The 109,688-nt window shown below is 40.4% G+C and overlaps 1 protein-coding gene across 1 annotated transcript; it reads left to right on the forward strand.

The window, feature by feature from the left end:
* The first annotated feature begins 46,166 nt into the window (after positions 1-46,166).
* Positions 46,167-98,635, forward strand: UBE2D2 (ubiquitin conjugating enzyme E2 D2). The gene is made up of 7 exons (XM_049873792.1): positions 46,167-46,290; positions 82,882-82,945; positions 90,184-90,215; positions 90,295-90,372; positions 90,458-90,563; positions 95,213-95,306; positions 96,950-98,635. The coding sequence occupies exons 1-7, from the start codon at positions 46,267-46,269 to the stop codon at positions 96,993-96,995; spliced, it is 444 nt and encodes a 147-aa protein (XP_049729749.1). The 5' UTR covers positions 46,167-46,266; the 3' UTR covers positions 96,996-98,635.
* The last annotated feature ends 11,053 nt before the right edge of the window (positions 98,636-109,688 follow it).

The following is a 109,688-nucleotide window of genomic DNA, read 5'->3' on the forward strand; positions in this document are numbered from 1 at the left end:
AGGTTCTTGGAAGCAGGTGCTACACACCCATTTTGAGCTGCTTTTCCAGCTGTGGGAAAGGGTGTCTCTGAGTCACCTGCCTACTGGCATCTGGTACCCTGGAAGCCAGAGTGAGGCACATGTGAGGAGGCCAGTCAGATTCTGGGCAATACAAGCTACTGGAGGGTCTGAACTGCCAGCTTCTTTGGAGACTGAATCCAGACCCTAGCAGATGTCTGTAAGTAATCTGATACGCCTATGCCTACACCCAATGTCCTTCAGCCCCCCCATCCAGGTCACCCAGAGCCCCTACCCAAAATGGCCAACCTCAGAAAGGTGAAGCGTGCAGAATGTAAAACTCCTTCCGAGCCATCTTAATTACTCCCCTGTACTTACCACAATGTGTGCCATACTTTGGGGTGGGCAATGCTGGATATACGGAGCAGACAGAACAATGCTATCCTTGACCTCTCAGGACTCACATTCTAGTGGAGGAGACAGATGCATAAACCATGAGGACAAGATGTGACATGTGCTATGAGAGAGTTAAGTGAACCAGAAACAGGCAATGTAGTGTAGTGGTTAAAGGCCTAGACTGGCATCAAATGATGCTATAATGGCGCTTAATGCCATGCATGACATGTAGGAAGCTATTAATATTTAGTGGATGCTATTTGTCCAAGATTCAATTAAAGGTGCAAAGGTCCAGTGTTCAGCTCAACCTCTCAGCCTTTTGCAGGCTCCCCAACAAATGCGAACTACCACCATTAAATCTTTATCGTTATCATTACCAGTCTCCCTGAGCCTGGGAGGAGCACTCTGGGTTATATACAGCCTCTGTTCATCACTTGAACAGAGGATAATGGAGAAGTAGGGGACAGAGAGGAGAAGAAATGGGGTGGAGGGGCAGTAGGAGAAAAAAGAATGGGAGGATGGGCTGGCACCTCTAGAGAAGGTAGCTCAGGCCCCAGGGGCCCCAGGGGACACCAATGGGGCACATCCAGAGGAAGGGAGCCCCTGGGAAACTTGATTTGGAGGTACATTTTCATGAGAATACGAAAGCATCAATTATCCACATCAAAGAAAGAGAAGGGAGCTCCCAGCCCCCTGGCACTGCCAGGGTCATGTCCCCAACCCTGTAGATCATCAAAGACACAACTGCTGATGCCAAAGAGTATCGAAAAGGGGATCACAGAAGTGCTGGGGTTCTCTTGCTGCTGCTTTTCTTCTGACCCAGACTTCTAGATCTGTTGGGGCTTCTTATCCTAGGGTTCAGTGGGCCACAGGGAGCCCTAGGAGCTAAAACTAGAAAATAAGTATGGGATGCTAGCCACCCCACTCTGATCTCCCTGAATGCTGTCCCAGTTCCCCCACCACTCAGGGCCTCCCAAGGGGCTCTCTAGCAGGGGAGGGAAATTTTACCTCTGGGTAGAGGGGAGCTGGGTAGGGGGGCAAGACTGTCTTTATCTAGGGCCAGTAGTGCTAAACTGATGACACAAACCACTCTGAAGAGTTAGGCAATTGTACTAAATTATTACCTGTTTTACTCCTCACCAAAAACTGAAGAAGTAGGTGCTATCCTTATTCTCAATTTATGGATAAGAAAATTGAGGTACAGAGGAGTAAAGTGATTTGGCTAAGGCCATGAACTATCAACTGGTGGAGCCAGAACTCTGAAGTTTCTCCACCTTCAGAACTACTGGGAAGGCTGTCTTCGTCAGAGCCAGACTTGGTCACCCTTGGAAGGAGAGATTTGACAAAAAAGGGCTTGAAGCTTCTGCCTAAACCACCTCCCATCCTTCTCCAGGAGCCACATTCTGCCAAGGCCGGAAGCTGACCCTGCGGACAGGCAGGCAATGATAGAGCTCCTTCCCAGCATGGTGACCCTTGACCTTTAAGTCGGTTGGCTAGCATCAGCATCAGAGAGAATGAAGAGGTGACTGGGCTGGAGGGATTGGAGTGAGGAAGGTGGGGAGTAATCACTTTGTAACCAAAGGGGTATCTTGAATAACTGAAGGTAAAAAGATTGATGATGGAGGGGACTGAAAATCCCAACGGATGGGCTGGAGGTGGTGGTGGTGGTAGAATCTGGATACAGGACACGTCTGGGTAAACTGGGGTGCTAGCAGGAGGGAAAGGCTGGCAGGCTTGGAAGTGCGGTTGGTGTGGAGGCAGAGAGCACGGATTCTGGAGTCCCACCATGGACTTTAAGTCAGGCCATTTTGTTGCCTTGTCACTTTGAACAGTTAAAGACCCTTTCAGCCTTATTTCTTTGTCTGTAACAGAATAGTTGTGAGAGCTTTTGGTACCTAATAAGCACTCAATAAATGTTATCTATTATTATTACAAAGTAGTGAAGATAGTGTCCTGTGTGTGGTAAGTGCTCAGTGACAGGGGCCATTGTTATGTACTATAGGGTCATCTCAGGGGCCCAGCCTAGGTTCCCAGTCCCCCCAGGGATCAAAGGAGGCCTGAGGATCCTGAATATAAAAGCTCTGAGGTTCCTAGGACCCTAGCCAGGAAGGCCTTTATGATGCTTATTAAGTCCAAGACAAGAGCTGTCTCGAAGTTGGGCCAGTCACTCCCACCCTGATTCATCTCTGGAAAGGGGTCAATAATCCCCCTGGGGCCTTGGCAGGAGAGATGCGACAATTCAAGATGGAAATAGGCAAAAGCCACACACAAAGCTGGGCCGGGGAGGGGGGGAATGCTGCTCCCCGCCCCCCCACCCACAATCAGCAGATAGCCCCTGGGTCTCCAGAAATAGTTGAAGGGCAAAGAAGGAGTGGAAAGTGCCTCCAAGAGCACCCTCCCCCACAGACTGTGCCTGAAACTAGGGGGAAAAAACAAAGAGTGCCTTAAAAGTGACCTCCCCTGACTACAGAACTCAAGAGAAGGAGCCGAAATGGTAATAGAAGGGATTGAGATTAGACTGCAAGATGGATTTATTTACCTACTGACAGCAATGTAAGTGAGCTATTTAGAGAAAGGTTATGAAATCTTTTGCTGGAGATGTGTAAGAATAATAATACCTACCTGATTAGGTGCCTGAGGCTTTCCATACATTAGCTCATCAATTCTTACAACCACCCCGATTCCTGGGCTCAGAGTTGGGGAAGTCACTCTCCCAACATCATTTAGCAAAAAGTAGTAGTGCCAGGGTCTCCATCCAGGAGGCAACCCTGCCTCTCGGACACCCATCTTCAGGGAGGGGCTGGGAAAGCCTGATTTAGAGTCTCCAGGATGCCTCTCAAAGACTCTTAATGTTTAATTTGCAGAGTCTCCAGCCACCCCCATTATGCTGTGTTACGTGGGATGCCCAGTGGATGCTGTTTGTCTCTGGCTACCATTGGGAGGGGTTTTCCAATGAGTTAGGAAAATATTCCAAGAACCACTCAAAGCAGAAGCCCCTAATGTCTCTTCTCCAGGGCCAGAGGCTTTCTTCAAAAGGGGAGCCAACATATGTGCGTTCTCATCTACCAGGGCAAGGGTGAGGAAGGCATAAGCGTTGATATTCATTCTTGATCTTATAATTCTCGTATGTGGGATTTCCAGCAGTCTACATCCACATTTTTACAAATGAAGAAACCAAACTTCAGAAAGATATAGGCATGCAAGCCTCCAAGCAAGAAATACAAGTGGCCAAAAAAGCATATAAAAAAGTATGCCTGACCTCACTTGTGATGAAGGATGTTTTGGGTGTGGGGAAACAGATGGTCTCATACAATGTTGGTGGGGGTGCAAATTGGTACAACTCTTTAGCAATCTGGCAATATCTATGAAAAATTTTTAATTTACTTATCTTTGACCCAGCAATATTACATCTACAAATGTGCCCTACAAATGTGCTAAAAAAAAAAAGCCAACTTAAGTATCTTTCAACAGGGGATTAGTTAAATAAATTATGACACAGTCTTTACTAGGGAATACTCCACAGTCTTTAGAAAGGAAGATGTAGCTCTGCATATACCAATGTGTAAAGATGTTCAGAATATACTGATGTGCAAAAAAGCAAGCCTCAGAAAAAATAGTATGATCCCATTTACATAAAAATAAACCAAACTTTATTTTTGTTTATTTTGTTTATTGTTGTTAGCTGCCATTGAGTTGGCCCCGACTCATGGCAATCCCGTTTACAACGGGATCAGACAATTGTGATTCATAGAGTTTTCATTGGCCGATTTGTCAGAAGTAGATTACCAGGCCTTTCTCCCTAGTCTGTCTTAGTCTAGAAACTCCACTGAAGCCTGTTCAGCTTCATAACAACATGCAAGCCTCCACTGACAGATGGATGGTGGTGGTACTGGAGGTGCGTTGGCTGGAAATCAAACCTGGGTCTTCTGCATGGAAGGCGAGAATTCTATACTCACCCACCACTGCCCCCTAAATTTATATATATGGAAAGCTAGAAATGCAAAGAAAAGGTCTAGAAAGATATACACCGAACAAACAATGGATGTCCCAGGCAGTGGGATTTGGGGAAATTGTGAGAAGGGTGGAAGTTTTACTTTTTATTTTATATAAACATGTACCTTTTTTTTGAAACACACACACATTTTTTAAGAGAGAGAAATTTGCGCATGTTCAAATAACTAGTAATTTGCAGAGTTACAATTCAACTCAGGTCTGTCTGACTATTCCCACTACACTTAAATGCAAGACCCCTTATTAAAAAAACTAGAATTTCAAGACACAGAAGCACATTAAGCCAATCATGGGATCCTTTTAAGAGTGGAATCCTGTGAAACTACACAGATTGCATGCCACGAAGCCATCCCTGACTTAATATGCCCCAAAATGCAGAGAGAGAGAGAGTGGCGTGGCCCATGAGAGTCTGAATACAACTCAAAGAAGCCACAGTCAGTCTGTGCTTCATTCTAAAATATTGAACAGACTTGACACTCTGTTCCCTTTTTTTTTTTTTTCCTAATATATACTGTTTTGAAAAAGCAAATAAGACTATATCACTAGTGAGGAAAAGTGACATTTAGGAAGATATTTCACTTCTGTTCTGTGACTTTAAGTTCCTCTAAGGAGCCCTGGTGGTGCAACAGTTACGCACTCAGCTGCTAACCTACCAGCTACTCTGTGGGAGAAAAGACCTGGCAATCTGCTCCCATAAAGGATAACCAAACCTGTTGCCATTGAGTTGATTCCAACTCATAGTGACCATATAGGACAGAGTGGAACTACCCTGTAGGGTTTCCAAGCCTGTAAATCTTCTCAGAAGCAGAATGCCATATCTTTTTTGTATAGAGTGGCTGATAAATTTGGTCCACTGACCTTTCAGTTAGCAGCCAAGCACTTAATCACTGCACCAAGGGTCCCCATAAAGATTATAGCCTAGGAAACTGTATGGGGCAGTTCTACTCTGTCCTATAGGGTTGCCATGAGATGGAATCAACTCAACAGCACACAACAACAGGACCATTTTGAGTCTGTAGGGGCTTGTGTTCCCAGCTAGAATAGCCCATTGCTGTTCCAGCCTCTGAAACCTTGCATGCTTTTGCCCTCACTTCCACCTGACCAAACCCCAATCCAGCCTTTTAGCCCAAACTCAAGTCTCAAGTCCTCCCAAAAGCCTCCCACCACACAGCCTTTAAGAAGGACTTTGAGTCAGGAAAAGTGTTGCGGCTTCTTTCTTTTACGTTGCTTGCAGTTCTGGTGGGATCTGTCAGGTCATCATGCTTGGTAAAGTAGAGGGTCAGTGAAAAAAGAGGAAGACCCTCAATGAGATGGATTGACACAGTGGCTGCAACAATGGGCTCAAACATAGCAACAATTATGAGAATGGCACAGGACCAAGCAATGTTTCATTCCGTCACACATAGGGTTACTATGAGTCAGAACTGATTTGATGGCACCTAAAACAACAACCGTCAGGGGTAGACTTTCTGTGAAGAACTTGTACATAGACCAAGAGGCAGTCAGTCAAATAGAACAAAGGGATACTGCGTGGTTTAAAGTCAGGAAATGCATGTGTCAGGGTTGTATCCTTTTGCCATACTTATTCAATCTGTACGCTGAGCAAGTAATCCAAGAACCTGGACTATATGAAGAAGAACCTCAGCATCAGGACAGGAAGAAGGCTCATTAACAACCTGCAAAATGCAGATGACACAACGTTGCTTGCTGAAAGTGAAGAGGACTTGAAGCACTTACTGGTGAAAATCAAAGACTACAGTTTTCAGTATGGAGTACACCTCAACATAAAGAAAACAAAAATCCTTTCCACTGGACCAATGAGAAATATCATGATAAATGGAGAAAAGCCTGAAGTTGTCAAGGATTTCATTTTGCTTGGATCCATAATCAATGTCCATGGATGCAGCGGTGAAGAAATCAAACAACGTATTGCATTGGGCAAATCTATTGCAAAAGACTGCTTTAAAGAGTTAAAAAGCAAAGATGTCACTTTGAGGACTAACGTGCACCTGACCCAAGCCATGATATTTTCAATCACCTCGTATGCATGCAAAAGCTGGACAACAAATAAGGAAGACAGAAGAAGAATTGATGCCTTTGAATTATGGTGTTGGCAAAGAATTTAATATGCCATGGACTGCCAAAAGAATGAACGAATTTGTCTTGGAAGAAGTATCCAGAGGGCCCCTTACAATTGAGGATGGCAAGACTTTGTCGCACGTACTTTGGAAGTGTTATCAGGAGGGATGAGTCTCTGGAGAAGGACATCATCCTTGGTAAGGTTAGGGTCAGCAAAAAACAGGAAGACCTTTGACGAGATGAATTGACACAGTGGCTGCAACAATGGGCTCAAACATAGCAATGATTATGAGGATGGCACAGGACTGCACAGTGTTTTGTTCTGTTGTACACAGGGAAACAACTTGATGGCACCCAACAACAACAGGACTAGAGCAGAAGGGATGCTATGTGACTTCCAAGGCTAAGTTATAGAAGGAGATACATCGTGCTGAGACATATAGACATCCACATACAAAGAAATGAAATTGGACCCTAACTCACACCATATAAAAAATTATATCAAAATGGATTAAATACCTAAAAGGAAAGTGTTAAAACTATTAAACGCTTAGAAGAAAACTTAGGCGTAAATCTTCATGACTTCGGATTGGGCAATAGTTTCTTAGCTATTATACCATAAGGTACAAGCAATGAAAGAAAAGCTAGAAAATTTGAATATCACAAAACGAAAAACTTTTGTGCTTCAAAGACCCATCAAGAAAGTGAAAAGACAACTCTCAGAATGAACGAAAAAAATTGCAAATCATATATCTGATATGAAACTTGTATCTAGAATATATAACGAACTCATATTTTAGCAACAAACTCAGCCATCTTTATTTGTGAAACAAGGAAACAAAGGCGTATTTCTCTTAAAAAAAAAAAAAACTCTTACAATCCCATAATTAAAAGACTAACGCAATTTTAAAACTGGGCAAAGGATTTTAGTAGACATTTGTCCAAAGAAGATATACAAATGGCAAATAAACACATAAAAATATGCTCCACGTCATTGGCCATCAGGAAAATGCAAATCAAAACCACAATGAAATACACCCACTACAATGGCTAAAAGTTAAAAAAGACAGATGATAACAAGCGTTGGTGAGGATGCAGAGAAATTGAAATGCATAGTGGTTAAAGAGCTCATCAAAAGGTCAGCAGTTCGAATCCACCAGCCACTCCTTGGAAATCCCATGGGGCAGTTCTACTCTGCCGTATAGAATTGCTATAGAATCGCTATGAATAGAGTTACTATGAATCGGAACTGACTTGACAGCGATAGGTTTTGGTTTTATACACTACTGGTAGGAACGTAAAATGTGCAGCTGCTGTGAAAAACAGCCTGGGAGTTCTTCAAAAGGTCAGACAGACAGTTACCATATGACCAGCAATTCTAATCCTAGGTATATGCTCAAGAGAAATGAAAGCATCTACACAAAAACTTGCTCATGAGTATTCATAACAGTGTTATGCATAATAGCCAAAAAGTGAAAACAGCCCAAATGTTCATCAACAGATGAATGGATGAGTAAAATGTAGTGTATCTGTACAATGAAATACTATTTAGCAATAAAAATGAATAAACATAGAACTACTGTCTTAGTTATCTAGTTATTAGTTATCTAGTGCTGCTATAACAAGTGGATGGCTTTAACAAAGAGAAACTTATTTTCTCACAGTTTGGTAGGCAAGTAGTCCAAATTCAGGATGTCAGCTCCAGGAGAAGGCTTTCTCTCTCTGTCAGCTTTGGAGGAAGGTCTTTCTCGTCAATCTTCCCCTGGACTAGGAGCTTCTCCTAGCAGGAACCCTGGGTCCAAAGGATGCACTCTGCTCCCAGTGCTTCTTTCTTTGTGGTGTCAGGTCCCCAGCTCTCTGGTTGCTTCCCTTTCCTTTTATCTCTTGTAAGATAAAAGGTAGTACAGGCCACACTCCAGGGAAACTCCCCTTACATTGGATCAGGGATGTGACGCGATTGTGAGGATGGCGCAGGACTGGACAGTGTTGTATCCCACCCTAATCCTCTTTAACCACAGGCAGAGGTTACGATTTATAACATATAGGAAAATCACAAAATGGAGGACCGCTCCACATGGTCTAATCAAGTTGACACGTATTTTGGGGGGACACAACTCAATTCATTACACATACCATGTGATCCAGCTATCCCAAGCCTAGATGTATACCGTAAAGAATTGAAAGAACACAAACTTGTGCATCAATGTTCACTGCAACACTATTCACAATGGCCAAAAGTTGGAAACAACTTAAATGTCCATAAACAAATGAATGGATAAACAGAATGTGTATATACAGACAATGGAATATTACGCAGCCATAAAGAGAAATGAAGTCTTCATACATGCTACAGTATGCATGAGCCTTGAAAACATACTGCTGAGTGAAATTAGTCAGTCACAAAAGGACAAATATTGTAGGATTCTACTTATATGAAAAAGGCAAATGTATAGAAATGAAAGTTTATTAGTTGTCACCAGGGGTAGTTGGGAAAGGGAAAGAACGAATCATTGCTTAGGGGGCACTGAGTTTCCGTTAATGGTGGCAGAATAATTGGAAAGGAAGAGTAGTGATAGTTGCACAACATGATGGGTATAATCAATGTTATTGAATTACACATGTAGAAATTATTGAGTTGGCAAATGCTTTGTTATACATATTTTTGCCACAATTTTAAAAAATGAATACACACTAAGTGAAGGGAGCCAGTTACAAAAGACCACATATTTTATGATTCCATTTATACGAAATGTCTAGAAACGACAAAAAGACAAGCCCACAGAGACAAAGTAAATGAATGGTTGCATAGGGCTGTGGGTTTGGGGAAGAATGGGGACTAACTGCTAATGGGTATGGAGTTTCTTGCTGCAGTGATGAAAATGTTCTAAAATGGATTGTGGTGATGGTTGCACAATTCTGTGAATATGCTAAAAACCATTGAATTGTATACTTTAAATGGATGAATTGTATGGTATGTGAATTATAGTTCAATAAAGCTGTTATTTAAGAAAAGAGAAAAAGAGAGATACAGCTTCCCTCTAGCACTCTTGGGATCCTTGGAACTAGTGCCCTTGGAACCTGCTGTGAGAAAGCTCCAAGAGAGCACATGGATAGGTACTCCAGCCAACAGCCCCAGTTAAGATCTCAGCCTACAGCTGTCATCAAGTGCCCCACATATCATTGAGCAAGTGTTCAGGTAGTTCCAGCCACTGGGTTTTGAGGCTTCCGAGGCCCTAGACATGGTAGAACAGAGTCAAGACATTCACATTGTGCCCTGTCTGAATTCCTGATACACAGAATCTGTGAGCATAATAAATTAATGTTTTACACCACTAAATTTTGGGCTACGCAGTCATAGTAACTCGAGCACTCCTCTATTACAAGGTGAGCTTTATCAGGGCTGGGAATCTAGTTTATCCCTGGAGCTCAGTGCCTAACACAGGGGCTAGAGCAAAGTAACTGCTCCATAAATACCGGTAAATGAAAGAATGTACCTCTCTCCTCATTCTCCATCAAATAGCTGATACAATCAGTCTTAAGGTGTTAAGGACTGAAGATGCCCCTTTCTAGGGCAATTTACATTTTAACCCTTTCAAGACCCAGTTATTTTCTGCTTTTTAATTTTTTTTTATTATACCTTAGATGAAGGTTTACAGAACAAACTAGTTTCTCATTAAACAGTTAGTACACATATTGTTTTATGACATTGGTTAATAAACCCACAACATGTCAACACTCTCCCTTCTAGACCTTGGATTCCCTATTACCAGATTTCCTGTTCCCTCTTGCCTTCTAGTCCTTGCCCCTGGGCTGTTGTGCCCCTTTAGTCTCATTTTGTTTTATGGGCCTGTCTAATCTTTGCCTGAAGGGTAAAGCTCGGGAGTGACTTCATTACTGAGCTAAAAAGGTGTCCAGGGGCCATATTCTCAGAGTTTCTCCAGCCTCTGTAGGGCTTCTGCCTTTTTTTTTTTTGCTGATCCCATATGTATTCATTAATGGAATGCACGCTGAATCACTAAGTGTGTCTGAATTTTTGGGAGGTAGTATGGATTTTTTTCTTGACTCATCCCACCAATCCAACCCTCAGAGTCTAGAGGCACATATGTGTCCCAAATAATTTTTATCAAAATCCATGTTTTACCTACTAAAAATATGGATTCAGTACCACCTCATACAATACCCTGTAAAAAGAGTAATGTGCTGCACATGCCTGTTTCTTCCATTTCAAACAGTTATACAGGTCCTCGCCTTGTGGCAGCATACACTGTAAGTGGGAAAGCAGCTTCCCAAGAAACTTCAGAGGTGGAAAATATAGGTGGGCCATGTATGTTCCACAGCCCATGAAAAAAGGGGAAACTGATTCCCAGGAGCCAATCTCAAGGTGGAGATTCAAGAGTAGGGAAGTGTGTGGCTCATCAAAAGGAATCTCCCAACACACACACACACACACACACACACACACACGTGCTTGACTTCCTGTCTAGCTTTAGTGTCAGGAGATTGCCATGCTATGAGCATGACAGGCCTCAGCTCAGCATCCATCCTGAGGGTATTTGAGGTGACCTGATATCTGCAAAGGGCAATATGGTCTGCAAGATAACAAAGGAACCTTTCAGGGGAAGCAATAAGCGCTGGCACAGAGCAGATGCTTGTCTTGGGACTATTGTATTGTAGACCCCAGTGCGGGAGAAAGGAGACCATAAACTACTTTTCCCAATTCTAAGTCTTTTTACATGTTTTCTACTCCTTCCTCCAGGCCTTTGAGGACACCTTCACTGAACCCTATAATCTAGGGATTATGACCCATCCTCTGTGCTATACGGCCCCTCCATACAAAAGCCTCAGTTTCCTCATCTAGAAACTGATTACCATCTGTAAAATAAAAACAGACCCCACCTAATAGGGTGGATAAATGGAGAAAATATTAAAGTCATAAAGGATTTCATTTTACTTGGATCCACAATCAACACCCATGGAAGGGGCAGTCAAGAAATCAAATGAAACATTGCATTGGCCAAATGTGCTGCAAAAGACCTAAAGTGTTAAAGAGCAAAGATGTCACTTTAAGGACTAAGGTGCACCTGACCCAAGCCATGGTGTTTTCAATTGTTTCATATGCATGTGAAAGCTGGGCAATGGATAAGGAAGACTGAAGGAGAATCAATGCCTTGGAATTATGATGTTGGCGAAGAATACTGAATATACCATGGACTGCCAGAAGAACGAACGAATCTGCTTGGAAGAAGTACAGCCAGAATGCTCCCTGGAAGCGAGGATGACGAGACTTTGTCTCACATAGTTTGGTCATGTTATCAGGAGGGACCAGTCCCTAGAGAAGGACATCATGCTTGGTAGAGCAGAGGGTCATCGAGATGAATTGACACAGTGGTTGCAACAATGGGCTCAAGCATAACAATTGTGAGAGTGGCTTAGGACTGGGCAGTGTTTCATTCAGTTGTACATAGGGTTGCTAGGAATCAGAACTGACTCCATAGCACCTAACAACAGGGTGGCTGGGGGGATTTAAATAAGGCATGGTTCAGAAAAAATGATGATTATTAGTTTTGCTTTTGCTGTAGGGTTTACCCCACAGGATTATAATTTGCCCTGCTTGACCATGAGCTCCTTGAAGTCAGTCTTGCTTATTGTAACCCTAGACCCAGGCATGATGCCTGGAACACAGTAGACACCCATTCGTTCACTCATTTATCATGTATTTGATATGTGCCAAACATTATGCAGGTGCTAAGTGCTCAGGACTATTTGTTGAAAAAAACGACAGAAAAATGAGACACTCATGAATAAGATCACCCTCCTGGGTGGGATGGTAAGATTCAGAATCTCCACTTCATTTCCCAATGTTGAGTGTTGATGGGTGGATATTTTCCAGCCTTTGCACTTTGGCTTTCCTTCCCAAGAACGCCTGAAATGAACAGGAAGCCTTGGCTGCACAAGTGAGGAAATGGAGCTCAGTGATCGAGATCATGGCCTCTGGAGTCAGACAGACCAATTCCAGCCACACTACTTCCTAGCTCCAGGGCTTTTAGCAAGCTGTTAAGCCTCTCTCAGCCTCGTTTTCCTCATCTGTAACATGAGGGGTATAATGTTGTTATTGTTAGGTACCGTTAAGTCATTTTGGACTCATAGTGGCCTTATGTACAACAGAACGAAACACTGCCCAGTCCTGTACCATCTTCACAATCATTGCTATGTGTGAGCCCATTGTTGCAGCCACTTGTGCCAAGGTTGTGTCATCTGCGTATCGAAGTTTGTTAATGAATCTTCCTTCAATCCTGATGCCAAGTTCTTCTTCACATAGTCCAGCGTCTTGGGTTATTTGCTCAGCATACAGGTGGAATAAGTATGGTGAAAGGATACAATCCAGAAGCACACCTTTCCTGACTTTAAGCCACACAGTATTTCCTTGTTCTGTTTGAATGACTGCCTCTTGGTCTATGCACAGGTTCCACACGAGCACAATTAAGTGTTCTGGAATTCCCATTCTTCAAAATGTTATCCATAATTTGTTTCTAACATCAGCAATGATATCCCTCGTTCCACGTCCTCTTCTGAATCTGGCTTAAATTATTGGCAGTTCCCTGTCGATGTCGATGTACTGCTGCAACTGCTTTTGAATGATCTTCAACAAAATTTTATTTGTGTATGATATTAATGATATTGTTCAATAATTTCCACATTCTGTTGTATCACCTTTCTTTGGAATGAGCACAAATAAGGATCTGTTCTAGTCAGCTGGCCAGGTAGCTGTCTTCCAAATGTCTTTTTTTTTTAAGAAGTTTATTTACTTTGAATTGTGCCTTAGATGAAGGTTTACAGAGCAAGATGAGTTTCTCATTAAGCAATTAATACATATATTGTTTGGTGACATTGGTTGCCAACTCTGCAAAGTACCAACATTCTTCCCATGGACCTGGGTTCCCGATTTCCATTCATCCAGCTTTCCTGTCCCCTCTTGCCTTCTCATCCTTGCTCTGGGCTGGTGTGCCCATTTAGTCTCCTATATGGTTGAGCTACGATTGTTTTATTGTTTATTTTATGGGCCCGTCTAATCTTTGGCTGAAGGTTGAACCTCAGGAATGACTTCAGTACTGATTTAAAAGCGTGTCTGGGGGCCATACTCTTGGGGTTTCTCCAGTCTCTGTCAGGCCAGTAAGTCTGGTCTTTTTTTGTGAGTTTGAATTTTGTTCTACACTTCTCTCCAGCTCTGTCTGGAACCCTTTATTGTGATCCCTGTTAGAGCATCTGGTGGTGGTAGCCAGGCATCACCTAGTTGTGCTGGACTCAGTCTGGTGGAGGCTGTGGTAGTTGTGGTCCATTAGTCCTTGGCACTAATCTTTCCCTTGTGTCTTCGGTTTTCTTCATTTTCCCTTGCTCCAGGTGGGGTGGAACCAGTGGAGTATCTTAGAGGACTGCTCACAAGCTTTTAAGATCCCGGACGCTACTCAACAAAGTAGGATGTAGAACTTTTTTTTTTTTTTTTACAAACTATGTGATGCCAATTGAGCCAGATGTCCTCCGAGACCATGGTCACCACAGTCCTCAGCCCAGTAATTCAGTCTCTCAGGGAGTCTGGATGTGTCTATGAAGCTTCTATGATTTTGCCTTGGTCAAGTTGTACTGTCTTCCCCAGTATTGTGTAGTATTTTACGCTTCACAAAAGTTACCACTTATCTATTGTCTAGTTAGTGCTTTTCCTTCCTCACCCCTCCCCTCCCTCCTTACTATCAAAGATTGTTTCTTTCCGTGTGTAAACCTTTTCACGAGTGTTTATAATAGTGGTCTCATATAGTATTTGTCCTTTTGTGATTGCCTTATTTCACTTAGCATAATGCCCTCCAGATTCATGCTTATCGTGAGATGTTTTGCAGATTCATCATTGTTCTTAATCTTTGCGTAGTATTCCATTATATGTACCGTAGTTTCTGTATCCATTCGTATATTGATGGGCACTTAGGTTGTTTCCATCTTTTTGCTATTGTGCCAAATTTCTTGGCGTAGATGAGCGAGCACTTCCAGGGCTGCTTCCATTTGTTGAAACATCTCAGTTGGTATTCTGTCAATTCCTGGAGGCTTGTTTTTCACCAATGCCTTCAGTACAGCTTAGACTTCTTCTTCAGTACCTTTGGTTCTTGACCATATGCTATCTCCTGAAATGGTTGAATGTTGACCAATCCTTTTTGGTACACGGACTCTGTATTCTTTCCATCTTCTTGTGATGCTTTCTGTGTCACTCAATATTTTCCTCGCAGAATTTTTCAATATTGCAACTCGAGGCTTGGATTTTTTCTTCAGTTCTTTCAGCTTGAGAAATGCTGAGTGATTTCTTCCCTTTTGGTTTTCTAACTCCAAGTCTTTGCACATTTCATTATAGTACTTTTACTTTGTCTTCTCGAGCCTCCCATTGAAATCTTCTGTTCAGTTCTTTTACTTCATTGTTTCTTCTGTTCACTTTAGTACTCTACGCTCAAAAGGAAGTTTTGGAGTTTCTTTTGACATCCATTTTGGTCTTTTCTTTCTTTCCCATCTTTTTAATTACCTATTGCTTTCTTCATGTTTGATGTCCTTGATGTCGTTCCACATTTCGTCTTGTGTTTGGTCATTAGTGTTCAATGTGTCAAATCTATCCTTGAGATGGTCTCTAAATTCAGGTTGCATATACTCAAGGTTGTATTTTGGCTTTCATGGACTGGCTCTAATTTTCTTCAGCTTCAACATGAACTTACATATAAGCAATTAATGGTTTGTTTCTCAGTTGGCTCCTGGCCTTGTTCTGACTGATATTGAGCTTCTCCATCATCTCTTTCCACAGATGTAGTCAATTTGATTCCTGTGTTTTCCATCTGGTGAGGTCCACGTGTATAGGCACTGTTTATGTTGTTGAAAAAGTTATTTTCAATGAATAAGTTGTTGGTCATGCTATCTCTGGCATCCTTTCTAACACCAAGGCCATATTTTTTGACTACTGATCCTTCTTCTTTGTTTCCAACTTTCACACTGCAATCACCAGTAATTATCAATGCATCTTGACTGCATGTTTGATCAATTTTAGACTGCAGAAACATAATAGTACCTATCTTATAGGTTTGTTTTGAAAATAATGATCTACATAATGTGCTGGAGTACAGTGTCTGGCACACTTGGTAAGTGCTCAATAAATGAAATTATGGGTCTTATTAGAAGAAAGGGAGGGTGTAAGTTGGGAGCAAAAGCCAGTTCTTGATTATTTGTGTCTTTCTGCAGGAGATTACTCAGAAGCAGGTTTAAGATACCATAATCAAGGAGCATTTACTACATTGGGCTGCTAGCTTCAGCACGGCAGGAGGATGGGTGATCCTCTGGTAAAGATCATGGGGAGATTAGCTGAGCATTAGGACAGAGTACTATGTATTCTTGGTTAGCGTCAAGTACTCTGTCTATGGCCTTAGTAGTCTGGACTATTTGGGTATCTGTATGAAGATGACACATATCCACAATAAACTCTAAAACAAAGATGAGAAGACTGGCCGGGGGAGGGCAGGGAAACTAGGGTACTGGAAAGAGAACAACCACAATGCTATTACAGGTATTCCCTGCTTTTCAAAAGTTCACTTATGTGACCTAGCTTTTACAAAAGACCTACACTAGTACCTGTTTTCACTAACTGAGAGAAATCTGAAAAGGATTTTCACTTTTATGAAAAAAGGCGAAAAGCGGAAATAGTGTTCAGCGTTTGTTTTGCAGGGAGCCGTTAAAGAGGCATCTTGCACCCGGAGCAGCAACAGTGGTGTTGCCAAGTTCCTTCCCTGGAAATTACACTCAGCATCTCAACATCAAGCCGCTATAACTCGGCTACCAAGGCTACCATCATCACCACCATCACTTCTCAGCCTTTCAGTGCGCTCGCTGTCTTCCTGACTCTGCTATGTAAAAGTACACTGTACTTACATTATTTATATCTTATATGGGGTGTGTATTTCTCGGAAACCCTGGTGTAGTGGTTCAGTGCTACGGCTGCTAACCAAAAGGTCGGCAATTCAAGTCCACCGAGCCCTCCTTGGGAACTCTATGGGGCAGTTCTACTCTGTCCTATAGGGTTACTATGAGTCGGAATTGACTGGAAGGTAGTGGGTGGGTGTATTTATCAGATCATTCCTGCTTTTACTATATGTTAGGGTTATTTTAGGTTTTATGTGTTATTTAGCTAGATTTGGTAGGTTATTTTTGGGTCTAGGAATGATCAAAAATTTTCCCCATATAATTTAATGGTAATTGCTTCTTCACTTTATGCCATTTCACCTTAGGAAAGGTTTCATAGGAATGCTCTATTTTGGGGTAGTGGAGAAAACCAGCAAGAGAATGTTCACGCATTGTGAAAAATGTGACTAATGTCACTGAATAACTTGTATAGAAATTGTCCAATAGGAGCTTAATTTGCTGTGTAAACTTTCACCAAAAAGACAATTAAAAAAAAAAAGATGACACATATAGTTACTGTGGTCAAAATGGAAAGCTTGGTAAAATAGTTTTAACATATATATAAAAAAGCACTAATAATTTTCATATAAGAAGAATGCTTACAGGAGGCTAAATGGACAGCTCCTTTCTGGGGGCGGGGGGGTGGGATGAGAAGGCAGGGGGACAGGAGCTGGTTGAATGGACATGGGAAACACAGGGTGGAAAGGGGGAGTGTGCTGTCACATTATGGGGATTGCAGCTAGGGTCACATAACAATATGTATATAATTTTTGTATGAGAAACTAATTTGAGTTGTAAACTTTCATCTAAAGCACAAAAAAAAAAAAAGAGTGCTTACAAATATCTGGCAATCAATACAAGAAAAAATACAACTGACCAATGAATATGTACACTTACTGGTAATTAAATAAATGGAAACTAAAACAATTTTTCACCTCACAAACTGGCAAAGAAAAAAAGGACTAAAGACATACAATGCAATTAAAAGGTGGGTGAAGGATTTGAAGAGACATTCCTCCAAAGAAGATATACAACTGGCCAATAAGCACTTGAAAAGATGCTTAACATCATTAGTCATGAAGTACTGCAAATCAAAGCCACAATGAGATACTGCTTTACAACCATTAGCATGGCTAGAATCAAAAAGGCAGATAATTACAAGTGTTGATGAGAATGTAGAGAAATTAGGATCCTCATATATTGCTTGTGGGAGTGTAAAATGGTGCAGCCACTTTGGAAAGAAGTTTGGGAGTTTCACAAAAATAGAATTTCTGAATGACACAGCAAATCCTCTTCTACGTATCTATCCAGGAGACATGAAAATATGTGTCCACATAAAGACTTGTATGTGAAGATATTATTCACAATAACCAAAAAGTAGAAACAACCTCTGAGTTGTATATCTGTAACTGGTGAATGGATAAATAAAATGCGGCATATATCTATACAATGGAATACTATTCCACAATAAAAAGGAACAAAGTATTGATACATGCTACAACATGGATAAACCTCAAAAACATTATGTTCAGTGAAAGAAACCAGATGCAAAAAACACATATTGTGTGATTCCATCTCTGCGAAATGTCCGGAAAAGGCAAATCTATAGTGACAGGAAGTGGATTAGTGGGTTACCTAGGGCTGGGAGTGGGAATAGAGAGTGACTGTAAAGGGGCATGAGGTTTCTTTAAGGGGTGATGAAAACGTTATGAAATAAGTTCGTGGTGATGGTTGCACAACTCTGTAAGTATATTAAAAATTATTGAATTGTACACTTAAAATGAGTGAATTTGATGTTATGTAAATTCTACCTCAACAACAATTCTACTTCTTAAATAAGAAGATGGATAATGAGTAATGCATGGTTGCAGGTGTCAGGAAATAGATAATCTCAAGGAGCTTTCTGAAAACGACCTTTCGCAAAAAGTTTAAAACACATATACCGTTAGACCTAGTGCTTTCCTTCTAGGAATTTAACTGAAGGAAATAGTTCTTTAATTGGGCAGAGACATTTGTACAAGGATGTTTCCTGCAGTGTTATTTAAAATACTTGGAAACAATCCAAATGTCCTTTAATGGGGAACTGGTTAAATAAATATGAAAGGTTGTTCAGCTCTTAAGAGAGCATGAGGCAGGTGTCTTTATGTTGACATGGGAAAATGTTAATAACATGTATTTTTACTATTATGGAAAATTTTCAACATATATAAAGGTAGACAGAATAAAAAATAGAGTATAATAAATATCAGCGCATCTACTACCCAGTTTCAACAATTACTAACTCATGGCAATCTTGTTTCATTTGTACCTCTACCTGCTTACCGCCTTCATGTATTATTTTGTAGCAAATCCCAGACATCATATAATTTCATCTGTAAATATTTCAGTATATATCTCTGAAAGAAAATGACTCTTTAAAAAAGACATAACCACAATATTGTCACACTTTAAAAATTAACAAGCCCTTAACATTCTTAAATTAAAAAATGCAATAATATAAAATTAAAAATTAATATCCTCAAATATATAGTCAGTATTCAAATTTCCAATTGTCTCATAAATGTCATTTTTAACCATTTGTTTGAATCAGAATATAAATAAGGTCCACACTGTGATTGATTGATAGACTTCTTAAATATCTTTTTTTTTAATAATTTTTATTGTGCTTTAAAAAAAAAAATTTTTTTAAGTGAAAGTTTACAAATCAAGTCAGTCTCTCACATATAAACTTACATACACCTTACTACATACTCCCATTTACTCCTTTTTTTTTTTAATGAGTCAGCCCGCTCCCTCCTTCCACTCTCTCCTTTCATGACCTTAAGTATCTTTTTATTACAGCTTTATTGAGATATAATTTACATCCCATACAATTCACTCATTTGAAGTGTACACAGTGGATTTAGTATATTCACAAAGCATCATCACCACAATTAACTCTAGAACATTTTCTTCCCCCCTTGAAAAAACAATACACACACACACACACACACACAAACTCTCCTCCCCTTAACTATCACCTCCTAATTTTCTCATCCTCCCATCTCTAGGCATGCACTAGTCTACTTTCTGTCTTTGCCTTTTTTGGATGTTTCATATCAATGGATTCATACAATACGTGGTCCTTTGTGATTTAGCAAGGAGCCCTGGTGGTGCAGTAGTTAAGCTCTTGGCTACTAACCAAAAGGTCAGCAGTTGGAACCCACCAGCCAGCTCTGAAGAATACAAATGTGGCAGTTCTTTTGCATAAAGATTACAGCCTTAGGAACCCTACCGGGGCAGTTCTACTCTGTCCTACAGGGTTGCCCTTAGTTGTAATTGATTCGATGATAATGAGTTTGCGGTTTTTTGAGCGGGTTACTTAGCATAATGTTTTCAAGGTTCATCCACGTTGTAGCATGTGTCAGTACTTCATTTCCTTTCATTCCTTAATAATATTCCATTGTATGAATATACCACATTTTGTTTATCCATTCATTAGTTGATGAGCATTTGGGTTGTTTCCCCTTTTTTGCTATTATGAACAATGCTGCTATGAATATTTATGTACAAGATTTTGTGTGGGTTCTTAAATATCTTTTAATGTATAGGTTCTGTCCATCTGTCTCTCACTCTCCTTTTAACTTATTTGCTGAAGAAACTGTGTTGTTGCACCCAATCTGGATTTTGCTGGTTGCATTCTCAAGGTGTGCTTTTGACACACTCCTCTGTCCTTCGTATTTCCTGTTAATTAGTAGCTGGATGTAGAGGTGTGATCAGATTGTTGTTTTTTGCAAGACTACTTCATAACAGGTGTTGTGTACTTTTACCAGAAAGCACATAGTGTCTGTTTGTCTCTTTCTGAGATGTTAGCAGCCACGGATGTCCTAAGTCTAGATCCATTAATTCATTAGAGGTTGCAAATCGCTGATATTCTGTAATTCCTTGTTAAGATATTAGTTGTAATACTTCTATATAGAGAAACTTCTCCTCACCTACTACTTGATTAACCTGTGGCATTAAAAATAAAAGTACCTTGCAAAATGGAATACTACTCAGCAACAAGAAAGACTGAACAATGGTGCACACAAAAACTTGGGTGGCTCTCACAGGCATTATGCTTACTGAGAAAAGTCAACCTCAAAGGGTCACATACTGTACAATTCCAATTATATAACACTCTCAAAATGACAAAATTGTAGAGATGAAAAACAGATTAGTGGTTGCCAGGCATTAGGGATGTTGGAGCCTAAGTGGGTGGGTATGACTATAAAAGGTTGCATAATGGAATAGTTCCTTGTCTTGATTTCAGTGGTGGTTATGGGAATCTGCACACGTGATACAATGACATAGAACTATACATAGATATTGTACTAACATCAGTTTCCCGAGTTTGATATTATACTATAATTATGTAAGATGTAACCATTGGTGGAAACTGGGTGAGGAAAACACTGGAGCTCTCTGTACTATTTTTGAAACTTACTGTGATCTATAAATATCTCAAAAATAAAGTTTTAAAAAAGAACATTTACAGAATCTTATATATAGTTTGAGCCCACTTAAGTAAAAAAAAATCACTTATTATTTATTATTAACCCATTTTACATTTGGGAAAACTGATGCTCAGGTTAAGGATTGATTGTCAAAGTCAGGCATATACAATATTTGCACTAAAAACTTTAAACAGACACAGATGAATTTGTTAATTGTGGTTATTGCTGGCAGGGTGGAATTAGGGAAGGCGGCTTTATTTTCAACTCTATAGGTTTCTGTCTAGTTTGAATTGTTTACAACAAACGTGACATTTTTAATCAGACAAAAATATTTAAGAAATTTTCACTTTGGAAAAAAAAAAAAACAGTAAAGCTAGCGAGGTCCCCGCTCCTCCACACCCTAAGGATGGTTCTGGGTTATCCTACACTGTCATTGTCATCTGCCATGTAGTTTCCCCATCTCATGGCAACCCCATGCACAATGGAAAGAGATCCTATTTAGTCCTGCATCACCCCCATGAGTGGCTACGATCAGACCGTTGTGCTCCATAACATTTTCTGTGACTGATTTTTGGAATTAGATCGCCAGGGCTTTCTTCTAGTCTTTCTTAGTCTGGAAACTCTGCTGAAACCTGTCAGCGTCATAGCAGCACGCAAACCTCACTGACAGACAGGTCGTAGCTTCGAACCACTGGCCAGAATCTAGGTCTCCTGCATAGAAGGTAAGAATTCTAACACTAAACACCAGTGTCCCTGTTCTGCATTAGTCACAACATTATTCTGAAAAATGGAAGCTTGGCACAGTAGGCCCTGAGCCTCTGTTAGAGTATCCCCTTTGCTCTCCCCCATTTTATGTTCATTTCTTTGGCCATTCTGCTTCCTCTTGGCCTAACCATTCTTCTAAATCTGCTGGGCTGCTGGATGGCACGTGGGGCTGGCTATAGAGGTAGGACACTATTCCAGTGGGTCACTGGCCTACCCTGCTGGAGGGTGACAGCTGCCCGTGTGGCGACACCAAGGACTGGACAGAGCCTGAAGGATGTCAGGGATGGGCCATATTGTAGAGGCTGCTTTCTCAAAATCAGCCCCAGCCTTTCAGGTCCTCCGTGCCATTTCCCATTGGCTAACTTTTTTTTTTTTTTAACTTTTATTAGAACAAGAACCTTTGCAAAAGAATGCTTCTAGGATGCTGGTAAAAATATATTTCTAAAAAGTGATAATGTTCATGTGAAGTTTCACCATGAAATCCCAATTCTTTCCCAAGAGCAGTGTTAATGTTACAAGGTTGTGGGCCCATAGCATTAAAGTTTGTCAGCTTTCTCATTTAAACAAAATTGACATCAACCAAAAGTTACATTTCCTTAATGTAAGTTAGAGGGAAATCATCAATAACATTATCTGGACTGGACACAACCTGTCTGAAGCCTTTGGTATGCTTTCATTTCATTTCCTTTTCCTGCTGCCAGCGAAGGCAGCAGAAATGCCCTTAAAATCAGTGGAGTGATTGAGGGAGACACAGGCTTTGTTTTCTATTTCTTTGTTATTATTGTTAATAACAAGAGCAAATCATGCTTATTATTTTATAATGTAAAGAATGTAGGGGTATATCAAGCAAAAATTGAAAGAACTATAGGGATAACTAAGAAACCACTGATAAAAACTTGGTGGATCTGTCCAGACCTTTTTCCACCCACATTCACACACACATACACACACAGAGAATTTCATGAAAGTTTTTTTTTTTTTTTATAACTCTTATTGAGGCATAACTTGCAATAAATTGTACAAATCTTAAGTGTACAGCTCCATAAATTTTTATGTGTATCCATCATTGAGACTTTTTTAACCAATAAAAAATAGAATTATCAAACATATTTTACTGCAATTTGCTTTTAAAAAAAACTCAACAATATTATGGTAATTATTTTACAATGGGAAATACGGATCTAAGTAATTTTTTTCATGGTAGCATAGTATTCCATAATTTGAAGTATAGTGATCTAATTAACCACTCCCTACTGATACACGGAAACCCTTGTTGTGTAGTGGTTAAGGGCTATGGCTGCTAACCAAAAGGTCGTTAGTTTGACTCCATCAGGCACTCCTTGGAAACTCTATGGGGCAGTTCTACTCTGTCCTATAAGGTCGCTATGAGTTGGAATCGACTTGACAGCAGCAAGTTTATTCATGGAAAGTTAGGTTGTGTCTGGTTTTTTGCTATTACATGTTGTTAGATTTAAAAACTTTTATTTTCAGGCGGGGCCAAGATGGCAGAGGAGTCAGATGCTTCCGGTGATTCCTCTTACAACAAAGACCCGAAAAAACAAGTGAAATGATTATATTTATGACAAGCTAGGAGCCCTGAATATCAAAGGAAAGTTAGAAAACAGACTGAGCGGCAGGGGGGAGAAGCAGAGAGGAGTTGCCGGACCTGAATCGCCGGGAACCCTCAGGCACCATTCCTGGGAGCAAGTACTGTGGACTGGTGGTAGTGTTTGGCCGCAGATTCCTCAGGGAGAAACAGCCAGCCACACAGCCTACTCACACCTCCGGAACCGGAGAAGAATGGCCTTCTTGGCAAAAGCTAAGTATTTGCATGTATTTTATCATGACCCCAGCCCCCAAGCTGGCTTCAGTGGCTGTTGATTTCCCTGGGCCTGAGGTAGGCTCTGCTGAGTGTCCTGAGCCATTCTCCAGGCCTTGGAGAAGGAATAAATTCACAATTGGGGGAAAAGATAATCTGCCACCTCCACTAACCTGGGGAGCTTGAGACAGAAGTGGCTCCTGTCCAGGCATATACAGTTCATGGACTTTGAATACTTTTCCCTCCTGCATGGACCTGTGCGGGCCTATTTCAGGAGGATAGGCCCTTGTTGGCAGACTGCAACTGTTTCAGCTTTGTGGCGGAGAGGTGGATGTTTGATGTTTGACACCACTTTGCCTATTAAACAGGGTCCTCACCTACCCACATCTGGTGCCTAAGGACCGGTGGCTCCACTCAGGGCACCCAGCATCTGCAACAGGGGTCCAAGAATAACTGGTACCACCCAGTCCTTACAACCAAAAGCATTGGGTGCCATGGTCTGTCTGCAGAACCCACCCACCTGTGCGCTCTAGGGAACTGGGAAGCACTTTCCTCACAGACACTCAGGGGATGGTTGTCAGCCTCCTGTCTTGTTCAGAGCATGAGCCCCTGCTGCATCCAGGTACCGGTACCTACACCAAACACTCTGGCCCCTCTAAGACTGTAGGACAGATCCTATACCACACACTTGATGACCAACTACCTGGACACCTGAGCTGAATCCATACAAGAAAAGTGAATGGACTCCTAGGCTGATATACTTGATAACCACTCTAGCCATCTGGTGACAGGACGTCAGAGCTCCAAAGGTGAAAATAATGAAGCTAGCTCACTCAAGCAACCCATCTGGGTATATCAAAACAAAACAAAGCAAGAAGCTAGGATATAGTAATCAAACATAAAATAAACTAATACAATAACTTATAGATGGCTCGGAGAAAACAGTCAATATAAAATCACATAAAGGAGCAGACCATGATCACTTCAACAAGCTCTCTAAATAAAGAACTAAGGGATCTTCTGGATGAAGGTGCATTCCTGGAATTACCAGATGCAGAATACAAAAGATTAATATACAGAATTCTTCAAGACATCAGGAACGAGATCAGGAAGGAGATCAGGCAATATGCAGAATAAGCCAAGGAACACACAGACAAAGCAGTTGAAGAAATTAAAAATGTTATTCAAGAACATAATGAAAAATTTAATAAGCTGCAGAATCCACGGAGGGACAGTAATCAGAAATTCAGAAGATTATCAATAAAATTACAGAATTGGACAACTCAATAGAAACAGGAGCAGACTTGAGCGAATGGAAGGCAGAACTGGTGAGATTCAAGACAAAGCACTTGGCACCAATGTATTTGAAGAAAAATCAGATAAAAGAATTTAAAAAAATGAAGAAACCCTAAGAATCATGTGGGACTCTATCAAGAGAAATAACCTACGGGTGATTGGAGTACCAGAACAGGGAGGGACAACAGAAAATACAGAGAGAATTGTTGAAAATTTGTTGGCAGGAAACTTCCCTGATATAGTGAAAGATGAGAAGATATCTATCCAAGATGCTCATCAAACTCCACATGAGGTAGATTTTAAAAGAAATTCACCAAGACATATTATAATCAAACTTGCCAAAACCAAAGATGAAGAGAGAATTTTAACAGCAGCTAGGGATAAATGAAAAGTCTCCTACAAAGGAGAGTCAATAAGAATAAGCTTGGACTACTCGGCATAAACTATGCAGGCAAGAAGGCAATAGGATGACTTATAGAAAACATTGAGGGAAAAAAATTGCCAGCCAAAAATCATATATCCAGCAAAACTGTCTCTCAAATATGAAGGTAAAATTTAAAACATTTCCAGATAAACAGAAGTTTAGGGAATTTGTAAAAACCAAACCAAAACTACAAGAAATACTAAAGGGAGTTCTCCAGTTAGGAAATCAATAAAATCAGATATCAACCCAAGACTAGAACACTGGACAAACAATCAGGTGTTGACCCAGCTAGGGAAATCACAAAAATAAATTAAGAGAAAAAAAAAATGCTCAAAACAGAGAAACAGCGATGTCATTATATAAAAGAAGACAACATTATAACAATAAAGAGGAACTAAGAAATGTAGTCATAGATTTTTCATATGGAGAGGAAGACAAGGTGATATAAAGAAATAAAAGTTAGGTTTAAACTTAGAAAAATAGGGGTAAATATTAAGGTAACCACAAAGGAGACTAAAATCCTACTCGTCAAAATAAAATACAAGAAAAATATAGAGACTCAGCAGAAACAAAATCAACAACAATGAATAAGAGGAAAAGACAATATATAAAGATAAACTACTCAGCACAAAAAATTAAGTGGGAAAAGAAACTGTCAACAACACACAAAAAAAGACGTCAAAATGACAGCACTAAACTCATAAAACTATCCATAATTATGCTGAATGTAAATGGAGTAAAGGCACCAATAAAGAGACAGAGAGTGACAGAATGGATTAAAAAACACGATCCATCTATATGCTGCCTACAAGAGACACACCTCAGAGTTAGAGACACAAACAAACTAAAACTCAAAGGATGGAAAAAAATACATCAAACAAACAACAATCAAAAAAGAGTAGGTGTGGCAATATTAATTTCTGACAAATTAGACTTTAAATCCACCACAAAGGATAAGGAAGGACACTATGCAATGACTAGACGCACAATATACCAGGAGGATATAACCATATCAAATACTTATGCACCCAATGGCAGGGCTGCAAGATACATAAAACAAACTCTAACAGCATTGAAAAGTGAGATAGACAGCTTCACAATTATAGTAGGAGACTTCAACACACCACTTTTGGTGAAGGACAGGACATCCAGAAAGAAGCTCAATAAAGACACGGAAGATCTAAATGCCGCAATCAACCAATGTGACCTTATAGACATATACAGAACACTCCACCCAACCTCAGCTACGTAAGTATACTTTCTTTTCCAGCACACATGGAACGTTCTCTAGAATAGACCACATATTAGGTCATAAAGCAAGCCTTAGCAGAATCCAAAACATCAAAATATTACAAAGCATCTTCTCTGACCATAAAGCCATAAAAGTAGAAATCAATAACAGAAAAAGCAGGGAAAAGAAATCAAACACTTGGAAACTGAACAATACCCTGCTCAAAAATGACTGGGTTACAGTCCATAAGGATGGAATAAAGAAATTCATAGAATCCAATGAGAATGAAACACTTCCTATGAGAACCTTTGGGACACAGCAAAAGCAGTGCTCAGAGGTCAATTTCTATCAATAAATGCACATGTACAAAAAGAAGAAAGGGCCAAAATCAAAGAATTATCCCGACAATTCCACAAATAGAAAGAAAGCAACAAAAGAAACCCTCATGATCTTATACACGGAAAACCCTGAAGAATCCTCAAGAAAACTGCTGAAACTAATAGAAGAGTTCAGCAGAGTGTCAGGATACAAGATTAAAAATACAAAAATAAGTTGGATTCCTCTACACCAATAAAAAGTATATCGAAGAGGAAATCGCCAAATCAATATCATTTACAGTAGCCCCCAAGAAGATAAAATACTTCGGAATAAATCTTACCAGAGACTTAAAAGACCTATATAAAGAAAACTACAAGACACTACTGCAATAAACCAAAAGAGAGCTACATAAGTGGAAAAACATACCTTGCTCATGAATAGGAAGACTTAACATTATAAAAATATCTATTCTACCAAAAGTGATCTATAGATACAATGAAATTTCAGTTCAAATTCCAATGACATTTTTTAATGAGATGGAGAAACAAATCACCAACTTCGTATAGATGGGAAAGAGGCCCCAGATAAGTAAAGCATTACTGAAAAAGAAGAACAAAGTGGGAGGCCTCACTCTACCTGGTTGTAGAACTTACTGCCACGGTAGTCAAAACAGCCTGGTACTGGTACAACAACATAGACCAATGGAACAGAATTCAGAATCGAGACGTAAATCCATCCACATATGAGCAGCTGATATTTGACAAAGACCCAAAGTCAGTTAAATGGGGAAAAGACAGTCTAACAAATGGTGCTGGCATAACTTAACTGGATATCCATCTGCAAAAAAAATGAAGCAAGACCCACACCTTACACTATGCACAAAAACTAACTCAAAATGGATCGAAGACCTAAATATAAAATCTAAAACAATAAAGATTATGGAAGAAAAAATAGGGACAACGCTAGGAGCTCTAATACATGGCATAAACAGTACACAAAACATTACTAACAATGCAGAATAGAAACTAGGTAACTGGGAGCTTCTAAAAATCAATCACCTATGCTCATCCAAAGACTTTACCAAAAGAGTAAAAAGATTACCTACAGACTGGGAAAAAGTTTTTAGCTATGACATTTCCCATTAGCGCCTGATCTCTAAAATCTACATGATACTGCAAAAACTCAACTACAAAAAGACAAATAACCCAATTAAAAAATGGACAAAGGATATGAACAGGCCCTTCACTAAAGAAGACATTCAGGTAGCTAACAGGTACATGAGAAAATGCTCACGATCATTAGCCATTAGAGAAATCCAAATCAGAACTACACTGAGATTCCATCTCACTCCAACAAGGCTGGCATTAAACCAAAAAACACAAAATAATAAATGTTGGAGAGGTTGGGGAGAGACTGGAACACTTATACACTGCTGGTGAGAATGTAAAATGGTACAACCACTTTGGAAATCGATTTGGCACTTCCTTAGAAAACTAGAATAGAACTACCATATGATCCGGCAATCCCACTCCTTGGAATATACCCTAGAGAAATAAAAGCCTTTACACAAAAAGATATATGCACACCCATGTTCGTTGCAGTGCTGTTTACAATAGCAAAAAGATGGAAGCAACCAAGATGCCCATCAACGGATGAATGGATAAATAAATTATGGTATATTCATACAGTGGAATACTAGGCATCAATAAAGGACAATGATGAATCTGTGAAACATTTCATAACATGGAGGAATCTGGAAGGCATTATGCTGGATGAAACTAGTCAGTTGCAAAAGGACAAATATTGTATGAGACCACTATTATAAGAACTCAAAAAATAGTTTAAACAGAGAAGAAAACATGCTTTGATGGTTATGAGAGTGGGGAGGGAGGGAGGGAGACGGGTTTTCAGTAATTAGAACTATTTTAGGTGAAGGGAAAGACAACACACAATACATGAGAGGTCAGCACAGCTCGACTAAACTGATAGCAAAGAAGTTTCCTGGATAAACTGAATGCTTTAAAGGCCAGTGTAGCAGGGGCAGGGGTTTGAGGACCATGGTTTCAGGGGACATCTAAGTCAACTGGCATAATAAAATCTATTAAGAAAAACATTCTGCATCCTACTTTGGAGAGCGGAGTCTGGGGTCTTAAACACTAGCAAGCAGCCATCTAAGATGTATCAATTGGTCTCAACCCACCTGGACCAAAGGAGAATGAAGAACACCAAAGACACAAGGTAATTATGAGCCCAAGAGACAGAAAGGGCCACATAAACCAGAGACTACCTTAGCCTGAGACCAGAAGAACTAGAACCAGAAGAACTAGATGGTGCCCGGCTACAACCAATGACTTCCCTGACAGGGAACACAACAGAGCACCCCTGAGGAAGCAGGAGAGCAGTGGGATGCAGAGTTCAAATTCTCGTAAAAAGACCAGACTTAATGGTCTGACTGAGACTAGAAGGACCCCGGAGGTCATGGTCCCCAGACCTTCTGTTTGCCCAAGACTGGAAACATTCCCAAAGCCAACTCTTCAGACAGGGATTGAACTGGACTGTGGGATAGAAAATGATACTGGTGAAGAACGAGTTTCTTGGGTCAAGTAGACACATGAGACTACGTGGGCAGCTCCTGTTTGGAGGGGAGATGAGAGGGCAAGGGGGTCAGAAGCTGGCTGAATGGACACGAAAAGAGAGAGTGGAGGGAAGGAGTGTGCTGTCTCATTAGGTGGAGAGTAACTAGGAGTGTATATCCAAAACCCACTGCCATCGAGTCAATTCTGACTCATAGAGGAGTATATAGCAAGGTGTATATAAATTTTTGTGTGAGAGACTGACTTGATTTGTAAACTTCCACTTAAAGCACAATAAAAATATGTATATATATAAACTTTAATTTTCTTTCTTGGCATAGGAGTAATAGGAGGTCTGGTGGTACAGTGGTTAAGCTCTCAGCTGCTAACCAAAAAGTTGGTGGTTCCATTCCACCAGCCACTCTGCAGGAGAGAGATGTGGCAGTCTGCTTCTGTAAAGATTGTTGTTAGGTGCCGTCAAGTAGATTCCAACTCATAGCAACCCTATGCACAACAGAACAAAACAATGCCTGGTTCTGTGCCATCCTCTCAATTGTTATACTTGAGCCCCTTGTTGCAGCCACTGTGTCAGTCCTTTTCGTCGAGGGTCTTCCTCTTCTTCACTGACCCTCTACTTTATCAAGCGTGATGTCCTTTTCTAGGGACTAGTCCCTCCTGATCATGTGTCTAAAGTACATGAGACAAAGTTTCACTGTCCTCGTTTCCAAGGAGCACTCTGGCTGTATTTCTTCCCAGACAGACTTGTTCATTCTTCTGGCAGTCCAGTGTATTCAATGTTCTTCACCAATACCACAATTCAAAGGCATCAGTTCTTCTTTGGTCTTCTTTATTCATTGTCCAGCTTTCTCAAGCATATGAGGCAATTGAAAATATCATGGCTTGGGTCAGGCACACCTTAGTCCCCAAAGTAACATCTTTGCTTTTCAATACTTTAAAGAGGTCCTTTGCAGCAGATTTGCCCAATGCAATATGTTGTTTGATTTCTTCACCACTGCTTCCATGGGCGTTGATTGTGGATCCAAGTAAAACGAAATCCTTGACAACTTCCATTATTTTCTCCATTTATCATGATGTTGCTTATTGGTCCAGTTGTGAGGATTTTTGTGTTTTTATGTTGAGGCATAACCCATACTGAAGGCTGTGATCTTTGATCTTCATCAGTTAGTGCTTCAAGTCCTCTTCACTTTCAGCAAGAAGGTTATGTCATCTGCATATCGAAGTTTGTTAATGAGCCTTCCTTCAATCCTGATGCAGTGTTCTTCACGTAGTCCCCTTCTTGGATTATTTGCTCAGCATACAGTTGGAATAAGTATGGTGAAAGGATACAACCCTGACACATACCTTTCCTGACTTTAAACCACACAGTATCCCTTTGTTCTGTTCAAACAACTGCCTCTTGGTCTATGTACAGGTTCTACATGAGCACAATTAAGTGCTCTGGAATTCCCACTCTTCGAAATGTTATCCATAATTTGTTTCTGACGTCAGCAATGATATCCCTCGTTCCATGTCCTCTCCTGAATCTGGTTTGAATTATTGGGAGTTCTCTGTCGATGTACTGCTACAATTGCTTTTGAATGATCTTCAGCTAAATTTTACTTGTGTGTGATATTAATGATATTGTTCGATAATTTCCACATTCTGTTGGATCATCGTTCTTTGGAATGGGAATAAATATGGATCTTTTCAGTCAGTTGGCCAGGTACCTATTTTCTAAATTTCTTGCATAGATGAGTGAGCACCTCCAGGGCTGCATCTGTTTGTTGAAACATCTCAATTTGTATTCTGTCAATTCCTGGAGCCCTGTTTTTCATCAATGCTTTCAGTGCAGCTTGGACTTCTTCAATACTGTTGGTTCTTGATCAAATGCTACCTCCCGAAATGGTTGAACGTCAACCAATTCTTTTTGGTACAATGACTGTGTATTCCTTTCATCTTCTTTTGATGCTTCCTGTGTCATTCAAGGTTTTCCCCACAGAATCCTTCAATATGGTAAGTCGAGGCTTGATTTTTTTCTTCACTTCTTTCAGCTTGAGAAATGTCTAGTGTGTTCTTCCTTTTGGTTTCCTATCTCCAGGTCTTTGCACATTTCATTATAATACTTTACTTCATCTTCTTGAGTTACCCATTGAAATCATCTGTTCAGCTCTTTCATTCCGTCATTTCTTCCATTTGTTTTAGCCGCTCTATGTTCAAGAGCAAGTTTCAAAGTCTCTTCTGACATTCACTTTGGTCTTTTCTTTCTTTCCCATCTTTTTAATTGATCTTTTGCTTTCTTCATGTATGATGTCTTTGATGTCATTCCACAACTTGTCTAGTGTTTGGTCATTAGTTTTCAACGCGTCAAATCTATTCTTGAGATAGTCTCTAAATTCAGGTGGGATATATTCAAGGATGTACTTTAGCTCACATGGACTTGTTTTAATTTTCTTCAGCTTCAAATTCAACTTCCATGTGTTTTGCAGTCGGCCCCTGGCCTTGTTCTAACTGATGATATTGACTTTTCCATTGTCTCTTTCCACAGATGTATTGGATTTGATTCCTGTGTTTTCCATCTGGTGAAATCCACATGAATAGCTGCCATTTATGTTGTTGAAAAAAGGTATTTGCAGTGAATAAGTTGTTGGTCTTGCAAAATTCTACCATGCTATCTCCAGTGTCGTTTCTATCACCAAGGCCATGTTTTCCAACTACCAACTCTTCTTTGTTTCCAACTTTTGTATTTCAATCACCAGTAATTATCAATGCATTTTGATTGCATGTTTGGTCAATTTCAGACTGCAGAAGCTGGTAAAAGTTTTTAATTTCCTCTTCTTTGGGATTAGTGATTGATGTGTAAATTTGAATAATAGTTGTAGTGACTGATCTTCCTTGTAGGCATAGGGATATTATCCTATCACTGACAGCTTCGTACTTCAAGATAGATCTTGAAATGCTCTTTTTGACAATGAATGTGACACCATTTCTCTTCAATTTGTCATTCCCAGCATAGTAGGCCATATGATTGTCTGATTGAAAAATGGTCAATACCAGTCCATTTCAGCTCCCTAATGCCTAGGATATTGATCTTTATGTATTCCATTTCATTTTGACGACTTCCAATTTTCCTAGATTCACTTTGTATATTCCATGTTCTGATTATTAATGAATGTTTGCTGATGTTTTTTCTAATGTTAAGTCATGCCACATCAGCAAAAGAAGGTCCTAAAAGCTTTATTCCATCCACATTATTAAGGTCAACTCTATTTAGAGCAGGCGGTTCTTCCCCAGTCATATTTTGAGTGCCTTCCAACCTGAGGGTCTCATCTTCCAGCACTGTATCAGACAATGATCTGGTGCTATCCATAAGGTTTTCACTGGCCAGTTTTTTCAGAAGTAGACTGCTAGGTCCTTCTTCCTAGTCTGTCTTAGTCTGGAAGCTCTGCTGAAACCTGTCTACCCTGGGAGACCCTGCTGGTATTTGAAATATCAGTGGCATAACTTCCAGCATCACAGCAACACAGAAGCCACCACAGTATGATAAACTGACAGACACATGGTGGCCATAAAGATTACAGCAATGGAAACCCTATGGGGCAGTTCTACTCTGTCTTACAGGGTTGTTGTGAGTGGGAATCAACTCAATGGCAACAGGGATAGGAGTATCACATGCTAAATGAATGCCTTAAAAAGCAAAAGACCTTCATAAACCCACTCAGCTAGCCATGAAAAACAGGTGTTTTTCTATGCATATGTTGTTGTTGTTAGGTGCAGTCAAGTCAATTTCAACTCATAGAGACCCCATGTGACAGAGTAGAACTGACTCATAGGGTTTTCTAGGCTGTAATCTTTATAGGAGCAGATTGCCAGGTCAAACCACCAACTTTCACTTAACAGTCGGGCACTTACCCACTGTGCCACAAGGCTCCTTTACACCAATACATGCATCATCTCTATATATGTATATCATCTCTACGCAACATAGACTGAAAATACAAACAGGGTTATACCATACATCTCATTTAGTGCTGAAGTCACTGGATTTTTAATTGGCTGGAGTTCCCAAAAGTGAAGAGACTGGGCCCTTTTAAGCTACAGACTGTGAGAACCATCAAATCCTCAGAAATAGGGAGTTTACTCGGCTATTTATACTGCCTTGATACCCATCTGCCTCACTGTCCTAAGTCCCTCCTCCTGTCCCTCCAGGGGAAATCTCCTGCCCCCTCTCTTCTCCAAGGATACCAAGCTCCTCTGGAACTCCCAGTCTTTTTCTGTTCTTATCTTTACATACCCCCTCTACACATGATAGATACATGACTTGTCTACATTCTTTGCTATGTAAGCCATTTTTACAGATAGGTAAATTCTTTATTTAAGCAGCACGCTTAATGACTAATGGAGTTGCATTTTAAAAATTGTTTAATCTTTCCCTTTGACTAATACCAAATAATAATGGCTAATAGATTTGGTGGACAACTTATATTTGCACAGCCTCCCATTCAAGTGTTCCCTGTCTTCCCACCTCATCTTCAGGATACAGAGAAAGATTGGGGGAAGCGAGGGAGCTATATTTAGATTATGTGGCCTGGCTGTTTTCCAGGATGAAAGCCCCCAAGACTGCTGCCACATGGAGTGTGGGCTGAACCTACAGGAATCAATCTACCCTCTGGTGGTGCACCCTTAGCCCCCTGCCACATGAGCCATAGGAAACAGGAGTGGCTGAGGGCTCTGGGAACCTGAAAGGGGACACGAAGCCCAGTTTCATAGAGACTTCTCTCAAGGGCAAAAGATTGGCCTGGACCAGTCTTTTACAAGCATTCTTAGAAAAATCATCATCATGGCTAATATTTGTTGAACACTTCCTTTGTACATACATTTTATTTAACCTCACAATCCTTTGAAGAAACTAATATTATCCCCATTTTACTGATGAGAAAAATTGAGGTTCAAAAGGTCAAACAACTTGCCCAAACTTCATAGTAAGAGTAAATAGCAGAGTTGGGCTTGAATCCACTGATTTCAAAATCCTGGTTCTAAACCACTATATCACTGTACCACACCGCCTCTCAGCACCACTGAGCTCAGTAAGAGAAGAGGCACGAGTGTGCACAACCATCTCCTTCTCTTCTTGGACTGTTTCACTAGAGGAAATTGCACATTTGCACAATGATTTCTTCTCCAAGGACAGGGTAGTGACAGTATCTCTCCTTTGTACTGGAGTTTGAACTCCTCTATGTTGGGTTTATACTGTAGGCATTCTGTGACACAAAGTCTTGAAATACTATGGCGTGTGTGTGTGTGTGTGTGTATTGTGTTTTAAGGGAGCTACTGTCTTATGGAACAACCTATGAATATGAAAGGGGTTTTCCTGAGCAGCTCATTATTCAGCCAGTAATCCATGAATTCATTCAAGAGGTATTCATTGTCTTTGATATGTCAGGCGCAGGGGATTAAAAGATGAATAATAGAGACAACAATAGACAACAACTACCAGAAACTGGTACTCCATTCAATGAGATAGTTACCCAACGATTACAATAAAATGGGATCAGTCTCTGATGGTATAACCCTAACCTAGGGACACTGCATCAGTCAGTCCAAGGAAACTAAAATTACCCACTTTTGATGCCAAATTGTGTGGTGGGTAACAAATCCCACTCCACACAGCAACTGCATCCTGTGGGAATCTCAGCTTCTCTTCCCTGTTCAGTTCAGACCCCAGCTGCCCACATAGCCCCCTCAGCAGGTACTGGCCACAAGTTCAGAAATTCACGTGACTCTCACCACTTCAGATCAGCTGGCCTCAGCTACTCCTTTGGGTGCTGTAATTTGCTGAAATCAATCACAGAGCTCACGGGAAATGCCATACCTGCTTCCACAATCCCACGTTTTCATGAGTCATTGCACCGAAGCCATCCTTTTTGCCAACTGTGCAAAACCAGTCCAGGGAGACTAAGATCACCCACTTATGACACCAAATTGTGTGATAGATAACAAATCCCATTCCAAACACCAGTTTCATCATATGAGAATCTCAGCTTCCATCTCCTGTTCAGCTAAGGCCCCAGCTGCCCACGCAGGCCCCTCAGCCATTTAGATCAGCGGGTACTGCCCATAAGCTCAGGAGCCCACATGATTCCCTCCACTTCAGACCAGCTGGCCCCAACTACTCCTCTGGGTGCTATAATTCACTGGAACAACTTACAGAATTCACAGAGAGCATACTATACTTAATACAGATATACTACAATCAAAAAGGATACAAATGCTCATAGGGCCAAGTTCAGAGGACTTGGCAAAGCTTCCATGTCCCAAAGAGGAACATGCTACCCTCTCCTGTGCATTGTCACCAACTAGGAAGCTCCCTAAGCCTTCATCTTCTAAAGGCTTTATTGACTTCATCATGTGGCCATGATAGATTACATCATGCCTCTTGAGGCTGAGTCAGCATTGGGCCCCCAGGGGATCCCTTTTGGTCTGATCATCCCCCACTCATTAGCCTCAGGTGTTGGTCCAGCTTTCAGGAGCCAAGACTAAAAGCCAAATGGCTTTCTGCAAAGTGGTCCCACACCTTGCAGGCAACAAATCTAGTCTGGGCTGTTTGGTGAGGGAAAGCTTCCTAAAAAAAGTGACCTTTAGGCTAAAGCCAGACCTCAAAAAAACATAAGAAACTGTTATAGGAGTCAGGTGGCAAAAAAAAAAAAAAAATTTTTTTTTGCTAGTGTTATTTCTTTACTTAGCAATTCCTATGAAGTGGGGCATGGATATGTAGTCAGACCACAACAATAGAATAAATGCCATTAGGCATATACCCTTTACTGTCGCATCCATTTTGACTCATAGTGGGCCTATAGGACAAAGTAGAACTTTCCCATAGGCTTTCCAAGGAGCAGTTGGTGGGTTCAAACTGCTGACGTTCTGGTTAGCAGCTAAGCTCTTTAACTACTCTGCCACCAGGGCTTCTCATTGATGTTGCTGTTTTTGTTGGGTGCCGTCGAGTCAGTTTTGACTAATATCGACCCTATGTACCACAGAATGAAACACTGCATAGTCCTTCACCATGCTCATAATCATTGTTATGCTTGAGCCCATTGTTGCAGCCACCGTGTCAGTCCATCTCGTTGAGGGTCTTCCTCTTTTCCGCTGACCCTATACTTTACCAAGCATACTGTCCTTCTCCAGGAACTGATTCTACCTGACAACATGTTCAAAGTATGTAAGATGCTGTCTCGCCATCCTTGCTTCTAAGGGGCATTCTGGTTACACTTCTTCCAAGACAGATTTGTTCATTTTTGGGGCAGTCCATGGTATGTTCGATATTCTTCTCCAACACCACAATTCAAAAGTGTCAATTCTTCGTTAGTCTTGCCAATTCATTGTCCAGCTTTCACATGCGTATGAGGCGATTGAAAATACCATGGCTTGGGCCAGGCGCACCTTAGTCTTCAAGGGGACATCTTTGCTTTTCAACACTTTAAAGAGGTTCTGCAGCAAATTTGCCCAATGGGATGCGTCCCTTGATTTCTTGACTGCTGCTTCCATGGGTGTTGATTGTGGATTCAAGTAAAATGAAATCCTTGACAACTTCAATCTTCTCTCCATTTATGATGCAGTTACTTATTGGTCCAGTTGTGAGGATTTTTGTTTTGTTTATGTTGAAGTGTAATCCATATTGAAGGCTGTGATCTTTGATCTCCATCAGTAAGTGCTTCAAGTCCTCTTCACTTTCAGCAAGCAAAGTTGTGTCATCTGCATAATGCAGGTTGTTACTGAGTCTTCCTCCAATCCTGATGTCCCATTCTTCTTCATATAGTCCAGCTTCTCAGATTATTTGCTCAGCATACAGATTGAATAACTATGGTGAAAGGATGCAACCCTGATGCATATCTTTCCTGAATTTAGATCACGCAGTATTCCCTTGTTCTGTCCAAACAACTGCCTCTTGATCCATGTAAAGGTTCCTTATGAGCACAATTAAGTGTTCTGGAATTCCCAGTCTTCACAGTGTTATCCATAATTTGTTATGATCCACACAGTCAAATGCCTTTGCATAGTCAATAAAACACAAGTAAACATCTTTCTGGTATTCTCTGCTTTCAGCCAGGATCCATCTGACATCAGCAATGATATCCCTGGTTCCACGTCCTCTTCTGAATCCATCCTGAATTTCTGGCTGTTCGCTGTCGATATACTGCTGCAGCCATTTTTGAATGATCTTCAGCAAAATTTCACTTGCGTGTGATATTAATGATATTGTTCTACAATTTCTGCATTCATTTGGATCACCTTTCTTGGGAATATGCATAAATATGGATCTCTTCCAGTTTGTTAGCCAGGTAGCTGTCTTCCATATTTCTTGGCATAGATAAGTGAGCATTTCCAGCACTGCATCCGTTTGTTGAAACACCTCAACTGATATTCCATCAATCCCTGGAGCCATGTCTTTCACCAATGCTTTCGGTGTAGCTTGAATGTCCTCCTTCAATACCATTGGTTCCTGATCATGTGCTACTTCTTCAAATGGCGAACGTCGACCAATTATTTTTGGTATGATGACATTGTGTAATCCTTCCATCTTCTTTTGATGCTTCCTGCTTCGTTTAATATTTTCCCTATAGAATCCTTCACTATTGCAACTTGAGACTTGAAATTTTTCTTCAGTTCTTTCAGCTTGAGAAATGCCAAGCATGTTCTTCCCATTTGGTTTTCTATCTCCAGCCCTTTTGCACATGTTGTTATAATACTTTACTTTGTCTTCTCAAGCTGCCCTTTGAAGTCTTCTGTTCAGTTCTTTTACTTCATCATTACTTCCTTTTGCTTTAGCTGGTCAATATTCAAGAGCAAGTTTCAGAGCCTCTTCTGACATCCATCTTGGTCTTTTCTTTCTCTCCTGTCTTTTTAATGACCTCTTGCTCTCTTCACGTATGATGTCCTTAATGTCATTCCACAATTCATCTGGTCTTTGGTCATTAGTGTTTAACGTGTCAAATCTATTCCTCAGATGCTCTCTAAATGTAGGTAGGATATTCTCAAGGTCGTACCTTTGTTCTCGTGGACTTGTTTTAATTTTCCTCAGTTTCAACTTGAACTTGCATAGGAGCAATTGATAGCCTGTCCCACAGTTGGCCCCTGTCCTTGTTCTGACTGATGATATTGAGGTTTTCCATCATCTCTTCCCACAGATCTAGTGGATTCGATTCCTATGTATTCCATCTGGCAAGGTCCATGGGTACAGTAGCCATTTATGTCGGTGAAAAAAGGTATTTGCAACGAAGAAGTCGTTGATCTTGCAAAATCCTATCATGCGATCTCTGGCATCGTTCCTATTATCAAGGCCATATTTTCCAACTACCGATCCTTTCTTTGTTTCCAACTTTTGCATCCCAATCACCAGTAATTATCAATGCATCCTAATTGCATGTTCGATCAATTTCAGACTGCAGAAGCTGTAAAAATCTTCAATTTCTTTGTCTTTGGCCTTAGCGGTTGGTGTGTAAATTTGAATAATAGTCGTATTAACTGGTCTTCCTTGTAGGCATAATATCCATATAACTTATTACTGACAGGGTTGTACCTCAGGATAGATCTCGACATGTTCTTTTTGACGATGAACGCAACGCCATTCCTCTTCAAGTTGTCATTCCCAGCAGAGTAGTCTGATTCAAAATGGCCAATATCAGTCCAGGATATTGATATTTACACGTTTCATTTCATTATTGAAGATTTCCAATTTTCCTAGATTTATACCTCGTACATTCCAGGTTCCGGCTATTAGTGGATGTTTGCAGCTGTTTCTTCTCATTATGAGTTATGCCACATCGGCAAATGAAGGTCCTGAAAGTGTGACTCCATCCACGTCATTAAGGTCGACTCTACGTTGAGGAGGCAGCCCTTCCCCAGTCGTCTTTTGAGTGCCTTCCAACTTGGGGGGCTTAGCTTCTGGCACTATATCAGACAATGTTCCACTGCTATTCATAAGGTTTTCACTGGCTAATTCTTTTCAGAAGTAGACGGCTGGGTCCGTCTTCCTTGTCTGTCTTAGTCTGGAAGCTTAGCTGAAACCTCTCCGCCATGGGTGACCCTGCTGGGATCTGAATACCTGTGGCATAGCTTCCAGCATCACAGTAACACGTAAGCCCCTACAGTATGACAAATTGACAGACACATGGGGGGCGGGGCTCCGCATTAGGCATTAAAAAAAAACCCTGTTGCTGTTGAGTCAATTCTGACTCATAGCAACCCTACAGGTCGGAGTAGAGCTGCCCTATAGGGTTTCCAAGGAGCAGCTGGTGGATTCAGACTACCATCCTTTTGGTTACCAGCTGAGCTCTTAACCACTGCGCCCACCAGGACTCCGTACCCTAAATCAAGCTACATAACAAGAAAGAGTAATTGTACAAAACAGAATGCAAAATTGAGTACAATTCCTTTGAAAGACTACTTTCCTGATTTTTGTCCATGAAAAAATGAGCTACTTCAAACTCACAAAGCCCAACTTCCCAAGGAAATAGAAGACTGGTCAGTCTCTAATGGTGGTACCATCTTAAAGAGTTTGGCTACAGGGGATTCTTTGGGGACATTCTTATGTTTTAAAATAGCACCTTAAAAAATATCATGAAAAGAGATCATACTGGTGTAGCTAGAAAATCAATTCCTGGTTACCCAATAGTCCTTACTCAGCCGTTCTCGCAAGACACAATGAAGTCTCCTGGAGGGTCCCTGAGGTCCAGAAATAGGGAGTTCCCAAATTGCTTGGGCTGTACTCTTTACTCAATCCATGCAGTCATCCATCTATTCATATTACTGAAAGTTTCCTCCTTATCATTTAATCCTGTCAGCTCTGGGAACACCTTTGCCAAGGGAAGGCCTTTAAATACTATAGCATTGGATATGCAACCAAGAGAGATCAAACTCCAAGAATATGTAGTGTACTCACAATTTCACTAGGATAATGGAAGGTTAAGCTGCGGGCTCCAAGATCCATGTAGGGTGAGGAGGAAGAACAATCAACTCCAGGAGAAAGCTATTAAATAAGATCTGAAAATTCTGCAAACTCTTTAAAATTTTACAATAATGTGGCATTATATAAACATATTGAGAGATATAAGAGACCTGCTGGTGTAGTGGTTAAGAGTTCGGCTGCAAACCAAAAGGTCAGCAGTTCAAATTCACCAGCTGCTCTTTGGAAACCTTATGGGGCAGTTGTACTCTGTCCTATAGGTTCGCTATGAGTCCGAATCCACTCGATGGGAATGGGTTTGGTTTCGTTTTTTAAATATAGAGATGAATACAATTTACATACAATAAAATGCACACGACTTCAATGTTCAGTTACATGGGTGTTGACAATTGTATACACCTTTTTTATTTTTTATGTAATCTCCACTCGAAATAATATATAGAATATTTCTATAACCCCAGAAAATTCCCTCACTTTCTTGACAAATCATCTCCCTGAAAAGGGCAATCACTTGCTGACTTGAAACACCATAAATTAGTTTTGTTTGTTTTTGAACTTCACATAAATGGAATCATATAGTTCTTTTGTGTCTTTCTTCTTTTGCTTAACATAATCATTTTGAGATTCATTCATGCTGTTGAGTGTATCAATAGTTTGTCCTGTTTTTGTTTTTTAAGTAGTATTCATTGTACGAATATATCACAATTTGTTGTTTTATATTGATAGAAATTTGGGTTGTTTACAGGTTTTGGTTGTATTTGAATAAGGCTGTTATCAACATTTGTAAGTCTTTTTGTGAACATATGTTTTCATTTTTTAAAGAGTATTGTAAATATACATAAACTTTATGAGAAATTATCAAACCAAAGTGGTTCTACAGTTTTACACTTCTACCTGCAATGTATAAGAGTTTTCATTGCTATACATTCTTGCTACCACTTATTGTTGTCAGTAGTTTTTGTTTTAGCCATTCTAGTGGATGTGAAATGGTATTTCATTGTGATTTTCATGTTCATTTCCCTAATTGACAGAGTGGCTGCAACAATGGGCTCAAACATAGCAATGATTGTGAGGATGGAGCAGGACTGAGCAGTGTTTCATTTTATTGTACATGGGGTCACTATGAGTCAGAACTGATTCAACAGCACCTAACAACAACGAAATGATTAATAAATTCTGAAGTATTTGTAGTAACCCTTGTTCAAAGAATAAATTAGAAAATACTTTTAACTGCATGAAAATGAAAACACAACATATCAGAATTTATGAGATGCAGCAAAAGTAGCATTTAGAGGGAAATTTGTAACTTTAAGTGCTTATGTTAGAAAAAAAGGAAAAATGTAAAATCAGTGATCCAAGTTCCTATTTTAAGAAGCTAGAAAAAGAACAAATTAGTTCCTAAAACATCTTGCAATGTGGATGAGCCTGGAGGACATTATGCTCAGCCAACTAAGTCAATCACAAAAGGACAAATATTGTATGATCTTACTTTTATGAAATGACAAGTATAGGTACATATACAGAGACCAATGTTCATTGGTACAATGTTCATTGGTAGTTACAAAGGGTAGGGGATGCTGAAGAGGGGGAATCACTCTCTAGATAGCAGTCAGTTTTTCTTTATTGTGATGGGAAAGACAGTACTGAATGCGGGTGAAGTATACAGATTGACTAATGTAACTGATACTATTATACACAAGAAAAAGGATATATTGGTAAATGTTATACATAATTTTGCAACAACAACAACCAAATATATATATAGACAAATAAAGGCTACAAATGTAGATACTTCATAGACGTAACCAATTACCTCACAGGATTAGTTTTCTTGGTTTGAAGACTTAGGGTCATAGTCTTGCAAGACAATTTGGTCAATTACCATAATATAGTTCATAAAGTTTATGTTCTACATCCTAGTTTGGTGAGTAGTGTCTGGGGTCTTAAAAGCTTATGAGCAGCCATCTAACATACAATTATTGCTCTCTATTCATGTGGAGCAAAAGAAAAAGAAGGAAACACAAGAATCAGAGAAGGAGCCAGTCCTACAGGACTAATTTGTCTTCCCTGAACCATGGCCTTTTCTACTTTGAGACCAGAAGAACTAGATGGGACCTGGCTACCACTACCAAATGTTCTGATCACAATAGATGGATCCTGATAGAAAGGGAGGAAACTGTGGAACAGAACTTCAAAATTCTCAAAAAATCTAGACTTACTGGACTCATTGAGACTGGAGGAATCCTTGAGGCTACTGCCCTAAGATACTCTTAGACCTTGAACCAAAACTATTCCCTGGAGTCACCTTTTAACGAAATAGCGGGTTAGCTCAAAAAGTAAACAAAGTCTCCCTTGCATACTGTGCTCTTTTAAAAATTATCTATATGAGACCAAAAGGTCAACAGTTACTCTGAGAAGGTTGGGAAGCAGTGAGACTAAGTTAACGGGAATGGAACAACTAGAATGCAAATAATGAGAATGTTGACACAACTGAAGAAGAATGTAGCCAATATCACTGAACAATATGTGTAGAAATTGTTGAGTGGAAGCATGTTTTGCTGTGTATACTTTCACCAAAAATACAATAAAATATTTAAAAAGAACAAATTAAACCCAAAGTAAGTGTAAGAAAATAATAAAAATAAGAGCAATAATCAATTCAATAGAAAATGGACAAATAGAGAAAATAATAAGTTAAAGTTTGGCTCTTTGAAAAAATTATTAAAACTGATAAATCCCTAGCAAGATTTATCAAGAAAAAATATAGAGAAAACATAAATTACACACCATCAGGAATACAAAAAAGGACATCATTACAGATGTTACTGATAGGAAAAGGAAAAAAAACAAGAGGATATTATGAGTAATGTTATTCTAATAGAGAACAAATAAAATGGACAAATTCCTTGAAAAACACCAATTCTCGATTGACATGAGAAAAAAAAGAAAATCTAAACAGCCTCACACCCATTAAATAAATTAAGTTTGTTATTAAAATCTTTCCCAAAGAAAACTCCAGGGCCAGGTGGCTTTATTGGTGAATTTTACCAATCATTTACTTAAGGAAGAAAAAATAGCAACCCTACACAAACTGTTTCAGAACATAAAGAAGGACAGAACCCTTCCAAATTCATTTTATGAGGCCAACATAACCCTGATACCAAAACTTGATAAAGATATTACAGGAAAATTATAGACCAGTATCCCTCGTGAATATAGGTGAAAAAATCTCTATACTCTTAGACCCAGCAATTTCACTTCCTAAAGTAGCACTTAAAACTGTACAAAGATTTAGCTACAGAATATTCATCACAACATCATTTTTAGTAGCAAAAAGTGGAAACAAATTAAATGTCAAAAAATGTGACTAGTTAAATTACGGTACATTTACGACAGAATACATTGTTGTTATTGGTTGCACTTGAGTCAATTCTGACTCATGGCAACCCCATAGCCATTAAAATATGGTAAAAAATGTTTATTGACATGGGAAAATTCATGATATATCATCTATTTTAAAAACAGATTGCAAAATAGTATTATGGTACAATCCCACTTTTCAAAAAAAAACGTATTTTTATACATGTTATGGATTCTATTGTGTCCCCCTAAAGCATGTGTTGGAATCCTAACCTTTATACCTGTGGATGTAATCCTATTTGGGAATAGGGTTTTCTTTGTTTATGGGCCATATCAGTGTAGGGTGTGTCCTAAACATAACCAGCTCTGAGCTATAAGGAACAACACAGACACAAGGACAAGCAAACACAATTGGGGAAAGATGGACGCCAGGGTGAAGTGAAGATTGAGAAGGAATGGAGGAATGCCTGGGCTAAAGAAACCGAGACAAGGCTCTCCCCCCAGAGCCCAGAGTGAGAGCATTCCCCTCTAGCCGGCGCCCTGAATTCAGACTTCCAGTTTCCTAAACTGTGAGAAAATAAATTTCTGTTCTTTAAAGCAACCCACTTGTGGTATTTTTCTTATAGCAGCACTAGGAAACCAAGACAATACATAAGGAAAAAAGACTGAAGGACATATACCAATATGGCAAAAGTGGTTAATATTTTAACAGTGAGTGTATGGGTGATTTTTATATTCTTCCTTTTGCTCATCTGTATTTCTTGCAACAAATATATATTACTTTTCTAATACAAGAAAAGTTAGCATTGAAAATAATTTAAATATGACCACTGGGCACCACATTTCTCAGGTATAAAAGATCTGGGGCTGTGGAATGTCTCACTTCGCCCCCAAACTCGAGCGACTAAACTCGTCTACCCGGGACGACTGGATACAGATTTTCCCTTCTTTCACTCATTGGGTCCACGGTGGCCTTGCCCTAGCTGTCCAAGCTTTTCTACTCAGCAGGTGAGGCAGTGTGAGCTTTGCCACTGACATACTGTGTGATTTTTGGCAAGGTCCTTCGCTAAGCTGGGATCCGGTTTTCTCCTCTCTAAATTCAGGTATTAGAATCAATGAAGGAGCTTCAAGGTCTTTTCCAGATGTGGAGGAAAGAACATAGACTTAGAATCAGGAAACTCCGGTGCGGATTTGAGAATATGGGCATCACAGGAAATTACTGTATTCCTTACCATCCTCCCATGTCTTCAGCCAGATGAGCACCTCTCAGGCGCGACCTGGCTTGTTTCTAACTCTGGTTCTTGTGTAGAGCTAGGCACAGAGTAGGAGGGGCTGAGTGAATTAGCTTTTTGGCTCCACCTCGTAAAAAGCAACTCCACAATCGATTTTCTAGGCTTGTTTATCAGTGGGCACTTTTGATGGACATCTGAAGCACAAGGTTGGTTTTAACTACTGGAGCACACACACGGTGCATGTTTTTTGAGGTAATTTGTATAGTGTTTGTTTATACAATTCAACACGCAGGCCAGCTCTGGGTACCTTTCCTATGGCTGACATGCCAGTGCCTGAGGAGAGAGCAACATTCAAGCCCTCTCCAGCTGGGGCCTTGGTCGGAATGGCCAATCCCTGCGCTGCCCATGGCATGCACAAGGAACCTCATCCCCGGCAGAAGCCCAGGCGGGTACCACTCGGCTTCCGTATAGGGATCTGAAGAGATCCTCCGCTGAGGAGTTATGTGACCTTGGACAAGTCTCTTCCTCTACCAGGAATATTGCAATGGGCCTAAATGCCTTCTCCCGGAACTACTACGAGGACGGTCAAGCGATCTGGAAAAATTCGCCTTTAAAAGTTTATTGAACCTCGATGACACGCGGGCGGGCAACCAGACACAAGAGACTCGAGGGTCGCGACGCGGGAGTAACCAGCATCCACGCCTCAACTATCGCGAGATCCCCTCCCTGCGCTTCGTGGCGTCATCCTCTCGACGGCCGTGGCGGCGTCGGCGACGGCGCGCAAGATTCTTACAAGGGCGACCCGTATCCCTCCGCCGTCGGCGCGGCCCGGCCCTCTCTGCCCTGGTCCTCCAATCCCTGAGCCTCCCGATCTATCCCTTGGCCTGGGCCCACCCCGTGCTCTGGCGGCCCCACCCCGGCGGCGCCGCCCGCCTGCCCGCGCGTCCCTCCGTCCACCTGCAGCAGGCAGGAAGGCAGGCGTTCTCTCCGGTTGTCCGGCAGAGAGGCGCCTGCCAAACCCGAGGCTTGGGCTCTTGCTCTCCGGCGGAGGGATCCGTGGCGGCTGAGAGGCGGCGCTGAGCCTAAGAGGAAGAGGCAGCTGCGGCGGCGGCGGCGGCTCGAGCGGCAGCGCATAAAGGAGCCGCCGCCGGGTGATGCGGTGACCGCTGCGGCAGGCTCAGGAGCCGAGTGGGCCTCGGCCCTCAGCCCGTGCGGCCGGGCCCGCGCTGCCGAACTCCCGGTCTTCTGCGGCCGACCCGCGATCGCCTAGGCGGCCTCGCATCCCCTCGCCCCTTCCCCGTCCCCGTCCCCGCCCCCGTCCCCGCCCCGGGGGCCGCCGCCACCCGCCTCCCACGATGGCTCTGAAGAGAATCCACAAGGTGAGCGACCGGAGCTCGGCTGTGGCGACGGGCCGCTGGTCAGGCTGGCTGAGCAGGCTGCGGCCTGCACTTCCAGCCGTCTTCTCCGCCGGCTCACGGCCTCTTCGGCCCTGGCTGCTGGGGATGGCCCTGCCGGGCGGCCTTCACACCCTACTCCCAGTGATGGCGCCTGAGGAGGCCCCGGCGCGCAGCCCGCGTTTAGGCCGGAGATGCGCTCTCCCTCTCAGCATTCCTCATCGGTCGCCGTTCCAGGCCCCGCGTGGCATGGAGCTCCAGGGCCTCTCGGCCTGGGGCTGCTGGGCTTGAGAGCCATTGTCCGTCCAGGCCGAGGTGGGGGGCTGGGGCGTTGGGCGGTCCCATCGACAGAGATCGGAAGGGCTCCTCACCCCATCTCTGCCCCCCGTACCTGCCCTAGCTCCCTTCACAAAACCGCCTGAGCTCGGGGCCCATATCTCGGAGAGATGGGAGGAATCAGTTTAGCCCTGTCCGCAAGCGTGTTTTCAGTTCACTACCTCTTGGGCGGCTTCAGACTTAGGTCTACACTGCTCGTCGACAAATTGTTAGAGTAGGAAGTTCAGAAGGGAAAAAATGTGTCTCTTCTAAGGGAGGAAGAGTAGCGGGAAAGGGTTTTATTACATTGGGGTTGCCATATGTAGTCAGAAACTAGCACTTAAGTTTTTCAAGAATGGATCTAATAGAAAAGCTACTAAATTGGCAAGAGTAGAGGTAAAAACCTGAACATTGAAGACTATTGGAGAAATTACACAAAGGTTCTTATCACACAGTCCTTTCACCAGATGGGCTTTAATGCTTAAATTAGGAGATATGTTTAGAGAGAACTTTTTAATTTAGAAGGGGTTTTGCTAAGTTTTCTAGTAGAATTTCTTTGCTTTTTTTAAAAAGTTGAGGGTTATTCATTCAGTTACTGTTAAGGAGGTTTTCCCAATACTACCATCTAGAGTGGGGGTTAGGTTAAAATTTCGTTTTTTCTTTCCCCTCTAATATTGTAACCTTTTAGTGCCAGACACTATTGTTTTTTTTCCTTAGCAGTGGGGAGGCACCCCTGGCGTGTTTTTTTTTGTGTGTGTGTGATTCACATGGCTATTCAGAAAGGCAGTATTGAACCTTTAGCTACTTGGTAAGAAATAGATACTGAGATTATTCATCTTGAACCATGGGATATGGATGCCAGAGGAAGAGAACTTTGCCTTAAACCGTCAAGATGTAGATAGTTGGATGTGTTAAACACCTCAACCCTTGTTTAATTCCTGATCAGAGACCTTGAATGTAATGTGGAATTAATCTCAGTTGTTACTGTAAATTAGGTTAGATCCTTACCAAATTCTTTTGACTTCTTTGATTTCTAACAAATGAAAAAGGGCAGTCTTCAGACAGAGTAAATCTTGTGCTAAAATGAGGCAGGGTGTTTGTTAAAAGAAGTTTGAATCTTAAGCAGATGTCTGAAAGAATCATTTAAGGGACAGGAGCACACTGAGGAATGGCTGTCAAAGTGAAATACGTATTTTGAAGGCTTTAGGAGTTAGTATCTTACAGAGTCTAACCGGGAAGTTATCAGTTTGAGATGGCACTTGGTTTATACCTGTAGAAGATTGTGCTCTTTTACAACCTGAAGAGGAGAGAGTGAATAAAATGTATGATAATTTATGGATCAAGAAATCTAGCTGTTAATCTCTACAGTGACTGATATGTGTTATTGAGGTTATTGGTGTATATTTTTCCGAGAGGGAAATAACACTTTGACTCAAAACATATATTTTAATCTTCTAATAAAACTTGTGCCCAATAATATGGCTTGTTATTAATTACTTCATATTTTCCAGAATAGATCTTCTCTAAAACATACCCTTATAAAATTTTTAATGAGGAAAATCAAGTTTAGATGATAACTTGAACTTTTAAAATGCAATATTAAATCCCCCCCCCATTGTATAATTAAAGTATGGCTTGATTTCTGAGGCTGCCAGTGATTAGAAAAAAAAGTTTATTTTTGGTATACCAGTCAATAAGATTATGAAAACAAAAGAAATTCCCCCCCCCCAAACTTTTTGTATGGCACCAATTTTAAATCGAATGGCTTACTTATTAGGTATGGATAAGATCAGGTCTATCTTATTCTCAGCCCCAGTAATTTATCTACACTGGAATTCCCAAAAGCCTTTCTTGGCTTAAATAATTAATCTTGGCCTTGAACCTTCTTAATTATCATTCTCTAAATAAATGTTTCTATTTAAATACACTCCCAACTTTAGATATCATGAAGTGCTGCGTCTGGGTTCTAATAAAATTTTATTGAGAAAAACACACTTCACATTCTGGCATCTTTAGGAATTCATTATATTGTTTCTTTGACAGAGGAAAATAGTGTTCTATGAATTTGGCAGTCCTTTAAATGCCGTGTCTTTTTTGGAAAAAGCTTTTGGTGGACTTTATTTTGAAATGCTTTTTAAAATCTCCTGACCTATGAATGTATCAAAAGGGGGTCATTGTGAACACCCAGTGTAGTTCTGGGCAGGATTGGGGATATCCTCTGGAATTATTTGTATTTTTTATACCAAAATACCAATGGCCCAGCCTGCGGAGCTTTGAGGTTTTCTGCCGCATTTGTAGGTTTTCAGCTTTGATTCTGAGTGCCTGCTTCTAGCAGCACCACCCCCAGCAGTTTTCCAGTTGGCTGCATCTAGTCTGTTGTGGGTTGGGAAACCAGATCACCGAGTTTATTAAAATTATGTTTAAAATAAGATCTTGTGTGCTCTGAGTGAAGAGGCTTCAAGTGTTCTGTGAACTGTGTTACTAATCAGAGGCCTTTTTGACTTGCTTCCTGTTTTACTTTTTTTTACACAGGTGCAGGAGGCTCTTCGGTGCTCTTAGAGTGCCATAATATTGAAATATAAGGTTAATTTCTCTATTCTTGGGAAGGGTAAAAGACTGAGTATCTTGAGTCTTTGAGGAATTGAAGGCAGACCAAAGTTAGGATACTAAAAGTTCCTTAATCGTGATAGTTATTAGCCTTTTACGTTTTCATGGAGTCCTGCTAGTTATATTAACATTTGGTAAGTAGCTTTAAAACAAAGTAATGCTTGAAAACAAAGATCATCTCTTGATCTGTCCTGTTTCAGTGATAAAGATTTTTATGACTAGCTTCTTTTAAGTCTCCCTAACAGATTAAAAAAAAAAAAAAGTCTCCAGTAAAATAAAGGTTTCAAATCTGTTGGCTACAAAGACCAGGCACGAAACCAAAATGAACGAAGAGAATTGGGGAGAACTAGAAGAGAATTGGGGAGAACTAGAAAGCGCATGTCCCGTCAGATGAGGGCAGCTGCAACTCAAGCAAATAAACCAAACCTGTTGCCCTTGAGTTCATTCTGACTCATGGCAACCCTATAGGACAAGGTAGAACTGCCCCAAAGGGTTTCCAAGGCTGTAAATCTTTAAGGAAGCAGACTGTCACACCTTTCTCCCACAGAGCAGCTGGTGGGTTCAAACCACCAAACTTTTGGTTAGCAGCTGAGCACTTAACCACGACACCACCAAGGCTCCTAGTTGCCGGCTCTCTCCAAATGTTGTATCTGTGGGCCCAGTGTTTGCCAGATCTTCTTCTTTTTTTTTTTTTGTTAACGGAAGCTGTAAATTCTGATTTTTGGCAACTAGCTAGAATTAAAAAAAAAAAACTCAAACTTATTATTATTATTATTTTTTTTGGTAATTTGATAGGTACCGATTTAATGTGTGAGTTAAAAATAAGATTTGAGGTTCGGGAGTATAAGGACTAAATCATTTAAGCCATATTTTCTGACTTCTTAAAAGTTCAAAATTATTGCTTTATATAGGTCCCTGGGTGGCGCAAATGTTTTGCATTTGACTACTAATCTAAAGGTAGGCAGTTTGAATCCACCCAGCAGTGCCATAAGGCCTATCCATCTGCTTCCATAAAAATTGCAGCAAAGAAAACCCTATGGAGCAGTTCTACTCTGTAACACATGGGGTCACCATGAGTCAGAATCAACTTGCCAGCAATGGTTTGGTTTTGTTTTTATATAGATGGGCAAGATTAAGTAGTTTTTGTCAAAAATTCTAATTCTTGCTAGGGTTTTATATGGTTATGTGTAATGTCATAGGGAAAGCCAGTTTAATAGATACTCTCACCCTATAGTAAAAGTGTATATCTTACTCTTAACTTCGTGATCTGCTTCATGTTATGAGTCATCTTTCTGTAAACTATGTATACACTTTCAAAATTTCTAAGATTGGAACATTTACGGGATGATTCTTAAAAATATGGGGGGGGGAGTTGTAATGCTATAATAGTACTGAATAAAAAATTTTTTTAAATACTATACTAGAGGTCTGATACTATACTAGAGGTCTGGTACTATACATTAATATTATTAGAGATGAGAACTGATTTCTTTCAAAATGATGAAACAAATTAGCAAGTAGTCCTGTGGAGTACTGGGAACTTTAATATAAAAAATAAACGGTTGGCCGATGATGGCTATTTAAATTAGTTCTGTCTTAGAAAGTAAACATACCTTCTTACTCCAAAAAGTAAACTTCTTGAAATAGGTTTCTTTGAGACATTTCTTGTTTGTTTTTCCTTAGTAAAGAATTCTTTGCTTTACGAAGTTTCACTGGATTGAGTAACTTTCTTTGGCTCTACCAGGTTGCTATTTAAATGAAATTTAAACACTCATCATTGAAGGATAACTGTTAATAAATGTAGGTTTTCTTTAAAGTCTACTAGTATGTATTGGAGCAGTGGTTAAAATCAGCTGCTGACCAAAAGGTCAGCAGTTTAAATCCACCAGCCACTCCTTGGAAACCCTATGGGGCAGTTCTGCTGTGTCCTATAGCGTCACTATGAGTCGGAATAGACTTGATGGTAACTTTTTGTTTGTTTTTTTAGTGTGTATTACTGCACTGTAGACTGGCAAAGAGGAGGTTTTGACAAAGTCCAATTCTGGGTATTTTGGTCCAGAGAGAGATGATTGCTAAAATATCCTAGGCAGCTCCTAGGATAGGAATACCTGACTCATGCTTGATGCTGCCAGGAACCTCTGCAGCGTCATCCCAGAAATGCAGGAGTACACTTGTTTTTTCCTGTAGAAATAAAATTTTGGTGGTTAGGTTCCCAGGCTAAGCTTCAAAAACTATGGCATTGGGAAATAGAGTACCATTTGTTTTTCTGTCTCCAGAGTCAAGAGAGATTTCAAGTAATAGAATCGCACAATGTTAGTACTGAAACACATCTTAAAGCTGCTGTCTGAAAAGGACACATGCCTTGCCAGGTAGGACTAAGTTTGGATCAAGAACTTGGATTTCTTGACGGGGTCCGCTGTCTTTTCTGGCAGGCCATTTGTGTTACTGTTGGGTAGCTGTTGGCTATGTAAGTTCAGAAGTTTACAATCTTTTTCTTTTGTTCAAACAATTGAGTATTTAAACTATGCTCTGGAACCTGAAGATGTTTTCCTCAGCATTCGTTTATATTGTTGGGGAGGTGTCCATGAACCCCCTTAAAACTATATGCAAATTTTGGGTTTTTGGCCTCCCCCCATACATTTTTCATCAAAATCAAGTGGGTTTTAAATCTCTCTAAACGATTAAGAACCATGGTCTTACCTCCTTAAACCTCTGTTCCAATCCTAGCAGATAACCTAATCACCTATTCAACAGAGAAAATAGAAATCTTATGTGTGAATTCTTTCAGATTTCCTTGAGCCATTTAAAAAAAAATAAAATCTGCCCTCTTTAGAGTAGTCACTGTGTATCAGGCATTATGTACTGAATCTTCTTAACAACCGTGTGAGAATTCTGTTCTCCCCAGGTTAGGAGAGAAAATGGAAATTTATAAAAGTAAACAAATTTGCCCAAATTATATGGTTATGGTAGGAAGGGCCAGAATTCAGATGCAGGCATTTTTGACTACAGAGCCAGTGCCTCTCCAAATTGACCTTCCTTAGCCCTCTTTCTCCTCCTGTCTTGGCTCTGGAGAAGCTAGACTTTTCCTTTCGCTGAGCTGACTTTTGCTTTCCGTCCTGTTCTTTGCTTCTCCCAGGTCATTGCTCTCTAGTAACTGTCCTTGCTCTCACAGTTTCAATCTTTTCTCTACTGATTCCCCCCAGCATCCAAATTTATCCAAGATTTTCCCCATCCTAACAAAAACAACTTTTAAAAATCCCCACCCCCTGCTAGAGCTACTTCCTTCCTCTTCTTTATCCCTCCCATCTCTGACATTTCAATGTCAAAATTCTTGAAAGAATAGTTTATTCACTGTTCTGGGGCTGTTTAGTAAGGTCACTGATGATTACTTAATTGTGAGATTCAGTGGCTACCTCAGTTTTTATTTAACTTTTGTGAATCAACATGGTTGATTGCTCATTTTCCTTAGCTTTTGGTAAACTGCTTTCTGGTTCTCCTTCCTCATATCTAGTGTTTCCCAACTTTATTAGGCCACTTTTCATACTAGTATTATTGCTGGAATACAAACAAACCAAAACCAAACCCATTACCATTGAGTCATTTCCAACTCAGCGACCCTATAGGACAGAGTAGAACTGCCCCATAGGGTTTCCAAGGCTGTAAATCTTTAAGGAAGCAAGTGGGACATATGTCTTTCACGGAGCAGCTGGTGAGTTTGAACCATCAACCTTTCCTTAGCAGCTGAGTGCTTAACAAACAAGAGCTCACAAAATAATGCATACTTGGATTAAAATTGACAGCACAAATGGTCCCAGAGAAATTAATTAAAATATATAATCGAAATGTAATTTCATATGCTTTTTTCTTTACCATGAGCAAAAATAAACTATTTAAAACAGGACTTGAACTGATTCTTCCTGGTTCAGCCAGGGTCAAGGAAACAGAACTGGAATAGAGGAACAGACTTGGATTTTTTAAATTTGGGTTAACTGTATCGGGAAAAATTACAGGTCAGAGCTCTGCTAGAGACCTAATCTCCTTAGAAAACAAGGGCAGCATACATGTTGCCATAGCAACCACATTTCTTACCTGTCTGATTTTGAGCCAGAAACAGTGGTGAGTACCCTGCTCAAAGATGGCTGCCTGCTCTACCACCTTGGATGTGTGTTGCTCTCCACAGTCCTGCCCATCGGGCTCCCAAAATGGCTCATTATACCTTTCTGAGTTTCCCATTTTAGGGCTTTGACCTGTAATTTTTCCCATTGAATTATCATGCCAGTTCACCCAAATTGTAAAAATTCAGGTCTTTTCCAGTTTAGCATCATCGGCCATGACTGAACTGGTTTTAACCAATTCCAAGCCCTGATTTAAAACAAATATGATGAAACATCTTTCGTTTTCATTTTGTTGTAAAATAATGAATACTTTAAGAATATTATTTTTCTTTTATACATAAGAGGGACCCTCATCTCATGCTGTGTAAAATGTTACTGTATATTGTTTTGTTACAATAGAATATGAAATTTTGTATCAAACAGGTACATTGTAGCAAAAGAAAGAATACAAACTGTATAGTTTATAACATTCATATTTGCAGTATCCTGGCAATTAGGCTATGCCAGCATTATTAACTGTGTCATTATGGACGTGTCACTTTTTTTTTTCTTAAATAGAAACTATTTTAAAATATTTTGACTTCTTCTGACTTCTTCTTTGTAGTATTTCTTAAAAAACATGTATTAAAAGTAGATAAAATTTAACCTAAAAAATACTTCCATCTTTATTTCTATAATGCATGTTAGTATCTCATGGGAAATACTGCTGTAATTTAAACAGTTCTAGTAGATTTTTCTTAGAATCATTTTCTTTTGGCCTTTGTGAGTGCTTTACCTTAATACAGAGAACGTCTTCTCACCCCACCCCACTTTCTGAATTCTTTATTCATCCTTGGAGACCCAACAGAAATGGCTTCTCTGTGAAGTATGTCCCAGGCATGCAGGCAGTCAGGATACTACTGTAGAACTGTTTCTTAGTATGTAGACATGATTGATTATTTTCTCCTTTAGACTGAACTCCCCAGGGCAAAGTTCCAGTCTCTATTCTTAGTATTCCCATTACCTGACACATAGTAGGCATTCAGTGTTTGAATGAATGCCAGCGTTAAGTGATATGGAGGAAGAAAACAATAGGATTTTGCAGCAGCATGCCTGCTGATTCATGTTTTAATCCTGTGACTTCTCTAATTTTCTTGAGCCTCAGCTTTCTTGTGTATAGAATGGTAACAGCGTCACATCCCCTGCAAGCCTGTGGAGAGGATTAGAAAGAAGGTATATGAAGTGCTTGGCACTATGAGCTACATAAATAAGAAGTAGTTTTAAATATTACTTATCATTGTGGCTTAATTGGCCAATAATGTTGATGCATGAAATTGGTAGAATATTGAAATCTTAGGTGTCAGGGTTTAGCATTTCCCTTTATCTCCACCCGCAACCAAAAAAATAAAAAACTGATGCTGTGAAAACAATCAAGTTTTGTTTCTAGACTGAAAAAGGGACTGAATCCCAAATTTCTTCTTTAACAAACTTCAAAATATTGTCACCTCTTAGCCCTCTTGTATATAATCAAGCTCCCATTGCTTTGGCCCACCTGCATGGATACCGTTTTTGTCCTTTCCTCCCCCCGCATGCTCTTCTCATTCTGCCCTGACTTGGACATCCTGCACTGGCCCATGCCATCCCCCCATGTGCATGCCCTCCTCACTGTACTTGGGCTCAGACACCTTTTGCCTGGCTCAAGTATTTAGACACTAGCCATGTAGAATATTACTTAAAACAGATTTAGGAAGTTCAGCCCAGTGACTGACCACATGACACTTTTTATCTGTTAGTGCATATAGTATTTTCTGTAGGTCATTCTTGGAGAAAACTAAGCCCATAATTTTAGTGGAGTGGTATTTTTCTGAGACAGTCTTTTTTTTTTTTTTTAAATTTTAATAGCTCTAGTAAGCTGTGTAAACTAGTCCCCATTCTTAGAAATAGTTAGAAATACCTGTAATTTAAAATTCTGGATATTATTAAATATTGTGTTGTTAGTTGCTGTTGAGTTGATTCCGACTTATGGCTAGACATCGACCTTAGACAACACCTAAGACCTTACCACCCAGCTTAAGATTCAAACTTACCTTTAGCTTTAGCACTGAAGTTTAGTCATGAACAATGGATACTGTTGGCAGCTTATAAGGTCTTAGCATCTTCGTATATTTATAAATACTCTTGTTGTGATAAGGGTGCATTGTTGTGGGTGATGGGGGAATTACTTGTGGAACCTCTCCTACTTCGTAGAAGCAATGAGGCAATAATGAATTGTATGATCACTGAATTTAGTAGTAGGCCAAATTCCTGTCCATCAAAAAGGTTATTTGTGTCTTTAATCACTGTACTTCACTTTATTGACTAGAAATAGTAGTAAAATCCACTTTGAAAGTATTGAGTTTATCAGCTGTGTATCATACATGTTTGTGAACTTTAGGACTGTGAATTCCCATATTTATATATCCATTTCAAAGTTGACTTGAAACTATTTCTCAAATGTTTAAAGTACTGATTGGTTTAAAACAAAATTTTAATTCCTTTTCAGAAGGAAAATAGTTATGTCCTTTATTTTTTATCACTAAAGGACAAATCTACTCTGTTTAATAAGTAAAATGTGTTTAACTCACAGTGGCAATCCCAAAAGATGCTTATGTAATAATTTTTTTTTTCAGTATATGTATCTTATTTTAGTTCTACCAGTGTAGATGTGGTATAACTTAATGTGAAAATTAAATTGTAAAAGGTTACATGCAAAATTGATACAAAATTTAAAAGATTGTTCAAGAACTGCCTTCAAGAACAATTTGAAGCTAAAAATGTTTGTCACTTGGAAAAGAACTATCAATTTCTTAGGCCAGACCATGAAGATGGCTTGGTCTCTAATCTTAGAACCTGAGGTGAGACCACCAGTTGTGGCATTCTTTTTACTTGTAAGTTCAGTATCTTCATTGTCCTTCTAGCTTCCGATATTGTTAATAAGTCTGAATCTATTCTGATTCCTGACCTGTGTATGTGACCAGTTTCTCTTCCAGAAGTTTGTATGTTCTCTTTGTTCTCAGTGTTCTGAAATTTCATGATATATTGTGGTGTAGGTCAGTTTTCCGCTATTTTGCTAAACATTCAGTTGGTCTGTTTCAAGCCAGAGATTCATGTCCTTAAGTTCTGGGAAATTTCTTAAATCACTTTATTCATTTTATCGATACTTTTGTTATCTTCATTTTCTATGCTATCTCTTTTTTGAGCTTTTATTATGTTGGACTTCCTGGATTGGTCCTTTTTTTTTTTTTTTTTTGCTCTTAGTCAAATAAAATTTTGTATAAATAACCTGGATTACATTCCAAATCTCCTACATCTACCTATCTTCTTGCCTTAAAGAGAATTGCCGTTAGGAGTTCTTATCTTTCACATTCCTTACAGCGGATATTCCAGATTTTCAGCGATCCTCCTCATTTGTGCCTGCTCCTGCTCAGTGGGTATTTCTGGCTCCAACTTTTCTGAGAAGGTGGCTGTATCCAAACAATTTCCCTTTTTTCCTCACTTTAAAGTCTTCTGTATAATCCCTCTTTTCTTTGGCTTGATCCTGTCTCCTCTAACTTCTTCGTGGTTCTTGTTCTTCAGTGATTTCTTTTGTCATCAATCTCTGTCTCTTCACCCATCCTAAAATCCATTCTAGCTCATTAGCTACCAGTCTCCTTTTTTTCTTTAACAGCTAGCTCTCTCCTCTTATGCCTCTCACGCACATTCAGCCCTCACAGTTTGGTGGTGCTATCAAGTTGATTTTAACAGATAGTGACCCCATGTGATAGAGTAGAACTGCCCCATAGGGCTTTCTAGGCTGTAACCTTTATCAAACAATGTCATTAATATCACATGCAAGTAAAATTTTGCTGAAGAGAATTTAAAAAATGTTGCAACAGTACATTGACAGGGAACTGCCAGAAGTTCAAGCCAGCTTCAGAAGAGGATGTAGAACAATGGATATCATTGCTGATATCAGATGGATCTTGACTGAAAGCAGAGAATACCAGAAAGATGTTTACTTGTGTTTTATTGACTATGCAAAGGCATTCAACTGTGTGGATCATAACAAATTATGAATAACATTGCGAAGAATGGGAATTCCAGAACATTTAATTGTGCTCATGCAGAACCTGTACATAGACCAAGAGGTAGTCGTTCAAACAGAACAAGGGGATACTGCAGTGCTTTAAAGTCAGAAAAGGTGTATGTCAAGGTTGTATCCTTTTACCATACTTATTCAATCTGTATGCTGAGCAAATAAGCTGAGAAGCTGGACTATCTGAAGAAGAATGCAGCATCAGGATTGGAGGGTGGCACATTAACAACCCACGATGTGCAGATGACACAACCTCGCTTGCTGAAAGTGAAGAGGACTTGACGTACTTACTAATGAAGATCGAAGGCTACAGCTTTCAGTATGGATTGCACCTCAGCTTAAAACAAAAATCTTCACAACTGGACCAGTAAGCAACATCATGGTAAACGAAATGTTGAAGTTGTCAAGGATTTCATTTTACTTGGATCCACAGTCAACACCCACGGAAGCAGCAGTCAAGAAATCAAACAACGTTATTATAAGGAAGACTGAAGAAGAATTGATGCCTTTGAATTATGGTGTTGGGGAATAATTTTGAATATACCATGGACTGCCAGGAGGAACAAATCTGTCTTGGAAAAAGTATAGCCAGAATATTCCTTAGAAGGGAGGATGGTGAGACTTTGTCTCATGTACTTTGGATGTGTTACGAGAAGGGACCAGTCCCTGGAGAAGGACATCATGCTTGCTAAAGTAGAGGGTCAGCCAAAAGGAGGAACACTCCCAATGAAATGGATTGATACAGTGGCAGCAACAGTGGATGCAACCATAGCAAAAATTGTGAGGATGAAGCAAGACCAGGCAGTATTTCATTCTGTTGTACATAGAGTTGCTATGAATCGGAATCGTTTGGATAGCACTTAACAACAGCACTTACAATCTTTATGGGAGCAGTTTGCCAGCTCCCCCCGCCCCGCCCCCAGCAGCCGCTGGGTGGGTTCAAACTGCCAGTCTTTCATTTAGCAGCTGACCGCTTAACTGTTGTGCCCCAGGCCTCATTCAGTTTGGTATGGTATATCCCATAATTTTTCTAAAACTCAACATTTTCCAATGACCTTTTTTTTTCCCATTTTTTTATTGACATAAAATTCACCAATTTAAAGTGTACAATTCAGTGGTTTTTAGTATATCCACAGTTGTGCAACCATTCCCCCCTCCAAAAAAAAAAAAGACACCATTAGCTAATTCCAGAACATTTCTATCAACACAGAAAGAAACCTCAAACCTGGTAGCAGTTACTTCCAGTCCCCCTCCCCCCCCATTCCCTGGCAACCATTAATCTACTTTCTGTCTCCATGGATTTACCATTCTGGACATTTCGTATTAATGGAATCACATAATACATGGCCTTTTGTGTTTGACTTCTTTCACTTAGCATAATATTTTCAAAATTCATCATGTTGTAGCATGTATCAGTACTTCATTCCTTTTTATGGCCAAATGATATTCATTAGGAGTCTCTGGACTGTAAGCTGAAAGGTTGGTGGTTTGAACCCTCCCAGAAGCTCCTCGGAAGACAGGCCTGCCAATCTGCTTCCAAAAGGTCACAACCTTAAAAACTCTATGGAGCAGTTCTGTTATGCACACCTGGGATTGCCATGAGTCAGAATCAGCTCATGAGCAGCTAACAACAACAACAATGTTCTAAAGTATACATACACCACATCTGTTTAGCCATTTATCAGCTGATGAATATTTAGGTTGTTTCTACTTTATGGCTAATATGAGTAATGCTGCTATGAACGTTCATGTACAGTTTTGTGTGGACATGTGTTTTCATTTCTCTTGGGTATATACCTAGGAGTAGAACTACTGGGTCATATGGTACCTGTATGTTTAACTTTTTAAGAAACTGCCATACTGTTTTGCACAATGGCAGCACCATTTTAAATTCTCACCAGCAATGTATGAGGGCTCCAGTTTCTCCACATCCTCACCAACACTTGTTTTTATTTTTCAATTTTGTTTTTATCATAGCCATCTCTTGTGGATTGAATTGTGTCCACCAAAAATATGTGTTGTAAATCCTAACCTTTATGCCTGTGGTTATAATCCCATTTGGGAATGGGTTGTCTTTGTTACGTTAATGAGGCAGGATTAGTGTAGTGGGTTTTGAGTCAGTCTCTTACCAGATATAAAAGGAGCAAATTAGGCAAGCATAGATGGGGGAAGACAAGTGCCAAGCCACATGGAGACCTCCAAGGAACCAGGAAACAGAAGCCCACAGAGAAAACCTTTCCCATAGAGCCAGCACACTGATTTTGGACTTCTAGCCCCTTAGTGTGAGAAAATAAATTTCTCTTTGATAAAGCCATCCACTTGTGGTATTTCTATTATAGCAGCACTAGATGACTAAGACACCATCATAGTAGGTATGAAGTGTTTTCTTAATTGTGGTTTTTATTTGTGTTTCCTTAACGACTAATGAAGTTAGGTATCTTTTCATGTGCTTATTGGCCGTCTCTGTATCTTTGGAGAAATATTTGTTCAGGTCCTTTGTCCATTTTTTAATTGTGTTGTTTGTCTTTTTGTTGTTGGGTTGTAGGAGTTTTTAATATATTCTAAATACTAAATTTAGATACTAAATTCTTATCAGATACATGATATTCAAAATTTTTCTCGCATTCTGTAAATTGTCTTCACTTTCTCCATGGTGCTCTTTCACACAAAAGTTTTTAATTTTGACAGTGTCCAGCTTATTTCTCTTTTGTTGCCTGTGTTGTTGGTGTCATATCTTAGAAAACTGCTTAATCCAAGGTCACCAAGATTTACATCTAGGTTTCCTGTAAGAATTTTAATGAAGTCCAGTTCATTTTTTTGTTTTGTTGCTTTGTGCTATGAAACCATTACCTAATCAAGGTCACAGAGATTTCTACCCATGTTTTTTTTTTCAAAGACTTCTGTAGTTTTAGAGCTTACATTTAGGTCTTTGATTTTGAGTTACTTTTTGTATGTGGTGTGAGATGGGGGGGTTCAGATTTTTTTTTTTCATGTGAAAATCTAGTTGTCCTAGTACCATTTGTTGAGAAGGTTATTCTTTTCCCCCACCAAATCGGCATTCTTGTGGAAAATCAATTGATCATAGATATATGGGTTTATTTCTGAATTTTCAGTTTTATTCCATTGATCTATATGTCTCTTCTTATACTAGTATTACACTGTCTTGAATACTGTAGCTTTGTAGTAAGTTTTGAACTTGGGAAGTATAAGTCCTCCACCTTTGTTTTCCTTTTGCAAGATTTTTTCGTTCCTCTTTTTCAAGTTTGTTTTGGCTATTGGGGGTTCTTTGCATTTTTATATCAATTTTAGGATCAGCTTGTCCATATTTGCAAAAAAGGCAGTTGGAATTTTGATAGGAATTGCATTGAATCTGTAGATCAGTTTGGAGAGTATCTGGACAGGTCCCTATCTTTTCTATTTTCCGTCTTTGTCTGTTTGATCTGCTTTCTGGAAAACTTTCTTAGCTTTGTTTTCCAGGCCTTTGAGCTCTTCTTCATTCTCAGACTTCTCCTTTTGTTTGTTTTAAGCATCTTCCTTGTTTGTTTCATGGAAAGAGTAGGTTCTTACCTTGAAGGATATTTATGCTGGTTTTTTTGTTTTGACTTTTTTCTTCTTCCTGCATGGTCTTTGTTTTCTCATGCTTGCTTTTTTCTCCCCATTGTTTTGGTCTGTATCTTGTTGAGATGATTCATCAGATGACCGATGTTAGGTGGCTATCCTTATTTAAGAGTATACCAAAAGACAAAGTTGATTCCAATTCAGTGACCTTTTTTTATAGACATAGTACAGCCACCACACAGGGTTTCCAAGGAGCAGCTGGTGGATTCAAACTTGACGTTTTGGTTAGCAGCTGAGCTGTTAACAACTGCTCCACCAGGGCTCTTGTTTAAGAGTAGGATACTAAAAAGCTGGTTACAAGTTCTGAACGTGTGGGGTGAGTTTTGGCAACTTTGAAATTTAGTGTGTGGTTTACTGGGCTATTTCTCTTAGATGAACCACTGATGATGTTACCAGAGCAAGGTTCTTGCCTCTCACTGGTCAAGAATGATCAGGTAAGAGGTAAGGCATGTAGAGTTTTCCACATGAGCAAAGCTTTGCTGAAGAGGCTTAAAAGCAGAGACGAGGAGTGCCTAAAGCAACACTTATCCCTGTCTCACAGAACAAAAGACGTGCCTGAGTTTTTAAAAGTTCTTGGGCGGGGGGGAAAAGATGCATGTTTATTCATAGGCACAGGTGGGGATATGTTAACTACAGTGTGCATGCAGCAGTTTTCCAAGATGGCTTCTGTCCTGGAGGCCTCTGGGATTCGTAGCAGGACTTATTACGGGGTCTCTGGCACTTTGGGTTCGATTCTCTGGCTACTGTTGCAGCCCCTCACTGCACCTGGTGGAAGGTCACACAACAGTCACAGGTGGATGTTCTGCGCTTGTCCCTGGGGGTGGTTTTCTCCAGCTGCTTCTGAAAGACAACTCTAAAGAAGTTTTTTTGGCTATTTTCTGATACCGTGCCCCATTGTTCTGGGGAATGGCTTTGTTTCTGCGCCCTGGCCCATTTCTTGTTACTTTGTTTACAGGTTTGGGGGGCCCTCTGTTTCCGGTCTTAATGTCAGTATACTGTATAATTCTTTGTCTCCTGCTGGTCAGATTTGCTTGAGAAGGATTTTCTAATCTGCCTGGAGGGTATAGGCCAGGGTTCTCCAAACCACCGGAAACAAAGTGTGTATGTAAATGTTTTAAATGTCCACTTAATCTTCCTGTTTTACATACGTCATCCATCACCTTGACTGCCTGGCATCTCTCAGTCCATAGTCCTTTTGTTTGAGTTTTTCCAGAGAACAAACCTCTAGCCTGTTGCTTGGATGGGAAGAGGTGTTCAGAGGGAGAGTTTATAATTGGGAAAAGGATCTGGGGATTAAATTACCTTTTTAAAATTAACTTTTAAGACTGTTATTCATAAACAACATATAGGATCTCTTTGGATGTTGTCAAAATTTATATAGATGTTAAGGAAATTACATCTGTGAAAACCTGGATTTTCACTCAGTACAAATATATACCAACAATATGTTCGTTTTTTTTAATTGATTCCCTTGTGGTGGACCTTTGTTTTCAGTTTTTTGCTACTGCAAACATTGAAACATTAACATCTGCATACATGTCACTTGTTGCACATAGCTGAAGGTTTTCCTTTATAGTCAGTAGAATTGTTTGGCTATAAAGTATGAGCGTTTTCAGTTTTATAAGATACTGCCGAATTGTTTTCCAGAGTTGTTAAACTACTTTAGACTCCCAACCATGGGAGTTTCTAATTAGCTTTTTATTATGGAAAATTTCAAACACATACAAAAATGGAAAGTCCTACGACAGATTTCCATGTACCCATTACCCATCATCTCGTGGTCATTCTTGTTTGATTTATTACCCTGCCCCACTCCCAGTCCACCACCTGTCTATCAATTTGTTGTACTGTGGCGGCTTGTGTGTTACTATGATGCTGGTAGCTCTGCCCCTGGTATTTCAGATACCAGCAAGGTCATCCATGGTAGACAGGTTTCAGTGGAGTTTCTAGGCTAAGACAGATGAGGAAGAAAGGCCTGATGATCTAATTCTGAGAATTAGCTAATGAAAGCCCTCTGGCTCACAATAGAATATTGTCCAGTATAGTGCTGGAAGATGAGACTTCTAGGGTGAAAGGCACTCAAAATACACAGTGACTACAACAATGGACTTGAGCATACCAACAATTTTGAAGATGTTGTAGGACCAGGTAACGGTTTGTTCTGTTGTACGTGGGGTTGCCATGAGTTGGAACTGACTCAGTAGCAACAAACAAGAACCACCGATAGATTCTTTAATAACTTTTTTTATTTTGGGAATTTTTCATTTAAACAAAGATAAAATATGTTCACTTTCTGAAAAATTATCAAGGCATATATTTATACTTTGTATACAACTTCAGACTTACACTATGTGATTTTTGGGGGGTGTTGTTATTTTATGGGCTTGTCTATTGTTTGGCTGGACGGTGGTCTTCAGGAATGGCTTCAGTTCCAGGTCAGAGTGTGTCTTAGGGCCTTAGTCTTGGGGGTTCCTACAGTCTGCAAACCAGTAAGTCTGGTCTCTCTTGCGAATTTGATTTTTTCTACAATTTTCTCCTGCTCTGGCCAGGACCCTCGGTTGTAATCCCAGTCAGAGCAGTCAGTAGTGGTAGCTGGGCACCATCTAGTTCTTCTCATCTCAGGGTCGTGTAGCCTGTGGTTCATGTGAGTGATCCCTTAGTCCTTTGGACTAATTGCTCCCTTGAGTCTCTGGTTTTCCTCACTCTTTTGCTCCAGACAGATCAATGGATTATTTTGAAGCCAATCCCAGATGTTAACATCATTTTATCTATAAACAATTTAGAATGTATTCCTAAAAGAATAAGGCAGTGGTTCTCAACTGGGGGCAGTTTTGGCCACCAGGTGATATTTAGCAATATCTGAAGACACTTTTGGTCATCACAGCTAGGGGGTGCGGGCGCTAATGGCATCTAGTAGATAGAGGCCAGGCATTCTGCTAAACATCCTATAGTGTATGGTGCATAGGATAACCTCCAACAACAAAGAATTATCCAGTCCAAAATCTCCGTAGTACTGAGGTTGAGAGACCCTGAGTAAAGACTCTTTAAAAAGCATGTACATTATACAATTACATTACATCTAAAAATTATTCCATCTGAAAATAACCATAATTTCCTAATATCACATGTGTAATTGATGTTTAAAGTTTTTTTTTTTTTAATATTTGGTTTGTTTGAATCAATATATAAACAAAGTCACCTCACTGCATTCATTGCCTCTTAAGTGCCTTTTAATCTATAGTTACCACCTCTTTTTCCTTGAAGTTTTTTAAAAAAGGATCTATCGACTCTTATTTTAGTGGGCTGTTGGAAGGGAGTGAAACTTGTGTGTTCAATGTGTTACTTTGCCTGGAAGTTACCTTTTTTTTTTTTAATTTTATTGTGCTTTAAGTGAAAGTCTACAAATCAAGTCAGTCTTTCACATGTAAACTTACATACACCTTACTACATACTCCCACTTACTCTCCCCATAATGAGTCAGCCCATTCCCTCCTTCCGGTCTCTCCTTTCGTGACCGTTTCGCCAGTTTCTAACCCCCTCTACCCTCCCATCTCCTCTCCAGGCAGGAGATGCCAACATAGTCTCAAGTGTCCACCTGATGCAAGTAGCTCACTCCTCATCAGCGTCTCTCTCCAACCCATTGTCAAGTCCAATCCATGTCTGATGAGTTGGCTTCGGGAATGGTTCCTGTCCTGGGCCAACAGAAGGTTTGGGGACTATGACCGCCGGGATTCTTATAGTCTTAGTCAGACCATTAAGTCTGGTCTTTTTATGATAATTTGGGGTCTGCATCCCACTGTTCTCCTGCTCCCTCAAGGGTTTTTTGTTGTGCTCCCTGTCAGGGCAGTCATCGGTTGTGGCCGGGCACCATCTAGTTCTTCTGGTCTCAGGATGATGTAGTTGAGAACATTCTAGAAACAGGGGAGATGGGGGCAAGAAGTGGCAGGAGAGAGCAGGTATGGGGCCTCAGGATGGATTGTTGTGTGACCAAGAGCTGGTGCTGTCCTCTCCGGTCCTCAGGAGGCAAGTGCTGAGGAGGGAAGGGTCCAGGAATTCAGCCTTTTGAAGAGGCTTTGGTCCAGGTCCCTGGGGACATTCCAGGGGACACTTTAGCCAGGGAGGGGCAATGTCAGAAGGAAGGTGAGGCTGCCACCTCTGGGTGCCCGGAGTTTGGATCCTTTACAAGAGGGTCCCAGCCCTGGGTGCTTTACCAGTCCTGCCTCAGTTTCCTAGTCTCCAGTTCATGTAGCCCTTTCTGTCTCTTGGGCTTATAATTACCTTGTGACCTTGGTGTTCATTTTCCTTTGATCTGGTGAGTTGAGACTCACTGATGTATCTTAGATGGCCGCTTGCTAACGTTGATGACCCCAGCTACCGCACTTCAATGTGGGATGCAGAATGTTTTCTTAATAGAATTTATTTTGCCAGTTGACATAGATGTCCCCTGAAGCCATGGTCCTCAAACCCCCACCCCTGCTTTGCTGACCTTCAAAGCATTCAGTTTATTCAGGAAATTTCTTTGCTTTTGGTCCAGTCCAGTTGTGCAGACCTCCCCTGTATTGAGTGTTGTCCTTCCCTTTACCTAAAGTAGTTCTTATCTACTATCTAATCAGTAAATAACCCTCTCCCACCCTTCCTCCCTCCCCCATCTCATAACCACAAAAGAATGTGTTCTTCTCAGTTTAAACTGTTTCTCAAGATCTTATAATGGTGGTCTTATACAGTATTTGTCCTTTTGCGTCTGACTAATTTCACTCAGCATAATGCTGTCCAGGTTCCTCCGTGTTATGAAATGTTTCACAGATTCATCACTGTTCTTTATCGATGCGTAGTATTCCATTGTGCAAATATACCATAATTTATTTATCCATTCATCCATTGATGGACACCTCAGTTGCTTCCATCTTTTTGCTGTTGTAAACAGAGCTGCAGTAAACATGGGTGTGCATATATCTGTTTGTGTAAAAGCTCTTATTTCTCTAGGGTATATTCCGAGGAGTGGGATTTCTGGGTCGTATGGTAGTTCTCTTTCTAGCTTTTTAAGGAAATGTCAGATCGATTTCCGAAGTGGTTATACCATTTGACATTCCCAGCAGTGTATAAGTGTTCCAGTCTCTCCACAGCCTCTCCAACATTTATTATTTTGTGTTTTTTGGATTAATGCCAGCCTTGTTGGAGTGAGGTGGAATCTCATCCTAGTTTTCATTTTCATTTCTCCAATGGCTAATGATCGAGAGCATTTCCTCATGTATCTGTTAGCCACCTGAATATCTTCTTCAGTGAAGTGTGTGCTTATATCCTTTGCCCAGTTTTTAATTGGGTTGTTTGTCTTTTTGTGACTGACTTTTAGCAGAATCATGTAGATTTTAGAGATCAGGCACTGGTCGGAGATGTCATAGCTGAAGATTTTTTCCCAATCTGTAGGTGGTCTTTTTACTCTTTTGGTGAAGTCTTTAGATGAGCATAGGTGTTTGATTTTTAGGAGCTCCCAGTTATCTGGTTTCTCTTTGTCACTTTTAGTAATGTTTTGTATTCTGTTTATGCCACGTATTAGGGCCCCTAACGTTGTCCCTATTTTTTTCTTCCATGATCTTTATCGTTTTAGACTTTATGTTTAGGTCTTTGGTCCATTTGGAGTTAGTTTTTGTGCATGGTGTGAGGTATGGGTCCTGTTTCATTTTTTTGCAAATGGATATCCAGTTATGCCAGCACCATTTGTTGAAAAGACTATTTTTTCCCCAATTAACTGATACTTGGCCTTTGTTAAATATCAGCTGCTCATATGTGGATGGATTTATATCTGGGTTCTCAATTCTGTTCCATTGGTCTATGTTGTTGTATCAGTACCAGGCTGTTTTGACTACTGTGGCTGTATAATATGTTCTAAAATCAGGTAGAGTGAGGCCTCCCACTTTGTTCTTCTTTTTCAGTAATGCTTTACTTATCCGGGGGCCTCTTTCCCTTCCATGTGAAGTTGGTGATTTGTTTCTCCATCACATTAAAAAATGTCTTTGGAATTTGGATCAGAAGTACATTGTATATATAGATGGCTTTTGGTAGAATAGACATTTTTACAATGTTAAGCCTTCCTATCCATGAGCAAGGGTATGTTTTTCCACTTAGGTAGGTCCCTTTTAGTTTCTTGCAGTAGTACCTTGTAGTTTTCTTTGTACAGGTCTTTTACATCTTTGGTAAGATTTATTCCTAAGTATTTTATCTTATTGGGGGCTACTGTGAATGGTATTGTTTTGGTGATTTCCTCTTCGAATGTTCTTTTTGTTGATGTAAGGGAATCCAACTGATTTTTGTAAGGTTTCTTTCTTTTTTTAAAAAATTTTTGTTTTGCTTCAGGTGAAAGTTTACAGAGCAACTTAGTTTCCCATTTGATAGTTTGTATATAAAGTGTTCTGTGACATTGGTTGCATTCCCCTCAATGTGTCAACACTATCTGCATTTCCACTCTGGTTTCCCTGATTGCTTTAGTTTGAGTTTTCTACCCCTTCCTGCCTTCTCATCTTTGCTTTTGGGCAAATGTCCTTTTGATCTTCCTATAATTGATTGCTCTAAGGAATAGTCGCTCTCTGGTGGTGTTTCCTTTTTTGGGCCTGTCTATTGTTTGGCTGAAAGGTTGTCTCTGGGAATAGCTTCAGTTTCAGGTCAGAAGGGTGTCTTAGGGCCATAGTCTTTGGAAGTTACTTTCATTGGTTATTCCTTTTGTATTTCTAAACCTATTAGCTCCATGCAGTAGTGTTATACCAAAATATTTCTAGGGGTTTTAACTGTAAAGGGACAGACACTTGAAAAGTCATGAAATGCAGAACATCAGTGAATCTGATGATCTTTGTGTAGCTGATGGAATTATTGGGCACTTATATATTTTAAAAAAATAGTTATGGTTTTCGCCTAGATCAATATGAACATTTAAAATCGCTATCTTAAAATTAACTAAGGTGGTCCTTACTACCTCATTTGAGGTTTTCAGTAAATATACCTGCTACAGGATTAAATATTGTTTGATGTTAAAGACACTGAGCAATATATTTGGATGTCAGATCTGAAGGGAAGTGGATCACTTGAAATAAACATTTATCATGACTTATGCATAGTAACAATATCCTAAAATATTAAAATTTTTTCTTCTGGGCCAATAATTTTAGTGCTGAAAAGGTCTGTTGTTCAGAGTCTTACTCTTTTTAGAAACTTTGTAGGGAAATGTATCAGTTAGCTATTGCTGGGTAACAAACTATCTCAAAATTTAGTGCCTTAAAACAACAATGATTTCTTATTTCTCAGGATTTTGTTTCATGTGTCATCAGCCAGAGTCATTCCTGTAGCTGTATTGAACTTGTAGCTGGGATAGAAAGTCCAAGAAGGCCTTTTGCAAATATCTGGGGCCTGGATGCTAAATATTAGCTGGAATGTGCACCTCATCACCACTCTGCAGGTGGCCTCTCCATCAGTATAGCTTGGACCTCTTAAGTGGTGGCTTAGAGCTCCAAGAAGAGTCAAAGAAGATGTCAGATCTCTTAAAGGCTAGACCTGGAACTGACACACTGTCACATTTCCTGTATTTTATTGGTCATAGCAAGATAAAAGGCTAGCCTGGATTCAGACATAGAGGAAATAGACTCTACTTCTTGATACTGAGTACTTACAGGGAGGGGAGGAATCGTTGGTAGCCATTTTTCAAGGTTATTTACTGTTGGGGAAATTGTACTAAGTTTTGTCTTAATAACATATTTACTTGTTGGATAAGGTCACATGGTTATAAATTTAATTTTATAATGGAATTTTGTTTCTTTAGATTAATTAAAAACAATTTTAATGGTTGACTAATATTAAATTTACATTTTTCTGAATATTAAAGAAGTTTTTTTTTCCCCCCGAAAGTTTGTTTGACCAATCAGTAGGCAAGAAAGAAGAGTAGAGGGGAAAGGAAAGGCATGTGGAATGTGAAACTTTAAAATGTAATTATTTTGAGGAGAAATGTAGCCATTTACTTAGGGCCTTATTTTTTTCATGTCGAATAACTATCTTTGTTAAGTCTAGTACTGGGAGACTAGGGGAAAAAAGTTAGACAAGTAAATGATAATTAAGATGTGAATATTTTAGGAGGCCATAGGTACTGGGATTAACCAAGTTATTTCTCGTAGGATTAAAATATAGTCACTGGACTCTTGTATTATTATTATTTTCTTATAAGGCTTTAAAAACCTAAAGACCAACCAGGTGGTTATCTTCTTGATCGCCTGTCTCTTCTGGAAAATATAGGCTAAAACTGAGTCACAGTAAGAATTTCATGCTAACAGCCTTGTTTCTACTGAGACTTCTAACTTAAGTCATGGTCTTGATAGCACACGTGTATTAAGAAACTTGAGGCTGACAAGGCTGTGCTTTCTTTCTTTCTTTCTTTCTTTTGGACTTGATTCGTAATACTTTCATACTCTTTCCATTATCATACCAGGGAACTACTTTTTTCCTGCTTTGTGCCTCCTCTGTGTTAATTTAAAAAATGCTTTCAGAATCCTGAAATAGTACCATTGTGATGACTAGATGGGTTAAACATTCCCTGTAGGTTAATTGGTCAGATCTACCATATTAAAAACTGCTTTCTAGAGCCATACTTAGTTCTTAATATCATGAAGTATAAAATGTTTTTGAAATAGTAATACTTGTTGGTACCAAACTTTCCCCAGCTTATCTGCACTTGAGTTTTCTATATGGCTCTCCCCACAGTCCTTGCTGCAGATAAAATGGAAATCCTTTTAGGGTACAAATTCTATCATAGGAAAACAAATTTTTCATTTTTCTTATTGTCATGGTACTGTAATATCTTCCCCCAAGGCAGTAGTAAATGTTTCTTTTACTGTGTAGAAGATACTTGATTAGATGACATCGCAAGTGTTTTCAGTGTGGACAAAGGGCTTCTATCTCTAAGGTTTCATAAAATATAATTTAAAAAGACATTTCTTCGGAAGTACATATTTCTACTTTTGTTAATACTGTTTAGTGTCTAATTTTGGAGGCTGGATTGTTCCAGGGAGATTAAAAAATGTTTTTCTGTCAGTTAGTGTTTTGAATAATTGTTTTAAAATATAATTTTAGGCTTGAAACTTGGTCCTGGGTTTCTTTCTCTTTTCCTCCCTTCTTTCTTTTTGTAAGCTTAAATTAACAGCCTGCTTGACTATTGGTCTGCCCATCATATATCATAGAGATTGTCCATCTACAGGAAGACTGACATAACCATGGTCAGATTTAGCATTTTGAACTCTCTGAAACTAACCTACTGTGCTTTAGAGGAGAAGCATTACTTTAAGTTTCAAGGATTTATAGTTTTAGGTTAATGGTTTTTATATATTTCAAAGCATCAGAGTACTAAAACGTCCCTATATGCCACTTGGAGTCCTGGTTGCGCAGTGGTAAGAGCTCGGCTGCTAGCCAAAAGGTTGGCAGTCTTCAAAACCCTATGGGGCATTTCTTCTCTGTCCTATAGGGTCTTTATGAATTGGAATCGACTCAACGGCAGTGAGTTTGGTTTTGGGTTTTGGTATGCTACTTATTAAAAATAGTACATGTGTGTTTTTTGGGTAGCAATGGAGGTACATGGTTTTACAGGGTGTGATGGAAAATAGGATGTCATCTTGCCTCTTTTTTGAGGTCCCTGTTATCCTGCCGCTTTATGTAGCACTGAGGCATGCCATGGTAATGATACTCCCATTGCCATTGAGTCGATTCCCACTCTTCGCGTCCCTATGAGACCAAGTACAACTGGCTAATAGGGCTTCTAAGGCTCTAAATCTTTATGGAAGCAGACTGCTGCATCTTTATCCGGTGGAGCCTGATGATGGGTTCGAACCACTGATCTTTCAGTTAGCAACCAGTGCTTAACCACTGCCAGCCCCAAGCGGTAATTTTTCTTTCCATCTTCTCAAGTTTGGAACTATGGTACATGGTGATTAGTGTTATAGATGAGTGTTGCAGTGAACCCTGACAAAGTAAGATCTTTAGGTTTCTAGTTGTCTGTGTAGTTGTTGATGAAGGTGGAATTCAGCTGGCAGTGGAGATCTTGGTCATCCAGATATCAGGAAGGAAGCTCTCTTCTTAGCATTTTAGTGTTTTCTTTGGAGCTTAGTGAATGATTGAACCTTTTGTTATAGATGCTCTACCATCTGTCTATTACTAGCACATAGGCTCTTTACATCTACCTGACACAGCAATAGAGAGCGGAGTTCACTGCCTCAGTCACTGATCCTGTGTGGAGTTGAACCACTGCTCATTAGCTTCAAGGGTTGGTAGGAAGGAACGTCTGTGGAAAAGTTTGCCTGCTTTGTTTTAGTACCACGTATACCTCCCTAACAGTTTTGTCCCCCCTACTTACTACAGAAGCCTAACTGGAAGAGTTGTGATTTTCATATCCTATCTGTCATTTACTCAGTTGTTTTATACTTTGGCCTTGGTTGCCAAACAGGTACGTCATTAGATGTATGATCTGGTGACTGCAGTCAGTATCAGGGAATGAGGAGATTATTGCCTTTCCAGGTGACTTACTTCATTAAATCTAAGGTCCCATTGATTGAAAGATGTACCACTATTATATGTACTACTTTTGTACTACTGCTCCATGTACAGAAAAAAAATACTGTTAATTAACCTGACATACCATTGATTGTAATATACAGTCTGATTTTAGGTAAGTTAAAATGTAATATCTATCTATATACCTCACAATCAAAAGGTGGCATTATCTTTCTCTAGGTACTTAAAATTACTGTGTGTGATTGTAACTCTCTGTTCTTTGAGAAGTATTTACTGGGTACTTCCATGGACCAGGCACTATATAAAAAGCTGGAGGTCAGATCCCTATTTGTCACTGGGTCAAGAGACATTAAATAATCACACAGATAAATACGAACTATGCTAAATGTTAAAGCAATTGGCACTTTTCCATTATAGTATTTAGCAAGAAATCAAATGAAAGTGAGGAGCAGACTTCTGGGAAGGCCTCTCTAAGGAAGCAGCATTTAAATGAAGACTGAAATATATGGAGGGGATGGGAGGTGGGGTGAGTATTCCAGGCAGAGGATTCCTAGAGACTGGAATTGATCGAATTTAAAAAGGCCAATGAATTAAGGGGGGAGGATGTTTAAATTAGTAAATGATAGTTCATACAGGTAGAGTAATGTCTAGGGAAGGTTTTCGATCTTCAGTAACGAGCAGAGAATATTGTCTTTAATTATGGCAGAACATTTCCATCTAGATAGATGCTGCTGAAGTGCTCAAAGAAACTGCTTGTTCTCTGGTGTTATCTAATCTCACCCCAAAATGTCTTTTCCATTCAGGATCAGTAATTAAATCTTAATGTATTTTGTACACTACTGTAGGCTCCCTTTCTGTTTCCCAACATAGTGATTAGGTTGAGTGAAATGGACTTCCTTTGGAAGTTGTTCAGATGCTTATGTTTATCTTCTCATTTGCAAGTGTTTGAGCACCAACTCTACTTGGTACTTGTGCTAGGCATTCATCCACTGATTCAGACATTTGAGTGCCTCTTATGTTCCAGGTCCTGAGGGATACAGTGAATCTTGTTCTCTAACTTGAGGAGTTATAATTAAACATTCAAGGGGTAGAGGTGGAGTGCACAGAAGTTAACTTTTGATAGTTGTGGATAAAAAATTGAACATGGAACATAACTATATAGTACAACATATGATACTAGATTTGTATACTTCAGTAAATGCATAGTGTAGCTGCTTGGAGAAAGACAGAGATCTATGGGGAATAAAAAAGTTTTTTTCATCCTAAAAAAAGGGATAGGATAACACTAATCTTTTTAATTTGAAATGTTTGGTGTTCATGTGTTTTAAAACTGTAATTGTGAAGATAGGTAAAAATAAACTTGGGTCTGGCTTTTTTGTTTTAACCTCAGGTTCATAATTGGGTTTAGTATATGCATTTAAAAAGTTTCCTACTGCTTTTTTCTTTGTGAAGCGGTAAACATATCAAGCAAATTTGAATGCTGTGTAACTCAATTGTAATTTATAGGAATATCTTATAAAGTATAAACTCACTGAACTCACTAACTTTTTTAAAACCGTTTTTCCCATAGTTGACTTTTCCTGCTTGTTAAATAGCTGCTGTTGCGTCAGCTGACTCATGGCAACCCCATGTGCACAGAGTAGAACTGCTCCATAGGGTTTTCGTGGCTGTGACCTTTCAGAAGCAGATTGCCAGGCTTGTCTTTTGAGGCGCCACTAGATGGGTTCGAACCACCAGCCTTTTGGCTGGTGTTTAAAAGCTTAACCATTTATGCCACCCATGGACTCCTTAAACAGTGATTAAAAAAAAAACAAACCTGTTGGCGTTGATTCGATTCCAACTCATAGTGACCCTGTAGGACAGAGTAGAACTGCCCCATAGGGTTTCCAAGGAGTGCCTGGTGGATTCGAACTGCCGGCGTTTTGGTTAGCAGCCATAGTTCTTAACCCACTATGCCACCAGGGTTCATAAGAGGTCTTGCTTAGTTTTACTTTCTGCGTTGTCACATGGATAGTATAATCTTGATGTTTATCTGAATTTTGTAGTATAAAAGATTAAGTTATACAAATTACATTTTGTAGTATCTCTGTATAGCATATCATTTCTTCATGAAAAAAAAAATTTTTCTCTTAGTAACCTGGAAAAACAGTTTTAAGTCAGAAACTAAGTATGAGCTATGTTTTTTTTTTTAATCATAACTAGACACCGTGTCAACATTGTCACACAAGTAGGATTTTCTAGCTACTTCTATTAAAAAAAAAAAAAGTTATATGTATCTCTGAAAATAAATAGAAATATGTAATCTGCCCTGGAAGGAGGATTTATGTTGTATTGACCATATATTATAAGCTAGTCAAACATGAGCTTTCTTTAAGCATTATCTTAAAACATTTTGAAGAAGTTTATAGTCCAGATGGGGGTTGATAAGATGTAAATATGAGAAAATGTAGGACCATTTTAGCAGAGTTGTGTAGGTTTTTCTATCTCATGCTTAAAAGACTTTTATTCATAAAACTATAAAATTTCCTTTTCTAGAATATAAGAAAATGTTTTTCTTGCTTTCTTCAGGCTTATTTCTGACCTTTCCACAGACATTAGGCATTTCGTGAGAATAAAATCTTAGTTGGGGTTGGGGCGTAAGGGAATGTGCCAAGAGGAAAAGTGAAGGCTGGTTCTGTGTTCATACAGTTGTGTTTTCTTTAGGACTTCTTTATTTTATTGTGCTTTAAGTGAAAGTTTACAATTCAAATCACTTTCTCATACAAAAACTTACATACAGATTGTTATACGACCCTAGTCGCTCTTCGTGCACGTGGCAGCACACTCCTTCTCTCTACCCTGTATTTCCAGTGTCCATTCAGCCAGCTCCTGTCCCCCTCCGCCTTCTCATCTCACTTCCAGACAGGAGCTGCCCACATAGTCTCATGTGTCTACTTGAGCTAAGAACACACTCCTCACCAGTACCATTTTATGTCTTATAGTCCAGTCTACTCTTTGAAGAGTTGGCTTCCGGAGTGGTTTTAGTTTTGGGCTAACAGAGAGTCCGGGATCCATGACCAGAGGCCATGACCTCCAGTCTCAGTCAGACCATTAAGTCTGGTCTTTTTACTAGAATTTGAGGTCTGCATTCCACTTTTCTCCTGCTCCATCAGGGATTCTCTGTTGTTTTCCTTGTCAGGGCAGTCATTGATGGTAGCTGGGCACCATCTAGTTCTTCCAGTCTTAGGCTGATGAAATGTATTGCTTATGTGGCCCTTTCTGTCTCTTGGGCTCATATTTTCCTTCTGTCTTTGGTGTTCTTCATTCTCCTTTGCTCCAGGTGGGTTAAGACCAATTTATGCATCTTATATGGCCACTTACTAGTTTTCAAGACCCCAGACGCCACTCACCAGAGTGGGATGCAGAACCTTTTCTTAATATACTTTGTTATGCCAGTGGACCTAGATGTTCACTGAAACCATGGTCTTTAGGACTTCTTTAGACCCTTGAGTATTCTAATGTATAAGGATGTGAATTACATTTCCCAAACTTATTTGACCTCTAAACCTCATAACTAAGCTATGCTGGGGAAGATTCACCTTTAGTCTAATCTTATTTTATAGATATGAAAACTCTGATCTGGAGGAGTTGAGTAACTTGCTTTAAAGTTACTTAAGAGTAGAATGAGAAACATCAAAGAGTAGTTGAGACTTGGAAAATGTAAATTCTGCTCATTGCCCCTACTGAAAGCATAAACAGGTTATAGAATAACCTTTACAGCCCTCATGGATGATTAGTTTTCAGTATTTGCAGTATAAAAATCTCCACGCATTTCTCTTGTAGAACCAATTATTGAAGTGAGCAACAGGTAATTTTTTTTTTTTAATGGAGAAAATAGTGATCCATTTAGAAGAAATTTCTTCTTTAATGATTGAAACAAATAACTAATTTAAATAATTTATTGTAAGAAACATTAACTGTAGAGTTAACAAGAAAAGTATAATTAAAAGGATGGAATTGGTACTTTCTAGATGTATTTACCTAGAGAAATTTATAAGAATAAACAAGAATATTTATCTGAATATTTAATAGTGAAAAATAGGGAGGAAATTAAATGTCCATCAACTGAAGAAAGAGTCCATGTGGTTTAGATATAGAGTAGCGAAATAAACAGCAATATAAAGTCTGGAAGCTTTATGGAAAAACATACCCATATGTTGAGGAAAAAGCAAAGTGTAGAAGAATATATGCAGTGTAACTTTTAAGATAAAAGTTTAAAACCGGGTGTCCATACATTGTTTATGGACACATACCCCCTCCCCCAGAAAACCAAACCAGTTGTCATTTAGTTAATTCCAGCTCATGGCAACCCCATGTGTGTTAGAATAGAACTGTGCTGCATAAGGTTTTCAATGGATGGTTTTCTGGAAGTAGATTGACAGGCCTTTCTTCTGAGGGCCCCTCTGCGTGTCAAACTTCCGACCTTTCAGTTAGCAGCCTAGTAGTGCATTAACCATTTGCGCCACCCAGGGACTTCTGTGGACACGTTGAAAACTATAAAAGAGTGAATGGGAATGATAAGCACTAAACTCAGGGTAGTCATTTCTTCAGGAAGGGTGCACAGGGGACTGCTTGAAGATCTAAAGTTGATGTGGCAATGTTAAGTTTGGGCAAACCTGGGTGGTAGGTTTATGGGTGGGTATTTTTTATACTTTTAGTTGACTTGAATATTTTAAGGGAGCACAGACTTTAATATCTGATAAGGTTACCACTTCTGCTTATACTCAGTTTAGGAAAGATTGATATTGTGTATATTTACATCAGTTTGTCTGTCTTTATACTAAAAGGCATGAGGCATTGGTGGTAAGAAGGCATCTTGCCTTCCATGCAGGAGACCCAGGTTCGATTCCTGACCAATGCACCTCATACCCAGCTACCACTGTCTGTCAGCAGAGGCTTGTGTGTCATTATGCTGAACAGGTTTCAGCAGAGCTTTCAGACTAAGCATCTGCCCTGCTGGGGCAAGTATTCTGAAGCTCTTTAACTCCACCAATAAGTACCTGGAGGCACCCAACTCTGCCAATAAACTTCGACCAGAAGGTGCTCAGCTCTCTTGCTCCGGGGGTTGGCAAGCCTAGTTTCACCAGTAAGTGCTCAGTGGCACCATACTCTGCCAGGAAGCCAAAGGCACTCGGCTCTCTCACTGCAGCTCCTACACTATCTTGCGCTGGTCTCCCGGTTCTGCTGCTGCCACCTCTCTGCTGCTGCTTCTCACCATTAGCGCCGTCTCCAGCATAAAAGTTCTTCTCACTTCCTTCTGAGTCCTCACCAGCATTGCGTTTGACATCCATAATTCCACCAAAAGTCTCTTCAATGCAATCTAGGCTTTTTTCCCCCTGGTCTAGGAGCTTTTCAGCCGAGGGACCCTGGGTCCAAAGGATGAGCTCCCCTCATCGTTCTTCATTCTTTGTGGCATGAGGTCCCCTGTCTCTCTGTTCGCTTCTCTCTTATATCTCAGAAGAGATTGACTCAAAACACAACCTAACCTTGTAGATTGAGTCCTGCCTCATTAATAGAACTGCCTCTAATCCTGCCTCATTAACATCATAAAGGTAGGATTTTACAACATGTAGGAAAATCATATCATATCACAAAATGATACAGTCACACAATACTGGGAATCATGGCCTAGCCAAGTTGACACATTTTGGGGGGGACACAATTCAATTCATAACAAGTGTAAAGCATTATTATTTTCTCTTGTATCTCTGGATTAGATGCCATATTCTTGAGAACAAAAAGCTATTAGGAAATGTATAAAAAGTTCGGAGCAAGTTAAACTTTACTTGAAAATAATTAAACTGTTTGGCATAAGGTTTGGGGCTGTTTCATCTAAGATGAGGAACATAGTTGCAGAGAATCAAAATTGTTTATAACTCCTAATATTCAAAGATTTTAGTTCTGCTACATAGCTAGAAACAAGGGGCCTAGAATATACAGCAACAAAGAAATGTTTTAAATTGAGACCTATGTAGTAAAATAACAATTTGCTCCCAAAATAAGACATTCAGATTTCAGAGAAAGTTAGAATATAAAATCTTTTTAGAAAATGAGGATTTTCTTTTCCAAATTTAATTATGTGTGCTATATTTCTCTATCGTTCTTTCTGCAGAAATGTTTTTCATTAAAGAAAATAATTTCTTGGTTTTAAGCTTGATCCTAGCCCTACTCTCAGTCCTCTCATGGAGGTGCCTTGTGTGCCAGTAGAACTGCTCTCCGTAGGGTTTGCAGTGGCTGTGATCTGTCAGAAGTAGATTGCTGGGCCTTTCTTCTGAGCCACCTCTGGGTGGATTTGAATTGCTAACCTTTCAGTTAGTAGCCAAGCACTTAAAGTGTTTGTGCTGCCCAGGACTTCTACTTTCAGTCCTGTTGTTTGCCATGGAGTTGATCCTGACTCATAGTGAACCTATAGGGCAGGGTAGAACTGCCAAATAGGATTTCCAGGGCTGTAATCTTTATATTCGTCCCAAGCGGTGGCTAGTGGGTTCGAACTGCCGACCTTTTGGTTAGCAGCCGAGCACTTAACTACTTCGCCACCAGGGCGCATTCCTTCAATTTTAGTAATGTATAATTTTCTGTATAATACACAGTATGTAATATGCAAGGCTATATAATATACAAATTTCTCTTAGAGTAGAAAATAGAAGAAATTAAGGTATAGGGATAAAGCCAAATGATAAAGTCAGCTGTTAAACCTTTGTTTTAAAGAGGCCAGACATATTAGGGTATTATTTTCTGCCCAGGTGTTCTGTTCAGATCACTTCAGATTGTAACATTCAACTTCAATTTTCATTTTGCCGTAAGGACATGAATTTTGTAGGTTGTGTGTTTATTCGGTCTAACTGGGTTTTCACTATTTAGATTATCCTCTAGATGGTGACTTTTTTTTTTTTTTTCAATTTTATTGTTAAATTTATGTAACAAAACATTTGCCATTTAAACCACTTTTAAGTGTACAATTCATTGGCGTTAATTACAGTCAGTGTGTTGTGCAGGCATCGCCACTGTCCATTTCCAGATGTTTATCATCTCCCTGAACAGAAACTCAGTACTTTTAAATAATAATAACTCCCCCACTTCCTTCTCCCCCAAGCCCCTGGTGACCACTAATAAATGATTGTCTCTATGCATCTGCCTATTCTAGATATCTCATGTAAGTGGGATACAATATTTGTCTGACTTAGATGGAGACTTTTTTTAATGTAAAATTATTTTTGTTATTGAGGGTATATGTAGCAGAAAGTACACCAGTTCACCAGTTTCTACATGTGTAGTTCAGTGACATTCATTAAATTCTTCAAGTTGTACAACCATTCTTACCCTCCTTTTCTGAGTCATTCCTCCTCTATTAACATAAACTTAGTGCCCCCTGAGTTTCCTATCTAATTTCCGTGTTGCTGTTGTCAATTTGATCCCGTATTGGTAGATCTTAAAAGAGCTCCGTGCTCAAACCAGACATTCTTTACTAGTTAAGCTAAATGATAGTTTGGTTTTAAGAAGTCTTCAGGGGATATTTTTGGTTTAAGGTTTAAAGATTATCTCAGGGCAATAATTTCAGGGGTTCATCCAGCCTCCATGACTCCAGAAAGCCTGGATTCTATGAGAATTTGAAATTCTGGTCTGCATTTCCCCCGTTTTGATCAAGAGTGTTCTCTAGAACCATTGATCAAAATGTTCAGTAATGGCAGCCAGGCACCATCGAGTTCTTCTGGTCTCTTGGCGAAGGAGGCAGTTAGTTGTTCGAGGAGGCAACCAAACATGCATTCCATTTCCTCTTCTGTTCTTGAATTTCCTTTTTCCTCTGTTGCTCCAGGCAAATAGAAACCAGCTGTTGTTTCTTGGATGGCTGCTTAAAAGCTTTTAAGACTCCGGGTACTGCGCAACTAAGTAGGAGGTAGAACAGAAACACTAAACACACTATTAGGCCACTTAGTTGGGGTATCTCGTGAAACCATGACCTAAAATCTCCAAGCCAAGAAACCAAATCCCACGAAGTGTTTGTTTGTTCCTAAGCAGCCTCAGTAGTAACTCTTTTTTTTTTTTTTTTTCTTTATTGTAAATATATCTAAGGACCCCTAGTAGGCAGTGGCTGAGAGCTTCGCTGCTAATCAAAAGGCCAGCGGTTCAAATCCATCAGCCACTCCATGGGAAAAAGATGTGGCAGTCTGCTTCCTTAAAGATTTACAGCCTTGGAAACCCTGTGGGGCAGTTCTGCTCTGTCCTACTGGGTCACTGAGTCAGAACTGACTTGATGGCAATGCGTTTTGGTTTCAGCTGGTAAATATATCTGCCACACAACTTTTTCCATTTCATCCTTTTTATAGTGTACAACTTATTGACAGCAATTGCATTAAACATCTGTGCTACCCTACCCTTAATCAGTGTGATTTTCCATCACTGTAAACCAAAACTCAATATTCTATAAGAAATAAGCCAAAACTTGTTGCTGTGGAGTCGATTCCTACTCATAGAGTCAGACTGCCCTCATAGGGTTTCCAAGGCTGTAAATCTTTACAGAAGAAGACTGCCACATCTTTCTCCTGTGAAGCAGCTTATGGGTTTGAACTGCCAACCTTTCAGTTAGCAGCTAAGCGCTTAACCACTGCACATAGGGCTCCACTCCATAAACAATAACCTCACCTTTTCCCCTCCCTCCCATCTACTAAGAAACTTTGGTCTCTGTACATTTGCCCTTGGTGGCACAGTGGTTAAGAGCTATGACTGCTAACTAAAAGGTCAGCAGTTCAAATCCACCAGCCACTCCTTGGAAACTCTATGGGGCAGTTCTGCTCTGTCCTATATGGTCACTATGAGTCGGAATCGATTTGACGGCAATGAGAATTTTTTGTCTTTTTATATATAAGTGAGGAAATGGTAACAGCTTTTAATAACTATTGTATTTTGATCTACATTTATAGTCAGAAAGGGTAATTTATTTTTCAAATAGGCAACACATAAATTTGTTATAAAATTCAAAAGGAATAAAAAGAATACATACAGTTCCTATCATCACCCCAAAGCAGGTTTCCTTTTTGCAGTCACTTGCTGTTAACTAGGTTCTCGTGTATTCTTCAGAAATATTTTGTATGTACACAAAGATGAATGGCTATATGCTTTTTTAATAAAACAGCTTTATTGAGATATATGTTGTTGTTGAATGCCGTCAAGTTGGTTCTGACTCTTAGCAACCCTATGTACAACAGAACGAAACACTGCCTGGTCCTGCGCCATCCTCACAGTTGTTGCTATGTTTGAGCCTGTTATTGCAGCCATTGTCTCTATCCATCTTCTTGAGAGTCTTCCTCTTTTTCACTGGCCCTCGACTTTACCAAGCGTGATGTCCTTCTCTAGAGACCAGTCCCTCTTGATAACATGTCCAAAGTACATGAGAGGCAGTCCTGCCATCCTTGATTGTAAGAGCATTTTGACTATACTTCTTCCAAGACAGATACATGTTACATACAATAAAATTCACCAATTTTGAATGTATGGTTTGAATTTTGGCAAATGTACACACAGTCATGCAACTTCTACCAAGTTTTCCTCATATGTCTTTGTTATCAGTTCCCTCCAACTCCCTCTAAATCCTGGAACCATTTATCTACTTTCTCTTACTATTGTTTTGCTTTTTCCAGAATGTCATATAAATGGAATCTTAGAGTATATAGTCTTTTTGTGCCTTTCATTTAGCATTATGCTTTTGAGATTCATTCATATCAGTGTCTTGTACCAAGGAAGTGTTGAATGAGTGTGTTAATGTCTGTCAGCCTAAGCGTAGGTTAAATTTTTTAAATTAATTGCATCACACTGGCTCATGAAATGGTCCGATGGGTCTTCTGTTCAACTTGGTTAAATCTCAGCTCTCTTGATGTCGTTTGACATGGAAAAAGGTGATTCTTTGATAGGAGCAAAAGATTAAGGATAAATCACGAGTAAAATACCATTTAATGAACATGACATGACTTGAGAATAGCTTGTTAAATTCAAATTATATTTTAATAGCAACCTATTGCTATGGCGGTCAAAAGGAATAGGTAACTTCTGTGCTCTCAATCAAGTAAGTGTTCTTAGTTATACTCACTTGAATTGCAAACATTTGGGAATGGGAATTGCACCATAGGCCATTATTTTTTCTGGAGATGGGGCAAGGAATCTGTTGTAGGGACACACAAAATCCAAAAATTGAGATGCTTGAAAAAGTATATATTGTCTTTATCTCAGTCTCTGTGCTTTTTTGAAAAACTTTCTTTCTGAACTTTATGCTTTGTGTTCCAAATTTATAAATAGGATAAAACATCATAATTGATGTACTAAAATTGCTGATTGACTAGGTTAGCTTCTGAGGAAGGAACTTGGAGAAGCAAATATATGCTGTTCACTAAAAGGTTAAAAGATATATAACATTTAGAATAATATAATCACACCTTTATATAACCCTATTAAGATTTTAAATAGTTTTTATTGTACTTCTAAAATATTAGATTTTACTGTTTTTACTGTTGTAGTTTTAAAATACTAATGTTAAATTGTTTTAATATAAAATTAGTCCTTAGGACTTGTTTTTTACTCAGATAGCAAGCCTAGGGAAAGGGATATAGTATGATTTCCTGCCTTGTGGTTCTCAGATACCTCTTCTCAGTAACAAATACCAAGTTTGTGGACTCTTAGGTTAAAATAACTAAGGGAACTGGCATTACTGCAGGTAGGTCAGTCTCTGATTACAAAGGTTTATGATGAATTTTGTTACTTCAGTCAACCTTTTTTATGTATTAAAAAAAATTTTTTTTTTCCTACTACCTTTAGAACTTTGGTATAAACATCAACTGTAAGCATATATCAACATCTTGTCAGACAATCCAGTATAATTTGGAACATTTATATAGCTTTGAAAGCCTATCCCACATATAACCTGAGATACAAAAATAGTCCTGAATCTTTTTTGAAAAATAATAAATTTTTGTTTTAAAATGGTTTTTATGGCTCTTTAGTATATAATAGCTGTTTACCTTTCTTATCATATTTACCTACTAAACTCTGAACAAAGCAAAAATGATTCACTTTTTAAATCAGGCACGTGCATTCAAGAATCTGAAATACTTTCAGATAAAGATTCACTAATATACTTCTCTCTGACTTTGAAGGAGTGTTCCTAAAAGCGCTACACTGGTAGGACAGAATATTAGTAGCAGTGCATGTTTTGTTAATGGATAAAAGTTAGATTTATGTTTAATAAATTCTTTCTCCTTTCTTAAGGAATTGAATGACCTGGCACGGGACCCCCCAGCACAGTGTTCAGCAGGTCCTGTTGGAGATGATAGTAAGTACTTAACAGGAGTGATGAAGTAAAACAGCAGAACAGTCTGCTTCTGGGGAGCTCTGGGACGAATGAGTATATATCTCTTAAAGTTATTTTTGTGTGAAGAGGTAATTATGCTATAGGGAAGAGACAGTGTTTACCCTTACTTGTCTGTAGAAGATTCAGTCTTGCGTATACCCCATTATCTTCTGTGTTATTTATTATGTCTTGAACATCTTCTGGCAGACATTGTCTGTGTGTAGTTGTCCTGGTCCATTATTTGTCTGTTATATCCTTTGGGTATTTCCCTGGGGTAAAATATTTGAATATTTACCTGTTGTCCTTTAAGTAAAATAATAGTAAATATGATATATGTGTCTGTTCTTTCTACTGGCTCATACTACAAGGCAGGTATAGTTTTTTTTTTTTTATTATTAACTTTTATTGAGCTTCAAGTGAACGTTTACAAATCAAGTCAGTCTGTCACATATAAGTTTATATACATCTTACTCTGTACTCCCATTTGCTCTCCCCGTAATGAGTCAGCCCTTCCAGTCTCTCCTTTCGTGACCATTTTGCCAGCTTCCAACTCTCTCTATCCTCCCATCCCCCCTCCAGACAGGAGATGCCAACACAGTCTCAAGTGTCCACTTGATATAATTAGCTCACTCTTCATCAGCATCTCTCTCCTACCCACTGTCTAGTCCCTTTCATGTCTGCTGAGTTGTCTTCGGGGATGGTTCCTGTCCTGTGCCAACAGAAGGTTTGGGGACCATGACCGCCGGGATTCCTCTAGTCTCGGTCAGACCATTAAGTATGGTCTTTTTATGATAATTTGGGGTCTGCATCCCACTGATCTCCTGCTCCCTCAGGGGTTCTCTGTTGTGCTCCTTGTCAGGGCAGTCATCGATTGTGGCCGGGCACCAACTAGTTCTTCTGGTCTCAGGATGATGTAGGTCTCTGGTTCATGTGGCCCTTTCTGTCTCTTGGGCTCTTAGTTGTCGTGTGACCTTGGTGTTCTTCATTCTCCTTTGCTCCAGGTGGGTTGAGACCAATTAATGCATCTTAGATGGCCCCTTGTTAGCATTTAAGACCCCAGACGCCACATTTCAAAGTGGGATGCAGAATGTTTTCATAATAGAATTATTTAGTTGTTTTTTTTTTTAATGTCCAATTCATTTGCTTAATCCTGAGTAAAATAATTTATCAGATGATCTTATTGCACAAGTTGGGTAATAATTTTCTTTTTGTTCTACTTTGTCTCAACACAGCTTTTTCCCTATCCTTTCTAGCTTTTTAAAAAAAGAATATTGAAATAAGAGTGCTGTATGACACAAAATTCATTCACAAAAAATTGTAATATTTACAAATAGAAAAAAAGTATACTCGGAGAAGTGTGTAAGAGAAATTTGTAATTTAAAACAAAATAGAAGTGTGTGTTTAAAATTATTTTTATTAAGAATGTTACGGTTTTTGCTAAATCCTTAAGAATCAAAGTAAGGCCCTTTTACAGGGATTGTTTTACAGACAAAATAGATATTGTAAATTATAAGATTAAGCACATGAGTAACTATAGTATTTGGTATCAAATAGGATAGATCAGGTACTTAACCCTTTTCAAGACTTATTTTCTGCTTTGATTTTTTTTTTTTTTTTTTTTTGATACTGTACATTTTCAGTTGTGGAATGCATGCTGAGTTAGTGAGTGTGTTTAAATTTTTGCCTGGTAATATAGATTTTGGGAAATAGATTATGTGAAAATACATAATTTGTGGGAACCTATCTGGCCCACCAGTCTTGGGTAGCAGGCTTGCAGGGCACCCTTTTTTTGGGTACATGGGGCACCTCTGGTTTTACCTAATATCCCAGCTATTTTACTTCAACGAACATTTCTTTCACCTTTCACCATTACATAGATCCCCACTGGAGGGAAGCAAATACTTTCAGCAGGAAAAGTATACTCCCAAAGAACTCCAGAGGCATATAAAAAGTGTGTGGGATACTCTGTGTTCCACAAGTCACGAAAGAGTTTAAACCATAGAAAATGGTGTAAGTGCTTCCATTCAAGCGTTCTTATTTAAGCCTCGCAACAACCCTTTTAAGTGAGTGAGGAAGAAATTTTAAACTATTTTAAAGAAGAGTCCAGTGAGAGGATCTGGAAGTTCAGGTTTTCTGATTCTAGTTTTGTCCTTCCACCATATCTTATGGTCCACATGCATGAGTATCGTCTTTCCATTCAAATGAAAAAGTGGTTTTGTTTTAGGTAAGTTTTTCAAAATTGAGAGTAGCCAAAAATCTTAACCCTAATTAAAAGTGCTTGGAGTCTGGGGACTAGATTTTATTTTTGAAGTTCTCTTTTGTAAACTAATTTGCCTTTACTGTGCGTCCATCATAGTTAGCACTAATTTGTTACCCTGGAATATTAAATAAGACTCCTTCTAAAGCACAAACAATAAAAGAAAAAATAGATAAGTTGGACTTCATCAAAATTAAAAACATATTTCAAAGGACACCATGAAGAAAGTGAAAAGAAACCCACAGAATGAGAAGTTTTTTGCAATAAATTTTAGTATTCAGAAAATAAATAGAAATAATATAAAGGTAAATAACCCAGTTTAAAAATGGACAAAGGATTTTAATAGACATTTCTCCAAAAAAGATATACAAATGGCCAGTAAGCATATGAAAAGATGTTTATCATTTCATACCCACAAGAATGGCTCTAGTAAAAAAGACAAATAATAACAAGTGTTAGCGAAGATGTGGAGAAATTGGACTCTCATACACTGCCGGTGGGAGAGTGAAATGGTATAGCTGCTGTGGAAGACAGTTTGGCATTTTCTCAAAAAGTTAAATAGAATTACCATGTGACTCAGCAGTTCCACTCCTAGGTATATACCCAAGAGAAATAAAAGTATATATCCACAGAAAAATCTCTACATGGGTGTTCACAGAAGTATATAATTCATAATAACCAAAGAGTAGGAACAACCCAGATACCCATTAGCTTATAAATGGATAAATAAATGGGGTTATATCCATACAATGAAATATTTGACAATAAAAAGGAATGACATACTAATACATGGCACAACATGAATGAACCTTAAAAACGTTACATGTAAGAAACCATTCACAAAAGACTACATATTACATGTTTCCATTTATATGAAATGTCCAGGATAGGCAAATCCACAGAGAAAATATAGATGAATGGTTACGTATGAGTTTGGGGGGCATGGGGCGTGACTGCTAATCAGTATAGCCTGCCTTTTCGGACTGATAAAAATGTTCTATATTGATTGTGGTGATGGTTGCACAAGTCTGTGAATGTAAACCATTGAATTGTACACTTTAAATGGGTGGATTTTATGGTATGTGAATTATATTTTAAAACTTTAACTTCTAATTCCTAGTTATCCTATTCAACTTTTGAGTATCTGTAGTCATACTCTTAACCCGTCAACATAGTATTTACTTTCTCAAAGAGAGTAGTCTCTTCCTTAGAGACAGTGTAACTTTAAGCTTGATCATATTGCTTGCTGATAAGAATTATACTTCAGTGTTGTGAGTGTTCGAGAACATTTGAGGACAAATTACTGTTTAAAAAAAAATCTTGATCGGGCCTTCATGATAAACCACGTAAGGTTAAAAACACAAAGTAATTGGATAGCTAAATATACTTTCATCATCTTTTGTTATAAAACAGAGAGTATAACCTTCAGTGTAAGAAACTGTCAGCCAAAATGAAACTTTTTGAGCTGCCTAGCTTTCAAATGCTTCAGCACCATATGTTACTGATATTTAGTGTAAGAATAAAGGTAGAAGACTTGACTTTATTTTAAAATATCCAGATTTTGTTGTACCATTAAACTTTCCCCCCATTTTTCTATAAAGATTTGATAAGCAGGAAGAGGTGTACTTCCTGAAAGAAAAAGGTGAGATGAAGACTTACTAGTTATATAATAATCTGCTTCATATTCTTTTGTTTTGAACACTTGATGAATGCTACTCCCCAGAGATCTGTACATTCGAATACAGGTCTCCTGAGATTCAGGCTCAAACTGTAACAAATACTCTTACTATCCCTTTTAACCTCAAGGTTTCATCCATAGTACTGTAGGGTAATCACTGAGCTGTGACAGTCACATTTAAACTCTCATAAAACAGATTGTAGCTTTCAGTTTGCATAATTTGGTTTGACAGCCTCTCAAACCAAGGTGGTAGTAGTAGCTTTGTTTGATTTTTGACTGTGTCAAACTAGTTTTTAATTCAGTACCATGCGTTTTTTTTTTTTTGAACAGCTCCTGAGTTTGATCCTTAAAGGTTTTTAAAATAGATGTTTATGTAAAATATAGCAATATCTTATACAGTTACTATTCCTGGAGTTCTTTCTAACTGGAACCTTTGGTAATTCTTGAACTATTTACAGAACCATTATAATTTGAGGTAGATTAGATATTCTCTCACTACCTTCTTCCTTATTTATACTTCTGCCTAATAGAGCTAGGAGTCTTAGGAGGGTTCCAGAGGGATACCCAAGTCAGTGACTCCATAGGTATTCTTATATTTAACCAGTGTGGCAGAGTACTCAAGTAAAGATTTTAGTGGTGGGTCTTTAAATGCTTTAGTTAATTAAATTCATCTTACTTTGTTTTTAGTTTATCTTTCTGTCGTTGATACTCTAAATCATTGTACTTAGACGTAAATATCATTGGTCTCTGGTGCCTTAAAGTTAGCAATTTCTTCTTCCTTTTCCTTGTCACTCCTATTTTAAAGACTTAAGCCCTATGTGTGTATCTCCACTCATTTTTCTGGTAGTGGTATTTTACCCTTTATTTATAACAGTGAAGACAAAGTTGGGTATTAACAAGTTGTGTTGTTTTTACTTCAGAGATTTGAATGCCAGTCGTTTATATACATTTAGTTATGTTGGGGAATATTATACAGATACAACTTACTAACCAAACAGGTTATATATGAAGTAATCTGTTGATGTCGTTTATAAGAGCTCTTTATAATATCTTCAACTTCCTGGAGTACCAAATATGAAAGAGATTGCGATATTACTTGCAAATATTGATCTTTCCTCATCTTCTATTAGGAAAGGTATTATTTCCATAATTTTAACTGTTCCAGTTTTCAGCTTTTTGGCTTTTCTGCTCCAAGCCTCTTGGTTGGTCTAGGTTATCCAGTTTTTAATCATAAGGCATAAAACATGCTTTGTTTTTTGTTGGTAGGAAGAACAGGGAATGATTAAAAAAAACAGTTTTATCTTTAGCCAAGAATTTGTTCTGATTTAAATTTTCCTAATAACTTCTTAGGAAACCCTGGTGGTGTAGTTGTTAAGAACTGCAGCTGCTAATCAAAAGGTCGGCAGTTCGAATCCACCAGATGCTCCTTGGAAACTATGGGGGCAGTTCTACTCTGTCCTGTAGGGTCACTATGAGTCAGAATTGACTCGATGGCAACGGGTTTTAATAACTCCTTAAGCCTGGTAGTATTTTTAGCAAGCAAGGAAAAGGATTGGCCTTAAAGAGACTAGAAAGAAAGAATTAAGATTTAAATAGATAAATGGACAATTTAACTTATTTTCTTAATATGTCTCAGTATTTCTATAGTTTATTATCTAAGTTCTTTCTTGTTACTCATTACCTTATCTGACTCTTGCAACTTTGGACAGGAATGCAAGTGTAGTTATATCCTCCTTATTTGCATAAAATTAAATAACATAAAAGGATTAAGTGGAAGAGCAAGACTTAAAACAGGTCTCTTGACTTGTAGTTGGGTCATCCTTTTGCCTAATAATGTTTTCAGACTTGTTATTAGGGATTATTTATTCCAGTTGTCAGTATGTTTATAAACCAAGTGAGATTGTTTTTCCCTATAAACAGGACATTAAAAACAAAACCCATTGCCATAGAGTCAGTAATGACTCCTAGCGACCCTATAGGACAGGTTAGAACTGCCCCATAGGGTTTCCAAGGCTGTAAATCTTTAAGAAAGCAGACTGCCACATCCTTCTCCTGCAAGGCTGCCGGAGGGTTCAAATCACCGACCTTTCAGTTAGCCCAGTGCTTAACCATTGCACCACCAGGCTCAGGGACCTTTTATAAGACCTTTGCTGAAGAGACTAGGACCAATTTTAGTGGCTCAAAGTAACTTTCTCCTTAGCTTCTTAATCCATAAAAAAATTGGTTGGCAGAAGGTGAGTACTGGCGATGGGTAATCTAGGAAGGAGAGAGAGCGCCTCAGCAGTATCTGTCCTTTGCCTTTAATTCCTAATAGACAGGCTGCTTGCTATATGTGGGTTCAGGTCCCAGTGAGGGACAAACCAATTATAGGGACAATTTTATATGCAGAAAGTCAGAAGAATTTGGACTGACTGACATTCCAGTGGATTTTCATATGGTTTCTTAGTCTTCACATGTCTGCCTTGTAGCAGGAGTTAACTGTTTTGGGTTGTTCAAATTCCAGTGACAACTTCCCTTACTTTGCCCAGATCCTAGTATGACTGTTGAGTGCTAAGTTAGGTTCCTTAGAAGCAAAAACTCTGGCTTTTTGAGCTCTGTGCTGTACCTAGTGATGCCATCTTAGAAATGAAATAAGTGCCATTTTTTGCAGTTTGAAGAGAAAATTTCTCTGTTAAACAAGTTTATAATTTACTGAGGTTATCCCTAGAGTTTGTAATCAATCTTGGGTTTTCTTTAGTTGTTGAGGGGCCAGTAATTCTGAAGACTGACACACAAGAGCTCTTAGGAATTTTATTTCATTGCAAAAATCACTGCTTTTACTAAAAATACGAATTTGAGTATTGCCTACCTTGACTTTACCAGTCTCCCCTCTACTAGCATTATAAAAGGAGTATGTTGTATGTTGTAGTGTTGGGGTAATGCTAATGATATAACACATCAAAGAGTGAATCTTTTGGTTCTGCTTTTACCCTTTGAGGTAAAGAAATGCTCATTTAAAAATCGAACTTTGGACTTGTCAAGAAGTTTGTTTCCCTGACAAGAGTTTTCAAGATGCGTTAGCAACCAAGTACTTAATTTCATTGAGCTACCTTATCAGTGTTCTAGACTGTTCTAGTCATTTTTTTCCTTCTTTAGATTCATACTTGATTTAGAGTTCTCATTCTGCCCAGGACTCATTATTAAATTGCTCATAAATAAACTGAGATTAGATGGGGAGCAATATGTTAGTATGGTACAGGTACAGTGTGTATACTGCTTCATGATGATTTTGTTATTCTTTTTCAGTGTTCCATTGGCAAGCTACAATAATGGGGCCAGTAAGTATTCAGATGAATTTCAGAATAAATGGTTTCAATAATTCGCCTATTTTAATTCCACTTTTTTTGTCATCAACAGAATGACAGTCCCTATCAGGGTGGAGTATTTTTCTTGACAATTCATTTCCCGACAGATTACCCTTTTAAACCACCTAAGGTAATTGAGATGTGGTGATTGCTTTTTATGTGCTTTTTATGATACTAATAAACCAGCTTACAAAAAGTATTTCTTTTTTCTATAGGTTGCATTTACAACAAGAATTTACCATCCAAATATTAACAGTAATGGCAGCATTTGTCTTGATATTCTACGGTCACAGTGGTCTCCAGCACTAACTATTTCAAAAGGTAACAGAATGGGTATTTGATACCAAGATGAAGCAACATTTTTTGTTTTTTTGTCTTTTTAAGGTTATTCATTTTTTAAAAGATTACTCATACCTTTTAAGAGGAGGTAACAATCCTCCTTCATTCTGAATAGACCTTGAGTCAACTGAAGAGAGTTGAACTTTCAAGCATAGATATTCTTTGATGTGATGACTACAGTGTCCATTGTGCTATTCAAGCTTAGGTTGGAAGGTGGCTACTTGACATGAATGTTTTTAGAGCATGGTTTGAATAGAAGACATTATGTCTCTTCCACCCTTGAGATCCATGAATGGAAAGAATAGACATAGTTCTAGAATAGGAAATGGCCCTTTTAGAGGAAAGCTTGTGCTATATAAACACAGATATTAGGTAATTAAAAAACAAAATATAGGTGAATTTGTATACAAACCGTTAAAGAATTCACCCACTTTTGAATCTGTTCCTGTTTCCGTCAGGAGCAGACTTATCCTTTAAGGTGGTCAGATTAATATAAATTTTTATTTGAGCATCTTAATCTTTGGTATAGTGTGTGTGTTTGGAAATGTGTAAAGTTGGTTACTAAGTTTGTGATGAAAGATCCAATAGTTCTTCTAAATGAGACCTGATTACATGAGTAGGTTGGGAATTTTTTTTATTATCAGTAGACTGAGCTGTTAGTTAATTATCATTGTTTTATATTTTGATTTGAGGTGGTACAACCTCTCAACATTATGTCCAAATGAAATCACAAGTGAATTAAAAACTAAACCATAATTTATAGAAGAAAACAAAAATGAATATAGAATCTCAACTTTATAATCTGAATAGTGATGAAAGAAGAGAGATCACTAGAAGTGCCTTTGTAAAAAACAAAAGCATTTGTTTAAAGGAAAAGTTAGTCAAAATACAAATTCGGGAAATAAACGGCAGATATAATAATGGGTTACCCATGAGTCAAAATCAACTCAGTGGCAATGAATGCTTTTTGTTTTTAAAATAAAAACACATATCAGTGGGGGTGGGGGGGAGGGGCCCAGATCCCAAAGTGAACATTAAAATAAGTCTCCCTTTTTCATCTTTTTGTTAACAAAGATCTTTTAAAAAAGGAGACAAAGTGCTGGTGACGTATATTGAAATGGGCACTCATGCAAAGGTAGAAATATAGATCTGTATAGCTGTTTGCTATAAAATAGTCTTTGAATATGTATTAAAAGATGTATTCATCTATCCTATGACCAAGTAATTTTCTTTTTTTTAATTGTACTTTAGATGAAGGTTTACAGAACAAACTAGATTCTCATTAAACAACTAATACACATACTGTTTTGTGACACTGGTTACCAACCCCATGACATGTCAACACTCCCCCCTTCTCAACATTTGGTTCCCTGTTACCAGCTTTCCTGTCCCCTCTTGCCTTCTAGCCCTTGTCCCTGGGCTGGTGTGCCCCTTTAGTCTCATTTTATTTTATGGACCTGTCTAATCTTTGGCTGAAAGGTGAGCCTCAGGAGTGACTTTTCATTACTGAGCTAAAAGGGCGTCTGGGGGCCATGCTCTTGGGGTTTTTCTTCAGTCTCTCAGGCCGGTAAGTCTGGTCTTTTTTTGTGAGTTTGAATTTTGTTCTGCATTTTTCTCCAGCTCTGTCTAGGACCCTCTAGCGTGGTCCCTGTTAAGAGTAGTCAGTGGTGGTAACTGGGTACCATCTGGTTGTGCTGGACTCAGTCTGGTGGAGGCTGTAGCCGTTGTGGTCCATTAGTCCTTTGGACCCTTGTGTCCTTGATTTTCTTCATTTTCCCTTGCTTCAGACAAGGTGAGACCAGTGGAGTATCTTAGATGGCTGCTCTTGACTCCAGTAATTCTTGTTTCAGTCATCTGTCCTAAAAAACAGTCCCAAATGCTGAAGAGGCTTTATATGCGAGTATATTTGTGACAGTGTTATTTCTGAAAATTAGAAATTACTTACAGATCCAACAGTAGAGGAAGAAGTAAATCAGTTCTAACATGTCAATTTAATAGACTGTTGTTATTTACAAATTTTGTGGAAAATGAGGAAATATTATATTTGAAAAAATCAGGGTATACCATTTGTGTACATTGTAACTTGAACTGTGTGAAAAAGTATGTTAAAATAGCTAGAAAGAAATAGTGTTGGTTTTGGTATTTGGGTGGTGAAATTTGATGTATGAAAACGTTTTTGTTTTCCTTTTCTGTGTGCTTATATTTTACTGTTTAATGCATACATTTAGACAGAACACAACATAGTTTCATGGTAAAGAATATTGATTCTGGATCCACCTGCCTATGTTCAGATTTCAACTCCACCTCTTATTAAGGAGTACTACACAGAACATATATCTGTTGTTCTTGTGATATCCTGGGCTATTGAAGGTCCTTTTGATTGCTCTTCACCAAGTAACAGTGGAAATACAATTACCTAGTAATGGGACAGAGAAATGGAATGGGAGGGGCTTGTTCTTTTTTTTTTTTTTTCCATTTTCGCCATGCTTATTGTTGATTTTTCAGCTATTTTAAATCATAAGGGCTATTAGTTTATTTGACTTGTGGTGTTCTCTCTATCTGGATAGATATCTTTAAAAAGAAGTGGAGTGCCATTTTGTTGAATTTGATTGTATTAACTTATCTAGGTTTAATATTTTAATGACTCCTTTTTTTAAATTGAACATACGTATAGGCAACCAGCTCTGTGACAGGCCTTGACTAGGAAATTCTTTGTGTGACATTAATGATCCCTTTAACAAATAGTCTGTTTTCGAGGGTAATAATTTTGATCCAAAATTGCTTCCACTTTGAAGATATATGTTAAGGACATAAAATACAGAAAACTTGAAGCAGATAAGTATGCTATAAAGCCACTAGATTGTTTTTAGAACCGGAAGTGACTATGAGTTATGACACTAATAAAAATGAATATATTCTGAGCATATTATACTGATGAAGAATGTATATAGTTGAAAGTCTAGTCACTTCAGTGAAGAGCCTATGCAGGTTGTGGAAATAGGAGTTGGTTATTCTCTTGCCCAGAGAGAGTGAAGTATAAGCCAAAATCAATTTTCCAGAAATTAAAGGAGCCTTTTTGTAGTATACTGGAGCTTTGGTTAAGAGTTTTGCTGTTAACCAAAAGGTCAGCAGTTCAAACCCACTAGCCACTCCTTGGGTAGTTCTGCTTTGTCCTGCGGGGTCGTTATGCGTCAGAATCGACTTGACGGCAGCGAATTTTGGTTTTTGGATGTAGTATACTAAGAATCCTTTTATCATGTCTAGATATCCATCCTCCCCTTCCTTTCCTGGAAGGAAAATCAGAAAAACTAAAAATCTTTTTCGAAGTTGCCTTGTTAGAGCATTTAGGAGAGTAAGTAAAGAGAATTTATAACAAACACTAATTTAGTAATCTGTCTACTAATTTTAGGTGAAGAATCAGTTGTGCTCTTGCCAATTTGATAGGCTAGATAAATTTCTTCTTTTTATAGTCAACAATTTCATGAATATTCAAAGTATAACTCCCTGTTGTCATTTTCAGGAAATACATGAGATCTTTCCTAATTGCTGTTAGAATGTTCTATGCTTGAAGAGAGAGCATCAGGTGATAGCACCTGACAATGGGAAGAGAAGATGTTTTGGGAATGCCATCTGCCAGAATTGTGGGCAACAGGAATGAAGAGTCAGAAAACATCTTTCCTGATGTTTTTATTTTCCATATACTCTTAAGGCAAGAAAATAGCTTTTTTTGTTACCAAACTGAATGATAAAGGGCATGTTAACTTTTTCTTCACCTCTTAGAAGCCCTTGATCTCTACAGAATTGATTTGATAGGAAAACAAGTAAATCTTTTTTCTGCTGAATTTGATGTTTTGGGAGTAAATAGGTCAGCGTCATTGCCTCTTGCTGCAAAAGCATTAGAGAGAAATAAGATAGCTGAGTTCTGTTAGCATCAGAATAGAACAATTGGAATTTATTTCATTATGTCAGAAGCTACTGACATTGGCCCTCTCTTTCCATTCAATAAAGAATATGTAAGTTAACAACAGATTTGAACAGAGGAAATTATACGATTGAGATTTGCCGTAATAATTTGTTACGTTCCAGGTTGTCACTGAGGAAATGGCTTAGATGAGATTCTAAATCGTATGTTGTGTCCTCTATAATATAAAGTATGTGGCCAACCCCATTGGGGGGCAAGTGCTAATTGCTTTCAACTTAAAATGAAACAAATTCATTTTATCTGAATGTGATACCTGCCATTGAGAAAGCAGTGATTGTTGGATTTCATGGTTGTCATTTCTGACTAAGAGTATTCCATAATGTACTTTCTTTGGAATTTTGGAAGCTATTCACCCCTGAACATGGGGTTCTAAAAATTCAGTTTTACGGGCTCAGAAAAGTATTCCTGGTCTAGGATTTGGAAGACCGAGGTTCTAATTCCATTCTCATAACTCACTAGCCAGGGACATTGGGTAAGTTATTTCACCTGTCTGGCCTAGCTTCCTAAGTTTCTTTAAGTCTTGGTTGGTTACTGTTATTATAAAGCTACAGAACTGCTAGGTACTACAATATAAATAGGTTCGGTATCTCATGTTCTCCCAACTCTTTGCTTTTATCTTCTATTAATTTATACACTTTTTTCTTTCTAGTACTCTTGTCCATCTGTTCTCTGTTGTGTGATCCCAATCCAGATGATCCTTTAGTGCCTGAGATTGCGCGGATCTACAAAACAGATAGAGAAAAGTAAGTATGACCTCCAGACAGAAAGGTGTCTGGTTGGGTGGGGATGTTTGTGTCTCAAGTCTTTCTTAATTAAGGACTGAAGATGCTTCAGGTATTTAAAATGAAGCTCTCAAATACTCTCCCGGGGACAAGAAAGGAATATTTGTCCCAAGTATTATAAGTAGACAGTGCTGATCTTAGGATCCCTAATTGTTTCATATGATTCTTGCTGTCTGTAAAAACTTTTCTATAGTACTTTTTCCAACAGCGTTATATCTTATGCTTGACTTTTGACATCAAGCATTTTTCATTAAGATCCAATATGTCTTAAGTATGAAAAAAACCAAATCCACTGCCATCAAGTCAATTCCAACTCATAGTGACCCTATAGGACAGAGTAGAACTGCCCGGTAGGGTTTCCAAGGCTATAATCTTTACTAAAGCAGACTGCAACATCTTTATCCCATGGAACGGCTGGTGAGCTCGATGTGTGACCTTTTGGTTAGCAGCTGAGCGCTTAACCGCTGTGCTACCAGGGCTTCTTTATGTCTTAAGTATTTGTAAATTAATGGGAGAAAGGAATTTATTTTCTACCATTTGGCAAATTCTAAAGAAAGAAAGTGAATAAATGTTAGAAGACAAGAAATCCTCAAATTTCTAAAACAAAACTTCACAAAGAGTTCACATATTTTAGAGTTGTACTGTGAATTACTGCAGCATGTCAAGATATCAAAAGAGGTTGTAACTAAAAGTGTTCTAACCTTTTTTGATTTGCATATTCAGTGAGATTATTGGAAGAAGTGAATGAGAGAGATTAGTTTTGAAATTTATTGGGTTAGAGAGTCATTGATGGGTTTTTTTTAAATAGTTTTTTGTTTTAATGGAACTACACAGGAGTTGAGATTCTAACAGCATTTGGTTCTTAGTTTAGTTTTGTCTGTTTAGGTCTGAATAGCATCTGTAGTTATGTAATACTGGCTGCATTCAGAATAAAATTAGATCATACTTTTTGCTGACTATTTGTGAATTCCTTATATTTTTTTATTGGAGAACCATTTTTGTCCAATACCTAGAATTGTGTGCATGCATGTCTACCGGAAGGCGTGTTCTAAATCATTGTGCTAGTATGTTTGGTAGACCTTTCCTACATCCTTTTTCTAATAGAAGAATCATAGGAGCTTTTTCTCTGCTTATTTTACTACTAAAACATTCTTCCGGAGCAGTGAGTTCCCATCTGTTCCATCAACCAGATTGTTCTGCCAGAACCAGTTGTTTATTGACATACAGAAGAAAGTATTGTCAGTTTAATCCCTATTGGTATTTGGTTTCAAGAACTATAATGTAGAACTACATAGTTTCAAGAACCTCAAATAAATGGATCAAGAGCTAAAGACCTTTCATAAAAATAGATTGATCAAGTGTAGAATAACAAATGCTAAAATTTAATCAGAATCTTCTATAAATAGCATTTACAGGAAATTGTTTCACATTTTAAATCCCATTAATTTGAATTAAATGCATATTAGAAATATGGGCTAGAAAGATAACTTTGTTTGACACTCCTAAAAGTTAAACCCTCAAGTGCTAGCTGGGATAATGAATGAAATCTGTTGCTTACTGACACCTCACCTTATGTTAAGCCAAGCCTCTCTTTGTGTATACAGGTACAACAGAATAGCTCGGGAATGGACTCAGAAGTATGCGATGTAATTAAAGAAATTATTGGATAACCTCTACAAATAAAGATAGGGGAACTCTGAAAGAGAAAGTCCTTTTGATTTCCATTTGACTGCTTTCTATGAGCCCACGCCTCATCTTCCCCTGTGCACATGTTTACCTGATACAGCAGTGCTGCGTGTTGTACATACTTGGAACAACAAACTAGAAATACTGTACTCCTGTACCAACATTGCCTCCTAGCAGAGAAGTGTGTGTGTGACAAGCCAGTTCTCCAGGCCTAACCTAGGTGTGAGACTAAAAGCTTTCATTACTGACTTACGTTTTGGATAACGGCAAGGTGAGGGGTGGTGGGTATGGTGTAAGCTTGGATGGGGAAGAACAGCTCTACTGACCGGTAGGAGATTGTTTTTAAGTGGAATCCTTTTAAACTCAAAACAGTTATGAAAAGCAAGGTGAAGAACATGAAGCTGTTTCTGTATTCGTTTTGTTCTGAAGGACCTACATCTTAGGTGAAGGTTATGACCAACCAGATTAAACTCTACCCACACATCCTGTATTTTAAGGTCTAAGTTTAACTGGTCAACATTTAAATGGATTGGAGCTATTAGTACATAAAGTGTGATGGGCTTTGATCCCAACTCTTTTACATCTCCCTGCCCCTTCAACCTTCGTCCTTCTAGCCTCTCTTTTTCTCTTCCGTATTCTTCGGTTTGTATGTGGTTTCTCAGTTAATACATAGCTAATAGCTCTTATTTTTCTTATGTTTTTAACTGCTTAGGTCTATCTGGATGTAAGGGTGAAAATACATTTGATGGAAATACTTGTGTATATTTAAAGACCCAGTCGCTCCTCTGGAGCTTGTACGTTTAAGAATGATTAATCTGTGTAATAAACTGATTACTACAGTCATTACATACAACTTTGTGTGAATAGGCTTCTTGATTTTAAGAACTTCCTCTACCTGAAATTAGTGGTGGATTTTCCCCCACCCCTGAAATGTTTTCATTTATATTGGTTGCATTTTAAAATCATGAAACAATTCCAGTTTACATAGTAAAAAGGGTATTTTGAGAGTAACTTTACTGAACAAGATAGGGGCATAAGCTTAAAAGCATTTCCATAAAACTTAGATGTGCAGCATTCCAGGAACATGACTGTTAAACTAAATAAGAAATTTGCTTTATTAATGAAACTAAGCTGCATTTCACCAAAACCTTGTGACATGCCCTTGGTATATAGGACATAGAACACAAAAGCATTGCTATTTGGTAAGTTAAGCCTCTGTGATTGTAACGTAAAAGAGCAACATTGACCAAACCTGGGAAACATGAGCACAATCTTGTATTGGAGAGTCTACATAATTACTTTGCACTAACATTTGCAGGATGTTCATCCAAGTTTAAATTGTACTGTATGTGGCTTTTTTGAAGTCTTCCCTTGACTCTAGTAAAATGTAGTTTGAAACTTGTAAACAACTGTGTTTGCCAGAAACATTGTTCATGTGAAGTAGGCAAGTTACCTTTTTTCCTCCCCTTCTCCTTATCTAATTGTAAACCAGGCCAGCCCGAAGGCCACAGCTGATGCTCTTTAGCCACCAGGTTCTTTCAAATGCATCTTTACACTCTTGCACAAAAATTGAGGAATAAATGTCCATTGCTTTTGGTTTTAAACTTGTTCAACTTGTCTCATCTCTCAGTGTCACTGCTCTTTCATCTCAAAACTAAAGTGTGGTATAACCTGAAACCTCTTAAAGTGCTGCTTTTTAGCTGATGATTATTATTAGCATTTCCAGCATCTTTGATCTTACAGAAAAGTTTTGATAACAGTTGTGGGGAAATGAATTAAAATTGAACTCTGACCTAAAATCACCCTGTATTCTCAGTATCATGGGCAGGTGGGAATTCATCATTTTTGGGCTTGCTGTACCTTTGACCATGGGTCAGTTGCACAGATCTTGAAAGACCGTTCTTTATCTGCCCCTTGTTTTAGAGAGCAGCCACCTTATTACCAGTTATTAGGTGATAATAGTGGATATTTTCACAAGCATACTCAGGTATTTTTAAGTGCTGAATAAAAGCCATCACCCTGGCACACAGGGGCAAGTGAAAGAGCTTGAATGGTCACAAACAACGTTAGGCCTTAAATGCAGTTTGGTCTTGCCCATTTGCATATGAGCATGTTTGGTTCAGCCTGTATACATGTGTAGATTTGAAGGCTCAGTGAGGGAGGCCACCTTCCTCCCTCACAAAAAAAGAAGTGTCACTCAGGGCAGTTCTCACCTGGAATCCCAGTTTCTCTGGCTTTGTTGCATGTAAAAGCTAGTCTGCAGCAATGTTGATTATGTTGGTGAGGCCATGGTGACAAGGGAATCCCAAGTGGACAGGTTCTTTTCCTTTGCTTCTTAATAGCATGAAGTACTTAGTCAGCTTATAATTGGAGCAGTCCCTTTTGGTAAAACTAAATTATTTCAGATACTTGCATGCCCTGTGGCTGGCCAATGGTTAGAATAGCAGTGTCCTGCCAGTTTCTATATTTTGGGTAGTATAAGACTTGGAAGGAGGGCTGTAGAGAGAAGGAAAAGGAGTGGTGATCATGAAGGAGACCCATGTTCTCTGCACTGACCAGCAATAGAGGTATTCCTTTTCCACTTCTAACTGCTATAGTATTATACCTTTTGAGCCCTAGGTAGGTTGTCAGGAGAAATGGATTATTTCTAAATTATAGTTAGGATGCCTGTAAACTGTTCCAATTAAAGCGAAATTCTGGTTTGTGTCTCAGTCTGCTGTATGGCACCCTTTAACACCCAGTAGATAGGTTTTAGTAGAAGAACTTTCTTTAGTTCCTGGATCTTCTGAGTTATGAACACATCTTTCCTCCCTTTTGAATCAGGAATAAGCATCTTTATTACCCCTGTAGCAAATTGTTACTAGTATTAAGGGCCCATTTCCTTTCAATTCTTTCCCCTTTGTAAAACACTCCTTACTTCAATTGATGGGTTATACAAAAGAAAACAAGATTTTTCATATGAAAATAAGTGAAGGTGGCAAACTGAGCTGTCCAGCCAAGAACAGAAAAGAGACTGGGGCAGGCGGGGGAGGGAGGACTCATAGAGCCTATTCTCTATTCTTCCTTATACTGAGTGTACACTTAGATGAAAACTGGCTCTGAGCCTTCTGTACCCCACAAAAGCTATCCTTAAAAGCCTTTCTCTGATAATATAACTGGGCCAAGGCTAGTGTAAGTGGTTGGTATTCAGGCCCTGTGAATATTTCCAGATCAATTCCTGGGATGGGCTTAGAAATAGGAAAACTGGCCAGGGGATTACTAGCTTTATTTCTTTGTCATGCTTAATATTCATGAAACAAATACATTCCCTCATTGTTGTCATGTATTACCTTAGTCAATATAAGTGGGAAAGCTCAAAGGTTAGGAAAGACTAATGCCTCTAAGGCCTTTGGCCTCAGTGGCTGAATGTGTAATACAGCTATCAGCCAGCTTTGCCCTTTCTCAGTGACTACTCCTAGACTGGTTGAGCAGAGTTAGACATTTTTGCAATGAGTGATCACTTTCCATTTTTTAATTATTTGTGGAGCTGTATCTGATCAGAGGCAAATATAATCTGCCTCTTAGTAGATCCAAAACTGAGTGAGCAGCCAGTGCCAAAGCAGCAGCTTAACTGTTTTCAGTTGAGTGGTTTCTGTTTGTTTTCTTTTGTTTGAAAATGGGGATTATAAGATGTTACTGGTAGAGTAGCCTTTTCCAGGGCTGAGGTACCTGATCACCTCAGTGTACTCTAAAAACAAACAGTTGATTGCCTTTGGAAAGGCCAAGGAGAAGCCACTGAGTGCCCAGGCCAGTCCTCCAGTGGATGCTGTACAGAAAAGAGCAGCCACCAGCCTTGGTGAATGTACTGTGCTCCTTTTCAAACCTCTCTCAAGGATTTGAGGGGTGACAAACTGTCATTTTCTCAGGCACCTCTTCTTTGCACTAAGCCACTTGTTCTCAAGAGTTCTCCTTTTTGAGTGTCCTCCTAATTAAAAATCTTGACTCTTTTGAAGTCACCCTCTCTCCCCCAATTGTAGGGCCACTGGAGAACATGAGTGAGTGGAGCTTAGGGTTTACTTTTGCTGACCTCAGACCAGCTTTCTCAGGTTTGAAGTTCTCCATAGAAAATATGGGTAGCTTTGGAGCTCCTTCCTGGGCCTTCTAACTTGAAGGCTCCTAGAAATAACCCACAAATACAGTCTGACATTTGGGCTCCAGAACCAACATCATCTCAGGGATGAGAGAGAGGTTGCATGCTGGGGGCAGCTGACAAAAGCTAGGCTGCCTACCTGACAGCAGGAGTGTCTGGAGTCTCCCCCAGCTAATTAAGGGGTAATATTGGTTAGGTCCTCCTGGTCAGTCTCAGTCCCTCCAGCAGCATCGCTGCCATCTTTGAAGATGTGGGTACCTGCAGGGTAATGCACTAAGAGTTGTGGTCAGCTGGCCTTATTTCAGAGGGCACCCAGGGCTGCCAGTGACCTAGAGCGTGACAGAAGGAACCAGAAGAACCAAGGCTATCCAGACCTTGGTGGAGAAGTTCAACTTTTTGGAAGGATAGTTCCAGGTCATCTCAGCCTTATGCTAGTCTCTTGGGACATCCAGGTTTCCTTTGGAGGAAAAAGAGGGATGCATAAGAGAAGGTGAGAAAGGTTCTAGTCTAAACTAGTTAGAAAGGGCACTCCTTTTGAAGTTTCAGATGTGTATGTTGGGGAGGGGGCAGAGTTCTTCCGTAATTTCTCCCCTAACACACTGTCCCTGGGTTGATCCCTGCTTAGTCTGCTGCCTACCAGTCCAGGGTGACTCAGATGACAGCTGGATGGGGTTAGGTTTGTGTCCATAGCTGGGAGGAGAGGACTGAACTGCGTTTGCCTGGGTGGGGAGAGTGACTTGATGGCCCTGTTGTCTGAGTGTGTGCTAGTGCTGTAGTGGCCAGCAGAGGGCAGTGGTGACCCACAACTATAACAACTGAGGTGTGTGGTCAGTAAAATGCTAGGACAGAACCTGAGAGAGGCTTTTGTTGGGATGGGGATGCCTGGTCTGGGCTTAGCTTTGTTTACAATTTGTCCAGAACTGGATGGGCTGATGCCTAGTTCAGCCATACTCACAGTGAGAGAACAGGTTAGTGACTTGTATTCCAGAGGTGTCAAGCCACCAGTTTCCCTCCCCTCCCCTCCCCATTGCTATAGTAGCCATATCCCTGTGTCGACAGGTTCAGTAGAGTCCAAGTCAGGGCCTTTGCCCACCTGGCTGCAGATTGCAAGGAGGTAAAAGCCTGTCCATTGCTGCGTGTGAATAAGGGTATATCCTTATTTCTAGCAACTCTGCCTGGTGCCCACTGCTACATTTCCCCAGGGGCAGGCAATCCCTGTGCCCCCAGCCAACTAGACTAGTTTCCCATGCCTGCTTCCCTTTCCCTGGGGAACCAGAATATGGCCCTTCATATCCTATGGGTTAGAGGCCTGAGGGCAAGAGAAAGAGTTGGGAGCTGGTAATAAGGCCTGGGAACTGTTCTTCCCTTGTTCTTTTCAATCTATTCTGTGTTTGGGGGCCCCAGGCTCCCCAGTCTTCCTGCCCAACAGCTGTGAACCTCCAGGGCCACCACCCAGAAGCAAGCTCCCTCTTAATGGGGAATTCTTTGAAATTCCAGTCTTGGCCATCTGGGTATGCAAATATCTCCAGATTTGCTGAGCCCACCAACTGGCTACACCACAGGCAGGGCTGTGAGAATTAACCTCTACTACCCCCAGATGGGGAAAGCTGCCTAGAGGCTGTTGGTGCTGGGAACACAGGTTTTCCCCTACCAGAAGAGTCTAAAGGGAGGGTCTCGTAGTTCCCCAGGTCCTGCTCTACTTCCTAACTATGTGGGAGATTTGGCATCCGAAGGGTCAAGAGATCCCTTAGGTGCCCTTTCTGGGTTGTGAGGCTTTGGCCCTGAGAAAGCCCCTGGAATCAGGAGGGAAGCCTTGGGCTACCTGTGGGGAAAACTACCATGTCAGACCCAGGCAATAGACTTGGGGCTTAGGCAGCCCAGAGTAGGGCCAGCAGCCTGGCCCCCAGAATGCCTTGCTCTCCCCCAGGCCTCCCCCTGGGGCTGGTTATCTGGCTGCAGCAGGAGGAATGCATGCTCTGAGTAGGGAAGGGGGGGAGCAGTCAGGGACAGGGCGGAAACCTGGGAATGTAGACTCCAGGCCTGCCCTTGTCCCTTTTGGAGGGAGGGAGCCATGGAGAATGTGGCTGACAAGGCCCCAGGCGTGGGAGAGTGTTGGCCTGCCTGTGTGTGAGTTCGTGCAGGAGGGGGCTGCCCATGTGTGCAGGAACTTGTGAGAGTGAGAATTGTGAGCATGAACATTCCTTACTGTTTATGCATATGGGTGTGAGCAGAAGGCTATGTAGCCTTTGAAAAACAGGAGTTGGTTCTGAGTTTGAATCGCAGATCCCATGACTTTTCAGTTGTATAATCTTGGGTAACTAATTTATCTGTTCTTTGCTCTGGTTTCCTCATCTAGAACATGGACACTTGGCCCCCGATCCTGGCTCATAGGCAATACTTGGTGACAGATGGCTATTTTCAAATTAAAGGTTGTGGCTGTAAGTGCTTATGCATTCAGGGATGTGGACATGGACGGTGGGACATTTTTCCTGGATTCCTGTACAAGCCTGAGTTTTGTTCCTCTTTGAACAGGACCAGCTCCTTTATGCCCCATGGCTCACATAGCCATTTGGCAAGGCCTGCAAGAGTGTGCCCACAAACAGGGTGGGTAGGCAGATGGATGGACATGCCTCGCCAGCCTGCCTGTCCCTACCTAGCGTCTGTCTGTCCCTCTGCTTGTGCTGCTTTTGGAGGACAAAAGGGGAGTCCTGCTGCCTCTCTGGTGAATAAAAGCCTGGAGGGGGTGGTGGGAGGAGTTGCCTCTAGTCACGTTAGGGGAGGGGAAGGGTGCTGTGGAAGGAGGCCAGACTGCCCCCAGCTGTTTCCCAGACTTGCCTGAAGGGTGAGTGGGAGGGAGGGCCACATGGGTGATTGCCGCACTCCTCACAGACTGGTGGGTCCACTACTCTCGCTAGCCAGAGAGAGCCTATGTGTGTATGGGGGAGGGGTGGTATTGGGGGCTTGAATCAGTGGTCAGTCGGGTTATGGACACAGGTTGGGATGTTAACCAGGGTCACCACAGCCAAGTAAAACTGAGGAATGTTCAGGGTCTTCCAGCTGGAACCTTTAGGGGGAGCTCTAGCTACAAGGGATTCCTGGATACCCCTGAGATCAGGGTTACAGCTGTGTCTGCACTGGAACCACAGGAGTGGCCTGTGAGGGTGTGTTGAAGGAATGATGGATGTTCCTATGCACAGCACTGCTGGGAATTAAGGGGTCGCGGTGGGGGGTGGCGGTGGGGATTGCTGAGGTCTTGGATTCTGCTTTGAATTTGGAATGAGGAGAGTCTTTCTGGGGGCTCTGGGCTGATACCTCAATTTCTTCTGGGGGAAATGGAGGCATGGAGAAAGGGGCGGACCAGAGACAGTTCTTAAGGAATTTAAGTGTGAGGCTGTGGGACCCTGTGTAACTGGATGGGTGACTGTTGGGAGTGGGGGCATGTTTTGTGTTACCACCACTTTGTGAGAGCGGGGCCAGTAGCTTTGCACTAGTTGAGTCATACCTGGTGAGAGATGGGGGTTCACGACCAGAGTCCTAGAATGCGTACATACACTGCTGCCCCTGTGTGTGGGATTTGGGAAAGGGTGTGGCTGCTACTACATTGATGGCACTTAGGCTGGATGAGTGCAACAGTGTGAATTGTGTTTGTGGCACTTGAGTTGCATTTCCCAGGTGTGTGTAATGGCAGAATCAGTTTTGCTGCTGGACAGAATCAGATTCCTGGGAGAGGAATGGACCAACCTGGAGAGAGTAATGCTATTAAGTAGTTACAGTCATTATATTGACATGACTTACTAGTATATAACCTTAAACAGTGACCCCAAGACCCTTGTGTTTTGAGCACTTACCATGTGTCATTTAATCCTGTCAGAACCCTTGAGTAACTGCTTGTTTGGTTGCCCACAGTGTTCATTGTGCCATGTTGGGTGGGGCATATTTGTATTCATGTTGAGATATGATACAGCTGTATCCATGTTTTAGTTGCTGGGGTGCAGCCTGTGGTAATGTGTGGCCCAGTTGTTCAGTTGTATACCTGGGCTCGTGATCCCATTGTGTTGCCAGCATGGGCCACCAAGTTGTTGCATAATGTGAGACTCAACTTGACAATGTTCTTTGAGGTGGTGGTGATGTATATTCTGGCTGTATGACTTTATTTTGTTGTATCAACTTGTTTTGCAGCCAGTGTGTGTGGCTACTGTTGTGGGGTTGAGACCAGCTAGTGGAATGTATGACTTATTTTGTGATTTTCCTGGATGTCCAGTGTGGGGTCATTTGTGGTACTGTGAGACCCTGTTGTGGTGGAGTAAGCTGATAATATGACACGATATGGGCTGATTGTATTGTTACCTGCCTGTGAGCCTATTTTGTGCCCGAATGAACCAGTTGTCTGACCCCGTTGTGTCGTGACTTGTGTCAGAGACTTGTGGTGTGCTGTAACTCCGTATGGTGAGTGTACCTCCTTTGTGGTGTTAGCCCCCCATAGTGGTGTTTCCCTGTACGGATTGCGTGTCTGTGTGACCCCGCAGCGCCCCGTTGCGGGTCTGTGTGTTGTTTGACCTCCGCTGCAAGTGCCCCCACCCCTGTCCCCCCTGCCGCCCCTCCCCCGCGCCGTCCTCCCGCGCCGCGCGGCAATCGATCGCCATTGATTGTCCCTGACGAGCTGCTCCACTTTCCAGCCAATGTCAGGAGGGGGGGGATCTCCGCCGCCCTGGCGGTGTCATTTCCACACACTCCCTGGGCCGCCGCAAGCGCGGCTGCCCCTAAAAGCCGGCCTGGATCGCCCGGAGCGCGGACCGGACCGCCCACGCCGTGCAAGGACGTGCGAGGATGCCCCCGATGGCACGACCCGACCTCCAACCGCCAGGCCTTCGGCCCTGAGTCCGGGCCCCCCTTCCCCGGTGGATGGGTGTTGTTGCCACACGCGTTTGAGTTGGGCCCGGGTGGTGTCGGTGGGGGCGCGGGGGCTGTTTCCGGCGGGCGGGCGGAGGCGCCGGCTGGCCAACTTTGCTGCGGTCCAAACAGATGCTAATGATTTTCCGGGAGGCGCCAGTTATCTCTGGCCCCAGCCGGCCGGTGCGCTGGGCTAGGCGGGGCACAGACACCTCCCCGCCCTCCTCCTTCCCCCAGCCAGCCCTGCCAATTGGACCACCGGCACCAAGTGGACAGTAGGGGTCGCGGGCTGCCCCAGGCGCCCCCGGAACTGTGGCTTCGTGAGAATGTTTGCCCCTCTCCGCCCAGGATGCTGCTGCCTACTGTTCCAGAGCCTTTTTTCTCAAAGCCCCCTTTTCCCCCCAAGCAGGGCAAGAAACGTGGCCCAAGGTCAGACCCATCCAGCGCCTATTCGGTGGAGTGGGTCACCTTCTCTCAGAGCCACCCCATCGGGGACCCGAAACGCTCCTCGCTCCCCCCTCACCCAGGAGCCAGAGCCAGTTTCCAGACTCTCCGGTGGAAGTGCTGACGTGGCTCTGGGCAGCTGTCTGGGGCCGGGAAGCAGGGCAGATGTCACGGAGCCCAGGGGAGGAGGCAGCTCCGAGGGGAGGGTGGGCAGGGCCTCTGGCTGGGCGAGACACGCCCCCTTCCCCGGGGCTCTGGCTGTGACACAGCCACGGACCAGGCTGCCCCACCTCGAGTTTGGCTCCAGCTCTGCTGTGCGGCTGTGACAAATGCTGCAACCTCTCTGGGCCTCCTCTTCCTCTATAAAGGACAATAATAACAGTTCCTGCTTTGGGATGGGTGTGAGCCTCAAGTGAAGGCAGAGGCATGCAAAGCCCCCAGCCCTGTGCTGGGCACACTACATTGTTCCTGCTCAATAAATGTCAGCTATTATTGTTGTTGTTGTCTTTGCAAGTGGAAACTTGGTGTGTCCAAAGGCAAAACGGAGTCCTGAGGGTGCCAGTTGGCTTCTTCATAGGTCATTCCAGCCAGCCTCCTGCCTCGTCGCCCCTGGCCTTCTACATTTCTCATGCCTGTCTAGCTTCGTGTCTTTTCACTGCAGTGTCAGTCCCTCTCAGCTCTGCCTGCTGCCAAGCTGCCCCCCTCTTCTCTGTGTAGTTCCTCCTATCTGGCTGCCACACTGGGTCCCTCGAGCGGCACAGCCCCCCGGGAACAGCAATCGATGGGGCGGAACAGCCTCCCTGACAGATGGACCCACGGAGGCTGGGCTGCTTCAGCAGAGCCTCCGTAGGAAAAGGGAGACAGGAGACAACCACCATGGCTGCCTCCTAAATAGAAATGGGAGGGGGCAGGGTGAGGGGGAGGAGGAGACCAGAGCTTCCAAAGAGCCCCAGGCTGGGCCAGCTTTTTGGAGATGAGCCTAGAGGGTCAGGGCAGCCTCCTGCACTTTTGCAAAGGCCCAGAATCCTGGAGAGAGGACTCAGAGCTTGCCTGGTAGTTGGGATGTATCTTGAGTCCCCCACCATGGACAGGTGAGAGCTTTACCAGGCCCCCCTGCCCCATCACAGGCACTTTTTCTAACAAACCCAGAGGCTGGTGGGTGAGTAGATGGGCAGTTAGGTCTCTTATCACACTCCTCAGGCTACAAGAGGCCTTTGAAGCCAGTGTGGCAGAAGGGACCCCTCTGCTAGTGAGCATGGGAGACAAGAGCCTTGGCCCCGGGAGGAGGGGGGGACAGGGAGGGATAGAGTCCTACCAGACTCCCAGATTACCCAGGGATGTTATTCCCAGGGTTTCTCAACACTATTAACATTTTGGCCAGGAAATTCTGTGTCCTGTGCATTGTAGGATATTTAGCACCATCCCTGGCATTTAGCCATTAGATGCAAGTAATGGAGCAGTTGTGACAACCCAAAATGTCTCCAGACATTGCCAAATGTCCCCTGGGAGGCAAAATCAGCCCTCACTGAGAATCACTGGCCTACCTCCAGGACCACCCTCCTGGGGTGGTGAGGGTGACCAGGATTCCATGGGGATGCTAAAGATCCTCTGCAATAGTGGGGGAGGGGGTTCCAAAACACCCTTGTCCCCCACAGCTGTCTCAGACCCAGGAAGGTTTGGAGGCCCCCTTCCCCCATGGCCCTGACTGCCAGGTTGGAGTGAAACATGCTTGCCTGAGATGGCAGGGTTGTTGGCGTCACTGCTCAGCTGCGCCGGGCTTGGTGCCAACACCTCACTGAGGCGACGCAGTACGGGGCTGGGGGAGTGGGCAGGGTCATGGGGGGTGCTAGGCTGCCTGGGCTGCCTTCTGTCCAGCTAGCTTGGGGTAGGAGGAGCCAGAATGGATGGTCAGCCTTGGTACCCTACTGCCTCCCTCTAGGCCAGCATTAGCCTGGGGATGGGACTGGCAGGCCTCAGAGCTAGTGGAGGCTACTGCTGGGAGAGGAGAATTGTGGACAGAAGTCCATTGGGCCCAGCCAGCTGACAGCTGGGCCATCTGAGCACTGAGCTGATGGCTGGCCCCTCCAGGAAGACAGAAGAGAAGCAAGTACCGTGGACTGGCTAAATGGTGCCAAATCCTCCAACTATCAGTCCTTGAACCAGAAAATTGAGGAGGGGGCTCGCCCTGGGGTCATTTCCTTCCTCTTCCTGCCCAGGGAAAAGCTTTCTAGTGCACAGTCTCACTGCTGAGAAGTCCCTACTTCTACCTAAGCTACTTCCTTTCCTCTGTAGCATCAGCACTATACTGGCCTGCATGCTCAGCCCCTGCAGAGACAGGGCCCAACGTTGCAGGCCCTCTGGGCAGGGTGCCCTCTTTCCTGGGGAAGAAAACTCATCCATGGGAGAAATCTCAGAATACAAGTCAATGAGTTCCTGTGTGGGTAGATGGATGGGGGCACCTAAATGGGCAAGGCTGGGGAATGGAGTGGGTATAGGTGCCAGTTGAGGGACCAAGGCCCACAGAGAACAGGAGTGCTTCAAGACATACTAAACTAGCACCGGCCTCAGGGGTCCCAGGGTGGGGAGGCGGAAGTGGCTGGGAGGTGGGCAGTGGCTTTGTAACCAGAGATGGGCTGGACCAGCTGAGGAGGCAGCTTGGGGCTGGGGTTTAAAATAGCGCCTTGGCCTGGCCTGGATCGGGTTCAGGTCACCCAAAAGGCATCATGGCCACCACCATCCGGCTCGAGTTTCTTCCCTGATGATTTGGCTGCAGAGGAGAGGGGTACCCAGGCAGATGGGCCTAAGGAAAGGGACCCAGACACTGCCACTACCGCCCCCTGACCAGGCCCTGGCCTGTGCCCCCATCCCCACTCCCCATGGAACAGACTTGCTTCAGCTGAATCCTGCTGCCCTCCTTTTCAGTAAACATTTATTTAGCACCAACGGGGAACCGGGCCCTGGACAGAGCATGGAGGTGAGTAAGGCCTTGTCCCTGTCCTGGCCTTTAGGAGGGGGTGAGGGATCAGTACTCAGTAGAGACCCCTCTCCTCCCTGATGTCCCAGCCTAACCCTGAAAGTCCTTGGCATGGGCAAAGCAAGGAGCAGAAAGGACCCCATAGGCTGCAGCAAAAGAGAGGAGGGTTAAACCTCAGGTAAGCCTTCTACCTGGGAAATGGAGGTGGCTGCAGTGGGGA

Source organism: Elephas maximus, chromosome 2, assembly GCF_024166365.1.
Source record: "Elephas maximus indicus isolate mEleMax1 chromosome 2, mEleMax1 primary haplotype, whole genome shotgun sequence".
In the NCBI taxonomy this organism is placed as follows: domain Eukaryota; kingdom Metazoa; phylum Chordata; class Mammalia; order Proboscidea; family Elephantidae; genus Elephas; species Elephas maximus.

What these genes read in the sequence shown, in the direction of transcription:
- UBE2D2 (XM_049873792.1), top strand. Translation starts at nt 46,267, where the DNA reads ATGGCTCTGAAGAGAATCCACAAG. An exon ending in AGGTCCTGTTGGAGATGATA is followed by an intron (nt 82,946 to 90,183) that starts GTAAGTACTTAA and finishes ATTCTTTTTCAG; the next exon opens with TGTTCCATTGGCAAGCTACA. An exon ending in TACAAAACAGATAGAGAAAA is followed by an intron (nt 95,307 to 96,949) that starts GTAAGTATGACC and finishes TTGTGTATACAG; the next exon opens with GTACAACAGAATAGCTCGGG.